At 44.9% G+C, this 141,134-nt stretch overlaps 1 protein-coding gene across 9 annotated transcripts; it reads right to left on the reverse strand.

The window, feature by feature from the left end:
* Positions 1-9,011: 9,011 nt before the first annotated feature.
* LOC109939959 (protein ROS1A) lies at positions 9,012-61,956 on the reverse strand. Of its 9 annotated transcripts, none has more exons than XM_020538530.3 (18): positions 61,579-61,791; positions 53,431-56,274; positions 52,913-53,003; positions 51,375-52,821; positions 51,183-51,262; positions 33,629-33,713; positions 33,455-33,546; positions 33,318-33,386; positions 33,199-33,235; positions 33,033-33,115; positions 31,546-31,992; positions 31,373-31,409; positions 31,232-31,289; positions 31,028-31,167; positions 30,868-30,933; positions 30,654-30,768; positions 12,965-13,003; positions 9,012-9,340 (listed from the first exon to the last, which is right to left on the reverse strand). In XM_020538530.3, the coding sequence occupies exons 2-18, from the start codon at positions 56,204-56,206 to the stop codon at positions 9,312-9,314; spliced, it is 5,691 nt and encodes a 1,896-aa protein (XP_020394119.1). In that variant the 5' UTR covers positions 56,207-56,274; positions 61,579-61,791; the 3' UTR covers positions 9,012-9,311. The 9 variants fall into 9 exon arrangements, with proteins under 9 accessions (XP_020394119.1, XP_020394118.1, XP_020394115.1 ...); XM_020538529.3 differs by having other exon boundaries at positions 9,035-9,343; XM_020538526.3 differs by lacking the exon at positions 9,012-9,340 and adding an exon at positions 10,402-10,924 and having other exon boundaries at positions 61,579-61,956.
* Positions 61,957-141,134: the final 79,178 nt, after the last annotated feature.

Here is a 141,134-nt window from a genome sequence, read left to right on the forward strand (position 1 = left end):
GAGCGAGTAGTTACTCCCTTGCTTATGTCACCCAGAATCTGATCGACGGGGTGATTCCTTTGAATTGTCGCTCGGACTTGAGTTGGAGGGGCCAGTGGTGCTTCTTCCTCCATAACTTGTTCTTCTTGTGCTCCCCTTGATCACATGCCTCTTCTTGATGAACCTGTTCATCATCTTGAGTTGGGGGGTTCACCATCATTGAGGAAGAAGGTTGATCTTGCTCTTGTTGTTCCTGTGGTCGCACATCTCCAATCGCCATGGTGCGTATTGCTGCCGTCGGAACATTATCTTCATCTATATCATCAAGATCAACTTGTTCTCTTGGAGAGCCATTAGTCTCATCAAATACAACATCGCTAGAGACTTCAACCAAACCCGATGATTTGTTGAAGACTCTATACGCCTTTGTATTTGAGTCATATCCTAGTAAAAACCCTTCTACAGCTTTGGGAGCAAATTTGGAATGTCTACCTTTCTTCACCAAAATGTAGCATTTGCTCCCAAATACACAAAAGTAAGAGACATTCGGTTTGTTACCGATAAGTAGTTCGTAGGAGGTCTTCTTGAGGAGACGATGTAGATAGAGTCGGTTTATGGCATGGCAAGCTGTGTTCACAGCTTCCGACCAAAACCGCTCGGGCGTCTTGAACTCTCCAAGCATCGTCCTCACCATGTTGATAAGCGTCCTGTTCTTCCTCTCTACCACACCATTTTGATGTGGCGTGTAGGGAGCAGAGAACTCATGCTTGACACCTTCCTCCTCAAGATACTCCTCAACTTGTATGTTCTTGAACTCGGACCCGTTATCGCTCCTTATCTTTTTCACCATGAGCTCAAATTCGTTTTGAGCCCTCCTTAGAAAGCGCTTTAGGGTCCCTTGGGTTTCTGATTTATCCTGCAAAAAGAACACCCAAGTGAAGCGGGAAAAGTCATCTACAATTACAAGACCATACTTACTTCCCCCCATGCTAAGGTAGGCGACGGGTCCGAAGAGGTCCATGTGGAGAAGCTCCAGTGGTCTTGACATTGTCATCACATTCTTGCTGTGATGAGTGCTTCCCACCTGTTTCCCTACCTGACAAGCTGCACAAGGTCTATCTTTTTCGATGCAGACATTGGTTAGTCCTAACACATGTTCTCCCTTTAGAAGTTTATGAAGGTTCTTCATCCCAACATGTGCTAGACGGCGATGCCACAGCCAGCCCATACTAGTCTTAGCTATTGAGCATGCATCTAGATCGGCCTCCTCTTTCGAAAAATCAACTAAGTAGAGTTTACCGTCTAATACACCCTTAAAAGCTAATGAACCATCACTCCTTCTAAAGACAGAAACATCAACATTTGTAAACAAACAATTGTAGCCCATGTGGCACAATTGACTTACAGACAGGAGATTATACCCTAATGATTCTACTAAGAATACATTTGAAATAGAGTGCTCAGATGAAATGGCTATCTTCCCCAAACCTTTAACCTTGCCTTGGTTCCCATCTAACTTCCTAGGGGATACAGTAAAGTCGTAGGAAGTTAGCCAGCTAACTTCCTAGGGGGCTACAGTCAGCCGTAGGAAGTTAGTCGGCTGACGGCGTGAATCTACTAACTTTCGAGAACCTACTAACTTCCGAGAGGCTCCACTGGCTGTAGGAAGTTAGCTAACTTCCTAGAGGGCTCTAGGAAGTTAAGCTAACTTCCGACAAAAAATTTCCGAGAGCCAAACTTCCGACGGGATGACTTTACTTCCGAGGGTTTAGCTAACTTCCTAGAGTTTAGGGCTAACTTCCTAGAATTTAGGCTCTAGGAAGTTCACTATTTTGGTGTAGTGTCTCCAAAGATGATCGAATCCTAGGAATCTTTGTTCTTGACGTAGGAGGTGAACATCTTCTTCTCCCCCGTCATGTGGTTTGTGCATCCGTTGTCGATAATCCAGCTTGAGCCCCTGGATGCATAAACCTGTAAGGTAATTTACACTTGGGTTTTAGGTACCCAACTCTTGTTGGGTCCTACAAGGTTAGTCACAATAGCCTTTGGAACCCAAATACAAGTCTTGTCTCCCTTGCATTTGGATCCCAACTTTCTAGCCACTACTTTTTCATTTTTACATAAGAGCGCAAATGAAGTATTGCAAGCATAGTAAATGGTAGAAGGTCCATTGCATACTTTCCTAGGCACATGATGCACAATATGATGTCTCCTAGGCTTACTTCTACTATGCACAAAAGTAGAGCTAGAAGCAAACATAGCATGTGAATCATGATCATAACTCCTATTATAATGAGCATTTCTAGAAAATTTTCTATCATTATAAATGAAAGCATGATTCCTTGGAGCACTATTAGCCATAGGGGCCTTCCCTTTTTCCTTGTTGGAAATGGGAGCCCTTTGACTTATTAAGTTCTTGGCTTCCTTTCGAAAGCCAAGTCCATCCTTAATTGAGGGGTGTCTACTAATGGTGTAGGCATCCCTAGCAAATTTTAATTTATCAAAATCAACTTTGCAAGTCTTAAGTTGAGCATTAAGACTTGCCACCTCATCATTTAATTTAGCAATGGACGCAAGATGTTCATCACAAGCATTGATATCAAAATCCTTGCATCTATTGCAAATTACAACATGTTCTACACATGAACTAGATTTATTAGCTACCTCTAGCTTAGCATTTAAATCATCATTCAAAGTTTTTAAACTAGAGATAGATTCATGGCAAGCAGATAACTCAGAGGAAAGCATTTCATTTTCTCTTAGTTTCTAAAGCTAGAGATTTTTGCACACAAACAAATTTATCATGCTCCTCATATAAAATATCCTCTTGTTTTTCTAACAATCTATCCTTTGCATTTAGAGCATCAATCAATTCATTGATCTTTTCTACCTTCGCTCTATCTAAACCTTTGAATAAGCTAGAATAATCTACTTCATCATCACTAGAATCATCATCGCTAGAAGTAGTGTATTTAGGGGTATCACGAACACTTACCTTCTTCTCCTTGGCCATGAGGCAAGTGTGGCGTTCGTTGGGGAAGAGCGAAGACTTGTTGAAGGCTGAGGCTGCCAGTCCTACATCGTCGGAGTCGGATGAAGAGCAGTTCGAGTCCCATTCTTTGCCAAGATGAGCCTCGCCTTTTGCCTTCCTATAGCTTTTCTTTTTCTCCTTCTTCCCATGTCTTTCTTCCCCCTGGTCATTTTCATTATCGGGACATTGAGCAATAAAATGACTTGTCTTACCGCATTTGAAGCAGGAGCGCTTTCCCCTTGTCTTATTCTTGTTGGGGTACTCCTTGCGTCCTTTTAGTGCGGTCTTGAAGCGCTTGATGATAAGCGCCATCTCATCTTCGTTGAGGCCAGCGGCCTCCACTTGTGCCACCTTGCTTGGTAGCGTCTCCCTGCTGCTGGTTGCCTTGAGAGCAACAGTTTGAGGCTCGTGGACGGGGAGTGGACCATTTAGAGCGTCGTCCACATATCGGGCCTCCTTCACCATCATGCGTCTGCTCACAAACTTTCCAAGAATCTCCTCGGGCGTCATCTTGGTGTACCTGGGATTCTCATGAATAAGGTTGACAAGATGGGGGTCAATTACGGTAAATGACCTTAGCAATAGTCGGACGACGTCGTGGTCCGTCCATCTTGTGCTTCCATAGCTCCTAATCTTGTTGACCAGGGTCTTGAGCCTGTTGTATGTTTGAGTTGGCTCCTCTCCCTTGATCATGGCAAACCTCCCCAGCTCGCCTTCCACCAGTTCCATCTTTGTAATCATGGTGGCATCATTTCCCTCATGTGAGATCTTGAGGGTATCCCAGATTTGCTTGGCGTTGTCCAAGCCGCTAACCTTGTTATATTCATCCCTGCACAAAGATGGTAGCAAAACAGTGGTAGCTTGTGCATTCTTATGAATTTGTTCATTAATCATCACAGGATTATCCGTACTATCAAAGTGCATTCCATTTTCCACGATTTCCCAAATGCTAGGATGGAGAGAAAATAGATGACTACGCATTTTATGACTCCAAAATGATTAATCCTCTCCATCAAAGTGTGGGGGTTTTCCAAGCGGAATAGAAAGTAAATGGGCATTTGAATTGTACGGAATGCGGGAATAATCAAAGGAATAGTTTTGATTAACCGTCTTTTTCTTTGACGAAGAATCGTCATCGTCGTCGTCTCTTGGTGAAGAAGAGGATTCATCGCTGTCGTAGTAGACGATCTCTTGATGCGCCTCTTCTTCTTCCCGTCCTTCTTCTTATGACTTGAGCCAGAGTCAGTGGGCTTGTCGCCCCTTGGCTCGTTGAAGAGGGACTCCTTGTCGTTGACCACCATCCCCTTTCCCTTAGGATCCATCTTCTCGGGTGATTAGTCCCTTAGATGAAGAGAACGTCTCTGCTACCAATTGAGAGCACCTAGAGGGGGGTGAATAGGTGATCCTATAAAATTCAACACTAATAGCCACAAAACTTTGTTATGAAAGTTAGAACGGCTAAGTAGCTTGAAACGAGTTCTTCTGAACACAGATAATCCAAGGTAAAACACACAAGAGACACGCGATTTTTATCCCGTGATTCGGCCAAGTAACACTTGCCTACTTCCACGTTGTGGCGTCCCAATGGACGAGGGTTGCACTCAATCCCTTTCAAGTGATCCGATGGTCAACTTGAATACCACTGTTTTTCCTTTCTTTGTCTTTCTCCCGTTTGCGAGGAATCTCCACAACTTGGAGCCTCTCGCCCTTACAATGAAGATCACAAAAGATGTACGGAAGTAAGGGAGGGGAGAGCAACACACACAAGACTCAAAACACAGCACAATCACGCACACAAGTCACAACTTGAGCTCAAAACACAACTCTCGGAGTTCACAACTCAAATGGAGCTCAAGTCACTATCTCAAAGAATCAAATGCGCGAAGTTGGAGTCTTGGAGGCTTAGAATGTTTCTTGAATGCTTGGGTTGCTCCTCCATACGCCTAGGGGTCTCTTTTATAGCCCTAAGGCAGCTAGGAGCCGTTGGAGGTCAACAAGGAAGGCTATCCTTGCCTTCTCTCGGGTGGCGCACCGGACAGTGCGGTGCACCACCGGACAACCACTATTCATGTCCGGTGCGCGATCTCCTTCCTATTCTGGCGCAGACAACCATTGCATATTCGTGGCGGTTGGCGCACCGGACACTGTCCGGTGCCCCCTGCCGACCGTTGGTGCGGGCCACGCGTCACCCGCGGATTGCGCGGCCGACCGTTGCGCTGGCGGCCGTTGGCTCACCGGACTGTCCGGTGAATTATAGTCGTACGCCGCCAAATTTTCCCGAGAGCGGCCTGTTCACCGGAGTTCAGCCTTGCACCACCGGACAGTCCGGTGTGCTAGACTGAGTTGGACTTCGGCTGTATACAACCAAGTCACTTGCAATTCTTTTCTTCTTTTCTTTTCTCTGTTTCTAGCACTTAGACAAAATATGTTAGTACCCAAAACAATGTACTAAATCTAGAAACGTACCTTGTTACATGATTTGCACCTTTTGCTTGTTTGGCACATAATATCTCACTCACTATGTGTTGGACACTTAATCACCAAAATGTTATAGAAATGGCCCAAAGGCACATTTCCCTTTCAACAACTAATCTAAAAGCATTGCAAGGATCAATCACATAATAATTAGAAAAAGTTACATGAGATGAAACAGTGTGTGAGAGTGTTTATAGATGGACAAGAAATAAAATTTGTGACTTTTTATATTTTTTGAATTTTTGAACTCCTATAATCATAAACGATTAGTACACGTGGCACTGACGTCGTACACATGGACCAATTAACGCACTTTCAACCGGCTCAGCGTGACAACACGAGCGAGAGCGGGGCGTTACGTCCATTCTCATCGGGCGCCGACACTCTCGCCCGCCTGTGGCTTCTCGTCCCTCTCCTGCCTCGCAACAAGCTGGGCACGGTTGCCAGGGGACAGCTCTCGCCCCCACTGGCACCAGCATAAGTCTCCCCGAAATCAAAACCCCATTAAATCTAAAGTTTTTCTATATTTAGGCTTAACCAAAAATAGTTGCCATTGTCATATATTTTTAATGACACCATGAACCATGTTTTTCAGTGCAACAATATTCTCTAAAGTAGTTTAATAATTATTAAAACAATATCTTTTTTATTAAAGCATAAACTTTTTTAAAAATTTGTTGGTAGCTCTAATTTATATGGTTCTTATGCTTACAAAATCAAAAATCAAACACTACCAGTTAGTAACATTTTTATTACCTTTTAAAAATGATTGGTGCATTGTTTTGTGGAACAAGGATCCGATGTTGTTGACTTGCATTTAGCGTAAGACAAGTGTCCTTCGTTAGAAGGACATTCTCTAACTCGGTTAGGATAATCGAGTTGGAGTTTTATCCAAAACCGATTTGTATGTTACGGTTAGATCGCACCCTGATCGGGGGCGCATACCAATCCATGGTTGTGGTCCCTGGTCATAAGAGACGCAATATAAACTGAGGCAGGGCCGACATGAAAGCCAATGCTCTCGTGCTTCTGAAAAACCCTAGCCACCACATTTTCCACAGAGGGATCCCATCTTTCAATGACTCTCAGTTACCGGAAACACCATAGCTATGGCGACATCGGAGCCCATGTCTCCTTTGTCACCAGTCTCCGTGGAAACTTCTACTACTAATCATGGACATGACATCATCGATGGACACATGCAGGAGCCCCCCCCTCGACACCAACAAGATGGAGGAAGAGCGCCAATGCAGGATGCGATGGCGTTGGCAAATGTAGCGCTCATCTTAGGACAAGGTATGATGACATGTGTTTCCCTTCCCTCTCAACCTATCAGATTAGAATCAAAACTTGTTCATCCTTAAGGTTGTAATCAGGTTGGCAAATTAGGGACCTCAGGCTGATTCTAAGGTCTTAGAAATTTTATCATCCTTTACCATACTTGTATCTATATTTTTTGTTTATTAATATATTTCAACTTTTAATATACATAGTTTCTAAATCTAAATCTTCTAACAAGCACCGCACACGTTTGTATGTGATTCAACCACCCCAGCTAGAGTTTCTTAGGGTGGCTCCAATCTTACATGTCTATATCAACCGCCACGTCATGCCATAAACCATAATATCAACTCTGCTATTGACCATCATTAGCTCTTAACTATAACCTTATAAAAGCCACCACTTTAGAGCCACCCAACCTAATGCCCACTACAGTTTACACTTTTCCTAAATGCACCAAACAAACTACACCTAGGTACATCCCACCTTTAAAATCAAGGGATGAGATCAGTTTAAACCTATTCTTTCTCTTACTTAAATCTAACTATCAATCTTATTTGGATCATCCCACCTCATCATCATCGTAGCGCATTACAGTGTCATGCACGTGAACAGCTAGATGCTTGACGAGCGCCGCCAGGTGTCGCTCGGCCACTCGCACGTCAATGACGCGACCTACCTCGATGCTTCCACGCTCCTGGTCGCGGCCAACAAATTCGTTTATGTTGTTTTTATGGAACTTTATGAGATTACTAGAAATGGGTATTATTACTAGTCTACCATAGTGCTCCTTTGCACAACTTTTAGGTTCAGCCTACCATCATCTCGAAGCCACATAAACTTTTCTTTTGAAGTAACGATTGTTATGCAAGCAACCCTTAGATGCAAACATACAAGTGATCCACCTATGTTTTTAGATCGTGATCCAACTGTAGTTGCACATTTAGGGTCTGTTTAGTTCACTGCCTAAATTGTTGTAATTTGCCTAACTTTTTTGCCTAAGTTTAGTTCTTCAACTTGGTCGCCTAACTTTAGACAAATTATGGTAGATTTAGTCGAGAACAAAGCCTTTCCTGGTATAGTCCTCGACCAGCTACATTTAGATCACGATCTAAAGACCTAAAAGACTTATTTGCATATTTACACCAAAGGTTTGTTTGCATAAAAGTCGTTGCCTTCTATATATCACATAAGATGTTTTTTTATCAGTGACTAGTAATATAGAACTGTACAATATTTATTAGCATTATAAGTAGAAGTGTGAAATTATATGGCATGAACAATGTTGTAAACTTATAATAAGTTTAGCTATGGAAACTGCGTAGTTGACTGCCACAAATTTTGTGTTCCGTCAATAAATAAAATTCTAACCTCCACTAAGGGTCCATTTGGCAAAGCTCCAGCTCCTGCTTCTTTAGCTCCAGATCTTGATCCTCGTGAGGAGCTGATCCTCCTGATTCTCCTAGAGAATCAGAATCATTTTTAAAACCGTTTGGCAAGTAAACTGATTCTTGTCTGCTGAGAGTTGGTGGTCGGTGACGATTGTCTGTTTTACCCTTTGCAGTTCAACTTTGTTACAAACCAATAAGTAGGATGCATATACGGAAAAAAATATGAAACAATAACATATAAAATATTTCCATCATAGTAGTGCATAAAATGGTCTCAAATGTTTAATCCATAAATTGACTCGCTATGTTTTTGTCCAATGGCAATTGCGTGTAATTTCGAGCAAACTTTAAGGGGAGGTCCATATTTGGTTGGTTGAGGAGCTATTTTAAGGGAGGGTGGAGCAGGTTTTTTTAGATCCCACCTTTCTTCACAAAAACGACTCCCAATCTTTCAGCTCCACACGAGAATCAGTTTAAAAAAATACCCGTTTGGCGCGGCTCCTCCAGATCCTCGCTTAGAATCAAGAGCTGGAGCTGTGCCGAACGGGCCCTAAATCGAAGGTTGAGTGCATCTGTTGATTTTCCGTTAAACAATCATTTATTTTTTTAGCCAACCGTGATATGGCGATGTACTATAGAACGGTATGTAAATGAATTTTAAGCAATGTATTTTGGACGATTATAGTGTTCCTTTTTCTCCTTATAAACTTATCTAGAAATTCGTAATCATAAGTAAAATATGACATGCGGCAACTCAAAAATATTTTGATATAAACAGTAAAAGAAGTTTTCTAAGGGCCATTTAGATCCCTTCATTGTGAAAGAATTAGAAACTAGGAGGCATATACGATCTAAATACTATGTTACGGTTCGTCAGTATTAGATACACATAAAAAAATCGTCCATACAAAATATATCAAAGTCTGATACCTTATTCACTTGATACTCTTAAGATACGACTCATTTATGTGGTTGTATGAGTTTAATAGTATCTAGACTTAGGCTGTCTCCAACAACGACATGTATAAAGTCCGGTACCTTAAATTTAGAGTTTTTGAGCGTACGCAAGCCCTCCAGCAAGAGTCTGTAACACGTCCGGTAAAATAGCGGACCTTTACAGTAGCCGGCAAATGTGGAGGATCCTTGTACATCCGCTATCCACACTTTTTTTTGTCTCTCTCTGCTGCTGTGGCGCGAAGCAAGACAAACAACGTCACGTGTCAACAGAGAAGCATCGTACGAAGAGAAAAAATGCTATTGTGCTACTACGTGAACAGGATGTCAAGTACAGCTCTACAATATATTTTTAATTTCAAAATAAATTCCTACTTTTTTATAATTTCAATAAATTCCTAATTTTTTATTATGTTAGTCACGCTTTATATCGGAAAATAGTATTTGTAAATTAATTAAATATACTATGTTCTGCATGATTGTTTTCTGTTTACGTGTAATGCAAACAAAACAAATAAAAACTAAATAAATGGAGAAAAAGAAGTCTGTTATCACTATAGCTTTAGAGAATCGAATTTAGGGTATGTTGCTGGAGACTAAAAAGATATAGAGGACAGAATCTTTTAGAGTGTATTGTAAAGGACAGAGAATATTGCTTTAGAGGATGGAATTTAGGGGACGTTGTTGGAGACAGCCTTAGAGAATCATGCTAGAGACGTTCCTTCGTCAAGATACATCTCTTGTGTTTTTTACACTTGCCCCCTTAAATACTCTTAAAGATATAGATCATTTATGTAGGTTATACATACACTTAGAATATACTATTTAGTTTGGAATTCGACATTCCACCACTTTCCAAGTTTAGATATGAGGCTATCTCAAATTTATAGAACGAGGGAAAATTTTGATTTTATGTATCATTAGTTCATGTTTCAGTCTGCAACTTATAACACATATTTCGCCTCGTTGAAATATAGCACAGAAATATCTCCCACGTATAGCCAAGAGTAGTATACACATATATTCTATATAAAATCATATTAGCTTAATTGATCTATATCTAAATTATGGTTATTAAAATGGAATTCAATTCAGGATCCAATCAGGGCCTAATGAATTGTTACGGTGACAATATCTCCACACCTACTTAACATAGAAACTCATTCTTCGTTATTACAAATGATATATTGACTCACAGGTAATTTCTTTGTTTTATTCTTGTTCATGCTTCTTGTAGAATTTATAAAAAAAATAAAAAGTAATATAAATTCCTAACTATAGAGAACAACATGAATTGAAAAGGCTTTTCCTTTGTTTTGAAACAATCAAATAACGGCCGATGAGGTTACATTGTTTATAGTATATGATCAAAGAACATGTATGACCATTGTACAAATAGGCCCATCTTCATGTTGTACAACAACTGATTCCACTCACAGGTACAATTAGAACTAGACTATGCACTGTGTTTTTTTTCATTTGCTATATTGAATTTCAGAGTAAAGAATATGCGACTCACAAGAACATCTAAGCTGTTACCATAGATGGAACATAATTTAACAGGTCATGTCGCCTCAAAAATTGGGTTAGAACTTGGAGGTGATTCGGCGACTTATTGGGTCAGCATCTCATTTAGGGCTATCCATCCGTTTTGTTAGCTCCTCTATATTTCTTCGATGTACCTATTATTCTTCGACGCTTGCCGCTCCAGGCTTTTTGCCTCTAACAACCTTGCTGGCAGGAAAATGCAACCTTGCATAAAGGGGCCTTGGTGCCCTTACTGTCCTATCAAAGCCCCTCACACAAACGAATCCTGACATTTCAGGACAGAAGGCAAACTACGCGTAAGCAAGTTATAGCTGATAAAACAAAGTTTGCAGTTGCTAAACATTAAGCTTGCGCAATTGCTCTAGGACCTGCTAATTTTACACAAAATATGGAATACACTATATATTTGAATCATGAATGCAATTGTACAAATATACTGTTTCTCAAACTGAACATGGAAACCTTAACTCAGTTGAAACTGCAAGACAAACAAAGTGCTTGCTAGAGTACCAATCATTGTGGTCACAGGACAACCAAAGTAAAAAAAATCCAAAATTACCATATTCTTTTTTGCATATTTCTTTGTTATATATTATAATATTTTCGTAGTTTTATATTATGAAAGAAATATCAACACCAAGAAAATGGAAAAACAATAAGCATCCCAAATTTATTTGGTAGTAAACCAAAATTAATGTGAACTGTTACTGTTTGTATGTGTTTAAGTGTTATGGGCTTATATCCCAGCCCATGTAACCCATTTGAGTTGGGTAATACTACAGCCGACTATCAATGAATTAGGGTTTTCACTCTCCAAGAACGGATGCATTTTACGAGGGGAAAGTTCAGCTAACCAGTAGAACATCCATTGATTCAGCAGCTGCATTTTAAAATTCGGAAGTGTTCCATATGCAGCTGGTTGTTTCCAATACGTTGATCTTACATTAAAAATGATTATTTTCATTAGTGACATCCCTTCACAAAATTCTGCCCTTAACTGTAAGTGCTATCCATTTGCTGGCAGTGGCTCGGAATAGGGGGGCAATCTTAGCTTCCAACCTCCACAGATGGAGGTCAGACGTTCACTCTTCTTGTACCCCTTAGCTTTCTCCCGCTAGCACCAGAGATGCCATACAATTCAAGCTGTTGTGATCATTAGTGTCTCCACAAACTAAGACAATGGGTAGAGGTCAAAGAGGTGATCATTCAATGATATTGGGTACCTATTATTATTTATTTTGACCAAACTCAGTCTTCCCAAACTCATGCAACAAATCAAACAAATGCATTGAGAAAATGAATAAATAAGCCGAATGTGAAAATAACTAGCTTTCGTAGGTTTATACACATCAAGAATAAAGCAATTTTTAGCAATGATTGTGCCATGAAGAAAATAGCTGGCAATTGATGCTTGATATGACTAAAGGGGAAAAGATGAATACAGTCATAAACAAATGAAACACCCAAATCGTCCATGCTAACACACTGAAAAAATGGTGATTATTGTGCGAACTTAGGGCCATAGGGGTGGTCAACTAGATGCAAGAGTGTGTGGTCTTCATATGAATTAAGGGTGTGTTTGGTTGAGTAGTGGAGGAGAATAGAGTGGCTCCATTCTAATTTTCTGGACGTTTGGTTTCCAACAAAATAAGAGTAGAGCGGCTCCTGGATCTCCATATGGAAATTTACTATAAGTAGTTGGAACGCTCCCGCTCCACAAAAATGACCGGATGCGAGCGCTCTCCCGGACGTGAGTGCTCACCCTCCTCTTCTCCTCTCTACACTCACACGGCTCTCGAACCAAACAAAGAATGGAACGGCTACGCTCTATTCTACTCTTCAACCAAATAAAAAATGGAGCGACTCTGTTCTTCTTGCCAAACGCAGAATAGAATGGCTCTATTCTCAAATACTGAAATGAAGCCACTCTATTTTATTTGACTCTCCAACCAAACGCACCCTAAGATCGGCACCATACTAATAAGCCCGCTGCCTAATCATAACTTGTCAAGACCAGATGTACTAGTCTGTCAAGGCAAACAGTTGGGACAGTAGTTTTTTTATTGAGCATGCAGGAGAGCTATGTATCTTTATATTTTTTTAAATGATGCCAGATGCTAGTGGTGACTTGACTTGATGACTGAATAACGTTATTATGATGGCAGATGTTCAGCGGTAATACCATCTCGTATAAAATGGTGTTGAATATCAGGATTCTTGCAAGCAATAGCATATATTTAGGACTCAACTCTAGATTTCTTCACTGTAAGCATACATTATAAAAGTAAGGAGATAAATTGGGTACCTCTCCAAAAGCATTGTTGTATCTCTTCAGTCGTTAAACCTGTTGGCAAAAACGTGTAATACATAGTTAGAGCTTGGTAAACACACACACACACACAAGGAAATAACAACAATAACAACCAAAGAAAATAGCACAACAAAGATCGCTACATACACCACAAGCAGTCCATCCTGCTGTGAATATTTTAGCTCAACTAGGATATCTGACAACTTACAGCGTTAGTCTGTTAGAGATTGTACTCAGATGATGGTTTAATCATGAGTGTAAGATTTTGAACTGTCTTCTTGTATTGCATAGAGAAAGGGTACGTATATAGAGACTTAACCCTAACCCTAATGGGCCAGCAGCCCAACAGTAGTGCCCCCCCCCCACACACACACATAACACATACGGTCTAACATCCCCCGCAGTCACAACGGAGGCACATCTCACGATGAGACTGGAGTAGAAATCGACGAGCTGAAATTCCCCGCAGTCGCAGTATGGTGCAGGTGCGAATGTTATGGCTGGATTAGAGACCGGTGTGCACTCCATGTAGACGATAGCCCGGGATGCCGAGGTAGTCGAAGTCGAGGTGGTCGGGAGACATGCAGCAGAGGCCTCGTTCTTCGGAGGGGTCGACGTTCGAGCGGCAACGATCGGCGGGGCGACACAAAAGGACAGCAGCAATGAAAGGGAATTAGGCTTACACCTAGTTCCTAAATAATTTTGGTGGTTGAATTGCCCAACACAAATTATTGGACTAACTAGTTTGTTCTAGTGTATAAGTTATACAGGTGCTAAAAGGTTCACACTTAGCCAATAAAAAGACCAAGAGTTGGGTTCAACAAAAGAGCAAAGGGCCAACCGAAGGCTCCTCTGGTCTGGCACACCGGACTGTCCGGTGTGCCACCGGACAGTGTCCGGTGCACCACCGGACATGTCCGGTGCACCAGAGGACTCCAACTCGAACTCGCCACCTTCGGGAATCTCCAGAGGCACTCGCGCTATAATTCACCGGACTGTCCGGTGTACACCGGACAGTGTCCGGTGCGCCAAGGAAGAGCGGCCTCAGGAACTCGCCAGCTTCGGGAATCTCCAACGGCTAGTCCGCTATAATTCACCGGACATGTCCGGTGTGCACCGGACTGTCCGGTGCAACTCCGGAGCAACGGCTATCTCCGCGCCAACGGCTACCTGCGGCGCATTAATTGCGCGCGCAGCGCGCGCAGAAGTCAGGCGTGCCCATACTGGCACACCGGACAGTAAACAGTACAGGTCCGGTGTGCACCGGACATCCAGGCAGGCCCACAAGTCAGAAGCTCCAACGGTCGGAATCCAACGGAACTGGTGACGTGGCTGGGGCACCGGACATGTCCGGTGTGCACCGGACTGTCCGGTGCGCCATCGAACAGACAGCCTCCACCAACGGTCAAGTTTGGTGGTTGGGGCTATAAATACCCCAACCACCCCACCATTCATTGCATCCAAGTTTTCCACTTCTCAACCACTTACAAGAGCTAGGCATTCAATTCTAGACACACCAAAAGAGATCAAATCCTCTCCAACTCCACACAAGTCTTTAGTGATTAGCGAGAGAGATTTGCCGTGTTCTTTTGAGCTCTTGCGCTTGGATTGCTTCTTTTCTTTCTCACTTGTACTTGTGATCAAAACTCCATTGTAATCAAGGCAAGAGGCACCAATTGTGTGGTGGCCCTTGCGGGGAAGTTTTGTTCCCGGCTTTGATTTGAGAAGAGAAGCTCACTCGGTCCGAGGGACCGTTTGAGAGAGGGAAGGGTTGAAAGAGACCCGGCCTTTGTGGCCTCCTCAACGGGGAGTAGGTTTGCGAGAACCGAACCTCGGTAAAACAAATCCGCGTGTCTCACTTCATTATTTGCTTGAGATTTGTTTTTCACCCTCTCTCCCGGACTCGATTATATTTCTAACGCTAACTCGGCTTGTAGTTGTGTTTATATTTGTAAATTTCAGTTTCGCCCTATTCACCCCCCCTCTAGGCGACTATCAATTGGTATCAGAGCCCGGTGCTTCATTAGAGCCTAACCGCTCGAAGTGATGTCGGGAGATCACGCCAAGAAGGAGATGGAGACCGGCGAAAAGCCCACTACAAGCCACGGGAGCACTTCATCGGAAGAGTCCCGCACCAAGAGGAAGGAGAAGAAGAAGAGCTCCTCCAACAAAGGGAAGGAGAAGAAATCTTCTTCTCACCACAAAGAGAAGAAGGAGAAATCTTCTTCTCACAAGCCGCATCGGAGTGGGGACAAGCACAAGAGGATGAGGAAAGTGGTCTATTACGAGACCGACACTTCATCAACATCTACCTCCGGCTCTGACGCGGCATCCGTCACTTCTAAACGCCAAGAGCGCAAGAAGTATAGTAAGATCCCCCTACACTACCCTTGCATTTCCAAACATACACCTTTGCTTTCCGTCCCATTAGACAAACCACCAACTTTTGATGGTGAAGATTATGCTAGGTGGAGTGATTTAATGCGATTTCATCTAACCTCACTCCACAAAAGTATATGGGATGTTGTTGAGTTTGGTGCACAGGTACCATCCATAGGGGATAAAGATTATGATGAGGATGAAGTGGCCCAAATCGAGCACTTCAACTCTCAAGCAACAACAATACTCCTCGCCTCTTTAAGTAGAGAGGAGTATAACAAAGTTCAAGGGTTGAAAAGCGCCAAGGAGGTTTGGGATGTGCTCAAAACCGCGCACGAGGGAGATGAGCTCACAAAGATCACCAAGCGGGAAACGATCGAGGGGGAGCTCGGTCGGTTCCGGCTTCGCAAAGGGGAAGAGCCACAACACATGTACAACCGGCTCAAGACCTTGGTTAACCAAGTGCGCAACCTCGGGAGCAAGAAGTGGGACGACCACGAAATGGTTAAGGTTATTCTAAGATCTCTCATTTTCCTTAACCCCACTCAAGTTCAATTAATTCGTGGTAATCCTAGATATACTAAAATGACCCCCGAGGAAGTTATCGGGAATTTTGTAAGTTTTGAGTGCATGATCGAAGGCTCGAGTAAGATCAACGAGCTTGATGATCCCTCCACGTCGGAAGCTCAACCCGTCGCATTCAAGGCGACGGAAGAAAAGAAGGAGGAGTCTACACCAAGTCGACAACCAATAGACGCCTCCAAGCTTGACAATGAGGAAATGGCGCTCGTCATCAAGAGCTTCCGCCAAATCCTCAAACAAAGGAGGGGGAAAGATTACAAGTCCCGCTCCAAGAAGGTTTGCTACAAGTGTGGTAAGCCCGGTCACTTTATAGCTAAATGTCCATTATCAAGTGATAGTAACAGGGGCGACGACAAGAAGGGGAGAAGAAAGGAGAAGAAGTACTACAAGAAGAAGGGCGGTGATGCCCATGTTTGTCGGGAATGGGACTCCGACGAAAGCTCAAGCGACTCCTCCGACGACGAGGACGCCGCCAACATCGCCGTCACCAAAGGACTCCTCTTCCCCAACGTCGGCCACAAGTGCCTCATGGCAAAGGACGGCAAACGGAAGAAGGTTAAATCTAACTCCTCCACTAAATATGAGTCTTCTAGTGATGAGGAGGATAATTTGCGTGTCCTCTTTGCCAATCTTAACATGGAGCAAAAAGAAAAATTAAATGAATTGATTAGTGCTATTCATGAAAAGGATGACCTTTTGGATTCCCAAGAGGATTTTCTAATTAAAGAAAACAAGAAACATGTTAAGGTTAAAAATGCTTATGCTCTAGAGGTAGAAAAATGTGAGAAATTATCTAGTGAGCTAAGTACTTGCCATGACACTATTACCAACCTTAGAAATGAAAATGCCAGTTTAAATACTAAGGTTGATTCTCATGTCTGTGATATTTCAATCCCCAATCTTAGAAACAATAATGATGATTTACTTGTTAAGATTGAAGAATTGAATGTATCTCTTGCTAGCCTTAGATTAGAGAATGAAAACTTGATTGCTAAGGCTAAAGATTTTGATGTTTGCAAAGTTACAATTTCCGATCTTAGAGATAAGAATGATATACTACGTGCTAAGATTGTTGAACTTAATTCTTGCAAACCCTCTACATCTACCATTGAGCATGTCACTATTTGTACTAGATGTAGAGATATTGATGTTGATGCTATTCATGATCACATGATTTTAATTAAACAACAAAATGATCATATAGCAAATCTGGATGCTAAAATTGCCGAGCATAACTTAGAAAATGAAAAGTTTAAATTTGCTAGAAGTATGCTCTATAATGGGAGACGCCCGGGCATCAAGGATGGCATTGGCTTCCAAAGGGGAGACAATGTCAAAATTAATGCCCCTCCTAAGAAATTGTCAAATTTTGTTAAGGGCAAGGCTCCCATGCCTCAGGATAACGAGGGTTACATTTTGTACCCTGCCAGTTATCCTGAGAGCAAAATTAGGAGAACTCATTCTAGGAAGTCTCACTCTGGCCCTAACCATGCTTTTATGTATAAGGGTGAGACATCTAGCTCTAGGCAACCAACCCGTGCTAAGTTGCCTAGAAAGAAAACTCCTAGTGCATCAAATGATCATGCTATTTCATTTAAAACTTTTGATGCATCATATGTGCTTACGAACAAATCCGGCAAGGTAGTTGCCAAGTTTGTTGGGGGCAAACACAAGGGCTCTAAGACTTGTGTTTGGGTACCCAAAGTTCTTGTTTCTAATGCCAAAGGACCCAAAACCGTTTGGGTACCTAAAGTCAAGAACTAAAATTGTTTTGTAGGTTTATGCATCCGGGGGCTCAAGTTGGATACTCGATAGCGGGTGCACAAACCATATGACAGGGGAGAAAAGGATGTTCTCCTCCTACGAGAAAAACCAAGATCTCCAACGAGCTATCACATTCGGGGATGGAAATCAAGGGTTGATCAAAGGATTGGATAAAATTGCTATATCACCTGACCATACTATTTCAAATGTTTTTCTTGTAGATTCTCTAGATTACAATTTGCTTTCCGTATCCCAATTATGTCAAATGGGCTACAACTGTCTATTTACTGATGTAGGTGTTACTGTCTTTAGAAGAAGTGATGATTCAATAGCATTTAAGGGAGTGTTAGAGGGTCAGCTATACTTAGTAGATTTTGATAAAGCTGAACTCGACACTTGCTTAATTGCTAAGACTAACATGAGTTGGCTCTGGCACCGCCGACTAGCCCATGTTGGGATGAAGAATCTTCATAAGCTTCTAAAGGGAGAACACATTTTAGGATTAACAAATGTTCATTTTGAGAAAGACAGGATTTGTAGCGCATGCCAGGCAGGGAAGCAAGTTGGAGCCCATCATCCACACAAGAACATCATGACGACCGACAGGCCGCTTGAGCTACTCCACATGGATCTATTCGGCCCGATTGCTTACATAAGCATCGGCGGGAGTAAGTATTGTCTTGTAATAGTGGATGATTATTCTCGCTTCACTTGGGTATTCTTTTTACAGGAAAAATCTCAAACCCAAGAGACCTTAAAAGGATTTTTGAGACGGGCTCAAAATGAGTTCGGCTTAAGGATCAAGAAAATAAGAAGCGACAACGGGACGGAGTTCAAGAACTCTCAAATCGAAGGCTTTCTTGAGGAGGGAATCAAGCATAAGTTCTCTTCTCCCTACACCCCACAACAAAATGGTGTAGTGGAGAGGAAGAATCGAACTCTATTGGATATGGCAAGGACCATGCTTGATGAGTACAAGACTTCGGATCGGTTTTGGGCCGAGGCAGTCAACACCGCCTGCTACGCCATCAACCGGTTATATCTTCACCGAATCCTCAAGAAGACATCCTATGAACTCCTAACCGGTAAAAAGCCCAACATTTCATATTTTAGAGTTTTTGGTAGCAAATGCTTTATTCTTGTTAAAAGAGGTAGAAGATCTAAATTTGCTCCTAAAACTGTAGAAGGCTTTTTACTTGGTTATGACTCAAACACAAGGGCATATAGGGTCTTTAACAAGTCCACTGGACTAGTTGAAGTCTCATGTGACGTTGTGTTTGATGAAAGTAACGGCTCTCAAGTAGAGCAAGTTGATCTTGATGAGATAGGTATTGAAGAGGCTCCGTGCATCGCGCTAAGGAACATGTCCATTGGGGATGTGTGTCCTAAGGAATCCGAAGAGCCTCCAAATGCACAAGATCAACCATCCTCCTCCACTCAAGCATCTCCACCAACTCAAAATGAGGATGAAGCTCAAGTTGATGAAGTAGAAAATCGAGCAAATGAGCCACCTCAAGATGACGGCAATGATCAAGGGGGAGATGTAAATGATCAAGACAAGGAGGATGAAGAGCAAAGGCCGCCACACCCAAGAGTCCACCAAGCAATCCAACGAGATCACCCCGTCGACACCATCCTCGGCGACATTAATAAGGGGGTAACTACTCGATCTCGGGTTGCACATTTTTGTGAGCATTACTCTTTTGTTTCCTCTATTGAGCCACACAGGGTAGAAGAAGCACTCCAAGATGGGGATTGGGTGGTGGCGATGCAAGAGGAGCTCAACAACTTCACTAGGAATAAGGTATGGCATTTAGTTCCACATCCTAACCAAAATGTTGTAGGAACCAAATGGGTCTTCCGCAACAAGCAAGACGAGCATGGTGTGGTGACAAGGAACAAAGCCCGACTTGTGGCCAAGGGATACTCCCAAGTCGAAGGTTTGGATTTCGGTGAAACCTATGCACCCGTAACTAGGCTTGAGTCAATTCGCATATTATTGGCCTATGCTACTTACCATGGCTTTAAACTTTATCAAATGGACGTGAAAAGTGCCTTCCTCAATGGACCAATCAAGGAAGAGGTCTATGTTGAGCAACCTCCCGGCTTTGAAGATAGTGAGTACCCTAACCATGTCTATAAGCTCTCTAAGGCGCTTTATGGGCTCAAGCAAGCCCCAAGGGCATGGTATGAATGCCTTAGAGATTTCCTTATCGCTAATGGCTTCAAAGTCGGAAAAGCCGATCCTACTCTATTCACTAAAACTCTTGACAATGATTTGTTTGTATGCCAAATTTATGTTGATGATATCATATTTGGGTCTACTAACGAATCTACTTGTGAGGAATTTAGTAGGATCATGACACAGAAATTCGAGATGTCGATGATGGGGGAGTTGAAGTATTTTCTAGGATTCCAAGTCAAACAACTCCAAGAAGGCACCTTCATCAACCAAACAAAGTATACTCAAGACATTCTAACCAAGTTTGGGATGAAGGATGCCAAGACCATCAAAACACCCATGGGAACTAATGGGCATCTCGACCTCGACACAGGAGGTAAGTCCGTGGATCAAAAGGTATACCGGTCGATGATTGGTTCATTGCTTTATTTATGTGCATCTCGACCGGATATTATGCTTTCCGTCTGCATGTGTGCAAGATTCCAATCCGACCCTAAGGAATCCCACCTTACGGCCGTAAAACGAATCTTGAGATATTTGGCTTATACTCCTAAGTTTGGGCTTTGGTACCCTCGGGGATCCACATTTGATTTGATTGGTTATTCGAATGCCGATTGGGCGGGGTGTAAAATTAATAGGAAGAGCACATCGGGGACTTGCCAGTTCTTGGGGAGATCCTTGGTGTCTTGGGCTTCAAAGAAGCAAAATTCGGTCGCTCTTTCCACCGCCGAAGCTGAGTACATTGTCGCAGGTCATTGTTGCGCGCAACTACTTTGGATGAGGCAAACCCTGCGGGACTACGGTTACAAATTAACCAAAGTCCCTTTGCTATGTGATAATGAGAGTGCAATCAAAATGGCCGACAATCCTGTCGAGCATAGCCGCACTAAACACATAGCCATCCGGTATCATTTTCTTAGGGATCACCAACAAAAGGGGGATATCGAGATTTCTTACATTAACACTAAAGATCAATTAGCCGATATCTTTACCAAGCCTCTTGATGAACAAACTTTTACCAAACTTAGGCATGAACTCAATATTCTTGATTCACGCAACTTCTTTTGCTAGATTGCACACATAGCTCATTTATATACTTTTGATCATGTCTCTTTCATATGCTATGACTAATGTGTTTTCAAGTGTATTTCAAACCAAGTCATAAGGTATATTGAAAGGGAATTGGAGTCTTCGGTGAAGACAAAGGCTTCCACTCCACTCTCCTACTCATCCTTCGCCGTCACTCCGAGCATCTCTCCAACTTTGGTATAACCTTCACTCATTTATTTTATGACCAAAGGAGGAGAAAGTACTTCATAGGGCTCTAATGATTCCGTTTTTGGCGATTCATGCCAAAGGGGGAGAAAGTATTAGCCCAAAGCAAAAGGACCGCACGCACCACCACCAATTTCAAAAAACTTAGTGTTTTCCAAGAGTATTTATCAATTGGTATCCTATTGTGTTCAAAAGGGGGAGAAAGTAGTATTTCAAAAATGATATATCAAAACCCTCTTGAACACTAAGAGGAGGATCTCTTTTAGGGGGAGTTTTGTTTAGTCAAAGGAAAAGCATTTGAAACAGAGGGAGAAAATTTCAAATCTTGAAAATGCTTTGCAAAATCTTACTCATTTACCCTTGACTATTTGCAAAAGAACTTTGAAAAAGATTTACAAAAGAGTTTGCAAAAACAAAACATGTGGTGCAAGCGTGGTCCAAAATGTTAAAAATGAAAGAAACAATGCATGCATATCTTGTAAGTATTTATATTGGCTCAATTCCAAGCAACCTTTGCACTTACATTATGTAAACTAGTTCAATTATGCATCTCTATACTTGCTTTGGTTTGTGTTGGCATCAATCACCAAAAAGGGGGAGATTGAAAGGGAATTAGGCTTACACCTAGTTCCTAAATAATTTTGGTGGTTGAATTGCCCAACACAAATTATTGGACTAACTAGTTTGTTCTAGTGTATAAGTTATACAGGTGCTAAAAGGTTCACACTTAGCCAATAAAAAGACCAAGAGTTGGGTTCAACAAAAAAGCAAAGGGCCAACCGAAGGCTCCTCTGGTCTGGCACACCGGACTGTCCGGTGTGCCACCGGACAGTGTCCGGTGCACCACCGGACATGTCCGGTGCACCAGAGGACTCCAACTCGAACTCGCCACCTTCGGGAATCTCCAGAGGCACTCGCGCTATAATTCACCGGACTGTCCGGTGTACACCGGACAGTGTCCGGTGCGCCAAGGAAGAGCGGCCTCAGGAACTCGCCAGCTTCGGGAATCCCCAACGGCTAGTCCGCTATAATTCACCGGACATGTCCGGTGTGCACCGGACTGTCCGGTGCAACTCCGGAGCAACGGCTATCTCCGCGCCAACGGCTACCTGCGGCGCATTAATTGCGCGCGCAGCGCGCGCAGAAGTCAGGCGTGCCCATACTGGCACACCGGACAGTAAACAGTACAGGTCCGGTGTGCACCGGACATCCAGGCAGGCCCACAAGTCAGAAGCTCCAACGGTCGGAATCCAACGGAACTGGTGACGTGGCTGGGGCACCGGACATGTCCGGTGTGCACCGGACTGTCCGGTGCGCCATCGAACAGACAGCCTCCACCAACGGTCAAGTTTGGTGGTTGGGGCTATAAATACCCCAACCACCCCACCATTCATTGCATCCAAGTTTTCCACTTCTCAACCACTTACAAGAGCTAGACATTCAATTCTAGACACACCAAAAGAGATCAAATCCTCTCCAACTCCACACAAGTCTTTAGTGATTAGCGAGAGAGATTTGTCGTGTTCTTTTGAGCTCTTGCGCTTGGATTGCTTCTTTTCTTTCTCACTTGTTCTTGTGATCAAAACTCCATTGTAATCAAGGCAAGAGGCACCAATTGTGTGGTGGCCCTTGCGGGGAAGTTTTGTTCCCGGCTTTGATTTGAGAAGAGAAGCTCACTCGGTCCGAGGGACCGTTTGAGAGAGGGAAGGGTTGAAAGAGACCCGGCCTTTGTGGCCTCCTCAACGGGGAGTAGGTTTGCGAGAACCGAACCTCGGTAAAACAAATCCGCGTGTCTCACTTCATTATTTGCTTGAGATTTGTTTTTCACCCTCTCTCCCGGACTCGATTATATTTCTAACGCTAACCCGGCTTGTAGTTGTGTTTATATTTGTAAATTTCAGTTTCGCCCTATTCACCCCCCCTCTAGGCGACTATCAAGCAACCTCATGGGCCTTCTTGCGTCTTTCCGCGTCTGGTTGTCGTGGAGCCCTGCAAGGGAGGCCTGCGGCAGCGCACGCGTCTGCGCCGGGTAGAGTGGCCGCGCTCGCGACAGAATAGAAGGGGAAACGGCGGATCAAGCCGGGAAAGCCACAACAACGACGGATCCAGCCATGAAGATGGCGATCCGTTCAAAGGGACGACAGATCGAGCCGGGAAGGTCGAGGAAGCGGTGGATCCAGTCGAGAAGGCCGCGGCAGCGACAAATCCAACGAAGGCGATGAAGGGGAGGGCGACAGGGCAGGTCCAGCCGGGTAGGGGCCTGCGCCAGGCCTGGCAGGGGGGTTGACGCCGGCAACGGGAGAAGGTCGAAGGGGGAGGAAGGCGCTGCTGCGCGTCGGCGTGAGCAAGGAGGAGGTGAAGACGGAGGATGACGCGCCGACGCTGGACATGAACAAGAAGACGGCGGCTGCTAGCGCGCCGGCAAGTCGTTGAGGCTGCGGCGGCGGCTAGTGGGCCAGCCTACCTCTATGGCGGCAGCGCCCGCACACGCGCCCGGCCAGCGGCGGCATCCACTCGCTAGCCCGGTCAGCGACGGGGCACCCGAGCGTGGCTGCATAGGCAGCAGCCCGGCGACGTTCGGTTGAGGAGGTCGTGACGCGGCCGCCGGAGGGACAAGAGGGCGCCGCCATGGCCCCACTGGCGGCGCGGGAAAGAGGGGTGTGGATCCGGACGGCAGAGAGGCATGCACTGTTTGACAACGACGGCGTGGATCTAAGGCCAGACGACATTGGCGGCTCTGATCCGGGGTTGGACGGACTTCGCTGGCAAGGACAGAGGGAGGTGGTCGCCGACGTTGGAGAGGCGGGATTGGCTGGGATGGGGCGCCGGAGGAGGCGCACACGAATGTGTAGGGAGGGGCGATGTCCAAGCACGCGAGCGTCGAGGCTTGTCCTTGAACTACGACGAGCGGCACCGACGCTCTAGCGACGGCTGCCCCGACACGCGGGAGGGAGGCGCGGATCCGAGCAGAGCAGGGGTGGGGCGGCCACGACGCCAAGGAGAGGCGGGGCAGGACGCCAGAGCCGCCGACGCGGTAGAGGTGGGGGCAGCGAGCGACACCGGAGGGGAGGGCGCCCGCGAGCGCGCTGGCCAACCCTAGATCCGCGGGCCGGTGGCGGACGCGAGCTCGGAGATCTAAGGCATAGTGGAGCGGTGGTGGGCTTCAGTGCTTGACGGCGAGGTGCCAGATGGCCGTTGTGGACAGGTCGGCCCCTGGAGGGAAGGACGAACCTCCCGGGGCGGCGGCGCGGGAGCGGGTGTCCGTCGGCTGAGGGGTTGGGGAGAGGAAGAGGAAAACCTAACCTAGCTCATACCATGTAAGATTTTGAATTGTCTTCTTGTATTGCATAGAGAAGGGATACATATATAGACTTAACCCTAACCCTAATGGGCCGGCAGCCAAACAGTGGTGCCGACCCCCACACACAGAGAACACACACAGTCTAACAATGACCATGAACCTTGGTTTGTTGTATGTCTTCCATTTTTAAACTATATGTTCAATGTTATAGAATCTCATAGCCAGCACTAAAGAAAAACTTTGGGAAAAAGTAAAATGTTTAGGCAAAGTCAAAACTCTTGGTTATCATCTGGAGGACCAAAAGTTTATGCTGGCTTTGAGAACTTGCTGGAACCCATAAGCTTCGAGAACTACATTGTAGTGGGGGCCTTGTTTAATCAGTTGTTTGGTTTGATGGCAATTTTTCAATCCCAGACGATTGTGTTTCCCCTCTCTGCAATACAAAGATGCAGCCATGGTTCCTAAGGCGGTAAGGCGAGGCAAGGTGTTGTACCACCATCTAGATGCCTAGGCGCTTGCTAAAGGCCTCTAGACGCCTAGGCGCTTGCTAAAGGCGAGCAAGGCGACGCCTTACCAATCAGAGAAACAGCTAGCCCATATATCCTCCCCTTGGTGGTGGTTAGGGTTGCCCCCAACCTCGTCTCTGCACGCCGCTCGCCCTTTCTCGTCTCTGCACGCCGCTCCCGCTCCTCCAAGCTCTGCGTCGCCACTCCCGCTCCCCAAGGTTTGCGCCACCGCTCCTACTCCCCCATGCTCTGCACCATTGTTTTCAAGGCGTCCGATTAATCGCGATTAATCGTACAAGTCGGTTGGACCAATCGCGATTAATCGTCCAAGTCGGTTTGGACCAATCGTGATTAATCGCCCAAGTTGTCCGACTAATCATGATTAATCGCCCAAATCGGTTAGCCAGAACGACCACCAAGTCGTCCGACTTGAAAACAATGCTCTGCGCCGCCACTCCCAGAGTCTCTGCGCCAACGCTCCCGCTCCCCAAGTCTCTGCTGGTCTTATTGGTTGATTTCCTTCCTTTCTTCACCTTCCCTCTTGCCTCTCTTGATGATTATTAGCTAGGTGACAGGGATACCTAGGCGTCGCCTAGGAGACACCTTTGAAACTATGGATGCCACCCTTGAGAAAAAAATGTTACTAACCTGAGAATTGATAGATAATTACCCAGTCCCTAAGGACTATTATATACATATAGATAGTGGGCCAGGCCTAATGGGCCTTAACACCCCTCCTCAAACTCAAGATGGAAATGGAGGATCTGAAGCTTTGAGTTTGATCAAGTGAAATTGATGTTGTGCTCTTGTTTGTGCTTTGGTGAAGAAATCTGCCAACTGAGATTCTGAGGGCACATATTTAAGATCAATAGTCTTCTGCTGACAATGAGATCGAGTAAAAGATGCATCGACACCAATGTGTTTAGTAAGTTCATGCTTCACTGGATCATGAGATATCTGTATAGCACTCATATTATCACATAACAGAGGTGTAGGAGTGTCACAAGAGACACCAAGATCATTCAGGAGCCAGCGCAACCAAATAATTTCAGCAGTGGTAGTAGCAAGAGCCCGGAGCTCGGCTTCAGCACTAGAACGAGATATGGCCGCTTGCTTCTTGGATTTCCAGGCAATAGGTGAGGATCCAAGAAGAACACAGTAACCTGTAGTAGAAGAACGGTCAACAATATCACTTGCCCATGTGGCATCGGAATATGCATGAAGCTGAAGTGGGCTATCAGAGGCATAGAGTAAACATCTTGATCTTGTCCCGCGTAAGTATCTAAGCACACGAAGCAAATGACCATAATGAACTGAGGTCGGTGTGGATACAAATTGGCTCAAAATATGAACAGCATGAGCAATATCAGGTCTGGTGATGGTGAGATAAACAAGGCTACCCACAATATGGCGATATCGAGTTGGGTCTGCTAGTGGTGTACCATCCTTCGGACGAAGTTGTAAATGAATATCCATTGGTGTCGCAACTGTGCGTGTATCAGTAAGTCCAGAGCGATCAAGTAGATCTTGTATATATTTGGACTGAGATAAATAAAATCCTTTTGGAGTCTGTTGAACTTCAATACCCAAGAAATAGCTAAGAGGACCCAAATCAGACATCTGAAATTCCTTACTAAGGTGCTTCTTGACATGAGAAATATGGTCTGAGTTGTCACCTGTAATCAGCATATCATCCACATATAATAGAAGTAAAGTGCGGCCTTTTGGAGAGACATGAACAAACAATGCAGGATCATGTTCACTCGAAGAAAAACCAGCAGCTGTGATGACAGAGATGAATCTCTGAAACCAAGCACGAGGAGCTTGTTTCAGACCATACAATGCGCGACGAAGACGACAAACATGCCCTGAGGGAGTATTAACACCCGGAGGGGGATGCATATAAACTTCTTCATGTAGATCACCATTGAGAAAAGCATTCTTGACATCCATCTGGGAGATAGTCCAAGAAGATGAGGCTGCAACTGCAATCAAGGTTCGTACAGTGGTCATATGGGCAACTGGTGCAAAAGTCTCATCATAGTCAAGTCCTTGAGTCTGTTGGAAACCACGAGCCACAAGACGAGCTTTATACCTCTCAATAGAACCATCTGATTTTGTCTTAACTTTGAAGACCCATTTACAAGTGATAGGAACAACATGCGAGGGTAAAGGAACTATATCCCATGTGCCAGTGCGTTCAAGAGCAGCTAATTCATCAACCATAGCAAGCTGCCACTCAAGAATCCCAGAAGCCTCCTGATAAGTAGTTGGTTCAACAATTGCCACACTAGCTCGTGGAAAACCATAGCGATCTGGAGGTTCAATGGTACCACGGTCACGAAGACGATATCCCTGATTAAAAACATCATTAGACTCATTATTGTTAGCACAAGAATCAGGTACAGGATCAGTATCAGGACCAGCCGTATGAATAGAGCAGGAACGACGAATGTAGGTTTGGGTGATAGGTGGTTTGGAAGAGTAAGATGATGTGGAGATGGAAGGTGGTGTTATGGGAATAAGAACATCAGGTGTGGTTGTGAAAGATGATGGTTCAGATGAAAAATCAGGAACGGAAGGAAGACACATGAAAGAAGTGGATTCTGTGGGATAATATGAGGGGTGAGTGGACTTGTTGTAAAAAAAAGGGCGATTTTCATTGAAACTCACATCTCTAGAAATTCGAATACGACGAGTAGATGGATCATAACAACGATAGCCTTTGTGTTCAGGACTGTATCCAAGAAAGACACACTCAACAGATTGAGCAGTCAATTTAGTCCGTTCACGTGGTGGTAACAGGACATAACATAGACAGCCAAACACACGAAGATGATCATATCGTGGAGATGTCCCAAAAAGAATTTCACCCGGTGTTTTGCCAGAAAGTTTTGAGGATGGTTGTCTATTAATGAGATACACGGCAGTGGAAACAGCTTCACTCCAAAAATGTGAAGGAACAAAAGAAGATATCAAAAGAGTACGAGCACTCTCAATAATATGACGGTGTTTGCGTTCAGCAACACCATTTTGGGCATGAGCACCAGGGCAAGAAAGTTGAGCTAAAGTGCCTTCTAAGGACAATATTTGGCGAAAATTATCAGATAAAAATTCACCACCAGAATCAGAACGAAAAATTTTAATAGTGGCAGAAAACTGGGTGTGAATCATGCGAGAAAAAGACTTGTAAATAGAAGGCAATTCTGAGCGGCGTTTCATAAAGTAAATCCAAGTATAACGAGAATGATCATCAATAAAAATGACATAATATTTATGACCACCTTTGGAAACAAAAGGAGCTGGACCCCAAACATCAGAATGAATAAGATCAAAAGGTTTTGCAGAATGAGAATCACTAGTAAAGTATGGAAGTTGTACTTGTTTGCCAAGATGACAACCTTTACAATGAAAACTAGACTCAACATGTGTAGGACCTAAACATCCTGACTTTATTAGAGTAGACAGACGAGACCCACATAAGTGACCAAGACGATGATGCCACTGGGCAAACGACAGTGCGGGACCGGAAGCGGCAAGCACACGAGCTGTAGAGGCATGATGGGAAGGGAGACGCAATGTGTCCAAGATGTAAAGGCGAGGCGAAGATTTACGGCGACGGCCAGTCCCAATCACATCCCCTGTGAGTCGATCCTGTACAAAACAAGATGAGTCATCAAATCCAACAAAGCAATTGTGATCGGTAATTTGACCAACTGATAAAAGATCCATGGATAATTCAGGTACAAAGAAAATATTTGGGACAGTAAAGTTTGAATTGGAAAGAGAACCCTTGTGGGTGACATGACATAATGTACCATCAGCAGTCTGAACAGAAGTACCCTCGGTGACAGGTGCAGTAGAAGCCAGGCGTGACTGATCAGATGTCACATGAAATGAAGCTCCAGAGTCCAGAACCCAAGTAGATGACAAAGCACCAGCAGATGAAGTAGCAGCAACAGCAACTGAGCCTCTAGGAGATGGTCCTGTACCACGACCACGAGTAGCACGACGGACACGAAAATCAGCCAGCTTCTCTGGATACTTAGTAAAGCAGTTCTCAGACCGATGAGTGGTCTTCTTACAATGCTCACAAGGCGGAAAGGAGGTGCTCCTGGACTTCTGAGCAGTAGCCAATACACTGTGCGAACTGACACCAGTAATAGAAGACATGGACTTAAGGCGAGTCTCTTCAGCAAGTAATTCAGACAACGCCTGAGCCATGGTGAGAGTATCAGAAGTGTGTAGTAACCTTGCACGAAGAGAATCAAATTCTGGTCGAACGCCCATAACAAATCTGTAGGTAAAGAACTTCTCAATGAACTTATGGGCTGGGCAAGGCACAGCTGTACAAGCAGGCACCATGGAGGTCAAAGCACTCATAAGACGATCAAAAGCTGAATAGTAATCATCAATGGACATATCTTGTTGCTCAATGACATGAGTTTGCTGCATAAGAGTATGTAAAAGAGCCCCACTGTCCTGAACAAACCGATCCTTCAGATGAGACCAGATAGCCCTAGCAGTGGTGAATTTGGACAGACTCATAATCATAGTTGGTTTAGTACTATTGACCATTGCAGCCATTACTTTGCCATCATTGATTTGCCAAGTCTTGATTGCAGCTGCGTTGCTTCTATCAGCTGCTAAAACTGGAGAATCTTCAGTTAAATGAAATAGTAAATCATGACCTCTTAATGCAGTTTGAACACAGAAAGCCCACTCTGGGTAATTCTGCCCATCAAGCACAATATTGACAACAATAGCATTGGACGTCATATTGAAGAGCAGGAAAAGGACAAAAGAATAACGGATCTGAGAAAGACTGTCTTGATGGTACCAAAAAACCCGGTTTGCAGGTGATGAACAGTGGATATGCCGCCGCAACCGAGACGACGGCGCGAGCAGGAGATCTGATGCGCAGCAGATCTGGGCGCGCAGATCTGGGCGCAGATGGCTGCCCGGACAGCGAGAGCTCGCAGACGTGGCAGACGTCGCGGACGGCGACGGAGAAGAAGTCAGTGACGTCCCTGGGGACGGCGCAGCGAACACGCAGGCAGCTGCGCGCGGTCCCTGACGAGGCAGAGGACCCCTGGCGACGACCCTGGGGAGCCAAAAGACGACGCAGCGGATGCGCAGACAGCTGCGACACCGGCGGCGTCCCTGGCGAGGCAGAGGATCCTCCCTGGCGAGTCTGACGCGTAGACGGCGGCGAACGCTGACGGCGGGGCGGACGCGACGGACGGCGGCGCGCAGATCCGGCGGACGACCGCGGACGGCGCGCAGATCCAATGGATGGCCGCGGACGGCGCGCAGGACGACGCGCAGACGGCGGCGGGATCCGGCGGACGACCCAGCGGATGGCCGAGGACGGCGCGCAGGACGGCGCGCAACCGGCGGCGGACGAGGCGGACTGAGGCGGCGGGCGCGCAGACGGACGGGGAAGGGGAGGGCCGCGACGGCGGATGGCGTGCGGACAGGGCAGGGGAGGGCCGCGACGGCGGCCGGGCAGGGAGGCCGCGACGGCGGCCGGACAGGGAAGCCGCGACGGCGGCAGGAAAAAAAACCCTAATCTAAACCTCCTCTAATACCATGTTACTAACCTGAGAATTGATAGATAATTACCCAGTCCCTAAGGACTATTATATACATATAGATAGTGGGCCAGGCCTAATGGGCCTTAACAAAAAATACCTCTAAATATTGTAGGAACTGAGGTTCCAAAGTAAACAGTTCGTCTTGGGAGGTCCCATATCCAACTTCGTGGGACATCAATTGGATTTTGGCTTGAACAATGGTCAGCAAATACCTGCATAATGACATTCATACCGCTGATAAATCTGATGGACCAAGAGCCGTTTCTTCTATTGTATAGCAAAACTTATTACATATGATAACTAATGTTCACCTCATTAACTTGAAAATATGTCCCATTAAGTGGGAAGCTTCCTCTCATTGCTGTCCGGCATGGTATCTGCTTAAATTTGACCAAACAATGAACACTTTTAGTTTAGAGTTTTATATAATACCCAGCACACAAAAATTAATAAGACTCAAAGGAAACTTGCCAAGAGTGTTCCTCTGACTTTCTGAGCCTGCATTTCTCGTAAACTGTTGCAACTAAAGCATGTTAAACTTCCACATAGTTGACCAGTCTCCCCTGAATCACAGAATGTCTTGGGCGCATTGGTTGATTGTGCAGTTTCACCTGTTCAGTTCTTAAAACATTAGAGGAATTTAGAAGAACAAAGGGTTGAAGAAAATGATCTTGCCTGGGGTCCATATGGAAAGAAGATATGGACAGGGATCATCTGGTTCTCTCTGTTCAAACTGCAAAGATACATACAAACTTAAATTTAGGATGAATATTTAACAAAAAAACAGGGTTTAATTGATATCTACTGGGAACTTACTCCTTCCAGAAGAGGGTGTGAATCTGGCAGTTCATAACTGCAAGCACATGAGTAAACAAGTTACTAAGACAGGTGTGAACCTAATCAGTGATACTGATAGTACAAGCAATGAAGGAATCAAGGAACTTAAGTTATTATGAATGACATAAATTTTGTCAAGGCCAATGGCATACACTTGGTGTTCTGTCCTAAGACGACTGACATTCTTGAGCTTTGGAGTTGGAATGGAAGCAGCTTCAGGGGTGATGGCAACCAATGCCTTTGACATGTCAGCATACTCAATCTCAACATGGTTTGCTTGCATATAGTTCTTCAAGTTCTGTGTAAACTCCTCAATATTAAGATTAATAGTAGGAATTTCATCAGGGTCTTCATTAAAGAAATCCTCTATTGCACCGTCCTTCGCCTCTACATTTTCAGGTTCAGGTTCTGGGCTCAGTGGTTCCTCAATGAACGGCTGCAGGTTACCACAAACAGCATGCTTAGGATAGTTCGCACTCCACTCAAGTTCGCCAACAGCCCCTGAATTTATGTATGTTTGGTGACAAAACTCTACAACATTTGGATCCTCCGATGTAGCCAAACGTTTTTCTTCAGGTGCGGGAAGAGCAAGCCTAGCACTGTAATCACAAAAGAGTGTTACCAAATGTCTCTCAATGTGCATTATTAAATTACAGCCCGTAAAATTTGAATTGACAAAAAGAACAGTGTTCCAATTAATAGAAATGGACATTTTCAAAGCACAGAAAATGCAACAAGCCAACAACTTTTTTGTTTTTCACTAAATGCATTAAGCCAACAACTTTTTAGTTTTTCACTAAAGCCAATTATAACAACGACCAAAGCTCAAGAACTAAGGCTCACTGGTAATGTCACAACTATGGTTCGATAGCTACAAAACATTCTGGATACAAAGTGAATTTTAGCGATTGCAAAAAAAGAGCAAACGACTTCTCCCTCAAAGGAAGCCCACTCTCTTTGATCATAAACTCAGAGTGAATTGAAACTTGTCTATAACAATGTAATAACTTTCTTGATAGCTAAAAGATTATCTAGAATGTCAATATCATGCCATTCGTTATGTTATTAAATACGTGAGAGAATATCCAGTCCTCCTTTAAGTGCTCCCATGCACCCGCAGTAAGAATTACATCTGAGAGTCCATGAAAATATTCAACAAAAATATGGGTACATAAATCATGCAAACTATACTCATGCAAAATTTGAGCTCACACAAGAATTTGTGCAAGGAGAAACAAAAGATGAATCAGCGTGTCAATTGAGGCGGGTTGCAGAAAACACATGCACAGTTCACAACTGCACCAGCATCAACTGACATGCTGATTTGTTTTTCATTTTTCTCCTTTCACAAATACTGTTTGTTGAAGCTAAAATTCTGCGTGAATATGAATGATTGCATGATCTATACATCCTTATTTTTGTTGAAAACTTTCGTGCACTTTAAGATGTAATTTTTATTCAGGGGAGCACGGGAACACCTAAAGAGGTAGGAGCAGTGGATATTCTCTCATAACTACACATATCAGTTGAGTTCCACAAATAATGAACAGTAACCCCGCATATATATGTAAAGTCTAAAGAACATATTTCACCATGTACATTAGCTGAATAACAATGATCTTGCATTTCCTGGAATTACCTTGCAAATGCACTAGCAAAGTGCTTACATTCAGCTCTCAATGGACATGAATTGCAATTAGGCTTACTTTTTGTGCAGAAAACCTAAAAGTGGATGGTCAATAAAAGGCAAGTCAGTTCATAGTAACCAGGCCATGTTAGATCTTTTTGTGTTTCATTTTTATCACCTTTCCAAAAGTAATCATTTGGTAGTGAAGCTCATACCTGCATATTGGAAGGCGTCATTGAATCTAGACAGCTACATATACTAATATAGTATGAAAATTATTGATTGGGCTAATCTTACAATGTACGTTGATCTAGCTTGCATAGTCGAGGCCAAAGGTACTTCTGTATGTGCTCCAGCATGGGATACCTTCAGCAGCAGAACATCAGACTTATGTCATGTACGTATAAAGAACTATAGAGTATAACTATACATACATTTCCAATAGGTGCAACTGAAGAGACTCTGGCAATGGTTGAAGCGGCACCCATCCAAGCCTCACACATATCCGACCAACATTTGTGTCCACCTAGGGAATGAACATGCAGAGCTTCAGAACAAGGAATATACTTGGGAAAAAACTTTAGGAGGTTGAGCGACAAAGAACATACTGGAAAAGCCATATGATGTAGCGTCAAGAGACGAACGCACTCAACACTTTTGAGTCCAAGCCCTCTAATGCTTAGAAGGAAGTCCCTGGAAGAATAGAAGAAAAAACGGGTATGACAAATTAAAAAATGGCAATGACACCTTGAATGAAATATTTTTTCTCGAACATGCAGGAGAACTGATTATCATTATATTAAGAAGACGAAAAGGGGAAGAACCTCATTACAGCATCACACCCCACTCACACCACACAATACCTATACACCAGTTAGCCGGGGAGGCCAGAGATTTGGAGGAAGGATATGTCCTTAGCCCCGGCTGAAGACCATACCGAAACCTCATCTAAAATAGCTACAAGCACAGCAGCAATATTAGGGGATTTGCCTTGGAAAACACATTGATTTCTATGCTTCCAAATTAACTAGGCTCCAAGAATAACAAGGGAATTGAACCCTCTTCTAATCTGACCCTGCACTTTGAGGTTGCTGTTCCTCCACCAATCATCAAAATTCTGCTCCTCAGGCTGCAGCATCAGCAATGTAAATTAGCTCTCTGCAGCAACTCAAACCAAACTTGCCTAGAGAACACACAAGAGACAAGCAAGTGGTTGATAGATTCTTGCTGCTGATCACAGAGGGGGCACAGCATTCTGGATGTGGCAAACCCCTCCTAGCATGCTTATCCGCTGTCCAGCACCTATTATGCTCTACCAGCCAAATGAAAAAACGGCATTTGTTAGGAGCCCAGCTTTTCCAAATTCTAGCAGCCGGCTCAAAACGCCTAGCGAAGAAACAAGCTGACAATAATACGACAGCTGAGACCCGGCGAACCCGTCTCAGTCTTATCAAGCATCTGGGCGTGGCGACGGACTCGGAAATCTTCAGGCCGCATGGCATGGACGGACGGCTCTTCCGCGAGCCCTTATCCCAAGCTCATATTGCGGCCTTGACAGCGCTTTTTGGCTGGTCGGTCCCTAGTGAGAATCAAGTGCCTTGGGACCTTGAAGGGCCGACGTTTGCAGCTGGGTCTCTGGGCTTGTGCTGAGCTCCGTCCTTTGTTAGGTCGTCCTTTCCTTGTTAACCATGGATATCTCAAACATTTTGATTTGGAATGTGCGGGGCCTCAACCGTAAGTCGAGGCGTGATGGTGTCCGGGATATGGTGCTTTCTACACGCCCGGACTTGGTGTGTTTGCAGGAGACTAAAAAGGAAGCCATCTCTAGGCGAATGGTCATGTCTATGTTGGGATCCGAGTTTGATAATTTTATTTTCTTGCCGGCTCAAGGCACTCGTGGAGGCATTCTCATGGAGTGGAAGGGGACAGTCTGCAATGTCATCAATTCAAGAATCGACTCCTCTGTTTCGCTACTGATCGCACACGGAGACGACACACCCTGGTGGTTTACAGGAGTCTATGGTCCTCAGTCCGATAATCTGAAACTGGCTTTCATTCAGGAGCTTAGAGCTATCAAAGCTATCTGTTCGGGCCCATGGGCAGTGGGTGGCGACTTCAACCTTATCTATAGAGCGGAAGACAAAAATAACAGTAATTTGGACCGTGCCATGATGGGTCGCTTTCGTCGTCTCATAAACGACCTTGAACTTAAAGAGCTGGAGTTGCTTGGTAGAAGATACACTTGGTCCAATGAAAGGGCTTCACCTACTCTGGTTAGGCTGGACAGGTTGTTCTACACCACTGATTGGGAGATTTACTTCCCTAACTGTATCCTCCAGAGTCCGGCCACCATGTTCTCAGATCATTGTCCTCTTCTCCTCGGCCTACATGAGTTTACTCAAGGTAAAAGAAGATTTCAGTTCGAAAGCTTCTGGACAAAGTTGGATGGATTTGATGACGAAGTACAACGTTCATGGTCTCAGCATTTGGAGAGGTCCTGCCCTCTAAATCTGCTAGCGGATAAATTGGCTAGGCTCGCTCGGGATTTGCAGTCGTGGGGTCAGAAGAAGGTTGGGAATGTCAGGCAGCCGCTGTTGTTCGCTCGGGAAATTATCTTTCAGCTGAAAAAGCCCAAGATCTGAGAAGCCTCACCCCTCAAGAAGCTTGGTTGCGGCAGAAACTCAAGCACCTGACTTTAGGGCTTGCGTCTCTGGAAAGAACGATGGCCAGAACAAGGTCGCGCCTGAATTGGTTAAAGGAGGGAGATGCGAATACCTCTTATTTCCACCTGCACGCGAAGTACAGAAAGAGAAAAAAAATACATGGCTAAAGTGAAAGTGGCCGACAGACTCATGTTGGACCAAGAAGAGAAAAAGGAGGTAGTGTGGGAGTTCTACAATAATCTGTTAGGAACGGCCAGAGAACGCGAGTTCACCCTGGACCTTCCTTCCTTCCACCCGGGAACTCAGCTTGATCTCGAAGGATTGAATCAAATCATCACTGAGGAGGAGGTTTGGAATACTATCAAATCGCTACCGGCGGATAAGGCACCTGGCCCGGACGGCTTCACAGGCCGTTTCTACAAAATCGCTTGGCCGATAATTAAAGGGGATTTCATGGCGGCGATCAACAGGTTGATGCAAGGAGATGTTTCCAGGTTGTCTTTGCTGAATTCAGCCTATATTACCCTTCTTCCTAAATCGACTGAGGCTCTGGAGCTAAAAGATTACAGACCAATTAGTCTCATCCATAGTTTTGCAAAAATCATAATGAAGCTGCTGGCCAACCGGCTTGCTTCTAAGCTGCCGCAGCTGGTCTCTCTCAACCAAAGCGCCTTCGTGAAGGGTCGATGTATTCATGACAATTTCATCCTTGTGCAACAGATGGCCAAAGTGCTTCACCGGCAGAAAGAGGCCAGGATCCTTCTCAAACTTGACATCAGCAAGGCTTTTGACTCAGTTTCGTGGCCCTTTTTGTTGGAAGTCCTGCAATTTCTTGGCTTTGGCTCGTTCTGGTGCGACATCATGCCTAAGATGTTCAGAACTGCTTCCACTAGAGTCCTGGTTAATGGAGAACCGGGTGATCTCATATTTCACCAACGGGGGCTGCGGCAAGGGGACCCCCTCTCGCCAATGTTGTTTATTCTAGTCATGGACGTGCTGAACTTCCTTATCAAGAGGGCGGCGGATCTAGGTCAGTTACTCCCCCTTTTAAGGCGGGGTGCTGGACAGAGGGTATCAATGTACGTGGATGATGTGGTGCTCTTCGTGCAGCCGGTGGCGAGTGAGTTAACCTTGACAAAATAGTTGTTGCGGGTTTTCGGAGAAGCTTCGGGGCTTGTCACCAAAATCAGCAAATGCTCCATAACACCAATTCGGTGTTCGGATCAGGTGGTGGAGGAAGTACAAGGAGCCTTGAACTGCAATGTGGTGAATTTTCCGTGCAAATATCTTGGTTTGCCTCTCTCACAAAAGGTTGACAGCGGTTGACTTGCTACTTTTGATTGATAAGATCGCTGACAAACTCCCAGGATGGAAAGCTGTCTTGATGCATCCGGCGGGAAGAAATGTGTTGGTGAAAGCAGTCCTTACAGCCATTCCTATCCACCATCTCATGGTGCTTCAATGTCCGAAGTGGGTGCTGAAAGCCATTGATAAAATTAGAAGGGGCTTTTTGTGGAAAGGCAGACGAGACATTAGAGGGGGGGCACTGCCTGGTTAATTGGGGTCGTGTTTGCAGACCAATCGAGCTTGGTGGCCTAGGTATTCATAACTTGGAAGCTCTTGGCTGGTCCTTGAGTATGCGCTGGCTTTGGTTTAAAAAGACTCAGCTAGATCACCCATAGACGGAGTTCGACATTCAGGCCCATCCCACTACAGCTGCGATATTCGCCGCCTCGGTGGTATCGATCGTTGGAGATGGGGCTGGCACGTTGTTTTGGCAAGACAGATGGATTCAGGGTCACTCACTTTCAGTTTTGGCACCATCCAGGCTGGTCCCTTCTAAGTTCAAGCGGGGTAGAACGGTGCAGGAGGCTTTGGTTGATGGTCGTGGGTCAGAGATATCAGGGGTGTTCTGGATGCTCAAGTTCTCATGGAGTACCTTCAACTCTGGGATGTCATGGAAACAGTTAGTCTTGCGCCGGGGGTTAGTGACCAGCACCTCTGGACCCCCTCAACCTCAAGACAGTACTCTTCGAGATCAGCTTACCAGAGGTTCTTTATAGGCTCCATCGCTTTTGAACCTGCCCATAGGATTTGGAAGTCCTGGGCCCCTCTGAAGTGCAAGTTTTTCCTTTGGTTAGCGAGTCTAAATAGATGTTGGACAGCGGACCGTTTGGCGAGAAGAGGGCTGGAACATCCTGACTGTTGTGTGCTCTGTAATCAAGAAGAGGAAACAATTCAACACCTGCTGGCTGGCTGCGTCTTCTCAAGGCAAGTCTGGTTTCAGGTCCTTTCCGCCTGCAATCTTCAACACCTGTGCCCCTCCCCCGGGGAGGACAACTTCCAAGTCTGGCGGCAGCAGGCAGAGCAAAACGTACCAAAGCAGCGGCGAAAGGGGTTTCAACTCGGTGGTCTGCTTGGTTGCTTGGTGGTTGTGGAAGCATCGGAATTACTGTGTGTTCGATGAAGGGGCTGCAGATATCTCTAAAGTGGTGCGGGAGATTAGCGAAGATGCCACTAACTGGCGCCTTGCTGGAGCCCCTAGGGCTGAGCGCTGAGTTGTTTCCCGGTCTTATGGATAGGTTTGTCTATGTAAGGCGTTGGCCACCGTAAAATGCCACCCCACTTTTGTACCGCCCCATTTTGGGGTTCACCTTCTTATTTTAATGAAATGCAGCTCTCCTGCGTTTTCGAGAAAAAAAAATGAACAGCCCCCTGCATCAAGGTCCCATAAGTCGACTTCGCAGAATAAGATCTAGAGGAAGCAAAATTCCATAAGTGAGAATCAGGCACTCCCGGTTGCAAAACAACTTCCTCTAGAACTTGATATAACTCAAAAAATTCTAACAACACTCTAAAAGTCAGGCCTCCCTGTAGATCATTAATCCATTGGGATTCAAGGAGAGCCTCGCTGACCAATCTCTTGTTGATCCTTCTCCTAGGAACCATGGCAATTAGAGAAGGGGCAATATCTCCAACACTTCTATTACCAGCCAACCATCTGTCCTTCCAAAAGAGTGTATTAGAACCATCTCCCACTACCGAAACTACAGCCTCTTCAAACAGCTTTTGAACCTCTTTACTGTAGTGAATAGAGAATAAGGCCCAAGGTCTGCTAGGTTCAGATTTTTGCAGCCAAGGCCATCTAACCCGAAGAGCCCAACATAGGGATTTTAAATCATGCAGCCCCAAACCTCCCATATCCTTTGGTCTAGTGACTCTAGGCCAAGCCAGCAAACAGTGTCCTCCATTAGCTTCTCTCCTCCTCTTCCACAAGAAACCTTTTCGAAGTTTATTGATTTCTTTGATGGCCCAGTTAGGCAAATCAATAGCCATTGCAGTGTAGAATAGCATAGGCGAGAGGGGATCGCCTTGCCTTAGACCTCGCTGGTGCATAATACGCTCGCCCGGAATACCATTGACTAAAATCTGGGTAGAAGAGGTAGCCAAAAGCCCACTGATAATATCTCAATCAAGAAGACCCAAGAAACTGAATCGAATGCTTTTGAAATGTCCAATTTGAGAAGAACGCAGGGCTGCTTCTGTTGGTGAAGAAAACAGGTTGTTTGTTGAACTAGCATGAAGTTGTCTTATATAAACCGATTCTTGATGAAAGCAGATTGGGTTTGAGTAACCATAAGCTGCAGCTTTCCAGCTAGCCTGTTGGATAGGAGCTTTGTGACTAGTTTAGCAAAGCTGTGGACCAGACTAATTGGTCTGAAGGCTTTCACATTCTGAGCCCCCTCCAATTTAGGCATAAGACTGATGTAAGCAGCATTGAGCAGACCCATGTTTTTGAATTTCCTAACCCACACCCAGGATAGGGCAGCCATAATGTTGTCCTTAATAATCGACCAGCATGCTTTATAAAAGCGGCCTGTAAACCCATCCGGCAGGAAGGCTCGTGATAGTAGCCCACACCTCTTCCTCGGAGAAGGGAGCGTCCAAGGCAGCCAAGTCAAAAGAAGGCACACCTAGATCATCCAGATCGATAGAAATATTCTGCTCCTCAAGATCCCAGAGCCCATTAAAGAAACCGAAGAACTGATCTGCAATATCATCATGAGTAGTGAAGGTGTTACCAGCCGCATCAGTAATCTTAGTAATCAAATTCTTGCCCTTTCTATATCTAGCATGGGCATGGAATAAGGCTGAGTTTGCATCTCCATCCTTGATCCAGCTAATCCGGGATCTCAATCTGGCAATAGTACGCCTCAGAGAGGAAAGGGCCAAACAGTGCTTCTTGAGGGTGTTTTTGAGCCAGACTTCATTTTCCACAAGAGCTCTGCTAACTTGAGCAATCTCGAGTTGATGAAGAATCTCCTTGACCAACCACCATTGGCTCTGCACATTTCCCACCTTCTTGTCACTCCAACTCTGAAGGCCTTTGGCAGTGGCCTTAAGCTTGGAAGAAAGTGTCACTAAGGGGCATGAACCTGCCAAGACTGAGGACCAACTAGCAGCAACAGCCTCCTGAAAACCCCCCAACTTAGGCCAAAAAGCTTCGAAATGGAATATCTTTTTACCATGCCTAAAATCATTCATCCCCAACACAAGGGGCAATGGTCAGAGTCTTGTGAAGCTGAACTTTGCACGAGGCAGTTAGGAAAGTCTTCCCAATCCACAGAACAAAACACCCTATCCAATCTTACCAAAGTGGGATTAGCCTGCCCATTAGACCAAGTAAATTTCCTACCACGAAGAGGTACTTCTTTGAGAGCAAGATCATTAATCCATCTTCGAAATCTACCCATCATAGCTCGGTCTACATTTGAATTATTCTTGTCTTCACCTTGAAAAATCATGTTAAAATCTCCAACCACCACCCAAGGACCAGAACATATATTCCTGACTTCCCTGAGTTCCTGCAAAAACTGAATCTTAGCCTCATTTCCTTCTGGGCCATATACACATGTAAGCCACCAAGGAGAACCTTCATCCAAGCCAAACTGGACTGACACTGAGTGAGAATCAATTCTGTAATTGCCCTGGTGACTGATACGATCCCGCCAAGCAACTAAAATACCTCCACTAGTGCCCAATGAAGGCAAGACCACAAAATTGCAGAAATACCTCCACTAGTCGCAACGTGTAATTGTGTGTTTGGGGCTGTTATGTTTGTCTATGTTTCTCTCCTCTTGTTATCCCCTGTAATTCTTGTGTGGCCTCTTGGCTATGACTTTTGTGTTTTTGCTTCTTCTATTAATATAAAAAATACGCAATTCCAAAGTTTTGTTAGGCGCTAGGCGGAATCTAGGCGATGACCCTTAGCCTAGGGACTAGTCCAGCCTAGGCTTGCCTAGGCGATGCTAGGCGTTTTTCTAGGCGTTTTGCCAACTTATATAATATATACATTTATAGATAAAAAATAGGGAATAACCGAGGAGACATACATTTATCTTGCACTTTCAGATTGACCCTCACCCTCTGTCATCTGAGTTCTAACCAACAGTCAACAAATTACAAACTGAATATGTATGGATTATGGGAATAACCGAGGAGAGAAACAAGATTGGGAGGAGAGAAAGCAGGAGCCGCAGGCCTTGAGCAACAGTCAACAAATTACAGGAGAGAACAGAGAAGCAGCCAAGCAGGACAGGAGCAACAGTCAACAAATTACAAGATTGGGAGGAGAGAAGGAGGATTTACCGCGTACAGGAGATAAGCAAGCAGGGGTCAATTTTTTTCTCTGGCGCGCGTCCTTTTCTTCTCTGCGCTCTTCCTTTTCTTCTCTGCGCGCTTTTCTTCTCTGCGCGCCTGTTCTCTGCGGCGCTTTTTTCTGCGCGCTTTTTTCTTCTCTGCGCGCGCCAGGCGCTTTTTTCTGCGCGCTTTTTTCTTCTCTGCACGCGCCAGGCTATCCTCCCGCGCGCCAATTTCTTCTGCGCGCGCACGACTTTTCCCGCCCGCCTTTTTTCCCACGCGCGCCTAGCACGCCTACGCCGCCGCCTTGGCTCCTGGGCGCGCGGAATCGCCGTGGAATCGCCCCTTGGCGCCGCCTAGGCGCTCCCAACGCCTAGCAGCCCGCCTACCCCCCTAGTCCAGGCGGGAGGCCATGGCCTAGCGACTAGGCGCGCCTAGGCGCGTCGTAGTCGTGGATTTTCAAAACCCTGCGCAATTCTCTTGCGTATTCGAGGAAAAAAAACTCCATCGAAACCGGGATCAGTTCTGGTCGCCGGCATAAGGCTGAAACTTTGAAGCATGAAAGATCCCGATGGGCCTCAGAATCTTGGTGGAGCTCCACCGACGTACAGAACCCACAAAGTAAATCCTGAGCAGTGGATAACGTCCAAGAATGCACAGGAACACCCCTCATCTCAATGCAAACACGGTGGGAGAAGGAAACTGCCACAGCATGAGCCAATCTTGACCAGAACTTAAACTTCAGAGAACAACTGGGGATATGCAACGTTGCTCCACTGTTGTAGATGCTTCTTGCCATCTCCTCACTTGGAAGCAGCATCAGGAAGTCCTCTGGTGAGGATTTGTGCACCGAGATGCGGGCCACCTCGAGAGCTAACACCGTTGCGACTTCATGTGCCACCAGGTCCACAAAAACCTCTGGCCTTGATCCAACCACCATAACAAACAGAGCCCTTCAAAGATCAACCTCGGCTCTGGCCATCTCAACCGATCTCTCAATAAAGCAAGAGGAGACGAAGCCAAAGTAGCTCCACCATCAGCTATCTCGACTTGCTCACTGATGGACATCGACTCTGGATCCACCACAGCCATTCCAGGAACATCAGGGATAGCAGAGCCCTTAGACCTCCTAGCCCTAGACCGGTGCTGACGCATTTTGCCTAGAAACAAAGCAGAGAAGGACTCAATGACCGACGGAGGAGAAGAGGCCGACGTGGCGGGCACCGGCGAGATTCTGCGCCACCTAAATTTAAGTTTGAATGAAATATTTAAATGTTGATATGATTATTATAGCCTTCTACTCGCCAGCGTGCCTTGCCTGAGATGAAAATGATCCTTGTATCACTCAAATGCTCACAAAACTCAAAACGAACACTAGGACACATTGAGTTTTTTGTCGCTGTCAAATTACACCACTACAATAGATGCATTCTATTGATTTGTTTATATACATAATTACAAGGCTCACAGTCAAATCACGATACCAATCTGCAATCAATTAACTAAGAAAGGAAACTATCCAATCAATTACCAATTAGTTAAGAAAGGAAACTAATCAATCAGTTATCAATTAGCTAAGGGAAAACTAATCAATCAACTAAGAAGGAAACAAATAAACCGAGCTGGATTATGCAACAATCTACCCCTAAGTCTGTCTCAGTTTGTTTGACCTTGACAATGCCAATCTTGTCACGAATTCAGCGAACCATGCAATGTCCCAGTGACATCGTCAGAATGTCCGCAAGTTGTTCTTCAGTACTCACATGATCCGCGTAGATCTTTCTGTTCTCCACACATTCACAAATGAAATGGAACTTAGTGTTGTTGTGCTTACTTTGAGCATGAAGAACATGGTTCTTGTTAAGTTCAATTGCAAACTAATTGACCGTCTTCAGCAACAACGACTAGACTTTGATGCTAGTGATGTTTTTTTTCGAAAGCGCAGGAGAACTGCGCATCATTATATTAAGTAGAAGGAAAAGAGGGTCCAAAATAGACCCCAGTACACAAAAAAAAACCTCCCCTAAGGAGGTTTAAAACAAAGAAAAAGAAAACAATCCATGTTAAACAAATACAACCCTACAACCGGCAGCTAGGGGACTCTGTTGGTTGCGGCAAGAAAGGAGAGACCCTTAGCTCCTGCCATTTCCCATAACTGTTGTTCCTCCCTTGCCTGACAGAGAGCTGCGGAAACACTAGGGGATAATCCATCAAAGACAATTCGATTCCGATGATTCCAGAGAATCCAGGCGCCCAAGGCAATAAGAGAATTGAGACCCCTCATAGCCATACCTCCAGAACTTTTGTCAATCTTCTCCCACCATCCCATAAAAGACTCAGTACCAGGAATAGGAGCAAGATTATGCAGTCTGAAATGGCGCATCAGCAGGAACCAAAATTCCCTCGCAAAAACACAAGAAACCAGAATGTGATCTAAAGTTTCAGACTCCTAATCGCATAACGGACACCTCTCCGGATGGTCTAGTCTTCTCTTTGCCAACCTATCAGCTGTCCAGCACCTATTTAGCGCCGTCAGCCAAAGGAAGAAGTGGCATTTAGAGGGGGCCCAAGTTTTCCAAACTCTTTCATAGTGACCGAAATGAACAGACCCAGTGAACAGCCCTTCATATGCAGCCTTAGCAGAATAAGCCCCATTTGCAGCAATACTGAATGTATGTTTATCTTCCACCTCTGGTAGCAGCTCAAAATCTGAAATCAAATTCCAGAGATGAAGATAATCCACTAAGACTCCCACAGAAAGAGTTCATGTAATATCTGAGATCCATCTTCTATCTGTCAACGCCTCCTGAACCGTTCTTCTGTTAGTGATTCTTTTCGTCCCCCAACAACCACACGAGCCACACAACCTAGCATGCTTCAACGCACCCGTCGTATACTTTGCTTCACAAGTTGAGAGGGCCGCCATCTATTGTTTTCTGAGATTGCCAAGACACAGGCATGTATCCCCGGAACAAGATATTGACAATGGTGCTCTCATCTCATCGATGTCCCCCCCAAATCGTTGATCGTGTACCCGATGAGCATGCAGCCTGTCAACCTGTTGCCGATGTTGCAGCACTTGGGTAGACAAGGCCATAGTCAATTGTGCCAACGATGTAGTGCGCGATGTGCTTAACAACGACTAGATGCCCTTGCCACAGTCTCCCCATGAAGCAGCTCAAAAAACCCAGCGTAAACGTAATGTCTAGCATGATATGGACTAGATAGCGTAGGCTCCCCACCAAACTTTTGTACATCGTCACATCGATCTCCGATGTTGACCTCTTCGTCGAGAGCTTCATTGGACCTCAATTGGCATTTGGCATGGGTTACAATGGCCCATGCCAGCCTTCTCCAATAGCTTACGAACATGCACCGCTCGCACCAACATGGAGTCACGCCCTTGCTTGACCTCCAGCCCAAGATGGAAGGACAAGAGACAAGTGTCGCTCATCCAAAACAGACAATGCATCTACTCCTTGAACGCATCGACGTCCACCGGCTTTGTTCTAGTGATCATCAAGTCTTTGGCATAGACCTCGACCACCACACGTGACGCTGCGATGCCCTTGGTGTACATCACATGCTTGCCGGTGCACTTGGTGAAGCCGAGATCGCGCATGCTGCTGTCCAGCTTTGCGTTCCATGCCCATGGTGTTGGGCAAAATCCATACAACGCCTTCTTTAGTCATAGGACCTTCACTTTGTGCCTAGTAGCGACAAAGCCCAGCGATTGCCGGACTACACCTCCTCCTTGAGCTCGCCATTTAGGAACCCTGACTCGACATCCATGTGATGCACAAGCCAGTCCCTCTGTGCTGCAACAGCAAGCAGCATCTGCACATATTTCATCTGTGCGAACGAAGCAAGCGTCTTGTCCGTAGTCTACCTGTAAAGCCCTAAATTTGGTATAAGGTAAAATAATAATAAAACTCGGCCGGGGAGGGAAAGACCGCCCTCCCGATATTCCATATAAGAAGAGACCGAAACAATGGTCCCGGTCGAGAAAATCCCTGAACCCTGGCCCCCCATCACTAACGGGCCGGCGTCAACTGTCCACTCTGCAACGGCCCAACCGGAGGGTGGCGCACAGGACATCGCAACCCGAGAGCGGATGGGGCACAGCGAGGGGATTTTTTTAACCAAACCTGAAAATCCGCACCCGATAGGAATCGAACCCAGGACTTGGAGGTGCTACTCGAAAGTCCTTAACCGCTAGGCTAGAGGCCCTTTCGCTAAGGTAAAATAATAATAATAATAATAATAATAATAATAATAATATAAATACATGTATTTACATAAAAGTGTTTTGGGAATTAATTGATTTCCTCTTCTTTGTGCATACTCAATTAAGGGAATTAAGGTAGTTAGATAGCAAATAAATAAATGTAAAAATATAATTCTAGTTCATGCTGATTTTTTTATTTGTATGTGCATATTTGAATGGAAATTTGAATTTGGAAATTCACTAATTTAAATTTAAAACAGAAAATAAAATAGGGGAATAGAAATGAAAAAAGGAAAAGGGAAGAACCAATCCCGTCATGAGCCAATTCCCTCACCCCAGCCCACATCCCTTCCTGCACCGGCGGCCCATCACCTCTTCCTGTCTCTCACACCGACGGGTGGGTCCCACTCGTAAGCCTCACTACCAACCGCACTCACTGAGTCGCGGGACCCGCATGTCGGCCCATTCACCCGGAACCCGTGCGCGCGTTGCTCGTGCCCATCTCGTGCCACCGAATTGTGGGTCCGCCCGGGGCATTTAGTATCCGCACGCGAGATCTGTGCGGGCACTGCCATGTGGACCCCCTTGTCAGCTATTTCTTCTCCCTGGTAACGAACCCCGCGCTTTCCGCGTCTCTGATGGCCGATCTTGTTCCCTGGCTCGGAGTCTGTCGGTGTACAAATGGCCTCCACCGCTACCGCCCCTGCCCATCATCTGAGGAACACCATAGTCGTGTCGTGCGTCTCTCAGTTGCATGCTGGAAGCCGCCGCCGCCATAGTTTCCCCAACATCACGGAACAACGCGGGAAGGAGAAAAGCGCGGGGGGCTTGCACCGCACCTAGCCGCGCTTCGTCGTCAGCCGACCTGCTTCCAACGACGGTGAGCACACATTATTCATGATCATACTTTTATTATCAGTTTGTTATTTACTGTTCATGATAAGATCATTATGTTAATTGGAACATGGAGCGACCACCCGGGAAAACAGTGCTACCACAAGGGTGGTATGGGACGCCCTTGACTGACTAAATAGGAAAGCTAGTGAAGGGAGGCCCTTGGGTTGATTTTGCTGCAATGACGGTCAGGCGAGGGATCCCTGCATTGGAGCTTCCTAGAAACTGTAGTGGGTTTTCTGAAGCTAGTGGAACTTTGTAAAGGCCTCGTAGTGTTACTCTGCCTCGCCTCCTCGGTAGAGGTGTATGGGAAGTCGTGATCCCTTGGCAGATGGGTAACATGACTTGTGGGTAAAGATGCGCAACATCTGCAGAGTGTAAAACCGGTATATCAGTCGTGCTCACGGTCATGAGCTGCTCGGACCCTCAGATGAGTAATTTATGGAACTAAATTCAATTTGTCATATGCATTGCATCGCAGGTGCTGTTATCAAATTTTGAACTATTACTTATTTGGGTTGGTATATACTTACACTTAGCAACTGCAAATAAAAATTTGACCAACTTTAAAAGCAATGCTCAGCTTTAATCATCCTCTTTGGTAAGTCTTACACTTCACATGAGCTCCCACCTTTGGCGAGTTCATACACATTATTCCCCACAACTTGTTGAGCGATGAACGTATGTGAGTTCACTCTTGCTGTCTCACACCCCCCACAGGTCAAGAACAGGTACCACAGGATGAGGCACATGGAGGATGCTTTGACGAGTTCGTGAGAGGTCTAGGTCGTCGTCTCCCAGTCAACTTTGGGTTGATGGATCGTTGTCTCCTTATGATGTAATTATTTATTTATTTTCTACATAACTCCTATTATATAGTAAAGATGCGACATTCGTTTTTGTACCACTTCATCATATGTGTGAGACTTGGTCCCAGCACACCTGGTGATTATGTTCGCGCCCGGGTCTTGGTGCCCCGAAATCCGGGTGTGAACTACCCTAGCTATTGTATGTACCCCAGGCCGACAATTCGAGCCTTGTGCCTAACAGCGACTCCCTGCTCATCGCGCTTCAATTTGTGCACCCACTTCAGGCCAATTGGATTATGGCCTAGAGGAAGGTTGATAAGAACTCACGTCTTGTTCTCCTCTATCATTACCTTGCGCCAGTGGGCACCACCTCGAGCCTCCTCTAACGTGGTTGGTTCATCACCGATGACTAGGAGCAAGTCCTCATCCACCACGAACTCTCGTTCTACCAAGCTAGGAATTTCCACCAGCCCAAGCACATTGTCCAACGTTATGAATTGGAGAGGCATCACACTGTTGTGGTCGGAGTCGAGGTTTGAACTCTGGAGTAGTGTTAGGTAGTGACACAAACTCCATCTACGTCGGTGATGAAAGTGTACCAGCGGCTGCTGGAGGTGTACCGAGCGTTGGTGCAGATGTACCGCCTGTTGTTGGCGTCCTCTCGTGCGCCCTAGCAAACGTGACATAGGCACCACGTCGCTTGTACTTGACGTGGATGCTACGTCTTTTTCCGCGTCTTCATATTCTGGTCTAGTGATGTCCGCGCCCTAGAGTGTCACCATCGAAAACTTGACGTGGAACAATTCTGCTCATGTTGTTGCACCCAACGACGTTGCTCCAGTCCCACGCCTTTCCTTCTTCAAACATCACGTCGCATGAGGTGACCATGTGTCCAGTATCAAGATTGTAGAACATGTACACCTTGGACCCCATCGGTGTGCTCTGGTCATCTAGCTTCAGCTGGTACTTTCCAACCACCTTCACATGTGCCACACACCCAAAAGCATGAAGTGAACCATATGCTTTATATCATACCAAGCTTCATACATCGCCTTTCCTTCGCCACTCCTCGTCGGTGACCGATTGAGTATGAAGATGATCGTGACAACCGCCTCTCCTCACAACTAGCCCGACATTCCCTTGGCCTTCAACATGCTTTTGGCCATGCCAAACACCGTCTGATTGTGCCTCTCCACCACACTGTTTTGTTGGAGCGTGTACGACACTGTGAGGTGACGTTGGATGCTGTGCTTGGCACTGTAGTCACCAAACGTGCACGTCAATACTAACCATTGTGGTCGGTACAAACTGTCTTTTTGAGCCAAAGTCATCTCATAACTAAGGCCCAACCAAGGGTTTCTAAATTATGAATGCCCAGCCCTCCCAAACTTAGCGGTCTACAAACTCTTGCCCATCCAACAATGCAGTGGTCACCTTTTATGTCATTTCTACCTTTCCACAAGAAACCCCTCAGAATCTTATCAATTGACTTGATTACCCACTTCGGGCATTGGAGAGCAATAAGATGGTAGATAGGGATGGCAGTTAGGACAGATTTAACCAGGGCCACTCTTCCTGCTGGGTGAATGAGGGCAGCCTCCCATCCTGTAACTTGTTAGCAATCTTGTCTATAAGTTCCAGAAATGCCTCCTTGGGAAGTCTCCTCGCAGAAAGAGGAAGCCCAAGATATTTGCATGGGAAATCCACCTTATTACAAAAAAATTCATGAGCAGCATCTATGTTTTGTTCCGAACAGTGAATGGGTGTCATGCTACATTTGCTTGCGGTTGTCACCAAACCTAAAGCTTCCCCCAAAAAATCTTAAAATCTCATGGACCACCTGCAACTCTTCTCTATTTGGTTGTACGAACAGGACCATGTCATCAGCATATAAAGAAACATGGCGACCACTGCCATTTCTTAATAAGGGCTGCAATAGCCCTAGATCTTGTGTTCTCAGGATGAAGGAATTAAGGACATCCATGACAAGAATGAACAACATCGAGGACAAGGGATCTCCCTGCCTTAATCCCCAACGATGATAAATAATCTCACCTGGCTCTCCATTTACTAGCACCCTTGTTGAGGAAGAGTGTAACATCATTTCTATGATATTGCACCAAACTGATCCAAACCTGAGATACCTGAGAACCTCTAACAAAAAAGGCCATGAAACGAAATCAAAAGCCTTATTAATGTCCAGCTTTTCCACAATACTTATCATCGACAGCAATTCGCCTCCCCTTTCCATTGTCGTCGATGTTCTGTGGTGGCCTCGAGCTGCCATCGTCTCTGGCTCTCTGCTACGCCTGCCACCACTCCCATAACTCATGTCCGGCGACGTCCAACTGCCGCTCGAGCTTCCACTATCGAAGAGTTTAAGTCGCGACATAAAACGTGCTACCAACTTATCCTCGGTCAGGTTCAGGCCAGCTAATGCTCCGACACCACTACTGCCACCGAGATCGTACCGTCTTCCGCCGCCTTGAGCCTCCTGATCAACTCCTGCACAGATAGTGTATCAAGATCGACAAGGATTTCGATCGCCATCATGATCTACGAGTACCTTGGTGGAGTAGCTTGTAGGAATTTGCGCACGATCTCTAGCTTCTGGTACGTGGCATAGAAGACCTCTAGCTAGTTTACTATGTCGCTGATGTGCATGCCCAAGTCGTGAACAGATTCACCGCTCTTAAACCTGAGCGAGTCAAACTCATGTCATAGCGTCTTCGCCTTCGCTTGGCGCACTCGATCCACACCAAGGTGCGTTTTCTTGAGTGTGTCCCAAGCGATCTTGGTGGTCGCCTTGCTCGCGATCACCCCTTGCATCTCTGGAGGTACCCCGAGGGCGATGGCCTCCAGAGCATTGCGATCGCCGATGTAGTTGTGGTGTCGATGTTCACCGCCATCCACATGCCTCTTGCCTACAGCTTCAAATTCATGATCGTCGCCCATGAGTAGTAGTTAGTCTTGGTCAGCAATGGGTACTACCAGCTACCGCCACTCTCCCTCATGACCCGATGGATCACTAGGCTGCGATCGCCATTGCTAGAGCCGCTCCTCATCTCCTAACGGCGACATAGTAGTGAGGCAGTTCGTCTGTGCTGCATGGTTGCAAGCACGACCCAACAACGATAGCGGCTCTGATACTGTTTGTAGCCTTCTACTCGCTGGCGTGCCTTGCTGGAGACAAAGAAGATTATCCCAAGTTAACTCAAACGCTCACAAAACTCAACACGAACATTAGAAGGACAGACCAAGTTTTATTGGCGCTGCCAAACTACACCGATGCAATAGGTGTGTTCTATTGATATTATGCACAATTACAAAGGCTCACAACCATAAATCACAGTACCAACCAACAATCAATTAGCTAAGAAAGAAAACTATCCAATCAACTATCAATTAACAAAGAAAAAAACTAATCAATCAGATATCAATTAGCTAAGGAAACTAATCAGTCAACTAAGGAAACAAATAAGCTCAGTTGGATTATGTTGTTAGACGTATATTCATGTTTCTTGTATATCCCCATTGTATAAGGGGTTTAGTGCATATTGACCCTCATCTACCTGTGTATATATACTAGCCTTAGGGCCTCATATTGTATACATGCACTATTCATAATATATGCAACAAGTACAAAGTTGATGTGCATGAAGTTTTTAGTTTTCACTGTCCAATCTGTAATTCATACTTTGACAAGACCAGCTAAAGATTGCATTGATGACAAATTTACAGAAGCCTGAACCAATGTCATTTTTTAATGATTTTAATCAAATTACGAGTTGGACACTTGAACTATTTAGGCTTGATCATAGTGAAACAAGCAGTAGCATCATAAATTCGATTAGTGCTACAAAGGGTCTTATAAGATTATGAAGTCAGCAGTTCTTATAATTTTCTCAGTGTATTCCACTAGACTTACTTTGCTTTGTCCGGTGGAACATCTCTTAGCCATTCAAGATCAATACCTCCATGGTCTGTCACCAATCGGTTCAGGAATTCCTGCGCAAAGGTGGTCAAAACCTTAAAATGGTTCAAGCTGATATCAAATCAGATATGGGTGCATGCTTGAACAACTAGAACTTTTTGGAGAGCTGTCTTGTACTAGACTTGCCTTTATTCGTTCTGCTAGCATGTTATTCATTCCTCTCTCTCTGATAGTTTCAGATATTTCTCGGACTTCTGCTTGCCTAACTGCCTCCCAATCAACAGTATCCCTTGCATCATTATTTCTTTGTTTATCCCCACCATTAGAAAACACTTCTTTTCGTAAACTGTCCCAGTCATAAGTTTTCGTTTTAGGTCGACCCCGTACCTTCTTAGCTTTTGATCCGTTTTGTTGAACTTCTGACGGACTCTTTTGAGTATCAATGAACTTCTGTGTTGAGCCTGAAGCAACTCCTTGCAAGATCTCTAACTGAGAGTTCTGGTTTCCACACAAGGTTGAAGACTGATGCCTTTCATATGATGTTGTCTGAACTCTCACATCATTGTCCTGTTGGCCACATCCTGATTGAAATTGTTCAACACCCATTTGCTCTGTTGAGGTAGTGTACAGCTCTTGAGGATTTGAGTAGACAAGTGGTTCCATAATAGCAGCTTCAGTTTTGTTCCTCGAAAAATCATTTCCATAGGAACAGTGCTCCTTGAATAATGACACTTTGTCTGAACTATATAATGGTTGGAAGTTTTGTTTAATTACTGGTGAAAACTCGTCTTGTTGCAAAGGATCAGTAGGGTAAAGACTGGCCTCAGATTGTGTAACACTAGAAAGATTCACTCTATTAGGGCCTGTGTGGAATGATTTATCCATATGGCTGAAACATGACACACCTGTGAAATCAGACTCGCTATTCTGAACATAGGGCATAGAAGTATGTAATGGCTGATATGATCTGTTTAGATCAAGCAACACACCCTTGTTCACACCTGAAACTAGAAGAGGATTATGTCCATAATATTCTGACAATCCAAGCGTGCCTTTTGGATCTTGAATTGGCAGAAACCCTGAGCAGTCAGTTGAGCTGCCAGTCCCGTTGGATATATTTCTCATGATATAGCCCTCTTCGGTGAAATTTTGCAACGAACTAGAACCTATTGGATCCGTTCTGTGAAAAAGGTAATCTGGGGAATTCTGGGAAGAAACAGCAGAATTTTGAGAAGAAATAACATCCTCTAATGAGCCATCTTCAGTTTCTACTACACTTGAAAAGCCGGTAGTTGGAAAAACAGATCCTGAAAGCCCATTTTCATGGGATTCAGTTAGTGACTTCCTATAAGAAACATGGCAGCCTCCAGTTGCATGGTTTACTCCATACCCGGCAGAGCTTCCAATCAATTCATTACTATTACTTTCTTCATTATCTTCTGTAGTAATTAATGATCTAACATCACTTATCTCTTCAATGAACATCTTGCCCTGCAATTTGATAGAATCACCAAACAGTCCAGAGCAAGAGCAACTATCCTTCTGTTCAGGAGTATGAGACATCTCAGCCACAGGTTTTTCAGGGACCTCTGGCTTAGCAGGAAATTTGGCAGCAACCGCCATGAAAGCAGAACTAAAAAAAGGAAAAGGACTAAAATTGGTATATATACGCTAAATTGCATAATATATTCTTACTTCAATTAGGCTAGAAGTGTATATTTCACCTAGAAAGATGATCCGAAACATTCTGGGTAAGAAATACACCCACGACTGAGTCCACGACTGATCCTTTCCATCGAGAGAAACGTCTGTCCCCTGTAAACAAATTAGATTATACAAAACATTAAGTTTTATTGTGAAAACAAAGCACACATCCTCCATCATCTCACACACACTATGCATAGAAGATCCACATCTTACAAATTATTAGTGTCCCATGTTACATTCTGAATCACTGTTCAAATGGATTCAGATATGAAGCTTCCATCAGAGAGTAAATTGATTTATGTTCTTCAGATTCTCCAAAATGCAACTGTGGCAATTAAATTTCTATAACCATATAAGCTACTATTAGTCTATTTAGTGCAAACTTAATATGATTTTTTCACATGACGAATCTGAATATTTTTTAAATATAGATCAACGATTAAAAGGTCTGACTGACGGAAACAAGAACCTGAGATAATGAGTACAGAATATAGAAAAGGAATGCTAAAAATATAAAGCTGAAGTGGTTTCATACCCTGAACTAGATGCATACGAGCAATGAATGAATCAACACGTCCTCTGAACACTTTTCTTTCTTCATCAAGCCACTTCTCTTTATCCTTGTCTAACCCTTCAGCACCATCACCCATATCTGGTCCCATTAATAAGTTCCACATCATAGTGGTGACTGGATCGATGTTCACTTTGGCCCGAGAACGGTTTTTCTTTGTCTTCCCCTCAAATGCAACCAGTGCACCAAATTCACCTTCATAAGGAACAAGAGCATCTTTTGGTATCTCTGCCACAACATTGTCTGGTCTGCTTATGCTTAAGAGCTTAATCTTTTGAATTATGCCATCTAAAAGATCAACTGATATTGCTGTAGCTTGAGGAATGACACCTCCATGAATTTCCTTATCTTGATCAGAGCTTTTCGACTCCACAATAGCCATCCTAGGAGTAATTCCAGTGGAAGGTTCAGAAGCATAAGAAATACCATTAGTTTTCAAAATGTCAGTATGTGAACCTTTTTGCGATGTAGGTTTTTCATGACTAACATTTTGTTTCCCTTTAGTACCTCTTTCTTTTGGCTCCCCATTGGGTTTTACTACTTTTCTTGGACGGCCCCTTTTTCTTGGCTTCTCAGTGGAGTTTGCTTCTGCAGTTACTCTAGAAGAGTTGAGATTGTAGTTCCCATGTGTGGTTGGTTCACTTGCTCGTTGGGTAAAGGATCTAACAACTTCCTCACTTGTAGTTCTGATATGCTCATTAGTAGCAGCAGTGCTGTGGTTATGGCCCTCCTGACTGGAAGTATTGTGTGTTCCAGACAATACTGGCACCTTAGCCACAACGTTTTCTAAACATTGATATTGATAAATAGCATTACTTTGAATATAGTTTTCTGTGGATGGGTTTACTGTGATGCTTGATAACTGTGTGTTCCCTGCTGTCAAGTAACCAGACCATTTATTTGGCAAAGCAAAATTGTCGCTAGAGTGATGCGACCTAGATGTAATTTCCCAAGGTTGTGTTTGATGTATTCCATTCCTCAAGATATTACTTTCTCCCGATTGGTTCACAGTACTGTCAGGCAATGGTATGTTCTGCGCAGTGAGGCTTTGGAACTTTTTATTATGTAAAGCAACAAATCCTTTGTCAGAATTATTTTGCTGAGCAAGTTCAGTACTTTCACCGGCCATGTTGTTTTGCGACGTAATAAAGTCAATCATTTGTTGTGAAGCTTGTGATTTCTCAAGGGCCATCAACCTTTGTATATCAGCCAAGGTACCAATTCCAGGGTTTATAGTTGAAACGTTATTTGTATTCAAACTACCAGAAAATGCTGATGAAGAAGAAAGCTTTCCCGTAGTTACATTGAGCTGATTGCTATGATTCTCTGGTCTCATCCTTTTGCATGCTTCAGGATAATAAGATGTTTGAGAGCTAGTGGAAAGAAGGTCATCAATACAGAACTTCCTTGTACTATTTGAGTTAACAAAGTCGATGTCAAAAGAAATCTGGTGACCACTGATAGCATTGTGTTCTCTTTTTTTACCCATTGCAAGAACATCTGAATAGACTGGAGAATCATGAAAACCAAAAGCTGCTCCAGTTTGGTAGTTACTATTGCTAGAAAAATTCAAGTAATCATTATACACAGAAAACTCGTTTAGATTTCCATTCATCACATCCCTTTCATTATGTTTGGGAGGTACAAGTGGACTTTCTGGAAGTCTATAACATTGGGCCATTTGTTTGATTACCGTGCCTTCTCCTATACAAGCTCCGGGATTGAAATTGCCCCCCATTGACACCCTTTCAGTATACTGAGAAGCTGCTGTCCTATTTTCTGAAATTCTAGAACTACTAGGCATCTGATAATGTCTGCGTGAATTTTCTGTACAAACTTGAGATGTGCTTATGTATTGGTCAAAATTGGCTAAGGGGTGTCGCATATGATCGACCGAGCTGCTGAGATGAGAGACACGTCTAGCTGGCAGATTACAATTATAATCCAGTAACTGATTTGTTTGAACTTTTTCTCCTAAACCAAACTGGAAAAATTGTCCAGAGCTGTCCATTCGACTAGAATAATTGGTTGGCATCTGACTTGCCATAGAATTGTTCAAATCAAAATTGACTCTTTTAGGTATGCAGTCTGCCTGTAATCCTTGTATATCAACTATTGGGTCAGCTGAAATAATAGAACTGCTTGTACCACCCCAACCCCAATGGCATGATACCTGGGCATTACTTCTTTCAACTCCAGATATTGATGGCTGTGTGTCCCCAGGACCAGTCTGTATCTCCGTTTCCTGGGTTTGTGATACCAGATCCAAATGTCCATGTTGGTCCTCCACATCAAAGTCCAAACATCTTTGGGCTATTCCTGGTTTAGCTCTAGTGTGTGTATCAGCACCTTCTGATGGAATTTGTTTGGCTGGTGTGCTTAGTCCCTTCTTCCTGACATACTTTCTCTTTCCAGTAGGCTGATTCCCATTTTCTTTGGGAGGCTTTGGAGTTTTAGGCTTCTGCAACTTTGCTGATTGTCCTTCTTTAATGACCTTTGGCCTATGTTTTTTCCTCTTAGGTTTTTGGACAGGTTTTCCATTCATGTCAATACCTTCAACTGCTCCAGCATCATCTCTAACAGCTTGTGAGTTAGCAGATAACTTTTCAGATGGTACAGGGTTCACTTCTGCAGTACCCAGCTCAATGGAAGATTCCACCTGAAAGAGCTCGGAAGAAGTTGAGAAACACAGATTGATACCATGAGGTACATGCATCCTTTGCCCTAGCTCCTCCTGCATATTTCTGTAACTTATGGTGCCGATCAAATTGTTATCCAAATGAGGTACGTCATATCAGCCGACTTCACCTGTGAAAGTCATGAAGACACAATACAGTCACATAATATTCAAAAGGTCACAGTGTACATTATGAAAAAACCAGAACAGTGAGTCAGTTGCACTCGTTACGAACTTGAAATATCAATGTAAGAGACTAAATAATATCGATGATCCATGGATTTTGTTCAGCTTGCTGACAAACTCTAACTGACTGGTGTCGACATGATCGCTTTGACAACATTTCAGTGCTCAAGGAGGTATCAGTAGGTGCCACCACCAGTTTCTTGAGAACCATTTTATATGTGCACAAAATAGAACTTACATATAAATTGTGAACTGAAAGTTTAGTTGTACATATCAAAGAGAAAATTAACCATGATTACTCAATTTCAAACCCCAACAAGCAAATCAAACCAACCAAAAATCAGTGGAGAAAACTCAGATTTGTTTCCTCAAAAGTGAAACTGAAGAACCTAATTTTTTTCTCGAATGCGCAGGAGGACTGCACCATTTTATAACTTAAGAGAGGATACATGGTCATGACAAGACCAAAATTGCAAAAGAAAAATACAAAAGAAATAACTAAGGACTCCTTACGGAGGCCATAAACGAGCATACATAAACTGGCCCATAGGAACACAGCCACCAACCAGGAGAGACAAAGATGCCTCCATCCCTCAATTAGCTGGGAGAGGTGCTGCCAGGTAGGATAATCCCTTGGCACCAGCAGCCACCCACCTGCTCTTCTCGTCTTCAAACTGCTTGAGGACTAAAGGCAGGCTAGGAGACCCATTGCCAAAAACACATCTATTGCGATGAAGCCAGATCAGCCAAGCTCCCAAGATGATAAGGGAATTGAGACCCTTCTTAGAGAGCCCATTAACTATTTCTGACGTATTTTCCCACCAATCCAAAAAGGAGGTAACACCTGGCTGAGGAGCTAAGGAGTGCATACCAAACTTTCTTAGCACTTTATACCAGAAAACCCTGGCAAAGACGCATGAGACAAGCAGATGAACCCAGCCAAAGTGAGGCATAGCCTAAGCTTCTAACCAGATGCAGTGTGTGGTGTGCCTTATCCAAAGGCAGGTAGTAAAAGGTTCCTTGCTGCCTTACCCACCAGATTTAAGGGGGGTGAAGCAAAGGAAGGCTTCTCCAGTTGTTCTTCAGAATTTTTTTGTGTGGATGTAACTTGAGTTTTCAGTGTATTGTGTAAGCCCTTTTCACCTATAAAGGCTACATTTAATTTATTTCACAATTATGCATGACATTTATGAGCTGTCAAAGCACAAATCTGTCATTTCTTCTCAATGATAGCAGATTAATTCTGTGATTTTTGCAGGAAATAATGTGTCAATTACATAGACAAATTATGCCAAATGTGAGTTGAATAAAAACACCTTATTTTCCCAATTTTTATTTAGTACAATGAAAAATGATATCACATCAAACCAAATGTGCATGTTAGTATTTAAAATATACATCTGCATTTATTTTGAACAATTAAAAAAAAGACAGACCCAGTGTCGGAGGCAACAAAATGTGCATGTTAGCATTTAAAAGATACATCAATATTGTACTAAATATACATGTAAATCTGATAAAATATGTGAAGATCTTGTTTATAATCAAAGGGTCAGTGCGATTTACAATGATTTTAAACAATTAAAAAAAGGACAGACCTAGTGCTGAAGGCAACCAAATGTGCATGTTAGTATTTAAAAAATACATCAATATTGTACTAATATACACTTAAATCTGATAAAATATGTGAAGATCTTGTTTATAATCAAAGGCAAATGCAATTTGCATTAAGGACAATTAAAAAAAGGACAGACCCACTGCCAGAGGCTCCCACATTAGTGGGGTGGGGAAGAGATTAACTGAGGCAAGCCTCGACCTGGTGGCATAGTGAGACAGCTCTCACCACTGTACCAGACCTACCCTTTCTTAATTTTGAACAATTAATGAAGAAATAACAAAATAGGAAACCACATATTTATAATAGTGGTTTTCATTAACATATTTCAAGAAGCATACCAGAAACATCATGGTTTTGTTGTGATTGTGGCCATTGGTGCAGGATTAAGTTGTCCTAACGAACCATGGAGTCCATGCTCATGGCCCCATGCCATGTCACAAACCTCCTACCACATTAGGTAATGCGGCTTGCATAAATGTCTGGATTCAAAATTAAGTTCTAAAAGTAAATTAAGCACGGCACAACCAAAGCTCTTATTCCAATAGTAGACTTAACATGGATACTCACATCTTCAATTTAAAGCTAATCTTGTTCAAAAACTGTTGTAAATACACAGTGCCTATGGTATTCGATAAGACTAAACTCCTCAAACTTCAAAAGTGTCACCCACGTGCATCAGAATTAAGCTTCTACACAAACCTCTCATGGACCATCATCATGCAAAAACCATGCCTAAACCCAATGTTGGAACCTGACAATGGGGGTTTAAATGAGAGAAACGACAAATGCAAAATAGTAGTTCTCAAATATCTTTTCGGTTGCCCCCTCGCCCCATCCAGGCAGGGGTATTTAAAGGGTAACCAAGGGATAGCCCTCTAAAGTACGGGCTTACCCTTGGTTACCTGCTACATCCTGTAAATATCCAGTACAGCAGTGTCTTTAGGACAATTAGAGTCCCCATATTGTAAACACCCAATTACATACCCGCACCAGCACTAGTTTGCGCATGTTCCTGACTAGCTGAGCCTCCCTCCAACTAAGGGGACCCCACATTTGTGCAGTAGCCTCGACGCTATCCCTTGCGATCTCCTTGGGCTGCCTTCAAGGTCTTCGTCAAGGACCATACGCACCGTCCGAGTGACAGGTCCTAAGTCCCTAGCACCTTCTGGGATGTCCTTGGATTGGCAAAGTCCTCGGTAGTACGACCGCCACATTCAATCAGGCTCTGTGTCCTCGACACAGATAAGTGAAGCCCACCTCTCAGGGCCTTCCCTCGCCTTGTCGTTCGAACAAAGGCCTCGTCGTAGTCTTTAGGGTCTTCGATGGACCGAGCGGACAAGGTCCTAATCGGCCGTATCAACAGGTCTGCTTCCCACAGAGCAAAGTCTTCGTTGTAGCCTTTGTGGCCCTCGGCGAACCCTGCATCCTTGGGATGAAGTCCGATGATTGGTTAGACGATATCGACTAGGCCGATGGTCAGGGTCCTACTCGGCCTTCTCCCCAACACCCAACTCTCCTATCAATGTCATGTCTACATTATAAGAATTTGTGGTAACCTATATATTACACATGGCCTCATTGGGCCCACTCTCCTTATAAATGCACCAAAGGCTTTGCAGCCAATGCAACTGCATGTGTTCCCAGGTCACACTTCCAAATGAAGAACTCCCAACTCTTGCGACGGTTTGAAACTAACCTTATATTGAACTATTTGGCAATGTGCAGAATGACCCACGCTCCTTGGTCCCAATATTAAACCAGCACCACCAACAGCATGCATATAGGGCTTCAGATGCATGTTCTGGATACCTGAACAACTCCTTGGATGCTACATTTTGTTCTTCACTTAGCAAAGCTTAAAATGTGTTCATGTCTTTCTTTGCATACTATGATCTATAGACTATAGACTATAGAGCCAAACTTTGCTCAGCAATGGTTGTGGGTTGTGATAACGTGTGGAAGCGGTTATCCAACTCCAACAACGTCAGTCGTGTACATGGAGGATTTAGTCATTAGCATTGGAACTAAGCTTTAGTTTCGTTTCTGTTGAACACCAAAAGTGACGGACGGTCCGCGCCCCCGCGATCAAATTGACTCAGGTGATTATACTTATCTCGTGCATGGTTATCTATCTAATCACGTGGGATTTGTTGGCTATCACCTAGGAACGGGTCCAGACATCCCCCTATATATATGAAGGGGTAGGACCGATTGAGAACCCCCGAACACATTCCAATCGAACCTATCTACTTTATTTACCTTTCCTGCCCTAGGAGTAGATGTAACGTAGCTTTAGTTGTAGACTTCCGCATATCCACCTCCAACCTATTCGACTCTACGTTGTCTAGATCCGTCCTGGGGTGGCCTGCCGACCCCAAGATGACCCTAGGATCTTACCCCTCCTGAGGGGCAACATCTACTTCATCTACTTCACTCAAGACCTCTTCCTCAAATTGATCTCTTAATTCCAAGACGACTTTACGTCGTCTGGGGACGCCCGGGTGACCTACTGACCCAGAGCACCCTAAGGTCTCTCCTCCAGGGGGCGGGATCTAGGTTCTACGAGGAGAAGAAGATGACCCTGCGCCATCACGGACCGTCCGGACAGTGCGCATTGAATAAGCCACTTCTGTCGCCAGGTCGCGGACCGCCCGACCCAGAGCCACGGACCGTCCGCGTCGCCACAGCGAGCACCGCCAGGCGACCCGGCGACTAGTCATGGACCGCCGCCACCGTTCACCTCGCGGGGCCGAACTCAAGGTATTGCTCATCACGAGAAGGTCCTAGGGTTCATTGTTGTTTCGTCCCAAATAAGTGGTGGTGACTCAGTGCTCTAAAGATCTTCAACTTTATTCAACCCTACATCATCTAAAGGTGTCAAGTACTGCCAGACGGTTCATTATAGTGTTTGGTGACCAAATCAGCGCCAACATTTTCTATTTTTATAACTCCCGACTATGAGAAGGAGACCACAAATGATGTCAAACAACATGCATATCATAGTATAGTACAATGACACATAAGCAATAGCAGCAAACTCAGCATTTTATCACCAATGCAAACTAAGGAACTCAATCTAGCTCCCACAGTTTTTCCGGACATGTGCACCTTGGCCCACAATTCTCTCTTTTTTTAGAAGTGGCCCGCAGATTTTGATTCTCCAATGAGGCAACGACTAAGAATGCCTCGATACTCCAAATCGAAACTATATTGACATTGGGACACTCTTTCACGCAATTATTAGAAGAGTAATTCATCAGAAAAATGTCTAGGCAGCAGCACGGCGGAGCAGCATTCTATAGGAAATCCAAGAGCCTTCGCCCCATCTCTAAACCCGTTGCCTCCTCTGTTATCTCGCCTCTAAACCATTCCTACTGCGGAACTTTGGGAAGCCGAACCCAAAATAGAAATTGAGGCGGACAAAAACGCGATTCGCCCACCCAGAACACCTCCCGAACGAACCAAAACCTGTTCAGCGACCCAGAGAGGGAAAAAAAGGAAAACAGAGTGAGCTCCTCTCTCCTCCACAGGCGAAATTACCCGCGAGGCTCCCCGCAACACGACCCACATTTCGGCACGCAGGAGAGCGGAAGGCGAACGCAGACCAACCACATACCCTCCAGAAGCTCACCTCGACGGCGGAGCAGATCGGGCGCGCCCGCCGAGTCCCGTGGTCCACCCGATCTTCGGAGAAGCAGATTCAGCGGACAGCCCCAGACCAGGCCTCCCCCTCCTCCCTCTGGGCTCCGCGGACGGAGGAACTGCCGGGGGCCGCCGCCTGCCTCTCCCTCCTCTTCCGCCCGCCGGAGCCGCGCCTAGGAGCGAAGGAAAGCGAGAGGGAAACCAAAACTAGACCAGCAGAAGGGAGAGAGAGAGGGACGGGGGGGGGAGGTGGTTGGGTCGCTGCGACTCTGGGTGAGAGGAACCACAGTCTATCTAGAGAGAGAAAGGAGAGGGGGCACAGAGAGAGTGGGTACTAGTAGCGGTACGAGCTGTACAGGAATGAACCTCTCACTGCCTGGTGGACCCTCCACTCGTGCAGTCGTAGGGATCTCCCTGGCGCGCGTTGCGCGTTCGATGCATTTCACCGCCAGGGCGAGGCCACGGCCAGCCGGCAAGCCCGGCACGTGTTTTTCAGCTCGCACCGAGGTTGGGGCCACTGGCGGGCCGAAGCTCGGGACTGGCGGTGGCGGGCACGCAGTACGCCACCACCTGTCGCCTCGCGCGTGCCTATTCGCCTGGCCGATTCGTCCCCGCGGGCCGCGGCCGTTGAAGGCCTTCCGCTTCTGCGCCCGCCTCGCGGGTGGCATGAAGTGATGGCGCGCCTCGCGGATCGGACGGCTGGCAGGGCAGGGTCGATTGTTGGACCCGAATTCGGTGGGCGGCAGCGAATCTTGGGCAGGGGTTCGGTAGGGTCCGCGGGGGTTTTACGGTACTGCGGCCAGCAGCTGCACAGGTCGATACGAATCTCCCGCTTTTATAAACTCGTAGGACCCATGTTTGTCCCTACGCTTCCATTCTGTGGTGAATGTCTCGATACTTAAATCCAATCTATATTGACAAACACTGCGGCCAGCAGCTGCACAGGTCGATGCAGGGGCGGATTTACGACCGGGGCTGCCTGGGCTGCAGCCCCGGTCGCGGCCCAATAACGAGAGACCCAGCTTTTCAGCCGCCAGCCCAGCGCAGCAGCTTCCTCAGCCATCAGCCCCACATCTTCGCTACCCTAACCAGCCGTCCAGCCGCCGCCGCGTCGAGGAGAGCCAGAGCCGTAGCAGCAGGCACGCACGGGCGCACACGGCCACCGTCTACCGGCCACTGCCCACCGCGGCACGCTGCATGCCGGCACCGTGCGTGCGCGTCTGCGCCACCGCCCAGGCGCCCACGGCTGACGGCTCCACGCGTCCACGCCCCGACCCGACGCCCGGAGCACCGCCGCCGGCCGCCGCACGCCCACTGCCCGCTGGCCCACTGCCGCACCTCGCCTAGTCGCCTGGAGCCGCCGCCCGCCGAGACCGAGCCGGACAGCCGCCGAGTGTCCGACAGCCCGAGCAGGCGAGCAGCCGTGCGTGAGCGGTGAGCCCTTCTGCCCGAGTTTGATTTGATGTTCCAGCCGTGCGCTCCCTCCTGGGCTCCTGGCCTCCTTCACATTATTGGAGCTAGAGGAGCGGCCGACATCCCATCGCTCGGTGCCCCGAATCCAATCGCCTGGTCAAGTCTGTTGCTGCCGGAGGTAGATGGACGCCTTATCGTGCTTTGATTTGAAGTCTGTTACTGCGGCAGGGGCAGATCTCTTAAGAGGCGAAGACCGAAGTCCGAAGGTGAATTGCTTTGATTTGATTATTTATTTGCTTAATTGTTTTGATTTAAAGTTTTGATTTGATTATTTATTTAGCAGTAGTCCCATGTTTATAGAAATAAGATGGAAAATTTTCTCATCAAAAACCAGAAAAAAGATGTTTAAATTATATCTTGTTTCTTGTGTCATATTAAACATCAATTATATTTTTTGTTTGGTTTAAAAAAATTATAGTCTTAGCTGGCTAGCCCCCCTCTTAGATCAATCCTGGATCCGCCACTGGGTCGATGCAAACTATATTGGATCTGTTTGGTTCAGGGTTTTTTATCAGTTTTTTTAAATTTAGCTGTGGAAAAATTTGACTGCGAAAAAAATTGAGTATAGTAGGGATTACGTGTAGAGAAATATGAAGTGGTTCAAATGATTCATGATCTAGTGATTCAAAGGGTTTAGGATCTAAAAACAACAAATTCCTACTATTGTGACGATTGGACCGTTTCTGTGTTCATATTAATTTTGGAAGGTTTTTACTAAAGCAATTCTTATTGAAAACAGGGTCATTGACTAGGGAAACAGGGGAGGGAGGAGGGTACAGATATATGAAACATCGTTTCAAGGCTAGTTGGCCCACCACCCAGCGATGTAATTTTCGATTAATAAGGTTATGTCTCTATTCCAGTGTAGAATCATTTGTCTATAAAATAAAGAAGCAAATCTATACTACCTACTTTTATCATCGTGGTTTACCAAATTTATCAAAATATATACATAATAACTTTTGCATAAACTAGCTAATACGTAGGTAACATAAAAACTAGCATAACCAAGTTTATTAACAATAGCCTAAAAATAAGTTTTTACGAGAATCACACATCATTGTCATAATTAATAATGATTATCTATGTATATATTGTCAGTTCCTTTTACTGATGCACAAGCCATCTATCTGGCAGTAGCAACCCCATAACAATGCATCTAGACATGGGTGTTGACTTTGTTGCTCATGGCCTTGGTATCGGTGGTACGTCAACTACGATGGAGGTAGAATGTCGCAGACCCATTTATTATGGCAGCGCTTTCAATGCGATCCACCAGACTTAAGTCAATGGCACTCTCTATTCACCTTAGCTGCCTTCGCCATTCCATCGCATACCCATGTTTGTCGCTACGCTGGTCACGCGCAGTGCTCACTACCTAGCATTGCTCTGCTCTTGCTTATGCATTCAATCTCATGCAAAGTTTGTTGCTCTCGCCCCAATAAATATGTTTGTTGCTTTTGCACCATCTAGTGACCTCATACAATAATATGCATGCACTCGTCGAAGGGACATCCTTGCCGACACTCCGAGCTCCATGCCCATGCATACTATCCGATGAAGAAATATACAACCATCGCCATGAGCACTACACTGACCACCTCTATCCTGCCTACAACCCATCCAAGGAGGCACCCGCATTCATTGCCACTACTTCCTCCTCATGTTGTCTGCCTCGTTTCTACTCATGTTCAATTCCATACTCATTTATTGCGCCCTTATCAAAGTAGCTAAGTAGGAGTATCATGGTACAACATCAATAGGTGAGCTACTCAGAATGTTACAAGAAGAACAACTAGACGGGCCCATATATCATATAAATGTGTCAAATGATGTGTGGAAGAATCCTTCCTAACTTTAATATTAAGTGTAGATATAGATTGATACCACTAGATCTTAATATGTTTTGATATTAAAACTCCTCTAGGCAAGATTGGCTACCAACATGAAAAATTGTAGTGATGAATGCATCTATTGTAGTAACACCATCCTCAAAATAACTAATGAGGTGCTAAACTGCTTATGAGAATTGAGATTTAAGGTTACCAAGGAAGATTGGGCATAGCTAAATTGAAGGTATAATGAATGTTAAGCTCTTTATACAAGTTAGATATTTGGAGACAAAGTTGGGCATGTTAGTTTGGTAAAAATATGTATAGTTAAATTCCACTATAATGCACTAGAAAATGATGCCGCTTATAGCCTTCATGTAGTTAGTATATATGTGAAAGCTATGATGGTACAATTTCTAACAAATGGTATTAAGCAAGGTAGTCTAGAACCATTATGGGTGCATATGGTTGCCCACACTGGGTAGGCTTGTGCATTGCACTTCACCTATGTGAAAGGGAATTAGGCTTACACCTAGTTCCTAATTGATTTTGGTGGTTGAATTGCCCAACACAAATAATTGGACTAACTAGTTTGCTCTAGTGTATAAGTTATACAGGTGTCAAAAGGTTCACACTTAGCCAATAAAAAGACCAAGTATTGGGTTCAACAAAAGAGCAAAGGGATAACCTAAGGCACCTCTGGTCTGGCGCACCGGACTGTCCGGTGTGCCACCGGACAGTGTCCAGTGCACCAGAGGACTCCAACTCAAACTCGTCACCTTCGGGAAAATCCAGAGGCGCTCCGCTATAATTCACCGGATTGTCCGGTGCTCTAAGGAACGACGTCTCAGGAACTCGCCAGCTTTGGGAATTCGCAACGGCTAGTCCGCTATAATTCACCGGACATGTCCGGTGTGCACCGGACTGTCCGGTGTGACAACGGAGCAACGGATATTTCGGCGCCAACGGCTACCTTGTAGCGCATTAAATGCGCGCCAGCGCGCGCAGAAGGCAGGCACACCCATACTGGCGCACCGGACACTCTACAGTACATGTCTGGTGCGCCACCGGACATCCAGGCGGGCCCAGAAGACAGAGCTCCAACGGTCGGAACCCAACGGCTTTGGTGACGTGGCTGGCGCACCGGACTGTCCGGTGCACCATACGACAGTCAGCCCCACCAAACGGCTAGTTTGGTGGTTGGGGCTATAAATACCCCCAACCACCCACCATTCATGGTATCCAAGTTTTCAACCTTCCAACCACTTACAAGAGCTAGGCATTCAATACAAGACACACCCAAGTGATCAAATCCTCTCCCAATTCCACAAAAGCTTTAGTGACTAGTGAGAGTGATTTGTTGTGTTCTTTTGAGCTCTTGCGCTTGGATCGCTTTCTTCTTTCTCATTCTTTCTTGTGATCAATACTCAATTGTAACCAAGGCAAGAGACACCAATTGTGTGGTGATCCTTGCGGGGAAGTTTTGTTCCCGGTTGATTTGATAAGAGAAAGCTCACTCGGTCCGAGGGACCGTTTGAGAGAGGGAAAGGGTTGAAAAAGACCCGGCCTTTGTGGCCTCCTCAACGGGGAGTAGGTTTGCAAGAACCGAACCTCGGTAAAACAAATCCGCGTGTCACACTTCTTATTTGCTTGCGATTTGTTTTGCACCCTCTCTCGTGGACTTGATTATATTTCTAACGCTAACCCGGCTTTTGTAGTTGTGATTATTTTTGAGAATTTCAGTTTCGCCATATTCACCCCCCCCCCCCTCTAGGTGACTTACAATTGGTATCAGAGCCCGGTGCTTCATTAGAGCCTAACCGCTCGAAGTGATGTCGGGAGAACTCGCCAAGAGGGAGATGGAGACCGGTGACAAGCCCGCTACAAGCCACGGGTCGACTTCATCGGAAGAGTCCCGCAACTAGAGGAAGGAAAAGAAAAACTCCTCCAACAAAGGGAAGGGGGAGGAGAAGAAATCCTCTTCCCACAAGTCGGATCGGAGAGGCGACAAACACAAGAGGATGAGGAAAGTGGTCTACTACGAGACCGACTCTTCATCACCATCGACCTCCGACTCCGAGGCACCGTCCGTTACTTCTAAGCGCCAAGAGCGCAAGAAGTATAGTAAGATTCCTCTATGCTATCCCCATGTTTCAAAACATACTCCTTTACTCTCCGTTCCATTAGGCAAACCACCGGTTTTTGACGGTGAAGATTATAATATGTGGAGTGACAAAATGAGGCATCATCTAACCTCACTCCACACAAGCATATGGAATGTTGTTGAGTTTGGTGTACATGTACCATCCGTAGGGGATGAAGACTACGACTCAGACGAGGTGGCCCAAATTCACCACTTTAACTCCCAAGCCACTACTATACTCCTCGCCTCTCTAAGTCGAGAGGAGTATAATAAGGTGCAAGGGTTAAAAAGTGCGAAGGAAATTTGGGACGTACTCAAGACCGCGCACGAAGGAGACGAGGTGACAAAGATCACCAAGCGGGAAACGATTGAGGGGGAGCTCGGTCGCTTCATGCTTCACCAAGGGGAGGATCCACAAGCTATGTACAACCGCTTGAAGACCTTGGTGAACAAAGTGCGCAACCTCGGGAGCGAAAAATGGGATGACCATGAGATGGTCAAGGTTATTCTTAGATCCCTCGTATTTCTTAACCCTACACAAGTTCAATTAATTCGAGGTGATCCTAGATATAAGCTAATGTCTCCCGAGGAAGTAATAGGTAAATTTGTGAGCTTTGAGCTAATGATTAAAGGCTCAAAGAAAATCATCGAGCAAGGCACCTCATCCACGCCCGAGGCACAACCGGTCGCATTCAAGGCGACGGAAGAAAAGAAGGAGGAATCTACTCCAAGTCGAACACCCATCGACGCCTCCAAGCTCGACAACGAGGAAATGGCGCTCATCATCAAAAGCTTTCACCAAATCCTCAAGCAACGGAAGGGGAAGGATTACAAATCCTGTTCCAAAAAGGTTTGCTACAAGTGTGGTAAGCCCGGTCACTTTATTGCTAAATGTCCATTATCAAGTGATAGTGACAGGGGCGACGACAAGAAGGGAAGAAGAAAGGAGAAGAAAAGGCACTACAAGAAGAGGGGTGGCGATGCCCATGTTTGCCGGGAGTGGGACTCGGACGAGAGCTCCACCGACTCCTCCTCCGACGAGGACGCCGCCAACATCGCCGTCACCAAGGGACTTCTCTTCCCCAACGTCGGCCACAAGTGCCTCATGGCAAAGGACGGCAAAAGGAAGAAGGTTAAATCCAAATCCTCCACTAAATATGAGTCTTCTAGTGATGAGAACGCTAGTGATGAGGAGGATAATTTGCATACCCTTTTTGCCAACCTTAACATGGAACAAAAGGAAAAACTAAATGAACTAATTAGTGCCATCCATGAAAAGGATGATCTCTTGGACTCCCAAGAGGACTTCCTAATCAAGGAAAATAAAAAGCATGTTAAGGTTAAGAATGCTTATGCTCTAGAGATAGAAAAATGTGAGAAATTATCTAGTGAGCTAAGCACATGCCATGACACCATTGACAACCTTAGAAATGAAAATGCTATTTTAAATGCTAAGGTTGATTCTCATGTTTGTAATGTTTCAATTCCCAATCCTAGAAATAATAATGATGATTTGCTTGCTAAGATTGAAGAATTGAACATATCTCTTGCTAGCCTTAGGATTGAGAATGAAAAATTACTTGCTAAGGCTAAAGATTTTGATGTTTGCAATATTACAATTTCCGATCTTAGAGATAAGAATGATATATTGCGTGCTAAGATTGTTGAACTTAATTCTTGCAAACCCTCTACATCTACCATTGAACACACTTCTATTTGTACTAGATGTAGAGATGTTGATGTTAATGTTATTCATGATCATATGGCTTTAATTAAACAACAAAATGATCATATAGCAAAACTAGATGCTAAGATTGCCGAGCATGACTTAGAGAATGAAAAATTTAAATTTGCTCGTAGTATGCTCTATAATGGGAGACGCCCTGGCATCAAGGATGGCATTGGCTTCCAAAGAGGAGACAATGTCAAACTTAATGCCCCTCCTAAAAGATTGTCTAATTTTGTTAAGGGCAAGGCTCTCATGCCTCAGGATAACGAGGGTTACATTTTGTACCCTGCCGGTTATCCCGAGAGCAAGATTAGGAGAATTCACTCTAGGAAGTCTCACTCTGGCCCAAATCATGCTTTTATGTATAAGGGTGAGACATCTAGTTCTAGGCAACCAACCCGTGCTAAGTTGCCTAAGAAGAGAACTCCTAATGCATTAAATGATCATGATATTTCATTCAAAACTTTTGATGCATCATATGTTTTAACTAACAAATCCGGCAAGGTAGTTGCCAAATATGTTGGGGGCAAGCACAAGGGGTCAAAGACTTGTGTTTGGGTACCCAAAGTTCTTGTGTCTAATGCCAGAGGACCCAAAACCATTTGGGTACCTAAAGTCAAGAACTAAACTTGTTTTGTAGGTTTATGCATCCGGGGGCTCAAGTTGGATCATCGATAGCGGGTGCACAAACCACATGACAGGGGAGAAGAAAATGTTCTCCTCCTACGAGAAAAACCAAGATCCCCAACGAGCTATCACATTCGGGGATGGAAATCAAGGTTTGGTCAAAGGATTGGGTAAAATTGCTATATCCCCTGACCATTCTATTTCCAATGTTTTTCTTGTAGATTCATTAGATTACAATTTGCTTTCTGTATCTCAATTATGCAAAATGGGTTACAACTGTCTTTTCACTGATGTAGGTGTCACTGTCTTTACAAGAAGTGATGACTCAATAGCATTTAAAGGTGTGTTAGAGGGTCAGCTATACTTAGTAGATTTTGATAGAGCTGAACTCGACACATGCTTAATTGCTAAGACTAACATGGGTTGGCTCTGGCACCACCGACTAGCCCATGTTGGGATGAAGAATCTTCACAAGCTTCTAAAGGGAGAACACATTTTAGGACTAACCAATGTTTATTTTGAGAAAGACAGGGTTTGTAGCGCATGCCAAGCAGGAAAGCAAGTTGGTGCTCATCATCCACACAAGAACATCATGACGACCGACAGGCCACTTGAGCTCCTACACATGGACCTATTCGGCCCGATCGCTTACATAAGCATCGGCGGGAGTAAGTATTGTCTTGTAATAGTGGATGATTATTCTCGCTTCACTTGGGTATTCTTTTTGCAGGAAAAATCTCAAACCCAAGAGACCTTAAAGGGATTCTTGAGACGGGCTCAAAATGAGTTCGGCTTAAGGATCAAGAAAATTAGAAGCGACAACGGGACGGAGTTCAAGAACTCTCAAATTGAAGGCTTCCTTGAGGAGGAGGGCATCAAGCATGAGTTCTCCTCTCCCTACACGCCACAACAAAATGGTGTAGTGGAGAGGAAGAATAGAACTCTATTAGACATGGCAAGAACCATGCTTGATGAGTACAAGACTTCGGATCGGTTTTGGGCCGAGGCGGTCAACACCGCCTGCTACGCCATCAACCGGTTATATCTACACCGAATCCTCAAGAAGACATCCTATGAACTCCTAACCGGTAAAAAGCCAAACATTTCATATTTTAGAGTCTTTGGTAGCAAATGCTTTATTCTTGTTAAAAGAGGTAGAAAATCTAAATTTGCCCCTAAGACTGTAGAAGGTTTTTTACTAGGATATGATTCAAACACAAGGGCATATAGAGTCTTTAACAAGTCCTCTGGACAAGTTGAAGTTTCTTGTGACGTTGTGTTTGATGAGACTAACGGCTCTCAAGTAGAGCAAGTTGATCTTGATGAGATAGGTGATGAAGAGGCTCCATGCATCGCGCTAAGGAACATGTCCATTGGGGATGTGTGTCCTAAGGAATCCGAAGAGCCTCCAAATGCACAAGATCAACCATCCTCCTCCACGCAAGCATCTCCACCGACTCAAAATGAGGATGAAGCTCAAGTTGATGAAGTAGAAGATCAAGCAAATGAGCCACCTCAAGATGACGGCAATGATCAAGGGGGAGATGCAAATGATCAAGACAAGGAGGATGAAGAACAAAGACCGCCACATCCAAGAGTCCACCAAGCAATCCAACGAGATCACCCCGTCGACACCATCCTCAGCGACATTCATAAGGGGGTAACCACTAGATCTCGTGTTGCACATTTTTGTGAACATTACTCGTTTGTTTCCTCTATTGAGCCACACAGGATAGAGGAAGCACTTCAAGACTCGGATTGGGTGGTGGCAATGCAAGAGGAGCTCAACAACTTCACTAGGAATGAGGTATGACATTTGGTTCCACGTCCTAATCAAAATGTTGTAGGAACCAAATGGGTCTTCCGCAACAAGCAAGAGGAGCATGGTGTGGTGACAAGGAACAAAGCTCGACTTGTGGCCAAGGGATACTCCCAAGTCGAAGGTTTGGATTTCGGTGAAACCTATGCACCCGTAGCTAGGCTTGAGTCAATTCGTATATTATTGGCCTATGCTACTTACCATGGCTTCAAGCTTTATCAAATGGACGTGAAGAGTGCCTTCCTCAATGGACCAATCAAGGAAGAGGTCTATGTTGAGCAACCTCCCGACTTTGAAGACAGCGAGTACCCTAACCATGTCTATAGGCTCTCTAAGGCGCTTTATGGGCTCAAGCAAGCCCCACGAGCATGGTATGAATGCCTTAGGGATTTCCTTATCACTAATGGATTCAAAGTCGGAAAAGCCGATCCTACACTCTTTACCAAAACACTTGAAAATGATTTGTTTGTATGCCAAATTTATGTTGATGATATTATATTTGGGTCTACTAACGAATCTACATGTGAAGAGTTTAGTAGGATCATGACACAGAAATTCGAGATGTCTATGATGGGGGAGTTGAAGTACTTCTTAGGATTTCAAGTGAAGCAACTCCAAGAGGGCACCTTCCTAAGCCAAACGAAGTATACTCAAGATATTCTAAGCAAGTTTGGGATGAAGGATGCCAAACCCATCAAGACACCCATGGGAACCAATGGGCATCTCGACCTCGACGAAGGAGGTAAATCCGTCGATCAAAAGGTATACTGGTCGATGATAGGTTCTTTGCTATATTTATGTAAAACTCGACCGGATATTATGCTTTCTGTATGCATGTGTGCAAGATTTCAAGCCGGCCCTAAGGAAGCTCACCTTACGGCCGTAAAACGAATCTTGAGATATTTAGTTTATACTCCTAAGTTTGGGCTTTGGTATCCTAAGGGATCCACTTTTGATTTAATTGGTTATTCGGATGCCGATTGGGCGGGGTGTAAAATCAATAGAAAGAGCACATCGGGGACTTGTCAGTTCTTGGGAAGATCCTTGGTGTCTTGGGCTTCAAAGAAGCAAAATTCCGTTGCTCTTTCTACCGCCGAAGCCGAGTACATTGCCGCAGGACATTGTTGCGCGCAATTACTTTGGATGAGGCAAACCCTGCGGGACTATGGTTACAAACTAACCAAAGTTCCTCTTCTATGTGATAATGAGAGTGCAATCCGCATGGCGGATAATCTTGTTGAGCATAGCCGCACTAAACACATAGCCATTCGGTATCACTTTTTAAGGGATCACCAACAAAAGGGAGATATCGAGATTTCATATATTAACACTAAAGATCAATTAGCCGATATCTTTACCAAGCCTCTTGATGAACAAACTTTTACCAAACTTAGGCATGAGCTCAATATTCTTGATTCTAGGATTTTCTTTTGCTAAACTTGCACACATAGCTCATAAATATACCTTTGATCATGTCTCTTTTATATATGCTATGACTAATGTGTTTTCCAAGTGTATTTCAAACCAAGTCATAGGTATATTGAAAGGGAATTGGAGTCTTCGGCAAAGACAAAGGCTTCCACTCCACTCTATTACTTCTCCTTCGCTGTCGCTCCGCATCACTCTCCGTCTTTGGTATAATCTTCACTCATATGTTTCTTTTACCAAAGGGGAGAAAGTAGTTAGAAAAAGGGCTCTAATGACTCCGTTTTTGGCGATTCATGCCAAAGGGGGAGAAAGTATCAGCCCAAAGCAAACGGACCGCACCACCACCTAATTTTAAAAGAGTTTTCCAATTGGTATGATTCTCAATTGATAAATTTCAAATTGGTATCTTATTGTGTTCAAAAGGGGGAGAAAAGTAGTTTTTCAAAATTGATATGACAACACCCTCTTGAACACTAAGAGGAGAACTTCATCTAGGGGGAGTTTTGTTTAAGTCAAAGGAAAAGCATTTGAGACAGGGAAAGAAAATTTCAAATCTTGAAAATGCTTCGCAAAATCTTATTCATTTACCCTTGACTATTTGCAAAAGAACTTTGAAAAGGATTTACAAAAAGAATTTGCAAAAACAAAACATTTGGTGCAAGCGTGGTCCAAAATGTCAAAAAAAAATTGAAGAAACAATCCATGCATATCTTATAAGTATCTATATTGGCTCAATTCCAAGCAACCTTTGCACTTACATTATGCAAGCTAGTTCAATTATACATTTCTACACTTGCTTTGGTTTGTGTTGGCATCAATCACCAAAAAGGGGGAGATTGAAAGGGAATTAGGCTTACACCTAGTTCCTAATTGATTTTGGTGGTTGAATTGCCCAACACAAATAATTGGACTAACTAGTTTGCTCTAGTGTATAAGTTATACAGGTGTCAAAAGGTTCACACTTAGCCAATAAAAAGACCAAGTATTGGGTTCAACAAAAGAGCAAAGGGATAACCGAAGGCACCTCTGGTCTGGCGCACCGGACTGTCCGGTGTGCCACCGGACAGTGTCCGGTGCACCAGAGGACTCCAACTCAAACTCGTCACCTTCGGGAAAATCCAGAGGCGCTCCGCTATAATTCACCGGACTGTCCGGTGCTCCAAGGAACGGCGCCTCAGGAACTCGCCAGCTTTGGGGATTTGCAACGGCTAGTCCGCTATAATTCACCGGACATGTCCGGTGTGCACCGGACTGTCCGGTGTGACAACGGAGCAACGGATATTTCGGCGCCAACGGCTACCTGCAGCGCATTAAATGCGCGCCAGCGTGCGCAGAAGGTAGGCACGCCCATACTGGCGCACCGGACACTCTACAGTACATGTCTGGTGCGCCACCGGACATCCAGGCGGGCCCAGAAGACAGAGCTCCAACGGTCGGAACCCAACGGCTTTGGTGACGTGGCTGGTGCACCGGACTGTCCGGTACACCATACGACAGTCAGCCCCACCAAACGGCTAGTTTGGTGGTTGGGGCTATAAATACCCCCAACCACCCACCATTCATGGTATCCAAGTTTTCAACCTTCCAACCACTTACAAGAGCTAGGCATTCAATACAAGACACACCCAAGTGATCAAATCCTCTCCCAATTCCACAAAAGCTTTAGTGACTAGTGAGAGTGATTTGTTGTGTTCTTTTGAGCTCTTGCGCTTGGATCGCTTTCTTCTTTCTCATTCTTTCTTGTGATCAATACTCAATTGTAACCAAGGCAAGAGACACCAATTGTGTGGTGATCCTTGCGGGGAAGTTTTGTTCCCGGTTGATTTGAGAAGAGAAAGCTCACTCGGTCCAAGGGACCGTTTGAGAGAGGGAAAGGGTTAAAAAAGACCCGGCCTTTGTGGCCTCCTCAACGGGGAGTAGGTTTGCAAGAACCGAACCTCAGTAAAACAAATCCGCGTGTCACACTTCTTATTTGCTTGTGATTTGTTTTGCACCCTCTCTCGCGGACTCGATTATATTTCTAACGCTAACCCGGCTTGTAGTTGTGATTATTTTTGAGAATTTCAGTTTCGCCCTATTCACCCCCCTCTAGGCGACTTACACTATGTTTGATTACCACTACAGGAAACACATAAATTTTCGTAGGCCGGGCTATTTTCATCGGCCAGCCCACGAAAATACAAGGACGCAGGCACCTCCAGGCACTTGGACGCCTCCACCACCCAAAGGATCGCAACTAGTCCCGGGATGGGTGCCACCGGTCTCCCAGCCACTGACGGGCTCTCAGCCATTTCAAGCGTGGATGGCACCGCCACCGACGGGGTGGGTGCCACCACCTCAGGGGTGGCCAGCACAACAGTATCCGTGGATGCATTCACAGCCTCCTCATCACTATGGATCACAGGTGACGTTCCATGTTTAGTTTTATGCAAATGGTGACCAAACATAGCATTGTATAGGTATAGGGATAGCAAAACACAACCTTATTTGAATGGTTGATGAATTGCAGGGTTCAGCGTCACATGCTCAGGGATCGGAGGGTGCTGTCAACGTCCAAGACTTCTTCGTCCATGGTTCTGGAGGCAGTGGCCAAAACTCCCACAACCCGCAGGAGTGAGTAGTGAGTAGTGAGTTTGTTTGAATGTGTATTGATTGTGAATGTTTGAAACTATGGATGTGTATGGCCAAAACTCCCACGAAAACTATGTATGGACTATGGACTTATGGACTATGGACTATTTATGTACTATGGAAGGTTGTGAATGTGTTTTGTGAATTTTGTATTTTGCTTGTGAATCTTTATATGTGAATTGTGATATTGTGAATTGTGTCTTTTGCTGTCAATTGAAAGGTGCACAAAATTTTGTTTTGAGGGGGTATCATGAATTTTCGTCGGCCTGATTGCAGGCCGACGAAAATACTGCCCAGCTATTTTCGTCGGCCACCACCGGGACCGACGAAAATATGACCCAGCTATTTTCGTCGGCCACCATCGGGGCCGACGAAAATCAGGCTCCTATTTTCGTCGGCCACTGAGGCCGACAAAAATAGTCAGCCGACCAACTATTTTCGTCGGCTTTGGGGAAGCCGACGAAAATAAATCATTTTCATCGGTACCGACATAAATAGTTGCATATTTTCGTCGAACTTATTTTTGGCGGCTATTTTCTTCGGTTTACGCTTATTTTCGTGGGTTTTTGGCCCACAAAAATTTAGGTGTTTCCTGTAGTGTACCCAACGAGATGATTATGAAGGCTTGCATGATCCTCAAGTAAGTCCAAGTGATGCATTAGCTAGTATGAAATGATTGGTTGTATTATGTAGCATAGGTTTACACAAGATGATGGTGCCCATGAAAATGAAATCTCCTCACCTTGCTCACCTATACTAGAATATGGAGGTGGCCATGTGCAACAAAATATAAGAAGCCAACCACAATCTTATTAACAACATGCATGTGCGCATTAGAATCAAACATGAATGCATTGCATTTTGTTTATGTTGTATTATGTTGTGTTGCACAAGGTCTAGTGAAAAACAGCTAATCGACACCCATGGGTATGAGAAGAACCAAATTACCATTGGCATCAACATTAATTTATCAACGTATTTGATAAGAATCAGGAGATACCAAGCTCATTATGAATGTTATCATGGGGATCTTATAGTGAATTCTAATAGGTTGATTCTATGTGATTCAATCAAACATTGAATTTTCTTCATGGATACAAATATATTTCAATCAGTTCGGAGCATATACAACCTTAAGCACATGAACAACATGTATTCAAGGAGGCCTATGTGGTACTATATGCTTGCTACATACTTGCCGATACCAAATGGAAATGTTGGAATTCTTTGGGAATAAAAAATGCCAATATAATGAGATTGGTAATCTTCTAGGAATCAAAGTCTGTGTTAATGACTAGAGTTGTGTTTATGGGATCTCTTACTGTAAATTGATTGCACATTTTAGTAAATAATTTATTTTTCTCAATCATATAGTACAATGCTCGTTCGAGGATGCTAAGTTTATCAAACCAGTAAAATGTGTCCCTTTACAAATGAAAAAAATAATTAGAGACGTAAAAGTGGAACAAGTAAAGAAGATATTGTAGAGCCATTACTCATAATTATAGGATGCAAATTGATGGTATCCCACTATTGGGGGGAAATGCCTTTGTCAAAGGCCCTCAAAACATCATGTTAATAATAACTCTCAAGTATGTTTCAGCTACTCCAAAATGATATTAAAGCTACCCTTTGCTCGAAGCAATGCACGACCAAAAGACAAAGCTAGGAAACTTTGGCTCTATGACACCAGGGCATGTATAGGGACGAAGGAGAGACTTCGGTTTTGCAGTGCTGGTGAATGAGAAAAGGTGAATGAGAAGGATCTAGAGGCTTGGTCAACATGTTTGCAAAGGGCCATACATCATATCCAGGTGGTCTCACATTCTAATCATATTCTCTCAAGAAGACCTCCAGCTCAAGAATTACCCACACAAAGATGCCATGGTGATCTCTTTTGTCATAAAGGGCTTCGTGGTCCATAATTTATGGTCGACACAGGTAGTGCAACAAACATTATTTTCACTAAAGCCTTCAGACAAATGCAAGAATCTGAAGATAAATTTCAAGACTCAGCCTACCCAATATGTGGCTTTGGTGGCAAACAAGTTTTAGCGCTTGGGAAGTTGGCTACGCATGTCACCTTCGACTATGTCAACAATACCAGAACAGAGGAAGTTGTATTTGGCATCGTTGATATAGAGTTCCCATATAATGCGGTCATTGGAAGAGGGGAACTTAATGCTTTCGAAGTAATATTGCATTCAGCTTACTTTTACAGGAAGATACCAAGTAATCAAGGTATTATATCAGTCTACGGAAGTCAAGAAGCCACAAGAAGGGCTGAAGGAACTTGGGTAGAATCAAAGTCTATTCACAACATTGATGAAACTAGAGCCCAAGCTCAAAACAAACAAGTCAAGGAAAAAGAAGCCTTAGCAGCTCAGCCAAAGACAATTCTTCTCTGTGAAGATGTGACTAAGCAAAGAGTTTTCTTTGGTTCACAACCAACTTCGGAGTAGGAAGCAAGCCTGAGAAGATTTTTATTTCACAACAAAGATGTTTTTGCTTGTTAGCCAATGACCTATGTGGGGTTGACAAAAACATCATAGAGCATATGCCCTCAATGTAGACCCAAGTATCAAACCAAGAAAACAGAAGCTTCAAAAAACGTCTAGCGATTAAGCCGAAGGTGCAAGGGTCAAAGTCAAAAGGCTACTCAGTGCTAGAGTAATAAGAGAAATTACATATTCATAGTGTCTTGCTAACACAGTCATGGTCAAGAAATCAAATGAAAAATGGAGAATGTGCATTGACTTCACAGACCTCAATAAGGCTTGCTCGAAGGACAAGTTCCCATTGCCAAGAATCAACTCACACATAGATGCAAATGTTGCTTTGGAGATAATGAACCTGCTGAATTATTACTTAGGATACCATCAAATATGGATGAGAAAAGAGGACGAATCAAAGACTAGCTTCCTAACCCCAAGTGGCACATATTGGTATATTCAGACGCCAGAGGGGCTGAAGAACGCTTGAGTAAGCCTCAACATAATTACTTGCAAAGTACTAAGCAATCAAATTGGTAGAAATGTATTAACATATGTAGATGACATCATTGTGAGAAGCACCAAACAAGAAGACCACATTTCAAATCTGCAAGAAACATTTGCATATTTTTGAAAAGTTGATCTAAAGCTCAATCCTAAGAAGTGTGTATATGGAGTAAGAAAGGGAAAATTCATTAGTTGTCTAGTTTCCATAAAAAGGGAATCAAAGAAAATCCTATCAAGATAGAAGCCTACTTCGAATGGAGCCTCCAAAGTCAAGAAAAGGAGTTCAACGGCTAGCTAGCAGACTGACATCCTTAAACAAATTCATTCCAAGGTATGCAAAGCAAAGCTTATCATTCTTTGAAGTATTGAAATCAGCTGATAGATTTCAATGGGGACCACCTCATCAACAAGCATTTCAAGAGCTAAAGCATTATCTGATCCAACTCACAATTCCATTTCCACCTCCGCTAGAGGCTCCTTTGTTGTTATACGTTTCTGCTTCTTGGTCTATTGTAAGTGTTGCTTTGGTACATGAGAAGCTAAAAGGTGGAAATAAAAAACAAATGTCAGTATACTTCATCTTTGAAGTACTTGGACCTTCCAAACAAAATTATTCAAAAATGGAGAGTCTTGTGCGAAATCTTGATGGCTTCCAGGAAGCTTTGGCGTTACTTTCAATCATATAACATCATCGTGCCTTTGTCTCAACCATTAAAAGACATCATAACAAATAGAGAAGCTACTGGTCGAGTTGAAAAGTGGGTCGCCGAACTCAATGAGTTTGTTATTAACTTTGTACATTGTTCATCAATCTAGTCCCAAGCATTAGCAGACTTCATTATTGATTGGACCCCAAACCCATAAGAAGAGGCAAGTATCTCAGACAAAGCCTTGTGGATAGTTTTTTATGATGGTTCTTGGAAATCTTTTGGAGCAGGTGTTGCAGTAGTCATCATTCTCCTTAAAGGTGAAGACTTCTTATCCAGCCAAACTGGAATTCCAATGCACCAACAACATTATAGAATACAAAGCCATACTCCTTAGCCTGAGGAAACTTAAAGCAATGGGTGTTAAATGGGTAATCCTTAAATTTGACTCTCAGGTGATTATGGGCCAGTTGATAAAAGCAGCAAACTCAAAAGTCAATCATTAGAAAAGTATCTTGACATGGTATGAAGAATGGAGGGCTCATTCGAAGGGTTTTCTACGAAAACATACCAAGGGCAGATAATGAGCATGCCGATATGCTAGCCAAGTCAGCGACACAGTGGCTCACTGGCTCCCCTACCTCATGAGGTATTCTTTAAAGTATTGAAGGAACCTACAATGGAATTAATATAAAGGGTTGTGTTAGCAGTTTCTGCCACACACAATAAAGACAAGAGAATCGAAATTATAACTTTTCTCCAAAGGAATTATCCAATTGATAACAAAGCTTACACCAAAAAATGCAAGCCAAAACACGACCATACAAGATTATAGAAAGGGAATTGCGCTCGCCTCTCCTTAAATGCCTCTTTAGAACCGAAGCTCAAGATTTGTTGCAGGACATCCACTCTAGCATTTGTGGATCACATATTGGGCCGAGAGCACTTGCGGCAAGGATTTTATTGGCCAAAGGCAGATTTGGATACAACAGAGCTAGTACTGAGAGCACCTAGAGGGGGTGAATAGGTGATCCTGTGAAATCAAACACTAAATAGCCACAAAACTTAGTTATTAAAGTGTTAGCACAACTAAGTAGTGTTGAAGCGAGTTCTTGGATAAAATAATCACAGAGAAGGCAACACAAGAGACACGCGATTTTATCCCGTGGTTCGGCCAAGTAACACTTGCCTACTTCCACGTTGTGGCGTCTTAATGGACGAGGGTTGCACTCAACCCCTTTCAAGTGATCCAATGATCAACTTGAATACCACGACTTTCTTCCTTATAGTCTTCTTCCCGTTTGCAAGGAATCTCCACAAGTTGGAGCCTCTCGCCCTTACAATAATAATCACAAAGAACACACAAGAGTAAGGTTGAGAAGAGCAACACACACAAGACTCAAATACGCAACACAACCACGCACACAAGTCACGACTTGAGCTCGAAACACAACACACGGAGTTCACAACTCAAATGGAGCTCAAATCACTAACACAAACAATCGAATGCATGAAGTTGGAGTCTTGGAGTCTTAGGATGCTTAGTGAATGCTTGGGTATCTCCTCCATGCGCCTAGGGGTCCCTTTTATAGCCCCAAGGCAGCTAGGAGTCGTTGGAGACAAACTTGGAAGGCCATCCTTGCCTTCTATCGAGTGGCGCACCGGATAGTCCGGTGCGCCACCGGACAGGTCCTGTAGACGGTCTGGTGTGCGATCTCCTTCCAAGTTTGGCATATCCGACCGTTGCTCCTCTGGGCTAATTGGCGCACCGGACACTGTCCGGTGCACACCGGACAGTCCGGTGCACCAGCTGGCCGTTGGAGCAGTCCACGTGTCGCGCGAAGATTGCACGGCCGACCGTTGGCGCTAGCGATCCTTGGCTCACCGGACAGTCTGGTGCACCACCGGACAGTCCGGTGAATTATAGCCACGTCACCTTTTTGCTTTTCCCGAGGGCGACGAGTTCACCGCGGATGACTCACTGGACCATCCAGTGAATTATAGTCGTACGCCACCGTCGAATCCCGAGATCGGCATTTTCACCGGAGACCAACCTGGCGCACCGGACATTGTCCGGTGCACCACCGGACAGTCCAGTGTGCTAGGCTGAGCTGGACTTTGGCTGCACACAGCCAAGTCTTTTGCATTTCGTTTCTTTTCTTCTCTGCTCTGTTTCTAACATTTAGACAAATACATTAGTATACAAAAACCAATTACTAAGTCTAGAAACATACCTTGTTATATGATTTGCACTTCTTGCTTGTTTGGCACATAGCAACTCACTTACTATGTGTTGGATACTTAATCACCAAAACATTATAGAAATGGCCCAAGGGCACATTCCCTTTCAATCTCCCCCTTTTTGGTGATTTATGCCAACACATCAAAAAACAACCAAAATAAGTGCAAAAATCAATGCAAATGAGGACCAAATTGTTTTTGACTATAATTTGGCATATTTGGATCATTCTTTGCCACCACTTGGTTTGTTTTTGCAAATCAAATTCATTTTCCTATCTCTAAGTCAAACTCACTTGTTTGGGCAAATCAAGAGAGACAATCCAAGAGTGAAATTGATCAAGTGTCAAAACTCCCCCTTTTTCCCATAATCAAAATTCTCTCCCACAAGAGACCAAAATTTGCAATAAGAGCATTTTGGACAAATCAAAAATTCTAACTCTATTATTTTTGAAATTCATAAGTGGTAGCTGATCCATTTGCTTGGGCCTTAATTTCTCCCCCTTTGGCATTAAACACCAAAACGGGATCATTATTGGCCCTTTAACCCCATTGCCTCACCAAAAATGTCAATTAAGAGCAAAAAGGCAATGAGAGCATAAGTATGAACTTGGAAGTAATTACACTAATACCGGAGTGCAGTGGAAGTCTTTGCATTGTCCAAGTCCACATTTCTCTTTCAATGTACCTTTTAGACTACTCAAACAACCAGGTTAGTCTCAAAAGGTCAAGTTGTATCACATCTCCCCATTAATATGTGCATCACTTGCATATGGACTTGTGAGGTCCGGGGATCACGTGTACAACTTGAACACCACAAATAAACAATAATGGATTTAAAAGCATAAAGTAACCTGATCAAAGGCATAGAACACATGTATGATATAGATCAATCCAAGTTATGCGAATCTAAGACATTTAGCTCACTACGCAACCTGCAAAAAGTTTTCTTATCCATTGGCTTGATAAAGATATCGGCTAGCTGGTTTTCGGTGCTAATATGGTACACCTCGATATCTCCCTTTTGCTAGTGGTCTCTCAGAAAGTGATGTTGGATGTCTATGTGCTTAGTGCGGCTGTGTTCAACAGGATTATCCGCCATGCGGATAGCACTCTCGTTGTCACATAGGAGTGGGACTTTGCTCAGATTATAGCCAAAGTCCCGGAGGGTTTGCCTCATCCAAAGTAGTTGTGCGCAACACTGTCCTGCGGCAACATACTCGGCCTCAGCGGTGGATAGGGCAACAGATGTTTGTTTCTTTGAACTCCAGGACACTAGGGACCTTCCTAGAAATTGGCATGTCCCTAATGTGATCTTCCTATCAACCTTGCACCCAGCATAATCGGAGTCTAAGTATCCAATCAAGTCAAAGGTAGACCCCTTTGGATACCAGATTCCGAAGCAAGGTGTAGAAACTAAATATCTAAGAATTCGCTTAACGGCCACACGGTGACATTCCTTGGGGTCGGATTGATATCTAGCACACATGCATACACTTAGCATAATGTTCGGTCTACTAGCACATAAATAAAGCAAGGAACCTATCATAGACCGGTATGCCTTTTGATCAACGAACTTACCTTTTTGTTGAGGTCGACATGCCCGTTGGTTCCCATCAGTGTCTTTGCGGGCTTGGCGTCCTTCATCCCAAACCTCTTGAGAAGATCTTGAGTGTACTTCGTTTGGGAGAGGAAGGTGCCGTCCTTGAGTTGCTTCACTTGGAACCCAAGGAAGTAGGTCAACTCGCCCATCATCGACATCTCAAACTTTTGTGTCATCACCCTGCTAAACTCCTCACAAGACTTTTGATTAGTAGAACCAAATATTATGTCATCGACATAAATTTGGCACACAAAAAGATCACCATCACAAGTCTTAGTAAAAAGAGTGGGATCGGCTTTCCCAACCTTGAAAGCATTAGTAATTAAGAAATCTCTAAGGCATTCATACCATGCTCTTGGGGCTTGCTTAAGTCCATAGAGTGCCTTAGAGAGCTTGAACACATGGTCGGGGTACCTGTCATCCTCAAAGCCAGGGGGTTGTTCCACGTATACCTCCTCTTTGATTGGCCCGTTGAGGAAAGCGCTCTTTACGTCCATTTGAAACAACCTGAAAGAGTGGTGAGCGGCATAGGCTAATAAAATTCGAATAGACTGTAGCCTAGCCATAGGAGCAAAAGTCTCCTCGAAATCCAAACCTACGACTTGGGCATAACCTTTTGCCACAAGTCGAGCCTTGTTTCTTATCACCACCCCGTGCTCGTCTTGCTTGTTGCGGAACACCCACTTGGTTCCCACAACATTTTGCTTTGGACGTGGCACCAGGCTCCAAACTTCATTCCTCTTGAAGTTGTTGAGCTCTTCCTACATGGCCAACACCTAGTCCGGATCCTGCAAGGCCTCTTCTACCCTAAAAGGCTCAATAGAAGAGACAAACGAGTAATGCTCATAGAAGTTAGCTAAACGTGAGCGAGTTGTTACTCCCTTGCTTATGTCACCCAGAATCTGATCGACGGGGTGATTTCTTTGGGTTGTCGCTCAGACTTGAGTTGGAGGGACCCGTGGTGCTTCTTCCTCCATCACTTGTTCTTCCTGTGCTCCCCCTTGATCCTGTCCCTCTTCTTGAGGTACCTGTTCACCGTCTTGAGTTGGAGGATGCACCATTGTGGTGGAAGATGGCTGATCTTGCTCTTGTTGTTCCTGTGGTCGCACATCACCTATCGCCATCGTGCGCATTGCGGCCGTCGGAACATCATCTTCATCTATGTCATCAAGATCAACTTGCTCTCTTGGAGAGCCATTAGTCTCATCAAATACAACGTCGCTAGAGACTTCAACCAAACCCAATGATTTGCTGAAGACTCTATACGCCTTTGTATTTTAGTCATACCCTAGTAAAAACCCTTCTACTGCCTTGGGAGCAAATTTAGAATGTCTACCTTTCTTCACTAGAATGTAACATTTGCTCCCAAATACACGAAAGTAAGAAACGTTGGGTTTGTTACCGGTAAGGAGTTCATACGAGGTCTTCTTGAGAAGGCGATGTAGGTAGAGCCAATTTATGGCGTGGCAAGCTATGTTCACAGCTTCCGACCAAAACCGCTCAGGCGTCTTGAATTCTCCAAGCATCGTTCTTGCCATGTCGATAAGCGTCCTGTTCTTCCTCTCTACCACATCGTTTTGCTGTGGTGTGTAGGGAGCGGAGAACTCGTGCTTGATGCGTTCTTCCTCAAGATTCTCCTCAACTTGCAGATTCTTGAACTCGGACCCGTTGTCGCTTCTTATCTTTTTCACCTTGAGCTCAAATTCGTTTTGGGCCCTCCTTAGAAAGCACTTTAGGGTCCCTTGGGTTTCTGACTTGTTCTACAAAAATAACACCCAAGTGAAGCGGGAAAAATCATCAACAATTACAAGATCATACTTACTTCCCCCGATGCTAAGGTAGGCAACGGGTCCGAAGAGGTCGATGTGAAGAAGCTCCTGTGGTCTTGATGTTGTCATCACATTCTTGTTGTGATGAGTGCTTCCCACCTGTTTCCCTGCCCGACAAGCTGCACAAGGTCTATCTTTCTCGAAACATACATTGGTTAGTCCTAACACATGTTCTCCCTTTAGAAGTTTATGAAGGTTCTTCATCCCAACATGTGCTAGACGGCGATGCCACAGCCAGCCCATACTAGTCTTAGCTATAAAGCATGCATCTAGATCGACCTCCTCTTTCGAAAGATCAACTAAGTAGAGTTTGTCATCTAATACACCCTTAAATGCTAATGAATCATCACTCCTTTTAAAGACAGATACATCAACATTTGTAAACAAACAATTGTAGCCCATGTGGCACAATTGACTTACAGACAGGAGGTTGTACCCTAATGACTCTACTAAAAATACATTTTAAATAGAGTGCTCGCTTGTGATGGCTATCTTTCCCAAACCTTTGACCTTGCCTTGGTTCCCATCTCCAAACATAATCGTATCCTTGGAATCCTTGTTCTTGACGTAGGAGGTGAACATCTTCTTCTCCCCTGTCATGTGGTTTGTGCATCCGCTGTCGATTATCCAGCTAGATCCCCCGAATGCATAAACCTGCAAGGCAATTTAAGCTTGGGTTTTAGGTACCCAACTCTTGTTGGGTCCTACAAGGTTAGTCACAATAGTTTTTGGAACCCATATGCAAGTTTTGTCTCCCTTGCATTTGGATTCCAATTTCCTAGCCACTACTTTTGCATTCTTGCATGAAAGAACAAAAGAAGTGTTGCAAGCATGGAAAACTGTAGTAGATTCATTGCACCTTTTCCTAGGAACTTGATGCACAACATGATTTCTCCTAGGCCTACTTCTACCATGAACAAAGGTAGAACTAGAGGCAAACATAACATGTGAATTAAAAGCATCATAATCATATCTCCTATTATAATGAGCATTCCTAGAAAATTTTCTATCATAAATGTAGGCATGACACTTTTGGGAACTACTAGCCATAGGGGCCTTCCCTTTCTCCTTGTTGAGATCGGGAGCCTTTTGGCTTGTTAAGTTCTTGGCTTCTTTTCGAAAACCAAGCCCATCCTTAATTGAGGGGTGTCTACCAACGGTGTAGGCATCCCTAGCAAGTTTTAATTTATCAAAATCATTTTTGCAAGTCTGAAGTTGGGCATTAAGACTTGCCACCTCATCATTCAATTTAGTAATAGCAATAAGATATTCATCACATGCATCAACATCAAAGTCTTTACATCTATTACAAATACTTACATGCTCTACACATGACCTTATTTTACTAGCTTCCTCTAGTTTAGCATTTAAATCATTATTTAAATTCTTTAAACTAGAGACAAATTCATGGTAAGCAGACAACTCAGAGGATAACATTTCATTTCTCTTTATTTCTAGAGCAAGAGATTTTTGAACAATAATAAATTTGTCATGCTCTTCATACAAAATGTCTTCTTGCTTCTCTAGCAATCTATCCTTTTCATTTAAAGCATCAATTAATTCATTAATTTTCTCTACTTTGGCTCTATCTAATCCTTTGAATAAACTAGAGTAATCTACTTCATCATTGGAGGATTCCTCATCACTAGAAGTAGAGTACTTAGGAGGATCTCGACTACGTACCTTCTTCTCCTTGGCCATGAGGCAAGTGTGACGTTCGTTGGGGAAGAGAGAAGACTTGTCAAAGGCCGAGGCAGCCAATCCTTCATCACCGGAGTCGGATGAAGAGCAGTCAGAATTCCATTCCTTTCCAAGATGCGCCTCGCCCTTTGCCTTCCTGTAATTGTTCTTCTTTTCTTTCTTCCCATACTTTTCTTGTTCTTGGTCATTATCATTATCAGGGCATTGAGCTATGAAATGACCAATCTTACCGCATTTGAAGCAGGAGCACTTTCCCCTTGTTTTGTTCTTGTTGGGATAATCCTTGCGTCCTTTTAATGCGGTCTTGAAGCGCTTGATGATAAGCGCCATCTCATCTTTGTTGAGGCCGGCAGCCTCCACTTGAGCTACCTTGCTTGGTAGTGCCTCCTTGCTGCTAGTTGCCTTGAGCGCAACGGGCTGCGGCTCGTAGACGGGCAGAGGGTCGTTTAAGGCATCATCTACATACCTTGCCTCCTTAACCATCATGCGCCTGCTTACAAATTTTCCGAGTATCTCCTCGGGCGTCATCTTTGTGTACCTGGGATTTTCATGGATAAGATTCACAAGATGGGGTTCAATAACAGTAAAGGACCTGAGCATGAGACGGACGACGTCGTGGTCCGTCCATCTTCTGCTTCCATAGCTTCTAATCTTGTTGACCAGGGTCTTGAGCCTGTTGTAGGTTTGTGTTGGCTCTTCTCCCCTGATCATGGTGAATCTCCCTAGCTCACCTTCCACCAGTTCCATTTTGGTAATCATTGTAGCATCATTTCCCTCATGAGATATCTTGAGGGTGTCCCAGATTTGCTTGGCGTTGTCCAAGCCACTTACTTTGTTATACTCATCCCTGCAAAGTGAAGCTAGCAAGACAGTAGTAGCTTGGGCATTTTTATGAATTTGTTCATTTATCATCACAGGGTTATCCATACTATCGAAATGCATTCTATTTTCCACAATTTCCCAAATGCTAGGATGGAGAGAAAATAGATGACTACGCATTTTATGACTCCAAAATGAGTAATCCTCTCCGTCAAAGTGTGGGGGTTTTCCAAGAGGAATAGAAAGTAAATGGGCATTTGAATTGTACGGCATGCGAGAATAGTCAAAAGAGTAGTTTTGATTAACCGTTCTCTTTTTTGACGAAGAGTCGTCTTCGTCGTCGTCTCTTGGTGAAGAAGAGGAGGCATCGTTGTCGTAGTAAATGATCTTCTTAATGCGCCTCTTCTTCTTCCCGTCCCTATTCTTGTGACTCGATCCTGAGTCAGTGGGTTTGTCGTCCGTTGGCTCGTTGAAGAGGGACTCCTTCTCCTTGTCGTTGACCACCATCCCCTTTCCCTTAGGATCCATCTCTTCGGGCAGTTAGTCCCTTAGATGAAGAGTATGACTCTGATACCAATTGAGAGCACCTAGAGGGGGGGGTGAATAGGTGATCCTGTGAAATCAAACACTAAATAGCCACAAAACTTAGTTATTAAAGTGTTAGCGCAACTAAGTAGTGTTGAAGCGAGTTCTTGGATAAAATAATCACAGAGAAGGCAACACAAGAGACACGCGATTTTATCCCGTGGTTCGGCCAAGTAACACTTGCTTGCTTCAACGTTGTGGCGTCCCAATGGATGAGGGTTGCACTCAACCCCTTTCAAGTGATCCAATGATCAACTTGAATACCACGACTTTCTTCCTTATAGTCTTCTTCCCGTTTGCGAGGAATCTCCACAAGTTGGAGCCTCTCGCCCTTACAATATTAATCACAAAGAACGCACAAGAGTAAGGTTGGGAAGAGCAACACACACAAGACTCAAATACGCAGCACAACCACGCACACAAGTCATGACTTGAGCTCGAAACACAACACACGGAGTTCACAACTCAAATGGAGCTCAAATCACTAACACAAAGAATCGAATGCGTGAAGTTGGAGTCTTAGGATGCTTAGTGAATGCTTGGGTATCTCCTCCATGCGCCTAGGGGTCCCTTTTATAGCACCAAGGCAGCTAGGAGCCGTTGGAGACAAACTTGGAAGGCCATCCTTGCCTTCTATCGAGTGGCGCACCGAACAGTCCGGTGCGCCACCGGACAGGTCCTGTAGACGGTCCGGTGCGCGATCTCCTTCCAAGTTTGGCATATCCGACCGTTGCTCCTTTGGGCTGATTGGCGCACCGGACACTATCTGGCGCACACCGGACATTGTCCAGCGCACACCGGACATTTTCCGGCGCACACTGGACAGTCCGGTGCACCAGCTGACCATTGGAGCAGTCCACGTGTCACGCGAAGATGGCGCGGCCGACCGTTGGCGCTAGCGACCGTTGGCTCACCGGACAGTCCGGTGCACCACCGGACTGTCTGGTGAATTATAGCCACGTCACCTTTTTGCTTTTCCCGAGGGCAACGAGTTCGCCGGGGATGACTCACCCGACAGTCCGGTGCACCACCGGATCGTCCGGTGAATTATAGCTGTACGTCGTCGTCGAATCCCGAGAGCGGCATTTTCACCGGAGACCAGCCTGGCGCACCGGACACTGTCCGGTGCACCACCGGACAGTCTGGTGTGCCAGGCTGAGCTGGACTTTGGCTGCACACAACCAAGTCTTTTGCAATTCGTTTCTTTTCTTCTCTGCTCTATTTCTAACATTTAGACAAATACATTAGTATACAAAAACCAATTACTAAGTCTAGAAACATACCTTGTTATATGATTTGCACTTCTTGCTTGTTTGGCACATAGCAACTCACTTACTATGAGTTGGTCACTTAATCGCCAAAACATTATAGAAATGGCCCAAGGGCACATTCCCTTTCAAGTACAGAAGTGTGACAACTACCAAAGATGTACAAAAGAACAGTGGCAACCTCCATCATTAACCGAGTTGATTCAACCAACATGGCCATTACTAAAAGGGAAATGCGCCCGTGGGCCATTTCTAGTTGTTTTGGTGATTAAATGCTCAACACACCACATTGGACTAACTTCTTTGATATGAGCATGAGCTCAGGTTCTAGCAAAAGCAAATTGAAGACAACAAGTCCAAATGAGTGGAAATAAAGGCCAAAAGTGCACCTTTGAGTTTGAAGTACTTAAATAAGTTGTATACACCTTCTACTATGTCTCTTGCACCATGGTTTGGCTACTAACTCTTTTGTGCAAGAAAAGTGACTTTTGGACTTAATTTCGGGCATATTGCAAACCCTAGTGAAATCATATGAAAAAAGTATGGTTCCTACACTTAGTCAAATGTTGTATGAGCTAAATATGTTTGTCTAAGTCGTAGGGAACTCCTCAAGAAAATCCAACAAAAGTTGGAGAAGTTAGGCTCAAAAGAGCCTAACTTGGTCTAGTCTGGAGGGCAGCGGACCGGTTTGATGGCGCACCGGACTAGGTCTGTGCCAACTAGATGAACAATGCACTCTCAGGATTTTTTAAAATTCACCGGACTATGAATAGTGTTCAGTCCGATGCACCGGACCACCTTCTCCAACGGCTAGCTCGGTAAGCAATGACTACCCGATATCACCAGACAGTCCAGTGGCGCACCTGACTGGTCTGGTGCCCGCTTGGTTTGGAAACTGGCCAATCAAATCCCCGTACTGGAGCTACAGGACCCGGTTTGGTGTGCACTGGATCGATCTAGTGCCCCACAGAATGCAAAATTTTGTCAGTTTTTACAAGGAAGGAGCAACGGCTCCTAGGCCCCTTGGGGCTATAAAAGGGACCCCAAGGCGCCTCCATTCAATACCAAAGCATACCAAGAGCACACCAACACTCCGATTCTTCGCATCCACATATTTATATGATTCTAGTGAGATCTGAGCACCTATTTTGAGTTGTAATAGTGACATTGTGTTCTTGCGCTCGTTTCTTTGTCTTTCTTGCGTGTGTTGTTGTGTTGTGCTTTTGTGTGTGTATTCTTTCTCCCTCCTTACTCTAAATTTTGGCTGTGATCATCTTGTAAGGTTGTGAGAGACTCCAAATCTATGGAGATTCCTCACAAACGGGATATTGATATAATGAAGAACCTTGGTACTCAGGTTTGATCTTTGGATCACTTGAGAGGGGTTGAGTGCAACCCTCGTCCGCTGGGACACCGCAATGTGGAGTAGGCAAGCATATTATGCTTGATCGAACCACGAGATAAACATTGTCGTGTCTCTTGTTCTGTCTACATTATTGTTATTTTTCTATCTTCCAAGTTCTCGATTGTCACTTGTGATATTGCTCTAAGTCTATATCATATCTTGGTAGAGCAATCAAGTGAAAGGAACTTTTGTCTTTCCTTGTCATTCGAACTTGGTCTTAATTTACTCTAATTAAATTATTAGACCAAGTTTGTCTTGTTTTAATATATTTTTGCAGGATCATCTATCCACTCCCCCCTCTAGGTGCTCTCAGTTACAGGGATGGGGTATGGACATGATTGGCCCAATGCCAGCAATGTTGGGGGCCTTCATCTTCCGAAGGTCCTCAAAAACACGACTAACATGTTTTCCAGAATAGTATACTGTCACAGGAAGCTTTGGATTTTAGACGAAGGCGTGCAAGGTATAAAAAGCGTGATCTGGAAGAAGGATAGACCAACTCCGAAGCTATGGCTGGAGAAGCTTCGGCTCAGCACAAGGATGATGATGGAAGATGAAACCGACCTAAAAGAAAAAGACTGCTCAGTCCTCGACAGATTACCTTTTGGCTAATAGTAAATGTCGGGGATATGAAAGTAATTTTACCTAGGCTGCGTTCTGTGCCTATAAATAGATGAACAATAACACCATACTGTTCATGCTGACTTGTAATCGCTTGCACGTCACTCTCAGATTTTTACCTTCTGTCAAGCCGAAGGTACAAATGTAATTGTCGGCGTTTCGGACCCGCGAGGACCCTCAACCAACCAGTGAATTTGTCGCTGCGTGTCCCTGCCCAGATGGGTTGATGCAAGATGGAACACAAGAGGGAGGATGATGCTTATATTATGTTCCACCGGGGTGCTCGTAGTAGGAGTTACAAGCGTCGCGAGAGAGAGAGAGAGGGAGAGGGGTCGGCCTTGAGGTGAGGTGTCTGAGTTAGCCTCCTCCGCGTCTCTCCCACTCTGCCTGCCTCTTTTAGGAAGGCCCTGGACATCCCCTTTTATAGATACAAGGAGATGGTCCAGCTGTACAATGGGGGTGTAGCTATGTGCTAACGTGGCCGACGGAGAAGTACTTGAGCCCTGTAGAAGCGCAGCTGGCGTTGCGGCCCGGGGTCCTGCTGACGTTTCTTTGCTTTCGTAGAGAGTTGAGAACAACTGACGTCATGGACGCATGCAGGGAACCATCATTACCTGCTACCGGAGTAATCTATATGGGACACCGGTCTTGTTCCTTCGTAGCCTGAGGCAGCTAGCTAGGGGTAGGGTAATGATGTATCCCCTGTGGCGTGGTCGGTCCGAGGCCGAGGTCGGGCGAGGCAGAGACTTCTCCTGAGGCCGAGGCTGAGGTCGGGCGAGGTTGTGACTCCTCCCGAGGCTGAGGCTAAGGCCGAGGCCCGAGGTCGGGCGAGTGTAATACCCAAAATTATATAAGAGTTGATCTCGTTATGTGTTGTGCCATCCACACATTAACTCATGGAAATAATCACATTTAAAGAATAAAATAAGACACTTCAATAAAATATGCATCATATTGGGATTTTTATTTGTGCATCTAAAGGTAAAAGTTGGAATTCAAACTTGAAATTTATTTGAAGTTAAAATAGAAATTAGAAAGTCAAAAAAAATGGGAAAGGAAAAGTTCATGAAACCCTTTTATTCCTCCCATAAATAAAAGGGAAGAGAATGAATCATAATATTTTAAAACACTAAAGTTATATTCACATTAAAGAATATTTGGCCCTTGGAATTTGAAACTCAAACAAGGATTCAAATTTGAGTTCAAAGTGAATTCAAAATGGAATACAAACAGAAAATCAGAAAAGAAAAAAAAAGAGAGAGGGAATCCGGTTTGGGCCTGCAAACACCATTTCGGCCCAACCTGGGCTTGTCTCCCGTGCGCGCTCGGCCCAGTGCGTAGAAAACACGCTGACGCGTGGGGCCCACAGCCCAGCCTCTCTCTCGCGCGCGCAAGCCTTCACTGTCGCGCGGGCCCGCCCTAGCAGCCGCTGCACCGCGCCCACCCCGCACGATAGCCTCAGTTCCATGCCAGCGCTGGTACGAAGACACCGCCGTGTGGGCCCCGGGTGTAAGACCCGTCTCTCCCAACGGACCAGCGCCATTCCTGCCGGGATCCGGGCGGGTCGTTGAATCCGACCACGGCGGGCGGGATTTGGTGGACCCGAACGCCCCTTGCGCACGCTGCAGGTTAGCTTCACCGCCTGTCATACGGGAATTGGAGGATTATCCCCAACCTCCGGTGGTTTGAACGGATGCCGCAAAATCCGCCTGGGAGGTCGTCGGTGCGGATGTCTCGTCCCAACCCAACTAATCTGCGCTTGTTGCGGTGTATAAATGCGAACCAGTGCCCGTCTTGCACCCGTAGTCCCGGAAGTAAAGTACCGCGCCACGCCATGAATTCCGAGCGGAAAGAAACCATGGGAGGATTGGAGACCACCATCGGGGATCACCGCCGGTGCTGTGCATCGGCCCCAATCGTGCCTCTCGGGAGTTGACCGATCCGTGGAGAGGTTGAGGCGATGCACTAATCGACGAGCGGTGCAGTTGGACGCTCTAATCGTCTCGTCGTTGATTGACATCACCGCTGCGCGGCCGGAGGGCTCGGGAATAGTCAAATCTAGAGCTGGTGCATCAACGGTAAGGGCCACAACTTCTTCCCCGCATTTGTCGCACGTATAGGTGCCTTAATCCAAGACTTCCGAGCTTCAGGCGTGTTGGGTCATCCTCGTCGGTGTTGGTATGGCGAAGCCGCCGCCGCATGCGGTAGAACAGCCTCAGCCCGGGTTGATTAATGACGAGTAGTTCCTTCTCGGATCCGTTGTAGCCTCCTCTGCGATTTCGGGGATTTTCAGTCGAACTCGATCTAGGGGGGGGGGTCGGTCGCCCATGGGCGGTCGTGGCACTACCGCCGGTATGGTGGCCGCCATGGTCGAAGCTTAGTGAAAGGTTCGGGACCGTAGATGTGTTGATCGATGGTCCAGATCGATCGCGCGTCTGAACCGCGCGATGTGGATCCAAGGGGCCCGCGCTGCTTTCCGTTTGAGAATTAGGATTTAATCCTGTGCGTATGCCTTAGATCAGGCGGCTAGTATTTGTTCATACCCCTTCGGCTGGGGATAATTGCTTATGTGCCCCTCGGCTTATTCCGAATTAACCCGCCGTCCACCTCGGGTCACACTGTGTCTAGGGAATTCTTGTAGAACAGTCCCTGCACTTTCCAGAATTTGGTGCGCAATCCAGGAAATAGAGAAATAACATTTAAAAATGATTCTTAGTACAAAAACAATTCCATAAACTTGTTTAATCCATATTTAACTCATTTTAACTTATTTTTGATCCATTCCAGTTGCTATAAATTCATATTAATATTGCTTATCTCCTAATGACTTTATTTTGCTATGAAACTTAAGGATAAAATTATGTGTTTAATTTCTTTTGTACACCACTACTAAATCATTAGAAATTCATAACTTTCTCATTTTAACTCCAAATTGAGTCGTTCCAGTTTCTATAATTTTGTTTTAATATTGTCTATCAACTAGTAACACTGTTTAGCCATGAAACTTGAATTAAAATTGTTCATTGAATTAATCTGTTCTATGTGCTAAATAACTTCAGAAATCCATAACTTGGTAACCGTAACTCCAAATTGATCCGTTCAAGTTGCGTTAGTCTCGTAGCTCATTATTATGCAGTATGTTCTTATGTTTGGTGTGATGTTAATTTTGCCTATACAATGTTTGTTTGTATTGCTACGACTAGCAGTGAGGTCACGTGTCATCTGAAGAGCAAGTTGGTACCTGGAATCTCAAGTCCCAGGCAAGTTGTGCCCTTGATCACTTCTTTTTACCCAGCCATGTTCTGATTAATCATAATGATCTGCATAGGTTAATTTTGATGGGACCCAATAGGTTACCCTAGTTTGATTATCTTTATACCTTGTTACCACTAAACTTTTTGGGTAGTACTTGCTAGTGCTTTATGTGGTTTTGGGTATGAAGATACATTACTCATGATTATACTTTTGTTATCCGTTGTTATTTATCGTTCATGATAAGATCATTATGTTAATTGGAACATGGAGCGACCACCCGGGAAAATAGTGCTACCACAAGGGTTTAATGGGACGCCCTTGGCTGATTAATTAGGAAAGCTAGTGGAGGACTACCTTACCCGAAAGGGGCAAGGGCAGTAGGGGAGTGGTCAGTGTAGGGAGGCCCTCGGGAGGATTTTGCTGCGATGGCGGTCCTGCAAGGGATTCCTGCATTGGAGCTTCCTATAAACTGTAGCGGGTTTTCTGAAGCTAGTGGAACTTTGTAAAGGCCTCGTAGTGTTACCCTACCTCGCCTCCTCGGTAGAGGTGTATGGGAAGTCGCGATCCCTTGGCAGATGGGTAACATGACTTGTGGGTAAAGATGCGCAACCTCTGCAGAGTGTAAAACTGGTATACTAGCCGTGCTCACGGTCATGAGCAGCTCGGACCCTCACATGATTAAATTATGGAACTAAATTCAATTTGTCATATGCATTGCATCGCAGGTGAGGTTGTTACTTTTGTTCTACTACTTAATTGGGCTGGTATTTACTTATACTTAGTAATTGCTAATAAAATTTTGACCAACTTTAAAAGCAATGCTCAGCTCTAACCATCCACTTTGGTAAGCCTTACACTTCACGTGAGCTCCCACCTTTGGCGAGTTCATGCACATTATTCCCCACAACTTGTTGAGCGATGAACGTATGTGAGCTCACTCTTGCTGTCTCACACCCCCCCCACAGGTCAAGAGCAGGTACCACAGGATGAGGCGCGTGGAGGATGCTGTGATGAGTTCGTGAGTGGTCTAGGTCGTCGTCTCCCAGTCAACTTTGGGTTGCTGGATCGTTTCCTCATATGATGTAATTATTTAATTATTTTGTATAGAACTCCTGTTATATAGTAAAGATGTGACATTCGATCCTGTGCCACTATGCATCATATGTGTGAGACTTGGTCCCAGCACACCTGGTGTTTATGTTCGCGCCCGGGTTTTTGACCCCTAAAATCCGGGTGTGACAGCGAGGCAGAGACCTTCTCCCGAGGCCGAGGCTGAGGCCGAGGCCTGGGGTCGGGCGAGGCGGAGCTCCCTGTTGTGCCCGAGGCTGAACTCGGGGGAGGTCGTGACTTTCTGTTGTTAGTTTTACCCTGGTGGTTGGCACAGTAGTTGGAACGGGGTGAATAGTGTTGTTTTCCTGTCAGAACGATCAGTAAAGGGGCGAAGTGACTGCAGTCATTTCGACCTTGCCGACAGAGGCGCGCGTGTCAGGATAAGGTGTCAGGCGATCCCCGCATTAAATGCGCATGCGATACGGTCGGTTGGTAAGGCGATTTGGCCGAGGTTGCTACACGACAAAGTTTGACCGAGCTTGGCCTCAGGCGAGCCGAGGGTGCGCCCACTAACTGAGGAGGCCCTCGGTCGAGGCGTGAATCCGTTCGGGACTGCAGTTCTTGCCCAAGGCCGGGCTCGGGCGAGACGAGATCGTGTCCCTTGGTAGATGAGGCCTTGACCTGAACCGTGCCTATCAGTCTTTACGGTTTGTTCTGAAGATGTTTTCCAACCATGTTAAGGAGTATTGGGGGTACCCCTAATTACGGTACCCGACAGTAGCCCCCGAGCCTCGAAGGGAGTGTAGGTACTCGCTTGGAGGTTCTGCCGGATTTTTTGCAAGGGGACCAGCCTTTCTCGGTTATATTTTGTTTCGATGGGTGCGCGCGAGCGCACCCGTCGGGTGTAGCCCCCGAGGCCTCGGAGGAGTGGTTTGACTCCTCTGAGGTCTTAATTCTTTTTGTGATGCCTCGGTCAGCCTTGTTGTTCCCTCATGCGGCCTGGCCGCAGCCCGGGTGCATGGTCAGGCTCCAAGTTTTCAAGCTGTTTTGTCGACGTGGTCGACAATTTGGTCGTAGCCTGGTGCGAGAGCAGCCTCCAAGCCTCTGCACGGAGCGAGAGAACGATCGAGGATTGTCTCAGCTTTTTATTGTACGCCCCTTCGTCGCCTTTCCACAAGGAGGGGGAACGCGCCATGTTACCCTTGGTGGGCGCCGAACATGGTGTTTCCAGTGAGTTGCTATCGGGTGATCCGAGTGGACGCCCGAGCCCCGTTCGATAAGGGTCGGCTAGTGGCCCATAGGCGCACTCCAAAAGTACCTGCAGGTGATTTGCTGGACCGGGACCCATTTGATAGGGTCCGAGGGCTCGATGCCTCCCTCCGGTGGGATTCCATTACAGATCGTTCCCGCTGGTCTCGGAAATGTCCTAGGGTACCTCGGTAGCATAGCCCGAGCCTTGGTCATGTAACGGACGTACCCAGGGGCAACCCTGACTCTGCGTGCTCTAGGGCGGCTGTCGAACCCTTCCGAGGGGCCAGCCTTCGAACCCCTGATCAGTAAAGGGCTCGGAGCCCGAGTGCTCTAGGGCGGTTGCCAAACCCCGCAGGGCGCAACCTTAGAACCCCTGATCAGTAGGAGGGCTCGGGGCCCGCTTCCTTCACTGAGAAGGATCCTTTCAAAATATCCCCTTTTCTCGATCCCTGTGGCAAGAGAGAGACAGAGAGAAAGGAAAAAGGATATAAATTTAAACAATGTGGCACACCTTTTTTGAGGCGATCATCATGACGGAGACGAAACGGCGCCCGCTTCGCCTGCCAGAGGTGTCGTGTGCCCTTCGAGTTTGAATTTCACGAAGGGTTCAGGCAAAGTTTTGGGTGGATCTCGCCTGGTCCTTTATATACCCGGAAGAGGGGCCGGCGGTGGTTCTTTACCATGCCATCTGCGCTTGCCTTCTGCTTTTGTTTTCGCAACTCAAGAGAGTAGACAGAGAAGAGAAAACCGCGCACCTCATCCCCTCTGCCTCCACCGCTCCTGCTCGGCGATGGCTGACAAGGCGATCGTCATTCCGCCGCGCGACCCGTGGCCTTTCTCCACCGTTTCTGTGGAGGATCTGGAGGCCCTTGTCACCGATGGTTTGCTCTGTCCTTGCTCCTGGGGGCCGAACCATAGTTACCCTAAGTATGTGTGTTTGTTCTTTGTGGCTGCTGAGGCCTGAACATTTGGGTATTCGAGTATAAAGTCGTGCTTCTTTCCTCTTATTTCGAGCATTAGGACTTGTTCGTCGGTAGCAGAATCACTTATCCGAGCGTGAGCTACCTTTCGCGGAAGGTGATGAGTAAGGTATCCGTATTCCGGAGGCGTAGGAGTCCCTTGGCTCGGTCGGCCTTGCCGCTCAAGGTCTCTCTCGCTCGTTTTTAAGATTCCGTTATCGATATAGTCGAAAGGCACGAAAGTCATTTTGGCGGAAAACTTTTCCGAGGAAAATTTTGACGCAGAGGGGGTTCCCCCTTTTCTAGACCCGAGGCGACCGCTCGGGCCGGGACCCTTGCGGAGAGCCTGGTTGTGGCTGTCGGGTCTGCCCGGTCTACCCAAGCCATGGCCTCACAGCAGCGTGCCCAGGCGGAAGGTATGTTTTGCCCGCTTTGTGACTTTGTTTTTTGTCTTCATTCTTCTCCTCGTGTCTGAAGAACGTTGTCCGACTGTCTTCAGGGCTCGAGACGGCTCTTGACGAGTCCGTCAAGAACTATAAGGCGCTTGCCTAGGCGGCTGAGCAGAAGGAGGCTGACCGCATGGCCATGTTCGAGGCTATCTCAGCCTTTTGCGTGGCCTTTGACCTGGACAATGTCCCCTCGGGTAGCTCCCCCCCAGAGTCACCTGCGGGCCTTGCGCGGCCATGTGCGCAGTAGACTCCGCGAGGCGCTGCACCACGGCGTTAGGCGGGCCTTCGTCGTCCTCGCTTCCCACTACGACGTGGATCTGGAGCGGGTCAGCGAGGGGTACTGCTTACCCGACGAAGAGGAGGCTGCCTTAGCCGAGGTCCAAATGCTTGACGCGGCTGTCGAGGGCCCAAGCGCGGCGCTGGCTTCCTCCTTTGAGGTGGAGATCCTTCCGCCCGTGTCGTCGTTTGAGGCCGGGCCAGATTCTGCCGATGGTGGAAACGACGCCGAGGGTGCTGCTCCTCCCACTGTCAATACCTGAGCCTGTAGGAACAATTTGTTTTAAGTATGCATATGTTTCTTGCGGCCGTCGAGGCCTAAACATTTTTAGCGTCAGAGTATAAAGCTGTGTTTTCTTTCCTCTTGTTTCGAGCGTTAGGACTTGTTCGGTAGCAGAATCGCTTATCCGAGCGTGAGTTAGTTTTCGCGGAAGGTGATGAGTGAGGTATCCGTATCCTGAAGGCATATGAGTCCATCGGCTCGGTCGGCCTTGCCGTTTAAGGTTCCTCTCGTCGTTTTTAGGATTCCGTTATCGATATAGTCGAAAAGCACAAAAGTCGTTTTGGTAGAAAACTTTTTCGAGGAAAATTTTGACGCAGAGGGGGTTCCCCCCTTCTAGCCCCCGAGGGAGGGTCTGGCTTTGCCGAGGCAAGGCTGATCCTTCCTTGATGGTTAGACTTTATTTATATATGGAAAGAAAGAGAGATACATGAACGACTTGAAACATTTTAAGGGTAGAAGTGACGTAGCTGTTGGATGTTTCAAGCGTTGCTGTAGACTTCGCCTCGATCGTTGGCCAGCTTGTATGTCCTGGGCTTCAAAATCTTGGCGATGATGAACGGCCCTTCCTAGGGAGGAGTAAGCTTGTGGTGCCCTCGGGCGTCTTGTTGCAGCCGAAGTACCAAGTCTCCCACTTGGAAGCCTCGGAGCCGAACCCTTCGGGCGTGGTAGCGTCGCAGAGACTGCTGATACCGCGCCGAGTGTAGTAAGGCTATGTCCCGAGCCTCTTCTAGCTGGTCCAATGAATCCTCTCAGCTGGTCTGGTTGTTTTGGTCGTCGTATGTCTTTGTCCTCGGGGAACCGTATTCCAAGTCCATGGGTAAGATGGCCTCGGCCCCATAGACTAGGAAAAATGGCGAGAAAACCGTGGCCCGGCTCGGCGTCGTCCTCAGACTCCAAACTACCGAGGGTAGTTCTTTTATCCACCGCTTGCCAAACTTGTTGAGGTCGTTGTAGATCCTCGGTTTTAGTCCCTACAAAATCATGTCATTGGCACGCTCCACCTGCCCATTTGTCATTGGGTGAGCTACGGCGGCCCAGTCCACACGGATGTGGTGGCCTTCGCAAAAGTTCAGGAACTTTTTCCCAGTGAATTGCGTGCCATTGTCAGTGATGATGGAGTTTGGGACCCCAAAGCGATGGATGATATTTGTGAAGAACGCCACCGCCTGCTCGGACCCAAAGCTGGTTAAGGGTCGGACTTCGATCCACTTGGAGAATTTGTTGATGGCGACCAGCAGGTGCGTGAAGCCCCCGGGTGCCTTCTGCAAGGGACCAACGAGGTCCAGACCCCATACGACAAATGGCCAAGTGATAGGTATTGTCTTTAGGGTCTGAGCGGGCAGGTGCGTCCGTCTCGCGTAGAATTGACACCCTCGGCAGGAGCGTACAATCCTAGTGGCGTCGGCCACCGCGGTCGGCTAGTAGAAACCTTGTCGGAAAGCATTTCCCACGAGGGCCCGAGGTGCTGCATGGTGACCGCAAGCCCCCGAGTGTATTTCTTGTAACAGCTCTTGTCCTTGGGCGACGGATATACATCGTTGGAGAATGTTTGAGGGGCTGCGGTGGTACAACTCTTTTTCATCACCCAGTAAAACGAATGACTTGGCGCGCCGAGCCAGTCGCCGAGCTTCGGCCTTGTCGAGGGATAGCTCTCCTCGGAGGAGATATTCCAGGTACGAGGTTTGCCAGTTCAGGTTTGGCGCAACCCCATTCTACTCTCCCTCGACGTGCAAGGCCTCACCCTCGGCGGCCGAGGGTACCTCGGGCTGGGCCGAGGTCTCCTCGGGTTCGGGCGCGTCGTCGATTTTGACGGATGGTTGATATATGTCCCTGGAGAAGACGTTCGGGGGAACCGTCGTCCGTCCCGAGGCTATTTTAGCTAGCTCATCCACAATCTCGTTGTACCGTCGAGCAACATGGTTAAGTTCTAGCATGTAGAACTCATCTTCCAAGCGCCGAACTTCGTCGCAGTAGGCCTCCATTTTTCGATCGCGGCAGTGGGAGTTCTTCATGACTTCGTCAATAACGAGCTGCGAGTCGCCACGAGCGTCGAGGCGCCAAACCCCTAGCTCGACGGCGATGCGCAACCCATTAACCAAGGCCTCATATTCGGCCACGTTGTTTGACGCCGAAAAATGGAGGCGTATAACGTAGCGCACATGTTTCCTGAGGGGTGAAATGAAGAGCAAGCCAGCACCCGCTCCGGTTTTCATAAGCGACCCATCGAAGTACATGGTCCAAAGTTCGGCTTGGATTGGAGCTGTCGACAATTGGGTGTCGACCCATTCAGCTAGGAAGTCTGCCAAGACTTGAGATTTTATGGCCTTCCGAGGGGCGAATGAAAGTGTTTCGCCCATGAGTTCCACTGCCCATTTTGCTATCCTACCCGAGGCCTCTCGGTGCTGGATGATCTCTCCCAAGGGGAAGGATGACACCACAGTCACCGGATGAGACTCGAAGTAGTGTCGCAGCTTTCGCCGTGTTAGAATTACTGTGTACAGTAGCTTCTGGATTTGTGGGTAGCGGATCTTGGTCTCGGATAGCACCTCGCTGATGAAGTAGACCGGCCTCTGGATGAGCAGTGCATGCCCTTCTTCTCGTCTCTCGACTACGACCGCGACGCTGACCACCTGAGTGGTTGCGGCTACGTAAATCAAGAGGGCTTCTCCCGCAGCGGGGGGCTCCAAGATGGGCGCATTAGTAAGGAGTGCTTTAAGGTTCCCGAGGGCTTCTTCGGCCTCGAGAGTCCAAGTGAAGCGCTCGACCTTCCTTAAGAGGCGGTACAAGGGCAATCCTTTCTCGCCAAGGCGCGAGATGAAGCGGCTCAGAGCCGCAAGACATCCCATGACCCTTTGTACTTCTTTTAAATCTTTGATGGGTACCATGTTGGTGACGGCCGCGATTTTCTCCGGGTTGGCCTCGATGCCTCATTCGAAGATGATGAACCCTAGGAGCATGCCTCGGGGGACTCCGAAGACACACTTCTCAGGATTGAGTTTTACGCCCTTCGCTTTTAGACACCTGAATGTTATCTCAAGGTCAGAGAGGAGGTCGGAGGCTTTCCTCGTTTTGACAACGATGTCATCGACGTAAGCCTCGACCGTTCTGCCGATGTGCTCTCCAAACACGTGGTTCATGCACCTTTGGTATGTCGCACCTGCATTCTTCAAGCCAAATGGCATAGTAGTATAACAATACATGCCAAAAGGTGTGATAAAAGAAGTCGCGAGCTGGTCGGACTCTTTCATCTTGATTTGGTGATAGCCTGAATAGGCGCCGAGGAAAGACAGGGTTTCACACCCAGCAGTGGAGTCCACAATTTGATCGATGCGAGGCAGAGGGTAGGGAACCTTTAGACATGCTTTATTTAACCCAGTGTAGTCTACGCACATCCTCCATTTCCCACTTTTTTTCTTTACAAGCACAGGGTTAGCTAACCATTCTGAATGGAATACCTCTTTGATGAACCCTACAACCATTAGCTTGTGGACCTCCTCGCCTATGGCCCTGCGCTTTTCTTCATCAAAACAGCGTAGGGGCTGCTTCATGGGTCAGGCACCGGCTCGGATGTCCAGTGAGTGCTCGGCGACATCCCTCGGTATGCCAGGCATGTCCGAGGGACTCCACACAAAAATTTCGGCATTTATGCGGAGAAAGTCGACGAGCACTGCTTCCTATTTGGGGTCGAGCTCGGAGCCGATCCTGACTTTCTTGCCGACGTCGTTGCTGGGGTCGAGAGAAACGGACTTAACTGCCTTGGCTGGTTCGAAGTTGCCGGCGTGGCGCTTCGCATCAGGCGCCTCTTTGGAGAGGCAATCCAGGTCGGCGATGAGGGCCTCAGACTCGGCGATGGCCTCAGCATACTCCACGCATTCCACGTCGCACTCGTAAGTGTGGCGGTACGTGGATTCGACGGTGATGGTTCCCTTGGGGCCTGACATCTTGAGCTTGAGGTATGTGTAGTTGGGGACGACCATGAACTTGGCGTAGCACGGTCTTCCCAGCACCGCGTGATAGGTCCCTCGGAACCCGACTACCTCGAAAGTGAGGGTTTTCTTTCGGAAGTTGGAGGGAGTTCTGAAGCAGACGGGCAAATCGAGTTGCCCAAGGGGCAGGACACGCTTGTCGAGGACAATCCCGTGAAAAGGTGCTGCACCAGCCCGGATTATGGACAGATCGATCCCCAAGAGCCCTAGGGTCTCGGCGTAGATGATGTTGAGGCTGCTGCCTCCGTCCATGAGGACCTTGGAAAGCCTAGCGTTGCCGATGACAGGGTCGATGACGAGCGGGTACCTTCCTGGGCTCGGTACGCAGTCGGGGTGGTCGCCTTGGTCGAAGGTGATGGGCTTGTTGGACCAGTCTAGGTAGACCGGCGCTGCTACCTTCACCGAGCAGACCTCCCGGCGCTCCTGCTTGCGGTGTCGAGCCGAAGCATTCGCCGCTTGCCCGCCGTAGATCATGAAGCAGTTGTGGACCTCCGGGAACTCTTCTTCCTTGTCGCCCCCCTTCTTGTTGTTGCCTTGGTCCTTGCCTCCTTTTGCCGAGGGTCCTGCCTTATTGAAGTAACGTCGGAGCATGTCGCACTCTTCAAGGGTGTGCTTGACAGGACCCCTGTGATAGGGGCACCACTCCTTGAGCATTTTGTCAAACATGTTGGCCCCTCCGAGAGGCTTCCGAGGATTCCTGTGCTCGGCAGCAGCGACGAGATCCGCGTCAACGGCGTCGCGTTTTGCTTGTGCCTTCTTCCTGGTCTTCTTTTTCGTGCCACGCTGGACGGACACCTCGGGGACGTCTTCCTTCTGCCTTCCCTGAGGCTGCTTGTCCTTCCGGAAGATGGCCTCGACCGCCTCCTGACCAGAGGCGACCTTGGTGGCTATGTCCATCAATTCGCTCGCCTTGGTGGGAGTCTTGCGTCCCAGTTTGCTCACCAGGTCCCGACAAGTGGTGCCAGCGAGGAATGCCCGATGACGTCCGAGTCGGTGATGTTGGGCAACTCAGTGCGTTGCTTTGAAAACCGCTGGATGTACTCTCGCAGGGATTCCTGTGGCTGCTGGCGGCAGCTCCGGAGATCCCACGAGTTCCCAGGGCGCACATACGTACCTTGGAAATTTCCAGCGAAGGCGTTGACCAAATCGTCCCAGCCGAAGATCTACACAGGAGGCAGATGCTCCAGTCAGGCCCGGGCATCGTCAGAGAGGAAAAGGGGGAGGTTGCGGATGACGAGGTTGTCGTCGTCCGTCCCTCCCAACTGGCATGCCAGCCGGTAACCCGCAAGCCACAACTCCGGCCTTGTCTCCCCTGAGTACTTGGTGATGGTAGTCGGGGCTCGGAACCGGGCCGGGAACGGCGCCCGTCGTATGGCCCGGCTGAAGACTCGCGGACCTGGTGGTTCGAGCGAGGGGCTCCGATCCTCCTCACTGTCGTAGTGTCCCCCACGCCTGGGGTGGTAGCCTCGGCGCACCCTTTCCTCGAGGCGGGCTCGACGGTCATGGCGGCGTTGCTCGCTGCCGAGGCGATCCCGGGCGGCAGGTGTCCTGTCTCCTGTGTGCTCGGTGTGGACCGAGGCCTCGCACATGCGTCGAGAGGACGCTGCATGATGCTCCGAGGGGCCTCCCCGCCCTCAGGATGCAGAGCTCTCGGCTCGTTGGACGACGGCATTTTCCAGGAGGTCCTTGAGTTCGCCCTGGATACGTCGCCCCTCGGTGGTGGATGGCTCCGGCATTGTTCGAAGAAACATCGCTGCAGCAGCTAGGTTCTGGCCGGCCCCGCTGAAGGCCGGGGGCAGCCCTGCCCTGGCATCGTCAATGATACGACGTTGGACGTCTCGGGCCCGATGATGCGCACCTCCGGCGAGTGCTCGGCCTGCCCACTCCTGCTCGATGTTTTGTCGGAGCTGCACAAGCCGCCCCGTTTCTTCATCGAGCTTGGCCTGCATCTCGCGGAGTTGCTCGAGCTGTGTGTCCTGACCCTCTGTAGGGACCCGGACCACAGCTAGCTCCCGCGAGATCTCAACGCGAGACACAGGCACAGGGGCATCGTCATCTCCTGGCATGCCGAGGTGGTTGCCTTCGTCGTGATCCCCTGATCGATGTGGAAACACTCGCGACTTGGGTCGTAACCCTCGTCGTCAAGGCTGTGGCCATCGTCAGAGTAACCGGAGAGGCAGTAGTCACATACGAACATGAAGTCTCGCATGGCACTGGGATCACAGAGTCCATAGAAATCCCAACTAAAGTCGGGGTCGTCTTCTTCCTCGGAACCCATGGGTTCGGAGGTTGAGACGGCCGCCAGTCGGTCCCAAGTTGACCACATATGGTACCCTGGAAGGTCAGGATATGCCCTTGCGAAAGCGCTCACCGAAGCGGGGTCGCTTGGTGGATCGAAGCTGAATCTAAAGGGAACATGATGGAAAACTGATGGTACCTCCTGGTTGATGGACGGTGGTGAAGTTGCATCGGGGACGGAGTGTGTCGTTATCTCAGGTGCGAGACAAATGTCTAACAAGTCCCTCGCAAGGGTGCCGGCGTCATCAGTCCGCTTGGGGTTGGCACGTTGCTGGGAATCGACACCCGTCGTTGTCTCAGGTGCGAGGATAACACCCGACATGTCCCCCGCAGGGGCGCCGGTCGTTGTCGACTCGTTCTGGTCCGATAGCCGACGAGGTGCCGCCTCCTGCCTGGCCACGGTTGCCCCGTCTCCTCCTCCTCCGGCGAGGAGGGTGGCGGGGCAAACCCGGGTGTTCCTCTTCCACCACGAGGGGAAGTCGTTGTCGAGTTCACCCCCGCCGGGCGAGCCGACGACCGTCGTTGTTATCGTGCTGCGAGGGAAGGAGTACCATGTCATAGCTACCATCGCGGGACATGAACTCGAGACTCTCGAAGTGGAGCACCGTCCTGGGCTGAAGAGGCTGCCGAAGATTGTCCATCTGGAACTCAATGGGAAAGTATTTGTCAACACACAGCAGGCCCCTACCTGGCGCGCCAATTGTCGGCGTTTTGGACCCACGAGGACCCTCAACCGACCAGTGAATTTGTCGTTGTGTGTCCCTGCCCAGATGGGTTGATGCAAGATGGAACACAAGAGGGAGGTTGAGGCTTATATTATCTTGCACCGGGGTGCTTGTAGTAGGGGTTACAAGCGTCGCGAGAGAGAGGGGGAGAGGGATCGGCCTTGAGGTGAGGTGTCCGAGTTAGCCTCCTCCACGTCTCTCCCACTCTGCCTGCCCTTTTAGGAAGGCCATGGACATCCCCTTTTATAGATACAAGGAGATGGTCCAGCTGTACAATGGGGGTGTAGCTATGTGCTAACGTGGCCGGCGGAGAAGTACTTGAGCCCTGTAGAAGCGCAGCTGGCGTTGCGGCCCGGGGTCCTGCTGACGTTTCTTTGCTTTCGTAGAGAGTTGAGAACAACCGACGTCATGGACACACGTAGGGTCATCATTACCTGTTACCGGAGTAATTTAGATGGGACACCGGTCTTGTTCCTTCGTAGCCTGAGGCAGCTAGCTAGGGGTAGGGTAATGATGTATCCCCTGTGGCGTGGTCGGTCCGAGGGCGAGGTCGGGCGAGGCAGAGACTTCTCTTGAGGCCGAGGCTGAGGTCGAGCGAGGTTGTGACTCCTCCTGAGGCTGAGGCCGAGGCTCGAGGTCGGGTGAGGCGGAGACCTTCTCCCGAGGCCGAGGCTGAGGCTGAGGCCTGGGGTCGGGCGAGGCGGAGCTCCCTGTTGTGCCCGAGGCTGAACTCGGGGGAGGTCGTGACTTACTGTCGTTAGTTTTACCCTGGTGGTTGGCACAGTAGTTGGAACAGGGTGAATAATGTTGTTTTCCCGTTAGAAGATCAGTAAAGGGGCGAAGTGACTGCGGTCATTTCGACCTTGCCGACTGAGGCGCGCGTGTCAGGATAAGGTGTCAGGCGATCCCCGCATTAAATGTGCATGTGATATGGTCGGTTGGTAAGGTGATTTGGCCGAGGTTGCTGCACGACAAAGTTTGACCAAGCTTGGCCTCGGGCGAGCCGAGGGTGCGACCACTACCTGAAGAGGCCCTCGGTCGAGGCGTGAATCCTTTCGGGACTGCAGTTATTGCCCGAGGCTGGGCTCAGGCGTGACGAGATCGCGTCCCTTGGTAGACGAGGCCTTGACCTGAACCGTGCCTATCAGTCTTTACGGTTTGTTCTGAAGATGTTTTCCAGCCATGTTAAGGAGTATTGGGGGTACCCCTAATTACGGTACCCGACAGTAATTTAATATGATTAATGTTTGCTCATGATTATATAATGATAACATCAATAATCTAATGGTTTAATATAATTATTCATGGTCTTTTTATGTTTCATACGTCCCTGTTTATATTCTTGCATATTGAAATGATGAAGGTAAGTCCTTCATGCCTTCGTCTGAAGATCATTATATCCCAAGGGAGATAATGCTTCAAAGGATGAAGGTCTTTAACCATTAACATTTGTGTTGCCTTGTTCTTAACTCATAGCATTTGAGAACAAGTGACCAATAAGCAACACAAGGGAATTTAAAATATGCTATAATAGCAGTTGAATACTGAAAGGGAAATGACCTTAAAACAATTCTTATATTGGTTTTGGTGCTTGATGACCATCACGAGCATTCAGACTAACTAGTTTGCCTAGTCTTTGATTCACAGGTTCATAAGTTCAACATTTTAAGTATCTAAGTCACAATCAGCTCAGATCCAACCAAATAGGGGTAAAACATGGAATAGATGAACCACCAATAGTTTTACACTTTGGATAAGTACTAAATACCCCTAGGAACCTGTTTGGTACATCTAGAGAGGTTGGAAAGCTTAGAATCAACATCTTACTTTTTTGGAGCTAGTTTGAGCAAAATAAGGAATATAAGTTAGAGAACTAAAATATCCAAGATCCATGACTTAGACTAGTTGGAAAGCAACTAGAGATATTTGTCTAAATCATAGGATCTCTCTCAAGTTCAGTCAAAGCAACTTGGAAAAGATAGTTCAAAGATGAACGATAAGTAGGCAACTGAAGCTAACTTAAACTCCATGCATCGGATCAGGGAGGCCAACTGAATGTCGCAAGACTCGGTCTGCGCATGCAGACGGGCGTGAGTTTGCAGAAAAGGCCAACCTAATGCCAGAAGACTCAGCGTAATCATAGCAGGTAGTGGATAAACTCGCGTAAGTGTTCTGATCTATACAGAGATATCTCCTCAGTCAGTTATATAAGGATGGGGTACCCCTACAAAGACATTAGGCACCCCACAGATCTCCTTTAGACCTAGCTAAGTTTGATCATATCCTTCATCTCCTACCTTCAGCATCCACTTGTAATCCATGAACCAGGGCAATACAACCACAAAAACCCATATGACATAGGGTATTACACCTCTCGGTGGCCCAAACTTGAATAATTTGTCGTGTATCATCGTGCTCTACACAAACCATCGAGATGCGATCGACGTCGCCGTCCTCCTAAAGGCACTACGTGGTATGCCCCGTAGTGTGATGTCGGTACAAAACACCGACATATGTGCTACCTCTTGTGATCATCTGAGCGTCGAGTTTTGACTCTCAATCATTGTAAAGCTAGCAAGAGCCCCTTATCTTTGTGATTGGCCTTGCTGAGGCTTCGATCTTTTGTTGACAAAGAAGAAGGAACACTCATCGGTCTTGGTGACCATTGGAGAGAGAGAAAGGGTTGAAAAAGACTCGTCCTTTATGGACTTGTCAACGAGGATTAGGATCTTGGTGAACCGAACCTCGATAAAGCAAATCACTTGTGTCTCTTGAGCTTATTGCTTGTGATTTGTTTGTCTTCTCCCTCTCTAAGTTCTCTTGCGCTATTCTTTGTTGATATTACTTTGTGTTGCTTCAAGTTAAATTCTCATATATAGAAGAAACTCCTTGCAATGGAGAACTTGTGATTATTTCCCTTCTTAACTAAGTCTTCTTGCTTTATTCATCATAGATATTTAGTTGTGTTGCTTTGAGTTTATTACGTATTCTTTGAAAGCAACACTTTTGCAAGAATAGGACTTCATTCTATACTCCAATTATTGCTTATCTTGTTCTAATCGCTAACTAGGGGATCAAGTGTTGTTTATAGTTGCAAGTTTTAGGTTTCGCCTATTCACGCCCCTCTAGGCGACTATCAAATACTTCACCAAATGGATTGAAGCAAAGGCCTTGGCCACCATAACTTCGACCACAATCCAAAAGTTTTATTGGCAAAACATTATCTATTGTTTCAGAGTAACAAAGTCATTGACTATGGACAATGACACCCAGTTCGATTCCAAAGCATTTATATCATTCTACAACCAAGTGGGCACAAACATACACTTCACATCTTCCAGGCACCCAAAATCCAACATATTAGTTGAAAGGGCAATAAACATCAATATGATGGGAATCACAGAGTCCCTTGTTAGATTACCAAGGGGAAAGTGGCCAGAAGAACTGATCAAAGTCATGTGAAATCATAACACTTCTATATTAAGATCCATAGGGTTCACTCCTTTAAACTTCTTTATGGAGATGAAGCAATGTCTCCAGAATAAGGTGAAGTTGGGGTCAACACGATCCACTATTGTAGCCAAAGATAGAGATGGTGAAAAGATTTTTAAAAACAATAGAAGTGATCCGACTTGAGGCAATTGAACATATCAGTAAATACTAGGCCGAAACAACAAGATGGAGAGACATAAAAATATAATGCCAAGACACTTAATGCTTTGTAGAGTGACCAACTCAAACACAACACGCAAAATCAAAACCAAATGGGAAGGTCCTTTTTTAGTCACACCTTCAAATCGACCCAAATCCAATAAACTAAAGGACATGCAAGGAAATGTGGTTCCAAGACCTTGGAACGCTGATGAGCTTTGTATATATTATGTATAGAAAATATGTAATTTTATTTTAAGACTGGCACCCTTTTCTTACAAGGGGGTACGATTTTTTTAACAGGGCCAACTTTGTAACAATTTGTAAATTTTCCCAGTATGTAGTGCATCCCCAGACATGATGTAAAATGCATTCTGAGCTTACACCTTCGATTATAATGTAAAATGGAAGAAAAGATTTTGAAGAACCTCATATGATGGCGAGATCAATCACCCAGTAATGGTGATAAGACTCTAAAGACCTTCAGATCGAAGGCAAAGTACAGAAAAAGAAGAAGAATCACCCAGTAATGGTGATAAGACTTCGAAGTCCTTTAGATCGAAGGCAGAGTCAGATCCCAAAGTCCTTTGAATGAAGGCATGATCATTTATTACTTCTCTAATGCATCATTGTAATATTATTATTATTGACAATTTATTTTGTTTCATGACAACTTTGACAATATGAAAACAAAAAATACCAAAAGGAAGAAGTTGCTTATTAAGTTTCACTAAGGTGAAGCTAACCATACTGTTGGTGGTTTTATTGTTGTCATTTTTATTCTTAGCAGGAGGATTTCTTTATCTTCAACCCAAAGTAAGTTAGAATTGTATCCTTTTATAGATGGAGAGACCACTAGATATTAGGTATTTAAATGAAATAGGTGTCTAAATATGAATCACAACACATGGAAGGAAGAACTCGTGCGCATACCTTGGAATATAGCTTATAAAGAAATTAATCAAGAAATGCACTAAAATATGATAGTCAACTTGATTCTTCATTTGTTGGCATGTATGATGGATTGTTAATAGCACTACATAAACTCGACGAGGGGGTCCCTCTTCGCACGAACGCACAATGTGGTTAGCCGTATAAATGATGTCTAGCCAATAGAAACCTTGGCGCATGACCTTGGTAGTGAGGGCCCTGAGGCCCGAGTGACAACCACAGACCCCTTTACAAATCTCAAGAAGGAGCTCCCTGCCTTCGATCTTTGTGATGCATTTGAGTAGTGGTTGACTGATCCCTTTTCTATAAAGTTGGCCTTCTATTGTTGTGAACCCACGACTTCAATATTTCATTCTTTTGGCCTCGGCTTGGTCCGTGGGATGATAGTGTCCAAGCAGGTATAAAGTTATAGGGGTCCTCCAATCTTCAGCCATGATGAAGCTTATGAATCTTTGGTCATCGGGGTTGAAAGGGAAATGTGCCTATGTTCCATTTCTAAGTGTTTTGGTGATTAATTGCCCAACACACCACCTTGAACTAACTCTCTTCATGTTAGCATGGGCACACATAAAGAGCAAATTGAAGATGTCAAGTCCAAAAGAGCACAAACATGGACCCTAAATATGCAATCTTGTGTAAAATGGTATAAGTATGAGGTTTGTACCTTTGAATATGTTGCATAGGTCCATTGCAATGTTTCTGGTACTTGTGTTTGGACTCTAACACAAATTGTAGAGAAAATCACTTTTTGGACTTGAAGTTGCACATATTGCAAACCCCTATGGAAAGATGAGAAAAATGTATGATTCTATCACTTAGTCAATTATTTAGTTGCTAACTATATTTTTCTAAGTGCTAGTGATCCCCTCAAGTCAAGCTAAATGAAGCCAAAGAAGTTTGGCACACAAGAGGAGAAGATGGGCTGGACTGGGCAGCACCGGACAGTCCGGTGCCACCCACCGGACAGTCTGGTGTGCACCGGTAAGTCCGGTGATTGTAGAGCCGAAGAGGCCACTCTCGGTTCGGTCAGGCTCCCTCGAATATAATTCATCGGACAGTCTGGGCAGAGCACCGTAAAGTCTAGTGTGAATGAGAGCCAACGGCTATCAGCCACGTCAGCAGGCTCCAACGATTAGGTGGTGCACCGGATAGTTCGGTGCCCCCACCGGACAGTCCAGTGCCCCAAAAAAGATGGGAGCCAATCCACGATCTAGTGACTGTTATATTGTGCATTGTCTAGTGTACCACCGGACAGTTCAGTGCACATGTAGACAAGGAAGGCTGGGAGTCTCCAAATGAAGCTCCAACGACTCATAAGCTTCTTAGGGCTATAAAAAAGACCCTAAGAGAAGACCTCAACAAGCATTATAACAACACATTATAACTTCAAAACTCTGTGACCATGCCTTCAAAGTGTTTTGAGAGAGATTTGAGCGCTTTTCTGAGTCGTCACTCATTCGTTTTGTTGTTGAGCTCTCTTCTTTGCATTGGTGCGTGTTGTTGCTGTGTTGTGCTCGTGTGTGTACTCTACTCCCTCCCTTACTCTGATTTGGATTGCGATCATCGTGTGTAAGGTGTGAGAGACTCCAATTTGCGAAGATTGTCACAAACAAGATTGGTATAAGGAAGAATATTGTGGCACTCAAGTTTGATCCTTGGATCACTTGAGAGGGGTTGAGTGCAACCCTTGACTGAAGGAGGTCACCACAACGTGGAGTAGGCTTTGGCCAAACCATGGGAAAAATCATTGTCTCTTGTCCATTTACTTTATTGTGATTTCCATCTTCCTTTGAGCATAAACTTCACTTACATATTACTCCTAGTGTAATACACATCTCAAGTGAGCAATCAAGTGAAGAGTCTTTCTTTCTATCCTCGCCTCATCCGAACTTGATTTTTAGTCACTCTAACCCATAATTTGGACCAAGTTTGTGTTGTTTTAAGATAGTTTTGCAGGATCACCTATTCATCCCCTCTAGGTGCTCTTAGAGGTCCCTCACGACCGGAGATTTGATTATTTGAAACAATACGTCCGAAGGCATGGGGTCTCCGCTGGATGCAGCCTTTGACAATGCATCTGCTTCCTCATTTTTGCTTGTGTGCTATGTGATGGATTGTGAAACCTTTAAACCGCTTTTCTAAACTGTGTACTGTTGATAAGTATTGGAGGAGGACTGGTTCTCAAACTATGTAGACTATTTCTATTTGACTAATGACGATTTTAGAGTCGTTTTTGACACCGAGGGACCTGAGCTTGCAAAGGCCTAGAATGTCGACTTCGTATTCTACTATATTGTTGGTGCAGTTGTCTATTTTGAGGGCGAAGCTGAGGTGTGCAACATATTTGTACTTGGCCCCGGATGGTGCTATAATTATTGATGCAACGCTGGGCCCCGTATGATACCAGGCGCCATTGTAGTGAATGGTCCAGAATGTTTCTGTATCTAGGTGGTTGGAAGAGGAAGGCCCTGTCCAGTCTATAGTTGGCGAGGACTTGGGATTTTATTATGCATCTTGATTCGAAGATGATGTTGTAACTAGAGTGCTCAATGGCCCATTAACCTATTCTAGCAGAGGCTTCTAGCTTGCTGAATAAGTCACTCAGTCTTCGATTTGTGGGCACCCTTATGTTGTGTGCCTCGATGTATTGGCACAACTTACATGATGTCATGACGACTGTGTAGGCTACTTTCACCATTCAATCATGTTGCACTTTGAGTTACTGAAGACTTTGGAGGCGAAGTAGACATGGTATTGTTGGAGTTTCTTGTCCTTGAATTTTTCTTGGACCAGAGATGCGCTAACTGCACCATAGGATGCTGCGACACACAATAGAAGTGCGGAGGTGGGGTTTGGACTGACTAAGGTTGTGAGTTCTGATAGGTATTCCCTGACTGACTCAAAGGCTACTACCTGCTCAGGGCCCCAAATGAAGTCCTTTGTTCCTCGTAGCGTCCAAAGAAATGGTAGATTTCATTCTACGGATTGCAAAATGAATCTATTTAGTGCTACTAATCTTCCCATTACTCCCTGCACATCCCTTGTTGATTGTGGAGGCTGCATGTCCATTATTGCCTTTATTTTTTGGATTAGTTTCTATACCTCTGTATAATACAAGATAGGCCAGTATCTTGCCCTAACGAACTCCGAATATGCATTTTTCTGGGTTGAGGCAAAGTCTGGCTTCACACAAATTTGTGAATGTTTCTGCAAGGTTAGTGAGGTATTCTTCCTTGTTTTTGCTTGTGACGACAATGTCGTCAACATATGTGAACACATTGTGTCCCATCTGCTCTTCTAGTATGGTTTTTGTAAATCTTTAGAAGGTAGAGCCGACGTTTTTAGGCCTTTAGACATGTGTATAAAATAATATGTGCTGAAGGGGGTGATGAACTTGTCTTCGCCTTGTCCTCTTCTTTCACATAGATCTAATGATATCCTGAAAAACACTCTAGCATAGACTGGTGAAGTCTATGCATATTCTCCACTTGTTGTTTTTTCTTCACCAAGACTATGTTAGCGAGCCAGGTAAGGATAGTCTACTGGTTTGATAAACTTGGCTTCATGAAGCCGGTGGACTTTGACTTTTGTAGCTTCAGTCTTTTTGTCAGACATCTTGCACAACCTCTGCTTTTTAGGGCGTGTCGAGGGGTCTGTACTTAGATTGTGCTCGATGATTGTGCGATTAACGTTGAGGAGGTCTATGACTGACCATGCGAAGACATCCTTGTTGTGATTTAGATAGAGTAACAACTTGTCCTTAGTCTTGTTGAGGTATTCTCTTATTAGAACCATTTCGTTAGGCACTGAAGCATCTTAGGGGACTTTCTTGGCCTTTTGGTTGTTCTGAATCTGAGCCTTTATTGTTTCGGATTTTGCAGGGCGAGGGCTGCTAGAGTCTTCGCCCGTAGTGGTGAGACAGGGCACATTACGCTGCCCTAGGATGAAGTCTCTTTCCATATTATGGGGAATTTGCTGGTCTCCATATATACTTGTTACACCTTGAGGCCTAGGATTTTCATGCATAGATAGAGTCCATGGATGGCCGCCTCAAGTTTGTCTATTGACCCCCTTCCCATTACGACGTTGTAGGGGTAGACCATGTTGACAATGTCGAAGGTCACTTGCTCAGTCATCGCATTAGGGGTTGTGCCAAGGGATAACAATAGCTCTATCTTGCCTAATGGAAACGTTCTTTTGCTTCTGAAGCCATACAAGGGGTTATCAGTTGGCTGGAGCAGACTATGGTTAATGCCCATGCAATCGAAGTCATGTAGGAATATGATGTCAGCCTAACTGTTGTTGTCTATGAGGACTTTGTGTAGGTTCCATCCTGCTATATTACAGTTTATAACCAGCGCGTTTGCATGGGGCGCGCTGCGAAGGTCCACGTCTATTGCATCAAAGGTGATCGGGACATGGGACCACTTTGTTTGGACTACTACACAAATGACAACGATGTGGTTCACCCTTCGGTGGTGATCCTTTTTCCGCAACTTGTTTTTGAAGTCTAAAATGGACTCTCCAGTAATCATGTGGATGACCTCCTTGAATGGTGGGTTGGCGAAGTCCTCTTTTCGGTTTTAGTGGCGGAGGGGGTAGATGATGGGGTTGCTGGTTTGCTTGGGGTGACAGAGGGGGGTGGAAGTGGCAATATTTCTTGGTGTTGCAGTTGTGGGTGATGAGGGAATCTTTGGTTGCAGTTTTGCTGTTATTGGGGGTGGTGTGGGTGTTCGTTTTCATAGTGGTGATATTGAGAGTGGTAGGTGTGAGATATGGCTATTTGATTGTTTGTGGGGACCGCTCTAGCCATGTGGTCATTGGCTTCCTTTGTTACTAGGCAGTTTGTGGTTGAATGCCCTACATCTTTGCCATGGAAGACACAATAAAGCTTTCTTTACTACTTGGGGCCTCTTCCACGACCTCTACCTCTCGCTACGCCGCCGTTGCAGCCTTGCTGTGGAGGGTAATCATGGCGTCAAGGGGTCGGGGGCTTCACCTGGTTGTTACTAGTTAGCTATATTATGCACTTGAAGCTGTTGTTGGTCGCACTCTTGGTTATGGTGGTCTTGATGCGGACCCTTGGTCCATGTCCTGCTAGACTACCGGGTCTCCTTTGGCTTGCGCTACGACTCCACTTTCCTATAATGGAGTTCCTCGAATCGAGCATATTTTTTTCCAAAAGCTAGTACAACTCTTAGAGGTTGGATGCTGGGTCTCTCGTACAATGACTGTACAGCTGACCTGCTTGAAGACTGCTGATGTCATAATGGATCACGACTTGATCATCGATCAATGGCAACTGCGACTTCAACATAATAAATTTATTGTAATAGTCACGAAGGCTTTCTTTTTCCAACTGCCTACAGAGGGATAACTTGGCCAGCGCATCTGTCTAAGGCCTGTAACCCTGGAAGTTGAGCAGGAACTTATCACGAAGGGTCTTCCGTGAGTTGATCGAGAGCGAGGGCAGTCTTGAATACCAAGTGAGGGTCGGGCCTTCGAGGGTGATGATGAATGACTTGGCCATGGTGTAGTCATCTCCCCCCAAGGATGCGATGTCTACCTGATAACTTATTATATACTAAGTGGGGTATGTGTTGTCGTTGTACTTGTGGTAGGTGTCTGCTCTATAGTTGTGTGGCCATGGTGTAGCTTGGAGCTGTGCGAAGAGGGGGTTGCGCTCGTAAAGGTAATTGAGCCCTTGGAAAGCGACTTGCATTAGGGTTGGCCATGCAAGCAATGATTGTTTTGATTGTAGGCAGCCCCAGCTGGCTGTTGATGACGAGGGGGTCTTCGTGTTGCATTTCTACAATTTCTTGTTCTAGTGCTCTTGCCCTTTCTTCTTCCTTCATGATCAGTTGTCTGATTCTAACTTGCTTGTTGGTTCTTTGCCTCTTGGCTACGAGGACCTCCCTTTGCCTCTGAAGATGGCCCCATCTAATGCAAAGGCCGCACAATTTTAGTTGGTCTTATGCTGAAATTCTCTAGTCTTCACCCTATTGTGGGACATCTTCATCCTCTTGGGGTAGGGGTATCCCATGGGTGAAAATCTAGGTGGTGGGTCATTGTGATGGAGGTCTTCATAGTTGCAAGTGTGGATGCTGCCCTCTAGGGTAGGCGGGTCCTCGGTCCGAGGGTGGTTGTTGTTGACTGTTTCGGTCCTAATGTTCTAAGCTATGGTGGGCAAGGTGTTGCGTGTGAGGTATGCTTTGCCTTTCTTGTCAACTAGGGCCGCCTTGGTGGCCTTGTTCAGGGAGGAGCTGGCCCTGATCACTTTCTTAGGAGCCATCGTGGAAGTTGGTGTTCGGAACATAAATGGTGGTCGCCAAATGTTTGAACGGAAAACCGTGAGCCAAACACTCAGGAGCAGAGAGACATGAGTCACGATAAAATAGTAAGCTAGGGGCATAAATGTCTTATCAAGCATATCCTGTATGGGTACAGGGTGGGGTATTTATAGGGGTCCCCGGGGGTTGGTGAACCTAAGCATGATAATACCCCCGGCTACCAACTATATTCTCGACATGCACTGTACAACGAGATAATTACAAGATTGTAAGTTGAGAGCACCTAAAGGGGGGGTGAATAGGTGATCCTGTAAAATTCAACACTAATAGCCACAAAACTTTGTTATGTAAGTTAGAACGTCTAAGTAGCTTGAAACGAGTTCTTGTGAACATAGATAATCAAGGTAAAGCACACAAGAGACACGCGATTTTTATCCCGTGGTTCGGCCAAGTAACACTTGCCTACTTCCACGTTGTGGCGTCCCAATGGACGAGGGTTGCACTCAACCCCTTTCAAGTGATCCGATGATCAACTTGAATACCACGTTTTTTCCTTTCTTTGTCTTTCTCCCATTTGTGAGGAATCTCCACAACTTGGAGCCTCTCGCCCTTACAATGAAGATCACAAAAGATGTATGGAAGTAAGGGAGGGGAGAGCAACACACACAAGACTCAAAACACAGCACAATCACGCACACAAGTCACAACTTGAGCTCAAAACACAACTCTCAGAGTTCTCAACTCAAATGGAGCTCAAGTCACTATCTCAAAGAATCAAATGCGCGAAGTTGGAGTCTTGGAGGCTTAGAATGTTTCTTGAATGCTTGGGTTACTCCTCCATGCGCCTAGGGGTCCCTTTTATAGCCCCAAGGCAGCTAGGAGTCGTTGGAGGCCAACAAGGAAGGCTATCCTTGCCTTCTGTCGAGTGGCGCATGAGATAGTCCGGTGCACCACCGGACAGTCACTGTAGACGGTCCAGTGCAGATCTGTTTCCTTTTCTGGCGCAGATGACCGTTGCAGCGCCGTGGCAGTTGGCGCACCGGACACTGTCCGGTGCACACCGGACAGTCCGGTGCACACCGGACAGTCCGGTGCCCCCTACCGACCGTTGGCGCGAGCCACGCGTCGCTCGCGGATTTCGCGGCCGACCGTTGCGCTGGCGGCCGTTGGCTCACCGGACAGTCCGGTGCACCACCGGATAGTCTGGTGAATTATAGCCGTACGCCGCCAAACTTTCCCGAGAGCGGCCTGTTCACCGGAGGCCAGCCTGGCGCACCGGACACTATCCGGTGCACCACCGGACAGTCCGGTGTGCCAGACTAAGCTGAGTCTTGGTTGTACCAAGCCAAGTCTTTTGCATCTCTTTTCTTTTCTTCTTTTCTCTGTTTCTAGCACTTAGACAATAAATGTTAGTACTCAAAACGATGTACTAAGTCTAGAAACGTACCTTGTTGCATGATTTGCACCTTTTGCTTGTTTGGCACATAATATCTCACTCACTATGTGTTGGACACTTTAATCACCAAAACATTATGGAAATAACCCAAGGGCACATTTCCCTTTCAATCTCCCCCTTTTTGGTGATTTATGCCAACACATCAAAAAGCAATGCAAAACATGCAACATCAATTCAAATTGAAGACCAAATTGTTTTTTACTCTAATTTGGCATATTTGGATCATTCTTTGCCACCACTTGGTTTGTTTTTGCAAATCAAATTCATTTTCCTATCTCTAAGTGAAACTCACTTGTTTAGGCACACGAAGAGATATTCTACTGGAAAAATTGATCAAGTGCCAAAAACTCCCGTTTTTTCCATAATCATAAAATCTCCCCACAAGAGACCAAATTTTGCAATAGGAGTATTTTGACAAATCAAAAGTTCTAACTCTATTGTTTTCAAAATTTATCAAGTGGTAGCTGATCCATTTGCTTTGGTCTTAATTTCTCCCCCTTTGGCATCAAGCACCAAAACAGGATCATTTTGGGCCCTTTTAACCCCATTGCCTCACCAAAAATGTCAATTAAGATCAAAAAGGCAATAAGAGCATAAGAATAAACTTGGAGGAGAGTACACTAATACCGGAGTGCAGTAGAAGTCTTTGCATGGTCCAAGTTCACATTTACCTTTCAAAATTCACATTTGAGACTATATCAAGTACACTTAAACACAAGGTTAGTCTCAAAGAGTCAAGTTGTAGCACTTCTCCCCCTAAATATGTGTATCATTCACACATGGACTTGTGAGGTCCGGGGATCCCTTGCACAACTTGAGCACCATCAACAAATTTCATAAATGCATAAAGTAACTTGATCAAAGGCATAAAACACATGTATGCTATAGATCAATCCAAGTTACGTGAATCTAAGACATTTAGCTCACTACGCAGCCTGCAAAAGGTTTTCTCATCTAATGGCTTGGTAAAGATATCGGCTAGCTGGTTCTCGGTGCTAATATGGAATACCTCGATATCTCCCTTTTGCTGGTGGTCTCTCAGAAAGTGATGCTAGATGTCTATGTGCTTAGTGCAGTTGTGTTCAACAGGATTATCCGCCATGCAGATTGCACTCTCATTGTCACATAGGAGTGGGACTTTGCTCAGATTGTAGCCAAAGTCCCGGAGGGTTTGCCTCATCCAAAGTAGTTGCACGCAACACTGTCCTACGACAACATACTCGGCCTCAGCGGTGGATAGGGCAACAGAGGTTTGTTTCTTTGAACTCCAAGACACCAGAGACCTTTCTAGGAATTGGCACGTCCCTGATGTACTCTTCCTATCAACCTTGCATCTAGCATAATCGGAGTCTGAATATCCAATTAAGTCAAAGGTTGACCCCTTTGGATACCAGATCCCGAAGCAAGGCGTAGAAACTAAATATCTAAGAATCCGCTTAACGGCCACAAGGTGACATTCCCTTGGTTCGGATTGATATCTAGCACACATGCATACGCTAAGCATAATATCCGGTCTACTAGCACATAAATAAAGTAATGACCCTATCATTGACCGATATGCCTTTTGATCAACGGACTTACCTCCTTTGTTGAGGTCGACATGTCCGTCGGTTCCCATCGATGTCTTCGCGGGCTTGGCGTCCTTCATCCCAAACCGCTTGAGAAGATCTTGAGTGTACTTCGTTTGGGAATGAAGGTGTCGTCCTTGGGTTGCTTCACTTAGAACCCAATGAAGTAGTTCAACTCGCCCATCATTGACATCTCAAATTTTTGAGTCATCACCCTGCTAAACTCCTCACAAGACTTTTGATTAGTAGAACCAAATATTATGCCATTGACATAAATTTGGCACACAAAGAGGTCACCATTACAAGTCTTAGTGAAAAGACTGGGATCGACTTTCCCAACCTTGAAAGAATTAGCAATTAAGAAATCTCTAAGGCATTCATACCATGCTCTTGGGGCATGCTTAAGTCCATAGAGCGCCTTAGAGAGCTTACACACATGGTTGGGGTACCTATCATCCTCAAAGCCAGAGGGTTGTTCCACGTACACCTCCTCCTTTATTGGCCTGTTGAGGAAAGCGCTCTTCACATCCATTTGAAACAACCTGAAAGAGTGGTGAGCGGCATAGGCTAATAATATTCTAATAGACTCTAGCCTAGCCACAGGAGCAAAAGTCTCCTCGAAATCCAAACCTGCGACTTGGGCATAACCTTTTGCCACAAGTCGAGCCTTGTTTCTTGTCACCACCCCGTGCTCGTCTTGCTTGTTGCGGAACACCCACTTGGTTCCCACAACATTTTGCTTTGGACGTGGCACCAGGCTCCAAACTTCATTCCTTTTAAAGTTGTTAAGCTCTTCCTGCATGGCCAACACCCAGTCCGGATCTTGCAAGGCCTCTTCTACCCTGAAAGGCTCAATAGAAGAGACAAACGAGTAATGCTCACAAAAATTAGCTAATCTAGAGCGACTAGTTACTCCCTTGCTTATGTCACCCAGAATCTGATCGACGAGGCGATTTCTTTGGATCGTCGCTCGGACTTGAGTTGGAGGGGCCAGTGGTGCTTCTTCCTCCATAAATTGTTCTTCTTGTGCTCCCCCTTGATCACACGCCTCTTCTTGATGAACCTGTTCATCATCTTGAGTTGGTGTCACACCTGTTTCCGAAGGGCAGAGCCGGGTGCATAGCATATGTGTGCCAGGATCTATTTCCACACATATGTTGACGTCACAAGTGTAATATATCAAAAGAACAATGCATAAAGCGTAAATTACGATTATATTAACGTATTACACTTCGAACAGACATAATGTCTTAACCTTTATTCATCAAAGTACAGCGAAACAAGGACATCCATCCACAGGAAGATGACCGGGGGTATCACTAGACTAGCATCCATGGAGTTCAGCATCATATCTTCATCTGCAACTTCTGATCAAAATTAAGCAAGGGTGAGCTCACTTATGGTCGGGGCTCAACAAGTGGGGGAAAAACTAATGCAGGTCTAACAAGGTGAGGCTAAGGTTTGAGCAGTAAGCATTTTAGTTGGTCAATATTTTATTAACAACACCTGTCTTACTAATAAGTGTGAATCCCAAGTATTCCCATTAAACAAAGGTATAAGAGTATATAAAAAACACTTAAGTGAAACCAGTTAAGCAAAACCATTGGCAGATCATCGGATCTCGATTTATTTCCATCTTCAAGTTCAATTATCATGTGAGGAGTCCAGGCTGCTCATAACCGTGAGCACGGCTAATATATCAGTTTTACACTCTGCAGAGGTGGCGCATCTTTACCCATGAGTCGCGATTCCCTTCTAGCCCGGGTTAGCTAGACCCGTATTCACTTCCAAGGTGAATGGCCAGGGTCTCACTACGAGGCTTCTCCCTAGAGTCCTCATTACGCAAATGTTGGAAATGGTCAAACTGCATAAGTGTCACACCCGGGTTTCGGGGCACCAAGACCCGGGCGCGAACATAATCACCAGGTGTGCTGGGACCAAGTCTCACACATATGATGAATCATGGCACAGGATCGAATGTCACATCTTTACTATATAACAGGAGTTCTATACAAATTAATTAAATAATTACATTATAAGGAGACAACGGTCCAGCAACCCAAAGTTGACTGGGAGACGACGACCTAGACCTCTCACGAACACATCGTAGCATCCTCCATGCGCCTCATCCTGTGGTACCTGTTCTTGACCTGTGGGGGGGTGTGAGACAGCAAGAGTGAGCTCACATACGTTCATCACTCAACAAGTTGTGGGGAATAATGTGCATGAACTCGCCAAAGGTGGGAGCTCACGTGAAGTGTAAGGCTTACCAAAGAGGATGGTTAGAGCTGAGCATTGCTTTTAAAGTTGGTCAAAATTTTATTAGCAGTTACTAAGTATAAGTAAATACCAACCCAATTAAATAGTGGAACAAAAGTAACAACCTCACCTGCGATGCAATGCATATGACAAATTGAGTTTAAGTTCCATAATTTAATCATGTGAGGGTCCGAGCTGCTCATGACCGTGAGCACGGCTAGTATACCAGTTTTACACTCTGCAGAGGTTGCGCATCTTTACCCACAAGTCATGTTACCCATCTGCCAAGGGATCGCGACTTCCCATACACCTCTACCGAGGAGGCGAGGCAGGGTAACACTACGAGGCCTTTACAAAGTTCCACTAGCTTCAGAAAACCCGCTACAGTTTATAAGAAGCTCCAATGCAGGAATCCCTTGCAGGACCGCCATCGCAGCAAAATCCTCCCGAGGGCCTCCCTACACTGACCACTCCCCTACTGCCCTTGCCCCTTTCGGGTAAGGTAGTCCTCCACTAGCTTTCCTAATTAATCAGCCAAGGGCGTCCCATTATACCCTTGTGGTAGCACTGTTTTCCCGGGTGGTCGCTCCATGTTCCAATTAACATAATGATCTTATCATGAACAATAAATAACAACAGATAACAAAAGTATAATCATGAGTAATGTATCTTCATACCCAAAACCACATAAAGCACTAGCAAGTACTACCCAAAAAGTTCAGTGGTAAACAAGGTATAAAGGTAGACAAACTAGGGTAACCTATTGGGTCCCATCAAAATTAACCTATGCAGATCATTATGATTAATTAGAACATGAGTGGGTAAAAGAAGTGATCAAGGGCACAACTTGCTTGGGACTTGAGATTCCAGGTACCAGGATGATCTTCAGATGACTCGTGACCTCACCGCTATTCGAAGCAATACAGACAAACATAGTATAGGCAAAATTAACATTACACCAAACATAAGAATAAACTGTGTGATAATAATCTACGCGCCAAAACGAGATCGTAGAAACAAGAACCACTAAATTCGGAGCTATGGTTATTAAGTTATGAATTTTCGAAATTATTTAGTGCTTAGAATAGATTAATTCTAATGAACAATTTTAATTCAAGTTGCATGGCTAAACAGTGTTATTAGTTGATAGACAATAGTAATACAAAATTATTGCAACTGGAATGGGTTAAAAAGGAGTTAAAATAAAGAAGTTATGAATTATCTAAGTTTCGGGATTTATTTTAATACTAAAAATTCTTTTTCTGCATTTAGTTTATAAATAAACCGATGTCTCAGCCAACCACCCGATTTCTGAAAAAGCCAGGGGCTAAAGTGCTAAAAACAGGATCTGTCTGTGATTATTTTTCACTTTAGAATGGATGGCGGGTTGAATCCCTAGATCTGCGGGGGCTCTCTAGCGAAATGACATGGCGAAGGGGTACGGTGGATTCCCCACCGCAGGATTAGAAATCAAGGGCCACGATCAACACCATTGATTCAATGAAGCGGTGCACATCCAGAACCGTCGATCGAGCGATCCACGGCCGAGATTCAATGTGGACGATGGGGTATACACAATCTAATCTAAATCGTTGCTTCTTGGATCTACGGTCTAAATCCTACCGCCATCCCGATCTAATTCTAGACGCCCCAAACCGATCCAACGGCCAGGAGGCCTTCACCCAATTCCGCACTGGGTCACGTCGGCGCGGCAATCCTCCATGGCGGAGAGATGGCCGGAGGTCGGCGAAGCTACGCAAACGAGCCCTAAATCCTAATCCACGGTGTGCGATATGTAATAAAGGGCATGGCGAACACGGGAAAGGATTCCTCACCGCGATATGCGCAGCCTAGGCCCCCCGCCCGCGGCGCAGTGCGGTCCAGCAGCGGAGATCGGGCACCGGCGAGGAATTCCGGCTGACCGGAACGTAATCCGTCCACACGAAGTCGCGGACGTGATCCGCGAGACTTGATGAAGCCCCCATAAGCCGAGCCGAGGCCGGAGTGACGGCCAGAGCGCTAGTCCGCTTTGGCGTGGTCCGCGCTTCGTTAACACGGCGCCAATGGAGCTAGTAATGGATGGCTCGGGTCGACGCTAGGTTGATAGAGTGGGAAAGGAGTCTAGGGGCACGGTTTTATAGCTGGTACCAAATCTGGAGCAGGACTGGACCGAGAGCGCGCGAGATCTCCGGCGGCGGCAATACTCCCTTTCTCTCGGTGTGCGGCGAAGCTAGGCGATGGCGCTCTCAGCTATGGCTTGGGTACCGAGGAAAGGCATAGGTCTTATAGGAGGCGGGACCGAGGTTGGTTGCGCTCGGTCTGCGGAAATCGCGCGCGTGCAGAGCTCGGAGTTCACGGCGCGCTGAGCGGAGGTTGTTGTGAGGAGGGAGATAAGTCTGACAAGTGGGGCCCACACGCCAGTGATATCCGCAAGCACGCGCATACCCGACCGGTGGAAGAAAGCGGCTCCCAGTGGGCCCCAACTACCAGTGAAGAGGCACGCGCCACACGGCTGACAGACCGGGTCCACCCGTAAGCGCCAGGAATAAAGAAAAGGGGAAGGAAAGGAGATGGGCTGCGCGGGAGTGAAGGGATGATGGGCCAAAATCAATAGTCTGCGGCCCAGGTAGGTTATAATTCCTTTTCTTTTATTCTATTTGAATTTCCCTTTTACTAATTTGAATTTGGTTTTCAATTTCCAATTCCTATTGAAATTCAAAGTTCATGGAAAATTTGTCTTCACATTTATATGCACAATTCCTCTTAATATAGTATGGACACATTTTCTTTATTCCTCGATTTATTCTATTTTGCATCGTGTTTCCTCTCTTGCTTTACATATTATTTCCAATTTTCTAAAGTGCACATTTTTAGGTTAGCTTTAAATTCTCAATTCCATTATTATATTTATTATTTTATTATTAAATGCTCATACAATTAAAACTCCAACATGAGTGCCAAATATGGTTCTATTTATTATTTTATTCACTTAAGGAAATGTTTTTAAGTAGGGAGATGAGACTTCAAATGTTATGGGAGTTCTAAAGAGAATTTTTTTTACTATATTCTCAAAATGAGATTTAGGGTGTTACAAATCCTACCCCCCTTAAAAGGAATCTTGTCCTCGAGATTTGTAAGAAAGAGGATACAACAAGTTTAGCTTGTAGTCTAGATTTCAGTTTCTAATTAGTTCTAGTACCAAAGATTTTTTTTCAGACTATATCAAATTATCAGGTGATTAGGAAGGCATATGTATGGCCACCCCATTATGTAGGATAAAAGATGTCCTAGAGGTGTGAATAGTTGTGGGTAAGAAAGAGTAGGGTAAAGAAAGACTTCATCCCAGATTGCGGATCTTGATTCATCTGATGATTTAGCTTGATCTTTGAAGGCTTGGGTTGATGCTTATCCTTCTTTGACGTGGTTGGTCTTCTTTGGTCTTTCTTCTTGGAGGTGCCATCCGAGTTAAGGACATATAGTTAGGATAGTCGGGGTACACGAGGTAGGTAGGTTTGAACAGAGTTGTATTTTGCTTTTGGAACAAATGGACTAGGCAGCCTGTGATGTAGGTTATATTGTTGTTTACAGACAAGTTGGTCTATGACATTAATTTAGGTTAGGTTATGTTTGTTGAAGCAGCGTCTAACCCATATCACCAGATTAACTAACCTGTTAGTAACTCACTTTTGATTGGATCATATTGGATAAGATGGTGATCTAGATTAGATTGGATATAACTAGATTAGACTAGTTAAGATCTACTTAATTTATTTTGGACTAGATCATGGTTGTTACACTAGGATGGGATAAGCAAAAGTGGTTAGGATAAGATAAGATGAATCTATTGAGATAATAGAGAATTCTTTAAGATAAGATGGATCTATAGATATACTTTATTGGAGGATAATCTAGATTATTTAGTTATCTTATGAATTATATTTAAGCCTATATGTATATGTAGATGTAATTGTGGACATTACTCCAAAACTCATCACACTCAATCAAAGATCCAAATCAAACAAGTATCATAAGAACAAACATTCAAGTTCATAGATATCTATAAAAATAGTTTTTTTGTTCCTAAGATTAGGTCTCCTATTCTTAAAAGTCACTTTAGGCACCGGATTTCAAAGTGTGAAATCCACATTTGTCTTTAGAAAGAAAAGGTAAGAATAATCAGAGTAAAGCAGAAATAGATGAGAAGAGATTAAGAAAAGTTTAGAAAAGAATCAGAGTAGCAAAGATAAGTAAGTATTGGTTGTCCAGTTCTATCTAGGTTTCGTCCTACAGTCAACATTCCTCTGACACCACTTCTGTCACACCCGGGTTTCGGGGCACCAAGACCCGGGCGCGAACATAATCACCAGGTGTGCTGGGACCAAGTCTCACACATATGATGAATCATGGCACAGGATCGAATGTCACATCTTTACTATATAACAGGAGTTCTATACAAATTAATTAAATAATTACATTATAAGAAGACAACGGTCCAGCAACCCAAAGTTGACTGGGAGACGACGACCTAGACCTCTCACGAACACATCGTAGCATCCTCCATGCGCCTCATCCTGTGGTACCTGTTCTTGACCTGTGGGGGGTGTGAGACAGCAAGAGTGAGCTCACATACGTTCATCGCTCAACAAGTTGTGGGGAATAATGTGCATGAACTCGCCAAAGGTGGGAGCTCATGTGAAGTGTAAGGCTTACCAAAGAGGATGGTTAGAGCTGGGCATTGCTTTTAAAGTTGGTCAAAATTTTATTAGCAGTTACTAAGTATAAGTAAATACCAACCCAATTAAATAGTGGAACAAAAGTAACAACCTCACCTGCGATGCAATGCATATGACAAATTGAGTTTAAGTTCCATAATTTAATCATGTGAGGGTCCGAGCTGCTCATGACCGTGAGCACGGCTAGTATACCAGTTTTACACTCTGCAGAGGTTGCGCATCTTTACCCACAAGTCATGTTACCCATCTGCCAAGGGATCGCGACTTCCCATACACCTCTACCGAGGAGGCGAGGCAGGGTAACACTATGAGGCCTTTACAAAGTTCCACTAGCTTCAGAAAACCCGCTACAGTTTATAGGAAGCTCCAATGCAGGAATCCATTGCAGGACCGCCATCGCTGCAAAATCCTCCCGAGGGCCTCCCTACACTGACCACTCCCCTACTGCCCTTGCCCCTTTCGGGTAAGGTAGTCCTCCACTAGCTTTCCTAATTAATCAGCCAAGGGCGTCCCATTATACCTTTGTGGTAGCACTGTTTTCCCGAGTGGTCGCTCCATGTTCCAATTAACATAATGATCTTATCATGAACTATAAATAACAACGGATAACAAAAGTATAATCATGAGTAATGTATCTTCATACCCAAAACCACATAAAGCACTAGCAAGTACTACCCAAAAAGTTTAGTGGTAAACAAGGTATAAAGGTAGACAAACTAGGGTAACCTATTGGGTCCCATCAAAATTAACCTATGCAGATCATTATGATTAATTAGAACATGAGTGGGTAAAAGAAGTGATCAAGGGCACAACTTGCCTGGGACTTGAGATTCCAGGTACCAGGATGATCTTCAGATGACTCGTGACCTCACCGCTATTCGAAGCAATACAGACAAACATGGTATAGGCAAAATTAACATTACACCAAACATAAGAATAAACTGTGTGATAATAATCTACGCGCCAAAACGAGATCGTAGAAACAAGAACCACTAAATTCGGAGCTATGGTTATTAAGTTATGAATTTTCGAAATTATTTAGTGCTTAGAATAGATTAATTCTAATGAACAATTTTAATTCAAGTTGCATGGCTAAACAGTGTTATTAGTTGATAGACAATAGTAATACAGAATTATTGCAACTGGAATGGGTTAAAAAGGAGTTAAAATAAAGAAGTTATGAATTATCTAAGTTTCGGGATTTATTTTAATACTAAAAATTCTTTTTCTGCATTTAGTTTATAAATAAACCGAGGTCTCAGCCAACCACCCGATTTCTGAAAAAGCCAGGGGCTAAAGTGCTAAAAACAGGATCTGTCTGTGATTATTTTTCACTTTAGAATGGATGGCGGGTTGAATCCCTAGATCTGCGGGGGCTCTTTAGCGAAATGACATGGCGAAGGGGTACGGTGGATTCCCCACCGCAGGATTAGAAATCAAGGGCCACAATCAACACCATTGATTCAATGAAGCGGTGCACATCCAGAACCGTCGATCGAGCGATCCACGGCCGAGATTCAATGCGGACGATGGGGTATACACAATCTAATCTAAACCGTTGCTTCTTGGATCTACGGTCTAAATCCTACCGCCATCCCGATCTAATCCTAGACGCCCCAAACCGATTCAACGGCCAGGAGGCCTTCACCCAATTCCGCACCGGGTCACGTCGGCGCGGCAATCCTCCATGGCGGAGAGATGGCCGGAGGTCGGCGAAGCTACGCAAACGAGCCCTAAATCCTAATCCACGGTGTGCGATATGTAATAAAGGGCATGGCGAACACGGGAAAGGATTCCTCAACGCGATATGCGTAGCCTAGGCCCCCCGCCCGCGGCGCAGTGCGGTCCAGCAGCGGAGATCGGGCACCGGCGAGGAATTCCGGCTGACCGGAACGTAATCCGTCCACACGAAGTCGCGGCCGTGATCCGCAAGACTTGATGAAGCCCCCATAAGCCGAGCCGAGGCCGGAGCGATGGCCAGAGCGCTAGTCCGCTTTGGCGTGGTCCGCGCTTCGTTAACACGGCGCCAATGGAGCTAGTAATGGATGGCTCGGGTCGACGCTAGGTTGATAGAGTGGGAAAGGAGTCTAGGGGCATGGTTTTATAGCTGGTACCAAATCTAGAGCAGGACTGGACCGAGAGCGCGCGAGATCTCTGGCGGCGGCAATACTCCCTTTCTCTCGGTGTGCGGCGAAGCTAGGCGATGGCGCTCTCAGCTATGGCTTGGGTACCGAGGAAAGGCATAGGTCTTATAGGAGGCGGGACCGAGGTTGGTTGCGCTCGGTCTGCGGAAATCGCGCGCGTGCAGAGCTCGGAGTTCACGGCACGCTGAGCGGAGGTTGTTGTGAGGAGGGAGATAAGTCTGACAAGTGGGGCCCACACGCCAGTGATATCCGCAAGCACGCGCATACCCGACCGGTGGAAGAAAGCGGCTCCCAGTGGGCCCCAGCTACCAGTGAAGAGGCACGCGCCACACGGCTGACAGACCGGGTCCACCCGTAAGCGCCAGGAATAAAGAAAAGGGGAAGGAAAGAAGATGTGCTGCGCGGGAGTGAAGGGATGATGGGCCAAAATCAATAGTCTCCGGCCCAGGTAGGTTATAATTCCTTTTCTTTTATTCTATTTGAATTTCCCTTTTACTAATTTGAATTTGGTTTTCAATTTCCAATTCCTATTGAAATTCAAAGTTCATGGAAAATTTGTCTTCACATTTATATGCACAATTCCTCTTAATATAGTATGGATACATTTTCTTTATTCCTCGATTTATTCTATGTTGCATCGTGTTTCCTCTCTTGCTTTACATATTATTTCCAATTTTATAAAGTGCACATTTTTAGGTTAGCTTTAAATTCTCAATTCCATTATTATATTTATTATTTTATTATTAAATGCTCATACAATTAAAACTCCAACATGAGTGCCAATATGGTTCTATTTATTATTTTATTCACTTAAGGAAATGTTTTTAAGTAGGGAGATGAGACTTCAAATGTTATGGGAGTTCTAAAGAGAATTTTTTTTACTATATTCTCAAAATGAGATTTAGGGTGTTACAATAAGGCACACCTACCGTAACCAACTTATAGTCCAGACTACAGGGTAAAGCTTTGGGAACTATGCCCGTATCCAATCTGCCTGAGCCGGAACTATAAGCGCTTGCCAGATGCCCCCTTTCCGGTCGACCACGACCAACACCCAACATAAGACTTCCCTAGTTATTTAGCCAAGACCAGAGCCATGATAGTTCTCATGGTAGCACTGTTTTCCCGGGTGGTCACTCCATGTTCCAATTAATATGCAATAATCTTGTTTAACCATCAGGTTAACAACAATAAAGTAAACTTACCATTTGGAACATTAATATCATAAACAGGAGTGACTGCATAAAGTTAAGTTGTAGCAATAGCATAGCTACTTGATTAGATCATAATCCCAGGTTAAACAAGGAGTAAGGTTGGAAAGGCTAGGGGTATCTAAATAGGTAACCCATCAAATTATGCATATATATCCAAGAATAAACTTTATTGAATGTATTGTTTGGGATCAAACAGAATATGCAGAGGGAGAAGTCCACTTGTCTTGCTTATTGAAAATTTGAGGTTCTTCCATGGAATAGCACTTGATTCTCAACTATTAGATCAACCACTGAATACCACACAAACAAAAAAGAAGAATAAACACCATTCAATAACATACAACATTCACCATACGTAAAGCTAAAAGAAAGCCTAACGAAAAGAGCGTTCGCTTTTCAAAAACCTTACACGCAAGGGTTATAATAAAAAGATATTCTTTTAAAAAATGTGTGATCTATATTTTATAAAACAAGACATGGGCTTAAAAATATCTTAACTAAAATATACAAATATTAGGTTCACTAATTTAATATTTTTATAAAATGTCATACGCAATACGTCTAGATTAAGGGTTTATAAGGCGATCAACACGTTATAACGATATTAAACCTTTTTAACCTTTTAGAACAGATATAAGTTATATATCTAAGGTTAATGCGCTACTAATCACGTTATTAATTGTAGAAGCATTATGGAGCATATTATAAATATTGTTAACCAATCACTTATGACAAATTAAGATATAAGTTTAAATAGGTTTTATGTGAAAAGATCATTATTGTTAAACACCTATTTATAGAAAGTTATGATATATGCCTTAAATGAACTTTTATGTAGGAGACAATGAACACACAATTATATTTTTATTTTTATTAGAAAGTACATGTCCTATATTTTATTAAGAAAGTTATATACAAAACAATATATAAACTAACATTATTATTGAAGAACATGAACACTAATTTCCTTAGTTTATTCTTTAGGAAAAACTAAGTGACACATATATAAATAATATGAACTAATTTTGATTAAATGATTAAATAAGCCTATATAACCAGTTGTAAACAAATATAAATCTAATTAACTAGGTTATGAGAGGACATAATTACTCTATTATTTATCTTTACATTTAGTTTAGAAACATATGACCTAGATATTTAAAATGAATATTATATTCATTGGTATGTTATTAACTATTGTTTTAGTTATGACGATGTGAGCACTTAATTAAGCCTTTATATAATTATTAGAAAAGTTATATGACATATTACTTTTAAGTTTCTATTTAATACGGCTATACTTAAACATCTATAATGAATCTTGTTAAATATGATAACTATTAAAATTATTATTTTAATATTTCTTTTGTAACAATCGTAATTCTAGTGAAAATACGTGAACTATTGGAAACACTTATCACATAAGTGTGAAACTAACAAAACCATTTCTATTTTATTTAGGTTCCAAAATATACATTTTATAATAAAACTGTAACAGAAACCAAAACATAATTAAAGATAGACTATGAGAGGTAGCCGATAAATTTATATTTTTATGTACATATATCATTATAAACATCTATCTTTTTTTATTATTATAAAACATCAAGGTTATAATTATTTTTAATTTCTTAATTTGATGACTACATATGAATCGAATCTAACGATCATAAATTAATGAAACGTGTAAACTATTGTGAATGCTGAAATAAATTATTTTGCATAAACATATAGAACTGATATTACATGAATCGATTTATTTGCACTCCAAATAATCGTTTTACATAAAAAATGTTATACGGATATTAAACGTAGACTATATGAATAACAACAAAAATTGTCATCTTCTACCTTGCGACGGGGAAGAAAGCAGGGGGCTTCAGGTGCGGGGTTTCGGCACGGCTGAGAAATCTGTGGCGCGGGAGAAGGTCCGGCGAGGAGATAGTTCATCGGCAAGGGTCTCCAACGACACATGACGATGGTGAGTAGTAGACATCGTGGCGGAGGAGCAGAGAGCCGGGCTAGTAGATAGTGCGATGCACGAGGGTTGAGCAGCACCGGTGTAGTACAGACGACAAAGCAGACGGAGCTCCGGCAACGGCAACAACACAACGTGGCGGCGCGAGCACAACGGTGCGCAGCAGCAGGGAGGCTCAGTAATGGAGCAGTGGGTCAGCGAGGCGTGAACTTGGGGAAGGAAGGGAGGAAGCTCGGCGTCCAATTTATAGGCGAGGAGAGGGAGAGTGAGAGGGTCGCCGGAGAGAGAGAGAGAGGGAATAACGGCTGGTCTTCATAGCTACCATTGATGGCATTCATCAAGGGAGGGAGGAGTAACCGCTGCAGTAAACTCCATTAATGAAGGGAAACGGACGCGGGGCGGACAGCGTTGACGGCTCGGCTTCGGACGTTGGTCGGATGGCGTGCAGTTAGGCGCGGTCGGGTGCAGGGCGCTGCTCGCGTCTTCGGTCGGCGGTGTCGCGGCTGGGCGGCTCGTCAGTCGGGTCGGGCGCGCATGGCGCGGTCCTGCGCGAGGCCGGGGCTGCTGCAGGGCGCGGCTGCCGGGTCGCTGGGCTGCTCGGCCGGTCGGCCTGGCACGACGGCGGCGGGTGCGGGGCTCGGGTGAAGCAGGGAGGAGGAGAGGAGAGAGAAGCTAGAGGAGAGAGGAGGCGGGTGGGAGAGAGAGGAGGACAGGGTAACGGCGGCTGCAGCTTGGGGAGGAGGCATTGGCGACGGCGTGTTCGCTGTGGGCTGGCTGCACATCCGTGCGTGCAAGAGAGAGAGAAGATTAGGGAGGAGAGGAGATGATGGGGTCCACACGGAAGTGAGGGAAAGAGGGGATGGGAGCATGTAATTGCTGGCCGAATGGGCCAAACCGTGAGTGTGTTTTACGTTTTGGTTTCTTTTGTTTTTTTTCTTTTCAAAATTCTAATCGCTTTCTCTTTTATTGTTTATTAATATATGAGTGTTAATATATTTATATTTATTTAAATACTTCATAAAAAACTATAATAAATTTAGAAGATGATATTTTATAGATAAAAATACTCAATTTTAAAGAATAAGTCATTTTAGTCAAAAGTCTATTATTTAAATAGTTTGGGCTCCATGAAAAAGAAATCAATAAAATGAAATACCTACAAACAAAAAATTATTAATCTATGTATATTATTTTAACAATTTATTATTATTCTATAAAATAAAGTTTTCTTCACAAAACTAAATTCAAGAATTAGATTTACAAATCAATTCAAACAAAGCTTGTGCTTCGATAAGAATGCATCAAAAACACTTGGTAATATTTTATCAAGAGATTGTTTACTTTATTTGTATCACTGTTTCATTATTAAAAAAACATAAATATTTACCTTTCTATTGGAAATTTATAATATAAACTAAGTTATTTTCAATTGATGGATTTAGGGTGTTACAAAATCTACCCCCCTTAAAAAGAATCTCGTCCTCGAGATTAAGAAAGGCTAGCACGAAAGCAAAGGAGATACATGGTTATTTGTAGGTTCTTAGTTCTCATTTGAACTCCTCCAAACTTAAGGAACTTCCTTACTTCTCTGCTCCAAAATGTATACTAATCAAGCGACCTTTATCATCATACTTATAAAATAGTGGGTCTTCTGAAGTATTGCTTAGGTCATGCTTGGCAGCTTTCTTCTTTATTCGGTCTAGACGCTTCTTGGGGCATTCGCGAATAAGATGTCCTTCGTTTTTGCAGTAGTAGCAAGCACCTCTTGCTTTGAGTTCTTTGCGAGTCAACTTTGCTTGACCAACAGGGGGTGAGGGTTGACTAGGTGTCTGTATCTCATATAGCTGAGCCTGACTTGATTCTTCTGTTTGGGTATCCATATGTTTCGTGGCTTTTGCTTGTGGTTGAGGTGAACTAATCATGTATCCAAACATTTTTCTATTCCTTTTGTTGTTCTTCATTCCATTCATCGAATATCTCTGTGACTCATTTTTCTCATTCATAGTTGTTAAGGTAGGAATGTTGTCGTTGGCATCATTTACTTCATTTCCATTGGGGTTCATCATCTGGTTAGAGAGTAAAAGAGATAGTGAGACAAGATTACATAAGAGGCTTGTACGATATGAAGATAAAGGGCGAACACAACTTTTTGATTTCCAAGATAAGATTAGTTAAGGAACAAGGATGGTTTCAGATTTCTACTAGCTTCATCATATTTTGAGAGTTTACAGGTGTTATATTCCTTAACAAAGATCTTTTGAACCTTATAGATTTCAGAGCACGATATCCAAATAATCTTTCTGATCCAAGAGTATTTCTTTGAGCACAATTTGAGGAAAAACTTGAGCGGGATTTTAGGCCAACTAGAGTATCACATTGTTTGCATATAGCAGATGACACCACACTTTATTTTCTTTATAAAGAGGCAAAACACAATAGGTGCGAAAGATTCTCCAAATTTATTCATATATCACTTAGCACAATTACAAATCTTGAAAGGGGCAACACCTTGACATTTTTTTTCGTGAGACATACTCCTTCTTCTAGCTAATTGATATATTATTCTTCCTTGTCAGATGCACCAATCAGAGCTGGAGGTCGATTGTCTTCAACTACTATTCTTTCTCCAGATGGGGTTTCCAAACACATTGTTCTCTCAGTATGTTGGATTACTGCCTTAGTTCTTTTTAACCAATTCTTTCCAAGAATCACATCCTTTCTCATTGATTCTATCACTAGGAGATCAGCTAGAAAATCTGTCCCGTTGATTTTAACACTTACTTTTGGACATATGTAGTTTACTAGCATTTTTCCTTTGGGTGCACTGATGGTCTTCCTTGATCTCAAGGGACACTTAAAGATACCATACTTTGTTGCAAACTGGGCACTGATAAAAGAATGTGTTGTACGAGGGTCATACAACACAGTGGCGATGGTTGTGTGAATGACTAGTGTTCCAAAAATTACTGCATCATCATATGGAATGGTTCCTGTCACTGCATAACTTATCTTTCCTGTGGTCTCTTTCCGTTGTTTATTCTTTGTTGATGCATGGGTTTGAGGGTGTTGTCTTTTCTTTTGGACCTTATTGATCTCCACATCTTTCTTAGGACAACCATTAACAAGATGGCCGGTATTACCACAGCCAAAGCAAGCACGACTTGATAAGTTACATGGTGGAGTTGTCTTTACGTTGTTGGTAGGAGTTTCTGTGCATTTTTGTTCATGTTCCATGTCTGAAGACTGAGATAGCTTTATCTCGGAGGTGATCTGTAGTGAACTCTTCTCAGGACAGTTACGGAAGTAATGACCTTCACGTCCACATTGATATCAAGCTTTTCTTGAAGTTATTTCTTGACTTTTTCCATGTTTCCCTTTTTGTTTCTTGGATGATGCGACGACGAGGCTGAAACTGTGTACAAGTAATAGTCCATCCATCAATGTAACACTCATGTGTTTCTTCTTGGGGCTGGGCATCCTTGTGATGTTTCCTTTTTGGAATACTTTGCAATCCATCAACTGACAGTGCATTAGGTATGAGAGAATCTGCTATTAGTTGTTCTTGGGGAGACATTTGTCTGTTTATGCCAGAAAATAAAATCCGGCTCTTCTGTTTTGTAGTTTCACTTTCATTTGTACTGATCTGGCGACAAGGAATTCCATAGTACTCACAACAACAACATGTTCCAAGGTCACTTGTCTGTTGGTTTGGTTGTGCATCCTTTTGTGTCTTGAAGGTCTGTTCATCAGCTGTTTCATTTATAGTGTTGTTTTGATTTGCCAACACACCGCATTCTTTGCACTTAGTGACATCGCTTGTAGTTGACATTCCAAGATCTGACATCTGTATGGGTATAGAAGAATGGAAGGGACGAAAGGGTTGAGCAAAGACAGATTATAGAGAGCAGAGAAAACCCATCTATCTAAGGTTTTATCTAGCTAACTGATATCATTGTGGACAAAAGTCACACAATACACCAACAATCATTTCAAAGAAGCAAATCAAACATGAACACAAAGGACAATGAATTCAAGCTTACCAACACAACACAATCCAATTCTACTCATTCAACCAAAACAAAAGGTGAGACAAGGTTTGGAATAAGAAAGATATTATAAAGTCAAGGAGTTGGGTAAGAATTATCAAGAAGTTAGACAAGACATATTTGTTGGTGACCAAGAGTGAAATAAGATAACCATGAACTATTAAAGTGAGGATAAATGATACAACCAAGGATATAAAGTGAGTTAGGGAGAAAGCATTATCAAGGGGAAAAGTAGAGGCAAAGGTTTAATATATGTCAAGGTAGATATTGCACAAAGGGGGCAATACAATGGCACGAAAGCAAAAGTGTAAGAATTTAGTAGGGAGAAATCATTATCAAGGAGAAACGTAGAGAGGCAAAAGTTTAATATATATCAAGGTAGATATTGCACAAGGGTGGCAATACAATGGCAAGACAACAAAAGTATAAGAAGTCAAGGGTTATATAGCAATATTAGGGATTAGAAAACCACTTATAATATAATATAATATCGCCATTACCGATCTAGTCGAAAATCTTAATACTAAAGAACAATCCTATCAACCTAACCAAGAAGTCAAATAATAGATCCAGGGGATCCATAACAAAACTTCTTGCGGAGTGGGGATAAGACAGAGAATAGGGCATCGTCGATAGCTTCGAAAGGGTTTCTTCTGGCAAATTTCGCTTCAAGTTCCGCAATCCTAGCTTGATCATCTTGTAGTGCTTTTGAGTAGAGTCTTCTGATAGACCAAAATCAGACTAGAAGAGTTGAAAATAAAAGAGACGGGTTTTGATATAAAGTAAGTTTTTATGGAGGAAAATATATCAGACTTTTGAAAGACTGACTGGGCTTTCCATTTCTAACTAATCTAGCGACCTACGGTCATATTGCTTTGATACCACTTCTGTCACACCTGTTTCCGAAGGGCAGAGCCGGGTGCATAGCATATGTGTGCCAGGATCTATTTCCACACATATGTTGACGTCACAAGTGTAATATATCAAAAGAACAATGCATAAAGCGTAAATTACGATTATATTAACATATTACACTTCGAACAGACATAATGTCTTAACCTTTATTCATCAAAGTACAGCGAAACAAGGACATCCATCCACAGGAAGATGACCAGGGGTATCACTAGACTAGCATCCATGGAGTTCAGCATCATATCTTCATCTGCAACTTCTGATCAAAATTAAGCAAGGGTGAGCTCACTTATGGTCGGGGCTCAGCAAGTAGGGGAAAAACTAATGCAGGTATAACAAGGTGAGGCTAAGGTTTGAGCAGTAAGCATTTTAGTTGGTCAATATTTTATTAACAACACCTGTCTTACTAATAAGTGTGAATCCCAAGTATTCCCATTAAAGAAAGGTATAAGAGTATATAAAAAACACTTAAGTGAAACCAGTTAAGCAAAACCATTGGCAGATCATCGGATCTCGATTTATTTCCATCTTCAAGTTCAATTATCATGTGAGGAGTCCAGGCTGCTCATAACCGTGAGCACGGCTGATATATCAGTTTTACACTCTGCAGAGGTGGCGCATCTTTACCCATGAGTCGCGATTCCCTTCTAGCCCGGGTTAGCTAGACCCGTATTCACTTCCAAGGTGAATGGCCAGGGTCTCACTATGAGGCTTCTCCCTAGAGTCCTCATTACGCAAATGTTGGAAATGGTCAAACTGCATAAGGCACACCTACCGTAACCAACTTATAGTCCAGACTACAGGGTAAAGCTTTGGGAACTATGCCCGTATCCAATCTGCCTGAGCTGGAACTATAAGCGCTTGCCAGATGCCCCCGTTCCGGTCGACCACGACCAACACCCAACATAAGACTTCCCTAGTTATTTAGCCAAGACCAGAGCCATGATAGTTCTCATGGTAGCACTGTTTTCCCGGGTGGTCACTCCAGGTTCCAATTAATATGCAATAATCTTGTTTAACCATCAGGTTAACAACAATAAAGTAAACTTACCATTTGGAACATTAATATCATAAACAGGAGTGACTGCATAAAGTTAAGTTGTAGCAATAGCATAGCTACTTGATTAGATCATAATCCCAGGTTAAACAAGGAGTATGGTTGGAAAGGCTAGGGGTACCTAATAGGTAACCCATCAAATTATGCATATATATCCAAGAATAAACTTTATTGAATGTATTGTTTGGGATCAAACAGAATATGCAGAGGGAGAAGTCCACTTGCCTTGCTTATTGAAAATTTGAGGTTCTTCCATGGAATAGCACTTGATTCTCAACTATTAGATCAACCACTGAATACCACACAAACAAACAAGAAGAACAAACACCATTCAATAACATACAACATTCACCATACGTAAAGCTAAAAGAAAGCCTAACGAAAAGAGCGTTCGCTTTTCAAAAACCTTACACGCAAGGGTTATAATAAAAAGATATTCTTTTAAAAAATGTGTGATCTATATTTTATAAAACAAGACATGGTCTTAAAAATATCTTAACTAAAATATACAAATATTAGGTTCACTAATTTAATATTTTTATAAAATGTCATACGCAATACGTCTAGATTAAGGGTTTATAAGGCGATCAACACGTTATAACGATATTAAACCTTTTTAACCTTTTAGAACAGATATAAGTTATATATCTAAGGTTAATGCGCTACTAATCATGTTATTAATTGTAGAAGCATTATGGAGCATATTATAAATATTGTTAACCAATCACTTATGACAAATTAAGATATAAGTTTAAATAGGTTTTACGTGAAAAGATCATTATTGTTAAACACCTATTTATGGAAAGTTATGATATATGCCTTAAATGAACTTTTATGTAGGAGACAATGAACACACAATTATATTTTTATTTTTATTAGAAAGTACATGTCCTATATTTTATTAAGAAAGCTATATACAAAACAATATATAAACTAACATTATTATTGAAGAACATGAACACTAATTTTCTTAGTTTATTCTTTAGGAAAAACTAAGTGACACATATATAAATAATATGAACTAATTTTGATTAAATGATTAATTAAGCCTATATAACCAGTTGTAAACAAATATAAATCTAATTAACTAGGTTATGAGAGGACATAATTACTCTATTATTTATCTTTACATTTAGTTTAGAAACATATGACCTAGATATTTAAAATGAATATTATATTCATTGGTATGTTATTAACTATTGTTTTAGTTATGACGATGTGATCACTTAATTAAGCCTTTATATAATTATTAGAAAAGTTATATGACATATTACTTTTAAGTTTCTATTTGATACGGCTATACTTAAACATCTATAATGAATCTTGTTAAATATGATAACTATTAAAAATATTATTTTAATATTTCTTTTGTAACAACCGTAATTCTAGTGAAAATACGTGAACTATTGGAAACACTTATCACATAAGTGTGAAACTAACAAAATCATTTCTATTTTATTTAGGTTCCAAAATATACATTTTATAATAAAACTGTAACAGAAACAAAACATAATTAAAGATAGACTATGAGAGGTAGCCGGTAAATTTATATTTTTATGTACATATATCATTATAAACATCTATCTTTTTTATTATTATAAAACATCAAGGTTATAATTATTTTTAATTTCTTAATTTGATGACGACATATTAATCGAATCTAACGATCATAAATTAATGAAACGTGTAAACTATTGCGAATGCTGAAATAAATTATTTTGCATAAACATATAGAACTGATATTACATGAATCGATTTATTTGCACTCCAAATAATCGTTTTACATAAAAAAAATGTCATACGGATATTAAACGTAGACTATATGAATAACAACAAAAATTGTCATCTTCTACCTTGCGACGAGGAAGAAAGCAGGGGGCTTCAGGTGCGGGGTTTCGGCACGGCTGAGAAATCTGTGGCGCGGGAGAAGGTCCGGTGAGGAGATAGTTCATCGGCAAGGGTCTCCAACGACACATGACGATGGTGAGTAGTAGACATCGTGGCGGAGGAGCAGAGAGCCGGGCTAGTAGATAGTGCGATGCACGAGGGTTGAGCAGCACCGGTGTAGTACAGACGACAAAGCAGACGGAGCTCCGGCAACGGCAACAACACAACGTGGCGGCGCGAGCACAACGGTGCGCAGCAGCAGGGAGGCTCAGTAATGGAGCAGGGGGTCAGCGAGGCGTGAACTTGGGGGAGGAAGGGAGGAAGCTCGGCGTTTATAGGCGAGGAGAGGGAGAGTGAGAGGGTCGCCGGAGAGAGAGAGGGAATAACGGCTGGTCTTCATAGCTACCATCAAGGGAGGGAGGAGTAACCGCTGCAGTAAACTCCATTAATGAAGGGAAACGGACGCGGGGCGGACAGCGTTGACGGCTCGGCTTCGGACATTGGTCGGATGGCGTGCAGTTAGGCGCGGTCGGGTGCAGGGCGCTGCTCGCGTCTTCGGTCGGCGGTGTCGCGGCTGGGCGGCTCGTCAGTCGGGTCGGGCGCGCATGGCGCGGTCCTGCGCGAGGCCGGGGCTGCTGCAGGGCGCGGCTGCCGGGTCGCTGGGCTGCTCGGCCGGTCGGCCTGGCACGACGGCGGTGGGTGCGGGGCTCGGGTGAAGCAGGGAGGAGGAGAGGAGAGAGAAGCTAGAGGAGAGAGGAGGCGGGTGGGAGAGAGAGGATGACAGGGTAACGGCGGCTGCAGCTTGGGGAGGAGGCATTGTCGACGGCGTGTTCGCTGTGGGCTGGCTGCACATCCGTGCGTGCAAGAGAGAGAGAAGATTAGGGAGGAGAGGAGATGATGGGGTCCACACGGAAGTGAGGGAAAGAGGGGATGGGAGCATGTAATTGCTGGCCGAATGGGCCAAACCGTGAGTGTGTTTTACGTTTTGGTTTCTTTTGTTTTTTTTCTTTTCAAAATTCTAATCGCTTTCTCTTTTATTGTTTATTAATATATGAGTGTTAATATATTTATATTTATTTAAATACTTCATAAAAAACTATAATAAATTTAGAAGATGATATTTTATAGATAAAAATACTCAATTTTAAAGAATAAGTCATTTTAGTCAAAAGTCTATTATTTAAATAGTTTGGGCTCCATGAAAAAGAAATCAATAAAATGAAATACCTACAAACAAAAAATTATTAATCTATGTATATTATTTTAACAATTTATTATTATTCTATAAAATAAAGTTTTCTTCACAAAACTAAATTCAAGAATTAGATTTACAAATCAATTCAAACAAAGCTTGTGATTCGATAAGAATGCATCAAAAACACTTGGTAATATTTTATCAAGAGATTGTTTACTTTATTTGTATCACTGTTTCATTATTAAAAAAACATAAATATTTACCTTTCTATTGGA

The sequence above is a fragment of the Zea mays genome, chromosome 5 (genome assembly GCF_902167145.1).
Source record: "Zea mays cultivar B73 chromosome 5, Zm-B73-REFERENCE-NAM-5.0, whole genome shotgun sequence".
Lineage (NCBI taxonomy): Eukaryota > Viridiplantae > Streptophyta > Magnoliopsida > Poales > Poaceae > Zea > Zea mays.

What these genes read in the sequence shown, in the direction of transcription:
- LOC109939959 (XM_020538526.3), bottom strand. Translation starts at nt 56,206, where the DNA reads ATGCAGGAGGAGCTAGGGCAAAGGATGCATGTACCTCATGGTATCAAT. An exon ending in AAGCTAGATCAACGTACATT is followed by an intron (nt 33,236 to 33,317) that starts GTAAGATTAGCC and finishes TCCAATATGCAG; the next exon opens with GTATGAGCTTCACTACCAAA. An exon ending in CACACCCTCTTCTGGAAGGA is followed by an intron (nt 31,290 to 31,372) that starts GTAAGTTCCCAG and finishes GTATCTTTGCAG; the next exon opens with TTTGAACAGAGAGAACCAGA.